This window comes from Balaenoptera musculus, chromosome 12 (assembly GCF_009873245.2).
Source record: "Balaenoptera musculus isolate JJ_BM4_2016_0621 chromosome 12, mBalMus1.pri.v3, whole genome shotgun sequence".
Classification (NCBI taxonomy): Eukaryota; Metazoa; Chordata; class Mammalia; order Artiodactyla; family Balaenopteridae; genus Balaenoptera; species Balaenoptera musculus.
The window spans coordinates 76,728,762-76,840,591 of NC_045796.1; the positions used below are offsets into that span (position 1 = coordinate 76,728,762).

At 42.1% G+C, this 111,830-nt stretch overlaps 1 pseudogene; it reads right to left on the reverse strand.

Moving 5' to 3' along the window:
• Positions 1 to 25,448: 25,448 nt before the first annotated feature.
• On the reverse strand, positions 25,449 to 96,645 carry LOC118905026 (annotated as a pseudogene).
• Between the last annotated feature and the right edge of the window lie 15,185 nt (positions 96,646 to 111,830).

The window sequence follows — 111,830 nt, forward strand, 5'->3', positions numbered from 1 at the left end:
GCCTTGCTAAGCAAGTTTGGATTCATTGCTACGAGTTTAAATTGATACTGTGAGAATGCTCCTTGGGCGTAGTGATATTACACAATGCACTAAACATCTGTATCAGTAGTCTCCTAGTTATTGTTGGGTTGTGTTTCAAAAATTTGTTGGTCATTCATTTATTTGGCCCTCTAGCTGAAACAATGTCATACATAGATATTAAACTTCAGGCCTAATACCAGGGCCTATTGAATTTAAAGTTCATCTGAAATTAAAAGTTGTATCTGAAACTTAACCACCAAGAAAATCAGCAGCATTTATCTGGGAAACGGAGGTGCCTGTTCCACAGCTAACAACCCCACCACGATGGAAACAGGAACCCACAGAGGTTTAAACCATCGCTGGCAGGTCTAACAGCTTAGAGCAGGTCAAGGTCTGGGTATAAGGGGCAGTAAGGCAGGCAGGAAATAGACCAATGGGAAATAAACACCTCACTGGGTAATAAGCCTCTTATAAGATTGCAAGTTCTTTGAGGGCTGAGACTGTACCTTACTTGTCTTTGTTTTTTGTTGTTGTTGTTGTTGTTGTTTTATTAATTAATTTATTTATTTTTGGCCGCATTGGGTCTTCGTTGCTGTGCGCAGGCTTTCTCTAGTTGTGGTGAGCAGGGGCTACTCTTCGTTGCGGTGCGCGGGCTTCTCACTGCGGTGGCTTCTCTTGTTGCAGAGCACGGGCTCTAGGCACGCGGGCTTCAGTAGTTGTGGCACCTGGGCTCAGTAGCTGTAGCTCGCGGGCTCTAGATTGCAGGCTCAGTAGTTGTGGCTCGCGGGCTCTAGAGTGCAGGCTCAGTAGTTGTGGTGCACGGGCTTAGTAGTTGTGGCTCGCGGGCTCTAGAGCGCAGGCTCAGTAGTTGTGGCGCACGGGCTCTAGGCACGCGGGCTTCAGTAGTTGTGGCACGCAGGCTCAGTAGTTGTGGCTCGCAGGCTCTAGATTGCAGGCTCAGTAGTTGTGGCTCGCGGGCTCTAGATTGCAGGCTCAGTAGTTGTGGCTCGCGGGCTCTAGATTGCAGGCTCAGTAGTTGTGGCTCACGGACTCTAGATTGCAGGCTCAGTAGTTGTGGCGCATGGGCTTATTTGCTCCGCGGCATCTTACTTTGAAAAGATGTTTGAAGCCTTAGGGTTTGGCAAAAGCAACTGTTTAAAAATGGCTGCTGTGATTTGTCTAATAATGGCTAAAGTCATTAATATACAATTCAGCCCAGGAATAAACTGAGAGCTTGCACCGCATCCATGAACCAAAAGAAAAATAGATGTCCCATTTTCAGAAAGCTTCAGATCTTGGAAATAAAATCAACAGTCCCTGAAACATAATGATTATTATTGCTACTATTATTAACTACTATTAAATATTAACTACTATTATTACTTCTATTGATTGAATACCTATTATGGCCTTCTCAACATTGCCTCATTACTCTGTTTATGCCAGCAATTTCAAATTATCCACATAAGTTATCAGCATTTTATTTTATAAATATTCTCAATTAAATGAAAATTTCTTTCAGATCAATAAACATTTATTGTGCATTTCCTTGGTATAAGATGCTATCCTAGGGAATTGGTATGTTCAGCCAGTGAAACTCAAAACTACTGATTCAGGAAGGACCATGTTTGGCTGCAAGTAAGAAAAAACAGAATTAATAGTTTAATAGCTTAATTTTTTTTCTTACAAAATCAGAAGTCTGGAAGCTGAGAGTAAAGATTTGGTGCAGTAGCCATTTCTTAACAGGTTGAAGAATGTAATTCATGTAATTCATCAAATAATTTTTATCTTTTTTCTCTACTGATCTCAAATTTATTTAAAATTTTGATATTTTGTTCATCATGTATTTTTTGCACTAATTCTGATTTTTAAAAATGTTGCATTAAAATGTTAATTTTGATTACTTTTTTTTTTTTTAGTATCCTCTTAAATTTTGTGCCTGAAGCAAAGACCTCACTTGCCTTCCCCTAGTTCTGGCCCTGCCTATCAATTACTATAACAATTCTTGTTAAACACATGTACATTCATTATTTTTGAATCTACTCCTTGAGGTTTTTTTTTTTTTTTTTTTTTTAATGTTCTGAAGCGTCAGAACAAAGGAAGATATTTCAGAAACAAAAAACAAACAATTTGGAGTTTGTGTTTTCAACTATTGGAAATGGGAGTAGGACCGTAAAATGTAGCTGCATGAAATAGGACCTCTTTATTAAAGACATGACTCTTGGCCCTGGCTTCACCCTTTAGAAGCTGTGAACCAACGTGCAAGTCAAAAATCCTCTACTGGCCTCAGTTTCTTCAGCCCTAAAATGGAGTTATTAAAATCTGCCTTGCCTGTCCCTCAGAGATCTAATGAGAGCAAGAGTGCGAAAAAAAAATGTTTTTAAATGGAAAAGGGCAAAAGACATTTGTAAACTGTAAAGTACCCATTGAAGAAGTGAGCTGGGGACAGAGTGAAAATGAACAACTAAAGAATCTGAGTCAGAGCATTTTGGCTATAATCCAGGCCAGCCCTCTCATTCTGATGGTGGGGAAAGTGAGGCCGGCTTGCGCACACCTGAGGCCTTACCTCAGGCCGATAAACTGTGGCAGAGATGGGGCAGGACACAGGTCTGCTGAGACTGAGCTAGGTCCTGGGCTCTGTCTTTTTTTTTCTTTTTTTATACAATTTTTAAAAGATACACTCCACTTACAGTTATTACAAAATACTGGCTCTATTCCCTGGGTTGTACAATACCTCCTTGTAGTCTATCTTACACCCAATACTTTGTACCTCCCCCTCCCTACCCCTACATTGCTGGTCTCTTCCTCTAATTATGATCTCGGAGATATCAGATTCAGGGTAGAATCAGGACAGGTCCTTCTAGAAAAGGAGAGACAGATTCATGTCCTTAATGAAAGAGGAAAACTGAAAGGTGCACAGGGAGAGAGAAGAGATGGGAGACTGAGAGGTCTTGTGTCTGAGGTGTGGATAATTTCACCCAGCACTAGCAAAACTGGCGTTTCCAGGCTCCCATTATGAGGCGTGGCCACACGGACAAATTACAATGACTTCGACTGACCAGGTTTTTCAGTTCTGGTTGGTTTTGCCTGTGGTACATAGACACTGGCTTAACAGAGAGGCAAAGGTGAAAACAGGGAAACCATGATGTAAGAATTAGTGATTTATGTTTATGAGTAAATTATCTTTGAAAACGATATTTACATTAAAACGATATGGCCGTTGTATAACAATTTACTTTAGAAACTAAGAAAAGCACCTGAAAAAAGGATTTTTTTGGTAGTAAACTAAATTCCTTCTCTAAATGTCTTCATTCTCATGAAATTAAAACTTTTGCTAAGCTCCACCCAATTCCTTATTGCTATACGTGACTCATCAGCCTAATTATTAGCTTTTACCTAGTACAACGTGTGCTCTAATGACAAGTGAGAGAGTTTTTATGGACATTAGTCTTAAATGGAAAAAAATTATGAAAAGTAAGAGTAAGAGGACCGAAATTTGGCTTAATAATCATGTTAAGATTATTAATATGATAAGAGATAATAATCTCATGGCACACAAAGAAATAGTTCAAAAATTAAAGGTAAATGGCATCTTTTATCTATTGTGAGCAATGATTTTTAAGGGGACAAAATTATCTGCATCGTCCCTGAGTCATTCCTAAAGTCTCATTGATCCTTGAGTATTTATAACACACTGAGAAGCACACCAACTATTTTCTGGTTTGTGTAAATACTTAGCCTGTTTCTGCTGGACTCCACCCAAAAGACAAATTAAATTCCACTGACCTGTTCGAAATAATTATTCTAAGCCTCTAGCAAAATTACTACATCACTTTAGCAATGTCAGATTTCCTAAAGCCTGGCTACTCCTCATGAAAATATTAGGAATCCTACCTGAATTGTTTTGTCACAGATTGAGTAGCAACTACGCTTCATTCCTGAAAAAAGATGGGTCTATCCCATTTGAAGGGAAGTGTTAGGATCTACACTCCTGCCTTGAATGATTCATGTTCTCTCCATAGTTTAAAAGAAGAGATGGTACATATTTTGCAGTCTTGAGATGGGCATTTTTAAAGGTTGTAGTACTGTAGGAAACATAACACAAGACTATTTTTTAAAATTTTATTGCAGTATAGTTGATTTACAATGTTGTGTTAGTTTCAGGTGTACAGCAAAGTGATTCAGTTATATATATATATGTACATATATATATATTCTTTTTAAGATTCTTTTCCATGATGGGTTATTACAAGATATTGAGTATAATTCCCTGTGCTTTACAGTAGGTCTTTGTTGGTTATCTATTTTATATATAGTAGTGTGTATATGTTCATTCCAAGCTCCTAATTTATCCCCTGCACATAAGACTACTTTAATAGTATCTGCTTTCTGAGAAGGTGGGCTCACGTGGCTGCTATGGTCCTATAGAACATATGGGTAGGTGGTCCCCAGTGTCATGGACAATGTTTTCTCTTCCACAGAACTTGGGAATCTAATGCAAGAAAATTGTCACTCTGTGGAAGAAACATTTAAGCCATAATACAATGTCATTCATGATAGGAATCTTCAGATGCCAGAATGAGGAAGAGAAGAGGAAAGGAAGATCACATAAGCTAGGTGCAATTGGGAGATAATCGCCGGAGATTCTGTCCTTTGCCTGGTTACCTGGTTCAATGCTAGGTTTAAATTCTGTTTAAAATTGTTTGTTTTCTCCATTCATATGAGACAGGAAAGATAAAATGTTATCCCTTAGAAGGAATATGGAATCATATCTCCTATGACCACCACCTCCACCTTTCCCATTCCTGCACCTAACAATCAAACCCCACACATCTGTTGATTATATAAAGAAAACATTGGCCCCATGAATGGAAAACCAACTTGGATAGGTATTAGACGAAGCTGAGTTGTAAAGGCGAGAATAGGTCAGAGCAGTAGTTCTAAAACTTTACCAGGTATAACCATGACCTGGAGAGATTGTTGAACACAGATGCTGGGCTCTACCTCCAGAGACTGTTGATTCAGTAGGTCTGGGCAGGGCCCAGGAATTTGCACGTTTGAGAAGATTCCAGGTGATGTTGATGCTTCAGTCAGTAACTACACTTTAAGTAGTAGGTGTTTAGAGAGTCACCCCTAAGACCGGGGGACTTTACTACAGCTTACACAAATTTGGCCATTTCCATTATTATTTTCCCTTGCCATCATTCCATGATTACCTTTCAAATCTTTTAGGGGGAACCAGTTCTGATTAAGGGAATCAGGTACCCAGTAAGGAGCTCAGTGCTGCTATTGAGGATGTAGATCAAAAGAAGGACAAATGTCACTAGGCCAGGTCGAGTCTGACTAGGTATCCAGCGCAAGAGAGTTAAAGGGAAGCTAATTTAATTACTGCGAGTTTATAATGTTCAGTGCCAGGTACTACAAGTCCCTCTTATTAGCTCTTTTTTTCCCCCTATTTTGTTATATTTGTTTTATTTTTTTAGATTTCACGTGTAAGTGATAACACACAGTATCTGTCATTCTCTGTCTGACTTATTTTGCTAAGCATAATACCCTCCAGGTCCATCCATGGTATTGCAAATGGCAAATTTTTAATTCTCTTTTTTATGGCTGAGTAGTATTCCATTGTATATATATACCACATCTTCTTTAGTCATTCATCTGTCGATGGACACTTAGGTTGCTTCCATATCTTGGCTGTTGTAAACAATGCTGCAATGAACATTGGGGTTCGTGTATCTTTTCAAATTAGTGTTTTCACGTTCTTTGCATATATACCCAGGCATGGAATTGCTGGATCATATGGTAGTTCTACTTTTAGTTTTTTGGGGAACCTCCATACTGTTTTCCACAGTGGCCGCACCAATTTACATTCCCACCAACAGTGCACAAGGGTTCCTGTTTCTCCACACCCTCGCCAACATTATCAGTTACAGACTTTTTGCTGACGGCCATTCTGACAGGTGTGAGGTGATATCTCGTTGTGGTTTTGATTTGCATTTCTCTGATGATTAGTGATGTTGAGCATCTTTTTTTTTTTTTTTTTTTTTATTTATTTATTTATGGCTGTGTTGGGTCTTCGTTTCTGTGCGAGGGCTTTCTCTAGTTGCGGCAAGTGGGGACCACTCTTCATCGCGGTGCGCGGGCCTCTCACCATCGCGGCCTCTCCTGTTGCGGAGCACAGGCTCCAGATGCGCAGGCTCAGTAATTGTGGCTCACGGGCCTAGCTGCTCCGCGGCATGTGGGATCCTCCCAGACCAGGGCTCGAACCCGTGTCCCCTGCACTGGCAGGCAGACTCTCAACCACTGCGCCACCAGGGAAGCCCCTGTTGAGCATCTTTTCACGTGCCTGTTGGCCATGTGTATGTCTTCTTTGGAAAAATGTCTATTCATGTCTTCTGCCCATTTTTTAATTGGGTTGTTTGTTTTTTTTGGTATTGAGGGCGTTGTAGCAGTGCACTCCCCTGGGGTCCCCAGAGCTGTGTGCTCTAGGGGTGCCCCCTGTGGGGACCGCAGTCTGGTAGGCGTGGCTCTCCCCCAGTCCGGTGGTTGACTGAGGGACCCCAGGGGCCCCAGGGCTAGCGCTGGCTCACGGTTGGGCAGAGCCAGTTTCTGGGGTGGTTGGTTGCGAGCCGGGGTTCCCGAATCTAGTTTCAACCTGCTGGTGAGGGGGGTCGGTTCCTGACATGGGTGGCTGTGGGTTCTGAGGTGTCTTATGCTGGTACTGGCCCACTGGTGAGTGGGGCTGGATCCCGGGGTAGTTGGTTGAAGGGACCAAGATATCTCAGAGTTGGTATTGGCCTGCTGGTGGGCAGAACTGATGTCCAGGGGGTCTCAAGGCTAGTGCCTGCTCACTGGTGGGCAGAACCAGGTGCAAAAGTCTCTGGCTGCAGGGCCCTGGGAGGGGTCCCAAAGCTGGCGTTGGCCCATGGGTAGGTGGGGCTGGATCCTGGAGCTGCTGGCTGAGGAGTCCAAGGCGTCTCAGAGCTGGTATTGGCCTGCTGGAGGGTGGGGCTGCAGCCCAAGGTATCTGCCTGATGGAGGGTGTGGTCATGGCCCCGGGGTCCTGGGGCTAGTATGTTGGGCTGGGTCCTGGGCCCCCTGGTGGGCAAGGCTATGTGCCAGGGCGGCTATGAGTTCCCCAGGTCTTAAGGCAGCAGGCCTGCTGGTGGGTAGGCCAATGACCCTACCCAGCTAGTTGCTTTGCCTGAGGCATCCCAGGACTGGTGCCAACAGGCTGGTGGGTGGAACCAGGTTCTGGTACTAATAAGCTAGAGGGGGGATTCCAAAACGGCACTTGCCAGCACCAGCATTCACGCGGGAGAATAAGCTCCCCCAGATGGCGTCCACCAGTGTGTATGTCCCCAGGGTGAGCTCTAGTTGCCTCCTGCCTCCTTGGGAAACTCTCCAAAAATCAGCTGGTAGATCTGAGCCAGGCTCCTATTAAACACTGCTTCTGCCCTGCATCCCAGAGCGTTTGCCCGTTAAGAGTGGAGTCTCTATTTCCCATAGGCCTCTGGGTCTCCCCACTGGCCTTCAAAGCCAGATGTCCTGCGGGCTCATCTTCCTGGCACAGGACCTTTGGGCTGGGGAGCCTGATGTGGGACTCAGACCCCTCGCTCCTTGGGGAGAACCTCTGCAATCGTAGTTATTCTCTGGCTTGTGGGTCACCACCTTGGGGGTATGGGTCTTGACTATACCATAAAGGGCTCTGTCTGTTTGTTTTTGTTTTCTCTCTTCCTTTTCTTCAGCTTTGCCTGAAATCTCATATTTGAGAGAGATGTATACAGACTTAGATATGACCAGACAGCTAATTTAAGGAACCCCTTGGAAATATCGACCTGGTACCTTGCTTAGAATGTTCCAGCAAAGTAGTCTTAAAAAAAAAAAAAACTTATATGAGCTTATATGCTTATTCACTATTCTCATTGCACTTATGTAAATAATCAGACCAACTTTAATATGAACAAATTAGTTTTACTGTGATTATCTTTTGTTAAAAAAATAAGGTAATTGCAGAGAGAAAAATTAGGTTTGCATCTTTGTCTATATTAGATTTTAATCCTGTCAATTGTCTTTGAGGTTTTGTTATATGCCTGTAACTGGACTGAGTCTTGAACTCTTCTAGTTTCCTTCTAGTTTATAACTCTCCAAACCAGCATTTCTAATTTTCTCCCATCCTTCTGATTTGGAATCACTAAGAACAAAGACAGTACTTGAATCTCCTTTGGAAGGTACTATACCAGGTCCTCTACACTCCCCAGATGGCAGCCAAACTTTGGGGACTTGAGCCTAGGGTATATATCACACAGCTGAAGAAGTCTCCACCTGATATCTGGTCCTGTACACCAGCTGGAGATCTCTAAATCAAATTGACTAGGAAGAGAAGTAGCCAACATTGAGGCAGACATCTTCCTCCGAAGATGCTGGATCAAGATCTCATACTTTAACTAAACTTAAAGCTCTCTCTTCTTCTCTTTCTTTCCTTTACTCTGGAATTGGCCTGGAAATGCCAGCATTTGTATCTCCCAGGCCATTGCTAAGGGGGATAACCTTTCAGACTGTTGGAATTGTCATCAAAAACCCTTATCTGTTTACGATGCTAGAGACCCCTGACCCATTTCCCTGTCTCTGGTTAATGATCCCAACTTGGGGAATGTTGCATCCAGACTCTGTACAAAAAAAGGGACACAAAACAAGGGTAACCAGAATAAAACTGCGTGTGTGGTCTACCGACACTTAACATTTTACTGGCATCCATGCTTGTCATCCTTTCAGTCCTGAGCCACACATTCAAACAGGAATTATCAGGAGGCATTTATAGTTCAGGATTTTCTTCCTTTGGTAGGGCCCTACTTCCCTGGCCAACACCACCTGCTGCACTTGGATTTATTCTTCCCGGGAATTTGAAACTCAGTTACTCAAGATCACTGAGCAAGAAGCCACTTGGTTTAAAAAGGTGACTCCTTCAACAGGGTCTTCCTTTGACTTATTTGATTTTGATTGGTTTGGATCTTGGGGACCATGGCTCCAAAAAGCCCTCCAGACATCGGGAACTACCCTGCTTATAACAGTCGTAGTAGTCTCCCTAATGTGCTGTATTCTCACACTTTAAGTGCATGTTCACAGCCAATAAACACCAAGAAAATGATCTCCCTAAGACTGGAATATCAGAAAAGGAATGAAAAGAATGCCCGACTTAAAAATTGTGAACCTGAAGTCATGGCCTGTGACTATCACAGAAATTAAGCAAAAAAAGGTCATGACCTGTGAATACAACACAAAAGATCAACAAAGACTTTAAGAACTTCAGAGCAGTAGCTGAGTGCTAATGCCTTAAATTTTGATCACAGCTCTCAGTTAAGCTGAGTCTGATCAAAGGGGGAATTGTTAAAAAAGAGACAACATGCCCCAAATAGAGTCACTTGTCCTCAGCCTACATTACCAAACTGAGACTTAATACCTAATCTAATTGAAGTTTCAACCTTCCCCAAGAATGTAATCACTAGTCAGTCTGGAATTTCCTGGTCAGCACTAGTGAGAAAATCCACCTGATAGACCTCTTTTGTCCCCTAAAGTAAGGTGACCTTGCCTGAAAAGATCCGCTCTTTCCTTGGTCTTCCCCTCTTTCTGCACAGAAAAGTCTTCCATTTTGTCCCTCTCCTTTCTCTTTGCTAGATAGGATGCTGCCCGATTCATGAATTGTTGAAAAAAAGCCCAATAGATCTTTACATTTACTCAGTTGAATTTTGTGTTTTAACAACATCCATGAACACACAGGTTGCAGTGATGAACTTGAGTCTCATACTCAAATCTGTCTTAACAGAGCCCATACTTTAACTCCATACTTGTATGCTCTGACTCATTATCAAAATACCTTAAAGACAGATGAATTTGATTAAATGAATAGAAGAAGGTAACAGAAGACACTAGTGTCTCTGTCCACTTACTGATACTTACGGCTGCATTCCCAGCTCCTAGGTCAGTGGCTAGCATGTACAAAGGGCTTAAGAAATCTTCGGGTCTTTTTTTTTTTAATAAATTTATTTTATTTATTTTATCTTTGGCTGCGTTGAGTCTTTGTTGCGGTGCACGGGCTTCTCATTGTGGTGGCTTTTCTTGTTGCGGAACACGGGCTCTAGGTGCGTGGGCTTCGGTAGTTGCGGTGCTTGGGCTCAGTAGTTGTGGCGCACGGGCTTAGTTGCTCCGAGGCATGTGGGATCTTCCCAGACCAGGGCTTGAACCTGTGTCCCCTGCATTGGCAGGTGGATTCTTAATCACTGTGCCACCAGAGAAGTCCCAAGAAATCTTTGTTGACCACAAATTGGATTAAATGATAGTGAAGAGTCTTGTAAGGCAAGTGCAGAAACAATGGAGCAAGAGAAGAAAAGCATCGAACAACCTAGTCTCTTCACTGCAAGCAGGAGATGAAAAATCACCTCACTCCTTGGAATTTCTGGAGTGATTGTGAGACCTGTTTCACCAGGTCATAATTTCCCTCTTGGCTTATGAAGTTAGAGAACCAGTCGCCACAGCTCGGGCTGGGCTGTCATCATCACCATCCTTTGTTGCCCCTCTGTTATTACACAGCGCCATTGCAGCAGGTGTGAGTCAGGCATACTTACACAATCTTGAGTTTCCTGAAGGAGAAGTGCCATTTTGTTATATATCAACTCCTCTCCTGCGCAACCAGTAGATTTCATCTTGGATATTTAAGCAGATGACATGTCAGCAGTATAGACAGAGCTTTTATAAGGAAAGAAAGAAAAAGAAGATGTAAGAATCACTTTCTAGGTAGCTTATTCAATTACAAGAGAGACAAATTGCTAACGTGATAATACCATCTTCAGAGGGAAGTGTATCGGTGTACTAGATGAGTTTCTCACACCAAGATAAGATAATGAAGTATACGTATTGTGGGTGATGACTAAAGAAGGATAGTAATTTTTAAAGAGTATGATGGTGCAAATAGCCAAGGACAAATAGAATTGAAGGGCTCAAGAAGTAAATAATGAGGAAAAGCAAAAGCTGGTAAGAGGAAAAGGAATATTTAGTCAAAGGACTTGAAACTATCCTTTTTTGGTTCTATTTTTTAATTTTATTTTTTATTTTGTTTATTTTATTTTTTAATTGAAGCAGAGTTGATTTACAATGTTGTGTTAATTTCTGCTATACAGCAGTGATTCCGTTTTATATATATATATATATATATATATATATATATATATATTTTGGAGCCAGAATATAGTAATGACTGTTTTAACCAGATTTCCCTTTTAGGGGATTTGTCTTGAAAATTCAAAGCAAGATGATTGCTTTTGCTTGGATTCTGTGCTCTTTGGGTGGATTGAGGAAAACTGATGGAGACTAAAGGTCACCCTTGTCCCCAGTCACCCCTTAGTACTGCCACTGATGGTCGGGGCTACTAGCACGAGACTTCTGTCATTCTAGTCTATACCTGCCTTGCCTTGACCCCGTTAAAGCCAGTGAGCATGCTCTGTGACAGATAATCTTTGGTGTGGAGAAGGTTGTGATAGATACAGGTTCATTCATTCATTCATTCATTCAACAAGTAATCATGGGGCAACTATACTGAAGAAATTGTCCTTCAAGGAACTCAGGGTATAATCGGGGAGTCACCTCTGGATTCTAGAACCCAGGCTCTAGCTCAATTCCACTACCCTAGACATTACACGTGTTTCATGAAACATTACAAGCCATGTCCTGTAAAACCATCTCACATTTATCAATCCTTCAGTGCTGGCCCGACTCCAGCCATCAAGTCACTATGTGAAGAGTGGAACTGAAATTCTAAGGCCTAATTCTACAGTCATCGCTGAGGGTAAGCACTTCTGCCTTCTCTTCTCCTGATACAGCAGTCATTCTCGGAGGGTAAGAGTGGGTTTCTTTATTTTTAATTCAAAGCTGCTAGTGGATTTCAACGTCAGTTCATTTAAACATATTTATTGAGTGCCAAGCACATTACAGATAAGCGTCTCCCGGAGCTTGCTGTCTAAAAGAACACACCTTGACAAATCACTTGGGGTCAGTGGGGAGAAGAGCTTGGACTTCTCCCCAGCAGGAGATGACAACATCTATCCCACAGTCATCAGTGACGAAGTGAGTGCAGTCCAAGGTTAGATCATCACCGTTAGCTTAGGCTGTTCCAGATGGGTACTCTTCCAGGGTACTTTTAACTGAAAGAAGGGAATCTCCATTTCTGCTACTGGGAATAGGGCGACTTTCTTGTGCAAAGGCCCTGGGGGAAATAGAACTCAGTTTAGCCAGCTATGAGCTCAGCAGGCCCCTTCCCCAACACTCGAGGACCACCGTGAGGATGTGGGCTCTGAGATCCTTCCCCAGACCCGCTCCCAGCTCGGCGGGTTTAATGTCCCTGTTGGCCACTAGAGGGCGATCAGCCCCCGGACAGCAGCAGTGTTTGAGGGACCACTGTGGTCACCTGAGCCCAGGGCCCACTTACCCCGACCCGGCTCAGGAGTCACTCCGGTGTGTTTAGAATGCCCTGGAAACAGAAACCATGAAAACAGTTAAAGATAGGATGGCCAGACAAAATACAGGACCCCAGTTAAATCTGAATTTTAGACAAACAACAAATACGAATATTAAATCATTCCTTGTTTACCTAAAATTCAGATTTAACAGGGTGCCTCATATTTCTCTTTGCTAAATCTGGCAGCACTCTCCAAAGATCAAAGGGGCCTGGGAAGAATGAAAGCCTTTCTAGGGGATGTGGAAAAAAAGACTGTTTTTACTACCTTCCTGTTACTTGACTCTAGAACAAAGCTTTGCATCCTTTAGACTAGAAGGCCTTGTTCTCTCTGCTGTTGGCAGAAAAGCAGAGATGCAGCCTGTGGCCATGGCTAGGAGAAGCATGAGGAGTGGTTCTCTACCCCGGAACACCTTCATTATCTTCTCCAAGGCCAAATGCACCAGTAAAGTCCTTCCTATGTTTAGCGTTTCTCCAAAAGATGTAAATATCTTTTTAGGAGAATGTCTCAGCTCAGGCTGCCATAACAAACTACCACAGACTGAGTGGCTTAAACAACAGACCTGTATTTCTCACAGTTCTGGAGGTTGGAAGTCAGAGATCAGGGTGTCAGCAGGGGTGGGTTCTTGGTGAGGGCTCTCTTCCCAGTTTGCAATGGCCACCTTCTTATTGTGTCCTCACATGGAGGAGAAAGAGCCCTGTTCTCTACGTCCCCTTATAAAGTTGCCAAGCCCATCATGGGGGCTCCCACCTCATGACCTTATCAAAACCTAATCACCTCCCAAAGACCCATTTCCAAATACCATCCTGTTGGGGTTAGGCCTTCAACGTATGGAGCTGGGGAGAACACAAACATTTAGTCCATAGCAGAGGAAAAGAATATAAGCTTTGTCAATGGACTTCCCGAAAGAGTGCTTGGCAACCCTGTGGGAAATCAGTACCAGACCAGAAAAAGGTATAGATTTAAAAGCCAGGATTGAGAGGCGTCAAGACAAAAATGAGGACCCCAAGAAGAGGGGGGGGACCAGTGTTACAATTGCTACATTTCCAGTTGCTCATTTTGTCCAGGGCTGGAGCCCTTTTGGAGGATTTAGCATTTAGGATCTGAATCGGTGGTTCATGGCAAGTTAACAGTGACTTCTGAGGCCCGAATGCATGGCCATGATTACTGGTCATTGGCGGTAATAGTCTTCTCAGACTGAATAACCTCAATCAATCTCAAGGAGCATTTTCATTTCTCCGGGTAGCTGGAACAGAGTTCTAATGTCCTTTGTGTCCTAATCAAGTTGAAAGTAAACACGAGGGCTTGTGCTGACCATTAGCCAGCATGTCTCCACAAGCTTTTCGTCTTGCTCGTGTTTCCTCTTCAGAGTCGACAAAGGTACATGGAATGCCGAGAAGGTTCTTAGGACAAATATCTTTATAAGAGTCACAAAAGGCAGCATTTCTTCTTTGCTTCCTTTTTCCCAAGGTCAATATCAAGCAGAGTTCCTAATTGCTGGGAGAGGCTGTGTCTGAGAGGATATTTAAATGACCTTGAATTCACAGCACCTTCCTGCAGTCCTGGACGCTGAGGATTTTTCCAAAAAATTTTAAGCTGATGACGTTAATACCAAATTAAATCAGCAGGGGGCACAATTTCTTCACAATGTATTTATTAGGCTTGGGGGGTTTTGTTGTTGTTGTTGTTTTATTCGAAAGAAAAACACCTAAGCTGTTTCTTTGTGCTGTTTTGAATTGGCCCTACCCCATGATGAATAATCCAAATCTCAAAATGTCACGCACGTATTCATTTTCCACAGAAAAAAGGCAAACTAAGCCCTCTAAAAGGGGTAGGTGAATGTACAGACAGTGCCCTGCTAATGATATTATTTCTGCACCAGTAATTCTTTATTTTAAAAAAATAAACAATCGTTGAGTGGGCATGTTCAGGACTGTACATGCAAAGCCCTGCAGGGGTATCTGTGGCCCATGTTTATTTCAAGCTCCTCCCTAGAAACTCCCAGCCTGATGGTGACCGCCCCTTCTCTGGGCCACTAGAAAATTAGGAGGAAGATTTCAGATGATTGATTTCGTCAAGATTTGGAGCAGTTACTTGCAGGGGCTGTGTTTGGCAGCTGTCTTGCACATTTTGAAACAGTTTGCATATTGGTAATACCTCCAAATCAGATTGACTATATTCTCTTTTTGATGTGCTAAAGAGGAACAGGAATCTATGCACTTGACTCGTAGCTGTGCCCATATGTGTGACATGCAGTGCCCCGCTGTCAGCTCCTGCACTTGTACTGCACTCAGGGCTATCTTGAATTAATCACCTTGTTTCTCTTGGCGTTAATTTTATTTTCTTTGCAAACAGAAACAGCTTATCCCTATCACACAAGAGTATTGAAAAGATTCCCAAAACCGCATCACTAAAGGGTTACTAAGAGCTCTTTAAATTTTTGTTAGTAAATGAAGCACTAACAACAGCCCAAACTTGCACAGAACTTACTCTGCTTCAGGCTTGGTTTATTTGCATATTTCAACTCATCAAATTCTTCTTCAGAGAGGTTGAGAAACCTGCCCAGATTCACTGAGGTAGTAAAAGGTGCAGCAGAGATACAAAGACACACAATCTGGCTCTAAAACCTACGGGCAAGATGTAGGATTTTAAAAATTTAATTTCTGGAATAAGTCATAATTCACAGGTTTTAAAAGCAAAAATGGTACACAGTGAGAAGCGTTGCTTCCACGCCATCCGCCCTGTTCTGCCATCTCCTCTCTCCCTTGCAGTACACACATCCAGTATTTTCTGCAGTTACAAACAAAAACAAAGGCAAAGTCTTATCCTCCCCTTCGTGAAACAAAAGGCATCAAATTGTGGTCCCTACGCTGAACTTTGCTTTTCGACTGAACCATCTGTCCTGAGACCTTCCCAGAGCACGACAGAGAAGGCAACCTCCTTCACGTTCAGCTGGATAGTATTCCATTGTGAGAACCTACCCTAGTTTATTTAACCATCCTCCCTCCACCTACAGAAGTGGCTTGCTTCTACACTATTAGTCAATTCCACCATACGTGCCTTGTGTGTATCCTTTTGTAACTGTGCAGAGACTTCTGTAAGATGAGTTTCCAGAAGGAGGAGAATTGGTTTAAAGAGGACAGTATTTGAGATATGTATTGCATAGATATCACCACACAGTCTCCTCCCAAGATGGTACCATTTGCGCTGCCCCCAGAAACCCTGAGATTGCTCGTTTCCCAACGGTCTCACTCACAGGGTATGTTGTTGAACTTTTGGGTTTTTACCAATATGATAAGTGAGAACAGCATCTCAGCATAGTTTTAATTAGCATTTTAAAAATTATGGGTAAGTTTGAGCATGTGTTCATTGGCTTAAGGGCCACTTATACTTCTTTTTATGTGATTTGTCTATGTCCTTGCCTGTTTATCTTTTGGCTTGTTGATCTTTTTTAATCTCAATTTCTAGAAGTTTATATACATTAGAAGAAGAAACCATTTTTACATGATAGGAGTTGCAAATATTTTTCTTGTTTTGCATTTGCTTTTTATTTTGATATTGTGAGTGCATTTTTAATTTTTCTGTGCTTGAATTAAGGTATAGGACTTTATCAAAGATAAATACTGTATGATTTCACTTATATGTGGAATCTAACATATACAACGCACTAATGAATATAACAAAAAGAAGCAGACTCACAGTTATAGAGAAAAAACTTGTGGTTACCAGTGGGGAGAGGGAAGTGGGGCAACATAGGGGTAAGGGATTAAGAGGTACAAACTGTTATGTATAAAATAAGCTACAAGGATATATAGTACAACACTGGGAATATAGCCAGTATTTTATAATAACTATAAATGAAGTATAACCTTTAAAACTTGTGAATCACTATATCGTACACCTGTAACTTATATAATATTGTACAGCAGCTACACTTCAATTAAAAAAAAGGTACGGTTTTTATGTTATAAGTTAATAATTATTCAAAGTTTAAATAGATTTATTCAATAAAAATATGTTGAGAGCTTACTGCTGTGCTTCCCACCTTGTGCTAAACATTTGGGACAAAACTGCTCCCCTGGGAATGTTCCTAATCTGGTGGGTGAGTTGGTTGGATAAGTAAATTATTCCAGGGTGCCAGTGGTAAGGGTGACAAGAAACATATGAAAAGGGGCTATAAAATTACAGATGGTTTGACTAACTTTGATAAATTTGTGAAAGATTTCATAAAGAAAGTTATTTTTAAGCAGGGTCTTGAGGGATGTGTAGGAGTTTGACAAATGAAAGGGAAGGTAAGGGTAGGTTAAGTTCTCATAGCTTATCTCCTGAGGGATTAGGTCCATTGGTAGCATTTGAACAACTCTCTCCCCTCCAGACAAGACAGTTTGATTTTTCTTGTATCAGTTTGCCAAAACACAGGTAATAATCCCAACTATCTCTTAACTAAATGAGAAGGGATATAGCACTCTTACCTGAAGGAAACTTACTATGTTTAGAGTTCTGCAAAGGTGAGTAAAGCTTGTGGTGGCTTCAGACTCTCAATGTCCGCCTAATGTCACTCTCCTCTACCCATTTGATGTGAAATCTGGTATTTCAGCCCTAGAATGAAGAAAAGAAAAAAGGCCTGAAAAGGCATTTAGGGCTGGTGTGTCTATAGTCTTTGATCATGGCAACTCTAATAGCTTTTTCTTTTAGGTGAGTCTCACACTTTCTGCAGCACTGGAAATTGTCTTCACAAGGCCCCCAATCACCTCTTCACTGGCCAGTTCAAGTATGAGCTAAAGTTGAATCACAGGCAGGGAGAGAGAGTGGACTCAGATGCTGACTGGTCTTCAGGAGTGGGGAAAGCTGGGACTCACCACGTGGGTTCAAGTGGCAACACGGTTGTTGCCTACCCAACCTGTTCTGCCCTCTGTCTCACCAATGGAGCTCCTGTCTGGTTCAGAGAGGCAAGGAGACCCGCTCAGCAGTATGCTCTGACTAGTCTGGTCTAGTCTAAGCCAATCGTGCCAATCTAGTTCCTCTCTTTCAAAACTGGATCTCTGGCCTCCATTGAAGTTCAGGGTGGTGTGACCCTGTTAGGGCCAATAATGCACAAGGGGAAGTCTGCTGGCAGGTTTCTGGGAAAGCTATTGCTTCCTAAAAAAAAAAAAAAGACAAGATAGCTGGTGCCTGCCTTCACTGCTTCATCCTGCCTTGAATGCAGACGTGATGCCTGCCACTGCAGCAGCCATCTTGTGACCAAGAAACTTGCAGAACTTTTGCAGGGACGTCAGCCCTGACATCATGTTGCTGACTGAACATAGCAGTTGCCTATGTCTAGACTTCTTAGCATGTGAGGAAAATAAACGTCCTCCCTCTCTTACGCTACTGTTGATCAGGTTTTCTACCAAGCGGTCAAGCAGCAGTGTGGTGGCCACTTAGAATGTGATGAGGTTGGCTTGCCACACTTTGAAGGAGACATCGAGCCCAGGTGGACTTAGACAATCTAAGATCAGCGTGTGTCAGCTACCTGTGTCCCAGTCCCACAGGACTACACCAAACCGAAAGGGCCCAGCGATGATGGTGACAGGAGCAGTGGGACATCCGTTCCTGAGGACCACAGCCAAGCAGTTTTAGAGTCTGCATCTGTTTCTGAAAACAGGGGATGGGTGAAAAGTCCCGTGCCTCCCGGGAACCAGGGGAACAGATGAGAAACCGCCTGTGGCATCTCCCACAGGTAGCGCAGTGGACGGAAAACAGCTTGGTGACATTTCCTCTCAAAACTGCCTCTCTTGCTGAGTTCCTAAGAGGATGACAGACGTTCACCAAGACAAGTCAGGCTGCGGCTGGGCCTTGTCTCCGAGGCCTGTGTGAGGACCTGGCATGCGGGAACCACGGCAGAGCTGGCCTCCTACAAACCGCAGATAAAAGCCCTTCTGATTGAGAGAGTGCTCATCCCAGGGTAGCACGGGAAGAAGCACTTAAGCTTGTTAAAGGACACATGTTTTTCAGAGGAATAATATGTTCTGTTTAGAGTTTTATCTTTTTTTGTTTTTTGTTTTTTTTAAAATGGGAATTATTTATTTATTTATTTATGTCTGTGTTGGGTCTTCGTTTCTGTGCGAGGGCTTTCTCCAGTTGCGGCAAGTGGGGGCCACTCTTCATCGCGGTGCGCGGGCCTCTCACTGTCGCGGCCTCTCTTGTTGCGGAGCACGGGCTCCAGACGCGCAGGCTCAGTAATTGTGGCTCACGGGCCCAGTTGCTCCGCGGCATGTGGGATCTTCCCAGACCAGGGCTCGAACCCGGGTCCCCTGCATTAGCAGGCAGATTCTCACTGCGCCACCGGGAAAGCCCTAGAGTTTTATCTTTTGCTGAAATATTTCCCAGTGTCTCATAAGACTAATTACAAGGACATTTCCCTGCATACAAAGGTAGTGCCGAAGTACATCCCCAGGCATTGGCAAGGACTAATTCCAAGGTCTTGAGTGTGTGTGTGTGTGTGTGTAAACATGTGTGTGCAGACGAAACATTGGCAGCACACATCACAGACCCCCAACACACTGTATCAACCTGCTTTCTGCATCTGACTTTCAGAAGTGACGTGTCTTTTGACATGTTCAAATTCATCCTCAGCCATACAAACTGGCTCGTCTCACTCTTATTTCTTAAATAAATCATACGGATGTTGAAATGTGACATTCCAATCTTAACAAGCCTTAAAAGAAACATTTTTACAGCCATCGCCTCTTCATGCCTGAAAGAAAAGCTCAAATCACGGCCAAAACAGAGCACAGGTAACAAGGCTTGTTCATTTATCACCCAAACTAGCACCGCTTGTTCATCTGTCACACCTACCACATCGGGAGACATTACAGTTACTCGTGATTCAAAGTCTTCATAGCACATCACCTTAATGTCCTGGAGTGGAATTTATGATGTCTGTATATGACTCATCCTAGGTATCCACAGAGAGATAAACAAGGTGGGCTTTTTATTGCAGAGTGGAATAGATGCTCTTCGAGTTGGAAGGGAACTAAAGATCTGAACTTCACCACCCCCCATGGTACTGGCGAAGGCAAAGTAATTAACGCAAACTGTTACTGAACCAAACTGGGGTCCCCTGGCCTGCACACAGTAAAGCCAATCTACTGACACCGGATTGTGGTGAAGGAAAGCGCTGCGCTTATTGCAGGCGCAGGTGCCAAGCAAGGAATCCAGGGCAGCTAGTGCCTAAAAGACCCGAACTCCCCGAAGGCTTTCAAGGAAAGGGTTTTAAAAAGGGTGAGGGAGGGGTTTTGGGGGAGGAGGGATGTGATCAGCTGCTGGACATTCTTCTGATTGGCTGGTGGTGAGGTAATCAGGGGTCAACATCATCAACCAGTCTGGGGTCTACGTGCTGTCGGTCGGCATACAGTTAACTTCTTCCACCTGATGGAGGTTTTAGTATCTGCAAAGCAGCTCAAAAGATACCGCTCAGAAGATTCTCCATAGCCCTTGAGGAGGAACTAAGGGTCCTTGACTTTGTTTAATGACTAAACAATTATTATTTTGTCTTGCTTGACTGTCTGCCTTTCTTTCTGCATTGTCTCACTTCTCTGATTAAATGTACTCTTTCACTAAAGTTTGTCTACAGACAAAAGGCAGGTGGAGGACAAGGGTGGGAGTCTATTCTGGGACGGCTTGGTTACACAGCACCCTTTCCCCATGGGCCCAGGACAAGAGCACACGGGTGTCCCTGGGCCACCTCCCACTCCTGCCCCACACAGCGCCTTGTGAACATGCATGTGGAAACGCCAGCCCGGCTGACCAAGCCCTTGTGCAACCAGACTATAACTATAGAGCCACTTTTCATCGTTTTCCTACAAAGGGGATACAAGGAAAAACGTTTTCAGGTCTGATTTGCAACCTTTAAAAAACTAGCCTACTGAATTTTAGAATCTGCTGGACAGACTGGATGAACTTTCTGGAGTTCCCACAGAAGGCAGGGTCTGAAGAACACCAGGCTGGGGGAGGTGGGAGTCGGGGCCCAGAGGCCAGAAGCAGGAGGACTCAGTGAAAGTCCAGCATCTGGCCGTGAGCCTAGCCCTCCCCAGCTCCAGGCTCATCTCTCTTCCCTGAACACTGGGAACCGGGCTTATCCTATCCAGGTGGGAAGGGGAGGACACCCCTCTGGAGAAACAGATGTACAGACAAGAATATTTGAGGGTCACTTGACAAAATGACCACCTCTGCCCACAACCCCACAGCGAGGTTCACCAGGACAGAAGGGCCAGCCCTGCACAGGGCTTCCCTCGACTCCGCGGGTCTGCTCTCATATGGATGAGTAAGAACAGCTGAGGATGGGATCGATGCGGCTAACATGAAAGAGACAAAAAAGATGAAAAGGAGCCCAAAGGAGCTGGGAACTATCCAGAGAGGAGGAGAAGCAAACTCCCCCAAACATCTTGCAACTGAACTCCTCAGGGAGAGACAAGAGGATACGTTACATCCACAGAATGCAAACTGGAGGGCTCTTGAAGTCAAAATCGGAAACTGAAATGGAAAGAGTCAGTAAAACTGCTAGGAGATAAATTTAAGGAAATAGAAGAGGAAGTAAAACAAAATAAAAACACCATCACACACAAAAAAAAAAAAAGAAAAAAAAGAAAAATACCCTAAAGAGTTCTAATAGGAAAATAGAAAAGAAACCATAAGAAAATTGGAGGATCAAACTAGAAAATAAACTTCAATAATTAGAACTTCTGAAAGAGAACATGGAAAGGAGGAAATGACTTAAAGAAGTCATGAGACCACCGCTATATTTAAAATAGATAACCAACAAGGACCTACTCTAACACTGCTCAATATTCCGTAATAACCTAAATGGGAAAAGAATTTGAAAAAGAACAGATACATGTATATGTATAACTGAATCACTTTGCTGTACACCTGAAGCTAACACAACAATGTTAATCAACTATGCTCCAATATAAAATAAAAATTAAAGAAAAAAAAGTCGTGAGATATTTTCAGGAATGGAAGGATGTTGGTTTTCAGATGCACGTGGCAGCCCAGCCCAGGGAATGGGAAAAGCCCGCGACCAAGGGCTTCCCAGAGGCTGTTCAGAGTGCCCGGTGACCACCCAGCTGGGTGTGAGCCCCGATCTCTCATTTGTCCTCCAGGCTCCTGCTGGGACTGGACTCTTCTGAACTGCAGGCCGTGGGTCCAGGCTGGACAGCCGTGAGTTCTGTCCCAGAGCCAGAGCTGCCCCTGCAGCTCAGTTGCCATCTGAGGACCTGCTTCGATGCAGACGCTCCTCCTTCCCCCCCATTTCAGAACGGGACCCTCATCCGACCACGACTATCACCCCGTCTGCAGAGTGCTCTGTGTGTGGCTCTCTTGTTCACCAGAGAAAACCCTGGGATCAAGCTGCCTGCTTGGCTGGACCATTGGGAAGCTGGGCAGCCCCTTCCAAGGCGGCCACGGTGGCAGAGTTGCTTCCTGGTCCCCACCCTGCCCGTACTGACCACACCCCCGACCCCCACTGGCCTGTGTGCCCCGTGGCTCCGCCTAAAGTACTTCCTTCAACCTCACCTCATGATCTTATAGTTAAAATACATGCTGAGTAATGTCGATGAAAATAATCAATAAACAAAAGAATAGGAAAGAGTTTTATTGGAGCCAAAGCAAGGACTAGCCCAGGAGCCCACTTCCCAGGTGACTCTGAGAAACTGCTCCGAAGAAGCAGGGTTTTCAGCACAGTTTTATATCTTATCAGAACAAAGAACATTAAACAAGTCAGGGATACATTTCTTCAAGGTTTAAAAAACAAACAAACAAACAGAACAACACGTACAGCATGGCCTTGGCCCTGGGAAGGGAGTTATCGTCAAAGGAGGACCAGCCCTGGCATCCCAGGAAGAGGGGCATTTAATCTCTATTTTTAACATGGATATTCTTTACTTCTGGTCAGTGTGCCCTTTTCTTTAATAATTAAAGCAGATGTACGACGTATGTTTGACAGGCCACAAACAGGCTATTTCAGTTAGCATGAAATTCACGTTAACTCATGGATAAGCCAGAATGCCTTCCCTATATCTCAATGTGTAAAAATTGTTTTTATCAGTACTATTTCTGGACTATGTATTTGGGCCAGAAGGAGCTCTAGGCCTTACACTATCAATATAAGATCTCAAGAAGTGAATTCCTATGTTAACAAGATTGGATTCCCAGAGAATTTGTTGGCCTAAAATATTTCTATGAGTCCATAATTACACACAGAAGCCAAATCACCCAAATAAGGTCAAGGAAGGCAGTGAAACACTAGAGGGAAACCCAGAAGGACTGCACAGAGGAAGCTCAGGGCGCTCCCAGCCACTATCTTAGCACTGGGGATGTGCAGAGGGCAAAGCAGGTCCTTTCCTCATCCAGCTTACGTTCTAAGAGGGGAGACACTAAACAAGCAAACATCTCACTCACCTGTTTTATTTCACAAACATACAGTATGACTATGTGCTACATTCTGCTTCAAGGACTTCAAGGACTTAGAGCAACTCATTTAATCCTCCAAACAATCCTATAAAGTCAGCGCTATTAACGTCTCTATCAGAAGAGGAAACTGGGGCAAAGAAAACTGTGAGGACCTGTCCAAGGTCCCACAGCTGGCAAGTCACAGATGTAGGTTGCACACGAAGGCTGCCACCTTCCCAGCGGCTGGCCTGCCCTCCTTGGGCAGAGGGAGGGGCTGGAGAGCCATGTGGGGTGCCTGCCCCTCTGGACAAGAGTATCATCGGTGACATGTCTGCACGGCTCTCCGTGTGCTCTGTAGCTCAGTGTTCTCTGCAAACTCTCAGGGGCGAGGGAAGTCTCTTCTCCTGTTCCACCCTCTTGATTGATTTTAAAAGAAATAGGAAGTTTCTTGTTTAACAAGTGATGTCAAACTCCTTAAACTACTCAAGGCCACAGTTGTCAGGAGCTGTGTCCACAATCGCCCTGCCAGGAATGACTGCCGTGGTCTCTTGGGAATTTTTACTTCCTTTCATGACTATAACTTAGATTGTATAAATGACTTAATTCCCACCCTTTTCAAATATGTGATACCCACCTCTGCTTCTTTTTAAGGTGTGACAGGTTTATCACTATGTGACTGTTTCTATGCTCATATTTACACTCTCTATTTGGATGTTTTTATAGTTGCTACTAAACATCACATCTGTAGGACCCCAGGAAAATATCATAGGCATTATCTACCCAGATAGATTAAGCAAAGGTTTCATCTTCCCTTTACTTTGGCCTCTACATTTCATCTGTCAGGGTTCTCATGATGCTTACCAGTGTCTATGTTTTTATTTATAGGGCTTGGTAAAGAAATTGCAGAACTAAAGTGCCCAACTTTTCCTCAGTCCTCTTGTGTTTTCTGCAATTAGGAGAATCGTTTTTTTTTTAAATTTTATTGGAGTATAGTTGATTTATATATAATGTTGTGTTAGTTTCAGTGTACAGCAAAGTGAATCAGTTATACCTATATATATCTCCATTCTTTTTTAGAATCTTTTCCCCTATGGGCCATTACAGAGTATTAAGTAGAGTTCCCTGTGCTACACAGTAGGTCCTTATTAGTTATCTACCTTATATACAGCAGTGTGTATATGTCAATCCCAGTCTCCCAATTTATCCCTCCCCCCACCCCCCGCCTTCCCCCTGTAACAGGAGAATCTTAAAGTTAAAATTAAAGTTATGGTGAAAGCCTTTCTTGGCTGTGGCCAGCTGAGGACAGCTGTGGCAGCTGGCAGCCCCAGGTAAACTTATCTCTTCACTGTCAAATGCCATACATTTTCATTAGGTGATCAATAGAAATGACATGATCGCTCAGGAGCTCAACCCTGATATTTAACTTTCCTCTCCTCGACCTTAACGAGGGCATATATCAGAGCCGTGGAGTGGGGTGACATTTACGGCCCTGCCACTCCGCTCTGTGATTAGACACAGATCATTCAGAGGTCAGGCTCTACGGGCCAGTGGTGAGGCCAACATGTTCTAAATGGCAGTCGTGGTCAGCACAAAACTGGCAATAAGAACAACAAACAATATCCTGTTTCTCAAGCTGCGCTTCCCTGCGCCATATCATCACAGGGGTGGTAGTTTGGAAGAAGCGTCTACTCTGTGCCAGGCCCGGAACCCAAGGCGGGAGGAGAGGAGGGACTTCTGGGACGATGAAGAAATAAAGACTAGCAGAAGTTGGGGGAGGAAACGGGAAAAGATGAAAGTCCCAGAACCTAAGTGTGTTCGTCAGGGTTCTCCACAAAGGGTTAAATTAGGTCTTGTAAGAGAGCAATCTGCAAACTTCATCTTTTTTAAGTTTTTAGTCAATTTATAAAACTTGACTCTTAGCCTTTAGGTCAAGGTATATCCGTGTTTTTCTTTTTAATTTTTAAAAATTTTTAATTTTTAAAAAATTTTTATTTATTTATTTATTTATTTATTTATTTATTTATTTATTTATGGCTGTGTTGGGTCTTCGTTTCTGTGCGAGGGCTTTCTCTAGTTGCGGCAAGCGGGGTCCACTCTTCATCGCGGTGCACGGGCCTCTCACTGTCGCGGCCTCTCTTGTTGCGGAGCACAGGCTCCAGATGCGCAGGCTCAGTAGTTGTGGCTCATGGGCCTAGTTGCTCCGCGGCACGTGGGATCTTCCCAGACCAGGGCTCGAACCCGTGTCCCCTGCATTGGCAGGCAGACTCTCAACCGATGCGCCACCAGGGAAGCCCTCCCAAAATTTTTTAATTTTTTAAACGTTTATTTGATTATTATTTTTTTATTGGAGTATGGTTGCTTTACAGCGTTGTGTTAGTTTCTGCAATACGGCAAAGTGAATCAGCCACACGTATACATATATCCCCTGTATAAAATATATCCATGTTTCTTCATCCCAATTTCCAAACAAAGGAGAAACCAACTAATTCAGAATCTCAAGTGGGATGTGTGCTTTACTGTGTAGCTGTAGAGGTTTCTCAGAGCTGTAAGAAAAGTGATCTATCCAAAGGATGTTTGTGATAGCTGAGAGTTCTAATACCGTTAGATCACATCGCTGAACATTTGGATCCAGACAAACTTCGTCATCCTTGAGACCATCTTTAGCTTTAGCAAATGTATCAACTAGTGAACCATCAGGCAAAAGCCACAGCCAATCTCTTAACTGCCAGGAGGGACCTTGAACCAAAACTGTTACAATCTGATCTTCCTACTCTTAAGAAACGTACTTAGGGTCTTCCCTGGCGGTCCAGTGGTTAGGACTCAGCGCTTTCACTGCCAGGGCCTGAGTTCAATCCCTGGTCAGGGAACTAAGATCCGCAAGATGTGCAGCACAGCCAAAAAAATTTTTTAAAAACAATTTTTTTTAATTAAAAAAGAAATGCACTTAAGGGGCTGGTTACTACTCCATAAGGAACTGGGACAGTAATTGTCCTGCCCTCTGACCGCATCCTCTCTTTCCTTCTCTGAATTATAGTTTCATTTTCTCATTGGCAGCCTTGCTTTTGCTTTTCATCTGATGGGACAAATTTCAGATCCTGTAGAAAGTCTTTTGCATTAAGCATGGGTATCCATGTGGTATCGCTGCCTGACTTAGGACGGTGGATGCTCGAGATCCTTTCTTCCGGTTTGAGCGAAGCCTGGCTTGAGAAACTGGTCTCGGAGCTGACCACGTTCAGGACTCTGAGGCCCATGGGCAGAGGCGGTCTCCTGTGTTACTGGTTTCAGTGGCCTCCTGTGGGAGGTGGTGTAGCGTCAGTTTTGACGCGTTCTGCTTCTTCTTTTCCTTGGACTCCTCCCTGGTCCTGTGTGTTGCGGGCAGCTGGCAAAGGGTACTTGGTAACACGGGATCCGCAGGTGCTGTATTTGGGCCAGTCCACTGTTCTGGTACATTCCATTTTTCTCTGGCCTTTACAGAATTGCAGAGATAGTCTTGGAAACAGTTCACTGTACTTCTGATTCTCCTCTCTCCCCTGCTGAAAATATCTCGAGTCACGGTTACCTCTGATTGAGGGCAGTACATCATCATCTACATCAGTCTTGATTAGAGATCTTTTCTTAGCCTTAATGTTGACTTTGCAGCAATATTTTCCACAGACTTAGCTTCAGACAAAGACCTCACCTGTTCTGTGTGTACAGTCCATACTTTGGGCCGATCTCTCTTTTTTTTTTAAGGATGAGAAAAATGAATGCTTGGATTAGGATTTTTTTTTCTTTTTTTAAATTGAAGTATAGTTGATTTACAATGTTGTGTTAGTTTCAGGTGTACAGCAAAATGATTCAGTCATCTATCTATCTATCTATTCTTTTTCAGATTCTTTTCCCTTATAGGTTATTACAGAATATTGAGTATATTTCCCTGTGCTATACAATAGGTCCTTGTTGTTTATCTATTTTATATATAGTAGTGTGTATATGTTAATTTCAAACTCCTAATTTATCCCTCCCCACTTTCCCCTTGGGTAACCATAAGTTTGTTTTCTACGTCTGTGGGTCTATTTCTATTTTGGAAATAAGTTCATTTGCATCTTTTTTTTTTTAGATTCATAAGTGATAACATATGATATATGTCTTTCTCTGTCTGACTTACTTCACTTAGTATGATCATCTCTAGGTCCATCCGTGTTGCTGCTATTTCATTCTTTTTTATGTGGGCCGATCTCTATCAAGGTTACACACTCTTCATCTTCAATTCATAGCTCCTCTGCTTCTGCTAAAACTTTATCTGCTGCTCGTTTAACTTGAGCAGATCCCCAAAGACCTATTTCTAGGGGGCGTGTCTGTCTATATTCGTCAATGTCGTTGTTTCACCACAAGATATCCAAGTTCGTCTTTCCAGTCAGGTCTTCGAACCATGGGAATATTTTTGGTGGCTGCAGTAGGACATGAACAGCGGGATGAGGAAAGTACGCATTATTAAGTAGGAATAAGATAGACTCCAATGTGTGGGGTTCTCTGGGTTGGTTTCCTTTCCAGTCTCCCAGACCACATAGCTGGTCTCGGCCTTCTCGGGCTGCTAGAATGCCTGACAGTCACCGTGTCGGCCTTCAGCACCATCCCCCGGGTGTTGTACTATTGCAGAAGGCTGAGCTCACGTGTCTTCCCCTGGCGTCAGCACCTCAACGAAGCAGCGGCACTAACAGCCGGCCATGCCTATGATAGCAGCTGGGCCTCCAAGCGTCCCACACTGTGAGGCCTCAGAAAGCCACATGAGATCATCCTACTAGGCCTTTTCCCTCTTGATGTCATTTTTTTATAAGAGCAGGGTCCAAAGTGCCTATCTACAGCAATCACCTTCACTAAGAGGGGTTCTCCAAAGATTTCACACTTCACCTGTCTAAATTTCGCCTCTGGACGACCTGCCTCTCTCACAATCTTTCCCGTCTTAATAAATACAGTCAGCCCTCTACACTTGTGAGTTTGCCTCTGTGGATGCAACCAACCGTGGATTGAAAATATTCAGCAAAAAAAAATTCCAGAAAGTTCCAAAAAGCAAAACTTGAATTTGCCACACTCTGGCAACTATTTGCATAGTATTTACATTATATTAGGTATTTTAAGTAACCTAGAGATGATTTAAAGAATACAGGAGGATGTGTATAGATTATATGCAAATATTATGCCAATTTATATAAAGGATTTGAGCATCCTCGAATTTAGTATTTGCAGGGGCCATTGGGGGGCGCTGGAACACATCCCCCCAAATAAGAGGGGCCACTATAGTCCTACTCAGTTGATGAGGCCCTGAACCAGAGTTATCCTTCATTTTTCTCTTGTTCCCACCCCATATCCAACCCAGCCAGAAATCCCATCTCTGGTCCAAGCCCAGTCATCTCTGGGGAGGTTTTCTACAATAACCCCCTATGTGGTTTTCCCATTTCTATTTTTAGCGTCCCCCCCCCAAAACACACACACATAGTTTAGTCTTTAAACTATAGCCAGAGGATCCTTTTAAAAGGCAATTTGGATTGTGTCACTCTTTTGCCAATACGCTCTAAATGCACTGACCAACCCAAAGAAGTCCTTTCTGGGGCCTCCACGCCCTGCACAACTGTGTCTCTAGGTGTCTTTCTGACATGATTCACATACTCAATCCCTTGCTCACTCTGCTTGTCACACTGGCTGGTCCTCACAACTCCCCTGCCTGTGTCTGCTCTTGTACAAGCCTGCCCCAGGTCCTTTGCACCTGCTGTTCCCACAGCCTGGAGCTTCTTCTTCTAGGCAGCCCAAAGCTGGATCCTCAATTCACCCACTTCCCTGCTCAGAGACACCTCTCCTCTAGACAACTCTATCTAAAATGTCACTCCCATCACCTCATCCTTCTTTATTTTTTATCATATCATTTATGGTGACCCAGTATCATATTAGATGGGAAAATTGGAACTTCAAACTGTCCTTATTTCTCTGTTTTTTCCCAAGGACAATTCTGCCAAAGGTAAGGATAATCCAGTGTACAAATAACGGGGACATCCATGTTCAGAAACTGACTGTAATTTGAACTCAGGTCCTGTTGCATCCCTTTGTGGCTCCCTGTGGACTGTTGTAATGACATTTTATAATAGTCCGCCAGACGCAATTTAAAACTAAACTCTAAGTTCTTTTCCCCTAACGTTTCTGAGTAACAATCCCAGCCCTGACCATGCAGAGGGTCTGCAGGAGGTGATTTACTGGAATGGTGTATACGCCAACCTGGGATTGGCACAACGGCGTCAGTATCATATTTGCCAAATTATGTTGCTAATGAGGACATTTCCAGGGAGTTTCAATGACAGACTCTTCATTTACTTCCAGAGCTGCACGTCCAACTCCAACAGCCCCAGAAACAAGCTTGGTAACATCAGGGCATAAATCACTCTTCAAGTGAGCAAAGAAAATATGTCATGACTTACATTTGCCCTATGTAATAGAAATTGAAGGAGAACATTTATTATTTACTTACTTTGTTTCCTTTAGTTTTTTAAATTGTTCTAGTTGAACTATAAAACTCTACCAAATGTTTGGGCTTCCCTGTGGTGCAGTAGTTAAGAATCCGCCTGCCAATGCAGGGGACACGGGTTCGAGCCCTGGTCTGGGAAGATCCCACATGCCACGGAGCAGCTAAGCCCATGCGCCACAACGACTGAGCCTGCCCTCTAGAGCCCATGAGCCACAACTACTGAGCCCACCTGCCACAACTACGCTCCACCGCAATGAGAAGCCTGCGCACCGCAACAAAGAGTAGCCCCCGCTTGCCACAACTAGAGAAAGCCCATGAGCAGCAATGAAGACCCAACACAGCCAAAAATAAATAAACAAAAAATAAATTAAAAAAAAAAAACAAAAAAACTCTACCAAATGTCTTAGACTGACCTACATAGCAGAGTGGAGGAATTTGTAGTGGCAGTTAGAAAACTTAGATTTGTTTCCAGCAATGTGTAAACTTGTGGAAGCAGCTTGCCATCCTTCTGTCCCTTATTATAGTGGAGGATAATACAGTCAAACACTGTATTCCCATTTTCAGGAAATAACAAGTCCCATAGGCTTCCTCCTTTATAGGAAAAGAAACAGACAACTTAAAATATAAATAGAAAATACATTTATGGAACAAGATTTGACTGTCTACAAATCCCTATGTAAAGAGGGAGTTTCTCTAAAATTCTGTTTTTCTAAGTTTCCTGCATTTCTTCATGCATTTAGCCCACAAATATTTATTGAGCATCTACTATGTTCCACACACTTTGCTAAATAGAGCTAGGGCTAGGCAATGCAGAGGACAGATAGGGATGTACCCGTGTATTACTTTTATAATTAAGTTAGAAGACTATATTCTCTCTGATCAAAATACTCTTGAGTTTCATAAAAGTTTGAGGGAAAAAGTAGAAGGGATTGTCAACATTTCAAGAAAAATCTTGTAAACTAACAATTCAAATGAACTGAATAGTTGGGTTGCATCTACATGGCTATGGGAGAATCGGATGGCAGAATTTCAGAAAATATTTGCAGCTTTTGAAACTGGTCTCTCATACCCTTATAATAGTATTTATTTTAGCTCTGTGGTTTTTTGTAAATCTCTTTCATGAGGTTCTATGAACCTAGTGACCTCCTCATTGCCAGCGCCAGAGCCTCTATTGCCAAGAGCAAGGCCCAGCAGCCCAGGAATGGTGAGACCAGAGGTCTCACGCCCTATGGAGGAACTGCTTACTGTGCATTTTTGGAAAGCAATTTGCAAGAATGCATTCTTCATCTCACATGACATTTGTGGAAAAATTTACTTCAGGTCTGGCCTTAAAAAAATTGAAGATATTATGGGAAAATAATTTGAAAAAGAATAGATACATGGATGTGTATAACTGAATCACTTTGCTGTACACCTGAAACTAATACAACATTGCTAATCAACTATACTCCAACATAAAATTTAAAAAATAATAAAAAATTGAAGATACTGATAATGGAACCTCTGATTCCCCTTTCTGTACCTTTCTCCTTCTAAAAGATAACCTCCTCAGTTTCCTGATGCTTAATGTGTTTTGTTCACAGGCAAACCTGCTTCTTGGGAATGATTTTGATAGAGTCATTCACACCAAAGTTCAAATGTCTAATGCGTCTTTCTCCTTTTCCATAAGCATTTACGCTAACAAGATTCATCACTTCAATCAAGGGGGCTCACGTCTGGGGGACTTCCTTGGTGGCACAGTGGTTAAGAATCCGCCTACCAATGCAGGGCACATGGGTTTGATTCCTGGCCTGGGGAGATCCTACATGCCGTGGAGCAACTAAGCCCGTGCACCACAACTACTGAGCCTGTGCTCTAGAGCCCGCGAGCCACAACTACTGAGCCCAAGTGCCTGGAGCCCGTGCTCCACAACAAGAGAAGCCACCGCAATGACAAGCCCGCGCACTGCAACGAAGAGTAGCCCCCGCTTGCCGCAACTAGAGAAAGCCCACGCGCAGCAATGGAGACACAACGCAGCCAAAAATAAATTAATTAATTAATTAATTTTTTAAAAAAAGAGAAATCACGTCTGAATTTCTTGACCATCTGTTAATTGGAGACATAGAGTGACTTTCAGCTCTGATGTTCTGTGGTTCTAAATGTATAGCAACATTAAGGGGACAAGGAAGAGGTAACATTGCTGGTAAAATTCTTTGGGAAAACCTATTCTCTGTTGTGTGATTTTCCTTACAAGTAAGGAGACACCTAGAAGTATTTTAACCAGTAAAGTCATTTAATTACTCATGTACACTAAGAAGTCTAGAGGTGGGAGTTTCAAGAGTGTGTCAGCAGCTCAACACGGCTTGGCCACCGCCTCAGTCTCTCTGATGTCTTGTCTTCCCGTCGCGGCTCCCAGTGGTCTGCTGTAGTTCCAGGCGTCAGATCTACACGAAAGTGTTCAAAGAAGGAAGGGGAAGGGGGAGGGCAGAGGGCTGGACTCAAGGGCCTTTCGCCCTCTGTTGAGAGGAGGAAACTCCTTCCCAGAGCCCCCAGCAGATCCCCTGACATCACACTGGCCAGGACTGCGTCATTCCGCCCCCTCTAGTAGCAAAGAGTTGACAGACACCAATCCTGAGTTATAGCCTAGGGTTAGTCATATTGAGACCTGAGCAAAACTGAGATTTTGCTAGCAAGGAAGCAAGGGAGAGCGCTGCTGGAAGGCAGTGCACCTGGAGGGTGTCCACCTCAACCTCGTAACCACAACACCAAGGAGCTGCCCTGAGCAGGTCTATGGCCAGGCTTGAAAATAGCTGAGTCAGACACCTGGGCTCTTTCCAATCCCCACACTTCCCAGTTTCTTTCTTGCCAATGTTCAGGTTAAGAGAGAAGGAGGTTGTGACAGAGAACAGAGAGTGATGTTCTAAATTAAAACAGAAACGAGATGTTGTAGCATTGTGTTCAACTTGCCTGTTCTTATATGGTCTCATACTTTTAATTCTTTAACTTGAATTTACCCTGCTAACCGTCTTCTTCATTCAGATCTGCAAACTTGCTAGAAAAAAGCAATAGATTTTTTTTTTTTCTGCTGGTTGGGCTACTCTCTCACCAAAATGGTCCAGAGATGATTATATTCAGTTTTATTTTCAAAATCTCCACTTATCAAAGGCTAGCATGCTAGGAAAACAGATGGTTTGATCGAAGGCTTCTTTTGTTGTAGGCAGGCTAATGTTTTAAACATCATGCCAAGATTTGATTTGAAATTGTAAAATTGTTGTTTTCCCAGACTGAGCTTGGGGTACTATCAAAATTCTCAGATAGTCTTCCTGAGGGGAAAGCAGAATTTGTGCATGAGGGCTAATTGAAGAAAAATAAGAATGTTTAAAGGACATATTTTTTCCCCAAAGTAAAAATAGTTTTATTGATTCCAATGGAGAAAAAGTCTCCATTTTTAGGACATATGGTACCTATTGCATTCAATAGAAGATATCAGTTTACTGTTCTCACTTCTTTTTTAGCTATTAAAATACTGATATATTAGCGTCACTGTAAAGAAGCAAACTTAGATTCATCTTTCTAATCTTTCATCTTTTATAATTGGATAGAGTTTGAGTTCATGAAATTTGTTTATACACATCATTACATGTTATCTTTCAATTAACCTGCCAAAAATATTATTTTTCCCATTTATAGATGAGAAAACTGAGATTAAAAAAATAAATAAATAACTTTCCTAAGGTCACAGAATGTTAGCCATGGGGCTAAGGCTAAAATGAGATTGTTATAGCCACTGCAGCTCTTACGAGTGCCTATCCTATGTCAAGCGCCATATGACCCTGGAAATAATAAAATAATATAATCAGATCTAACATTTATTGAGCACTAGATGCCAGGCCCTGTCCTAAATGTTTACGCGCATTACTTCATTTAATCCTCTCAAAAAATCTATGAAATAGGAATTATTAAAATTCCCATTTTGCAGATGTGGAAACTGAGGTCTAGAGGCTTGGATAAGCTCATACTGCTAGAAACAGGGAGTTGCTGGCTCCTAATCATGTAACAAGCACAGACCTCTCTGTGCATAGGCTGCAGCAGCTGGCCACAGGTGATCTGGGCAGGCTGGAGGCACATCTGGATGCAGTGGCTGCCATGATATACAGCTGCTCTTTGCAGCCCTGCTGCATTTTTTCATGACTCTCAATTTGCCATGTTGCAAACCCAAGTCAAAGAAGCTGAAGCAAAAAAGGATGTCTTTGACTCATGGAATCCAAGCGACGGCTGAACAACCAAACCACCCACCACGAGAAGGACAGGGATACTACTGGTCTCAGGCACCGCTGGAACCAGGAACTTCAGTGCTGATTGAGTGTTTGCCGTCTCTTGCCTTTGTTTCCTTGTGCATTGGCTTCATTCTTTTTCACTACCGATGGCTTTTTTCAAGTGGCAGGAATCTCAGTCTCCAATAGCTCATGAAATTCATCTTCTTTCACCAACAGAGAAGGTCCAACTCTCTTGGGTCTAGCTGGAAAAAATTCCACAGAAGAGCTCTGATTGGCCTGGCTTAAATAAGAAGCCATCCCTGGACCAATCAAATGTAGCCAAAAAGACACATCCTGCAAGAACATGTAAGAATTGGCATGTACAGTTGTGCAGTTTGTGTATTTCACACAGGTGTCTACCCAAAGGCCATGTGGGGCTTGAAATCAAGCCAATACTCTGCTCACCAAGCCGTGCAGCCTGGAGTAGAAACCGTCCCAAAGGAAGGGATGCCCTTTGTTTCTCTCAGACGCTGGGGCTTGTCAAGCTGGGCACCCATTGGGCTGAATCCTTTTTTTAAAAAAAATTGAGGTATAATTGACATATATCATTATGTTAGTTTCAGGTATACAGTGTAAGGATTTGATATTTACATATATTGTGAAATGATCACCACCATAAGTCTATTATAACTGTCATAGCTATAAGTTTTTTTTCTTGTGATGAGAACTTTTTTTTAATTTAATTAATTAATTAATTTATTTATTTTTATTTATGGCTGTGTTGGGTCTTCGTTTCTGTGCGAGGGCTTTCTCTAGTTGCGGCGAGCGGGGGCCACTCTTCATCGCGGTGCGCGGGCCTCTCACTGTCGCGGCCTCTCTTGTTGCGGAGCACAGGCTCCAGACGCGCAGGCTCAGTAGTGTGGCTCACGGGCCCAGTTGCTCCGCGGCATGTGGGATCTTCCCAGACCAGGGCTCGAACCCGTGTCCCCTGCATTGGCAGGCAGATTCTCAACCACTGCGCCACCAGAGAAGCCCGTGATGAGAACTTTTAAGATCTACTCTCTTAGCAAATTTCAAATATGCAATACAGCATTAGTATTATAGTCACCATGCTGTACATTGCATCCCCGGGACTTATTTATTTTATAACTGGAAGTTTGTACCTTAAACCCCCTTCATCCATTTCACCCATCCTCTGCCCCTCCTCTGGCAACCATCCATCTGTTCTTGTATCTAAGAATGAGCCCTCATCCCTTCTTTTCACACAACAACATTGATTAGGTTTATGGCTGCCTTGCGTAAAATATGACAGCTTATAAGGAAATACTGTATTTTGTGGATGGAGGAAGAAAAGGGAAGTATTAATTCAGAAAAAGGGGAAGATAATCAAACGATGAGGGGGGAATTTAAGCCATTGGTTGTACTCTAAGATTTCTTGCTTAGAACAATGAGTGGAAATAGAAATAGGAAACTATTTCTATTTCATGCAAATTTTTAGAAAAACAATTCCACAGTTAAGTCATGGAAAGGTGATAAATAGAGGCTATGATGTGAGCAAAACCCAACTACCATTTCGAGGTCTAACAGCACCTTGGGGATTGGCTTGTTACTTTTCCAGGCAAATACACATCCATTCAGAACTGCTCTCGCAGTGGATTTCAATTAAACAATTTCATGGTTTTTACGTGAAAAGACAATCTGACATCTCATAGAGATGCGTGATAGTCTGATAGTCTCTCTCTGCTAGCAAAGTGCTACAGAAAGCAGCTCTGGTTACATTAAAATGATGTTTTTTAGTACCAGGTTTGTGAGGCTGTAAAAGCTTTATTTTTTACACAAACTTAAGCTCTTTCTCATGGGTCAGGGCAAGGTTTTCTCTGGAATACAGTCATCCCACCTCACCCCAGCAGGCCCAGCATGTTCTCTAAAGCCCTGGGCCATATGGAGGTGATAAGACTGGACATGTGTCTAACGATGGGCAGAGAGAGGCTGCACTTGGGGGCATGACCAACCCCCTTGGTTCAGGGCAGGCCAACCCCGAAAGCACCACGCCAAGGGTCCCTTGTATTTATTCTGGGATGACTGATTCCCAAGCAGTAATCTTCTTCCCAGATACGATCTCAAGAGTTTGTGCTTTGCCATCATCACCAGACAGAGAGCGGCAGGGGAAGAATCTGATATTTCAAGGCTGAAATAACAGACTAGCAGTTTCGGCTGCTGCAATGTCTCCCTGTCTTAAGCAGATTCCGAATTTTAGACTCTCCAAGGCCGCTTCCGTTTTCCTTGGCCCCTTATTGTTCCTTGTTTTTTCTTCAGTTACCCTTCTTCGAGAGCCCAGGCTCAGGCACCTTTGATATCCCCACATCCTCCTCCTCTTGCCTTCTGCCTCCTCTTGCCTAGGGGTCTTTCTTTGTTTGATTAAGTAGTCAGGACCTAGAGAAAGGAACATCCAGGGAGCATCGGAGGAGGAGAAAATTGTACCAAAGCCACCTGGAGCAAGGATGGGTGGTACCCACCGTCTTGATTCTCCTTCTTGCCTTCATTTCTCTTATATCTCTATTTGCTTCTTAAACTTCACTCATCCTCTCCTCTCTGCTTATTCTTTTACCTCTCTTTCTTTGTCTTCTCTACCTGCCACCAAGCCATCCTTACAGACTTTCTTCTGTTAGGAAAGCTAACAGCCTGCTCAGCACATTTCAAATTTGATTATCGTTTGCTCAGTTAAAACCATGTACCCTTTAGCCAGGAACTCAAGAGATTTCCTGGGGGATGTGTGGGGTCCATGGCAACCATCAGGCTGCACACACACACTTGTTCTGCTGCCTTTCCCTGTGTGTCGAATCGTTTGGACCAGCGGAAGTCACATACACCACTGCTGGTGGCGGAGAGCTTTAAGGGCCTGGAAAGAGGATGGCTTTAAGCAGAGGCCACCCAATGCACATGCATGCATTAAGCATGTAGATAAGAAATAAACATTTCCTGTTTTATGCCACTGAGGTTCTTGGGCTGTTTGTTACTGCAGCTAATGTTGCAGCCTAGCTGTTACAGAACAGGACCTGATGACAACCAGGCAGACAGAATGACATGTTTCCTACTGAGTAACCCTCGTGGAACATTTGCAGCATGAAATTGCGGCTTGCAACTCACTGAGATCAGGAAGGTAGGCCAGCGACAGAGGCTTCTTCTGGTGCTTAACATCTTTAGTTTTACTTATGCTTCAGACAGGAAAGAATGGTACCAAATCAAGGACGGGCTGCTCTGTGATATCTTGTCCCCATTCTCTGTTCTCCGGCCTTCAGCAGAGGCTGGTGTTTGTTACTGGTGTCCCCCGGATGGGGTACTGCTCTCTCCTTTATTGGTTCTATGCCTGTTATGCTCCCCCAATACACTCATCCCAATATCAGAAAGGCTCCAGAAATTTCCCTGCCTTTAGACCCTTAGCCCCAGATAGAAGGAAAAATTTCTCTCCTAAGTTGCTTACAAAATCCTTATGTCTTATCCCAGGCCTGATTATTTCCCAAGATGACTGATTCTGGGAGCTGCTTCTCCTTTTGAGGAAACTCCATCCTCATCTTCATGTACCATGATCTGATCTATGGTCCCAACAAGACCATCACCCAATTGTACTGGATAGAATAAAATAGGCTTTGCTGTGGTAACAAACAACCCAAGACTTCAGAAGGGTGGCTCAGGGGTCTGAAAAGGTCTTCTGTGTGGTCTGTGTACTGGTATTCAGGAAAACTTTTGAGTGTGTTTCTATAGTGTTTATTTTTTAGAATTAATTGAAATTTATTAATTCCAGGCATTTCCTATTTCTTGCCTGGAAAAATCCATTCCTTTAAGTGTCAATTTCTCTGTGAAGTTTCCCCTGACTCTGGGCAGGATGAATCTCCTCATTCTGGTAATTCCACAGCACTGTCCTCCCTATCAAAATTACCGCATTATATTGTGATTTGCTATTTTTTATGTCTCTCTCCCGTTACTTGAAGATACCTTCCTGAGGACAGGAATTAGGTATATTATTCCTGTGTCTCTCCTAGTGCCCAGCATCGTACTTGCGATGTAGGAATAATACCATGCATGTCAACCATGTGGACGAGGGGCATTGAAAGGCATCATCATTTCTCCATTCATTCTTGGGCTGTGCATGTGTGTTTCTGTATTACGGGGGTATGGAATATAGTCATATCTGTGTAGCATCACGTATGAAGGGATGTGTCCAAAATGGTCCATAGTGAATCTGGCTGAAATATACAATAGGCTTGAGAACTATTTTTGCAGACAATCGCATCCCAAAAAGGAAGTGTGAGTTGCTTATTCGGCATTCAAGGCTTCCATACCCTGTAGTAATAACCCCATGTTTACCTCTGCACCAGTGCCTTTATATTTATTTTTTTTTTTAAGATTTTTTTTTTAATGTGGACCATTTTTTTAAAGTCTTCATTGAATTTGTTACAACATTACTTCTGTTTTATATTTTGGTTTTTTAGCCACGAGTCATGTGGGATCCTAGTTCCCTGACTAGGGATCAAACCCTCAGCCCCTGCATTGGAAGCTGAAGTCTTAACCACTGGACCGCCAGGGAAGTCCCTGCCTTTATATTTAAAATCAGAACTTTTAAAAAAATCTTCTTTTTTTTTCCTTAATGGCACATAATACACTGTTGTATCCTTAAACTGGCAGTTCGCGATATTTTTAGTAGAAAATAAAGGAAATGGTCAATTTTTTTTTTCTTGGTAGGGATTTTTAAGCCCACATGATAAACCAACATTTTAAACAAATTTCTTCTTCTGAGTTCTCCTTTTCTGGTTTCACCTCTTATTTTATTTTTATTTATTTATTTATTCTTTTGTGAGATGAGCATGGTAAACCTTGTTGAAAAACAACAAAAAAAAGAGGGAGTGGCAGATTATAACTGAGTTATTACAGAATTGCACTGCTACATCTTTTCCCCTATTATAGGCAATGATATTTTGTCATTTGTCAACTTCCTGCAAATATCCTTCTTTTCCCCCACGAGTCAAAAATGTCTTCTTTAGGGCATACAGGATAAGTTGTAATAACACATTTGATAGCTCTAAATAATTCTCTGCTATCAGTGTACACAGTGTATGTTATTAATGGGAGACTCTTTGCATGGGCCCTGAAAATAGCCAATAACTCAACTTGTCAGCATTTTGATAACTACAGCCTTCAATTTAACATGAAGAAATATCAGATTCAGTTTAGCAGTTTCAAAAGCAATGAACACAGATGATGAAATTTCTTCTTTCAGGCAAAGAGACTGCAAATTATTATACATAGACATTTATTTCTAATAATGTCATTTCAATTTACTTCTCAGTTGCCTGATATTAGAAGTATTTGTCCGGGAATTGGATGAGAATTTAATCATCATTTCAGAGCTCCAGGCCCATCTCAGGGACCAACTGAACATCTTATCAGCAATTGAGCGGCAATGTTACTTATCCCTTTCCTATACTTTCTTATTTCCTTTTTCTTCTTACCTTCCAAGTTTATTTCTTTTTTTCTCTTTATATTTTTATTGGAGTATAGTATAGTTGATTTACAATGTTGTGTTAGTTTCTGCTGTACAGCAAAGTGAATCAGTTATACATACATCCACTCTTTTTAAGATTCTTTTCCCATATAGGTTATTACATAGTATTGAGTAGAGTTCCCTGTGCCCTACAGCAGGTCCTTATTAGTTATCTATTTTATGTGTAGTAGTGTGTATATGTCAATCCCAGTCTCCCAATTTATCCCTCCCCCCACCCTTACTGCCTTTTCCTCCCTGGTAAGCGTAAGTTTGTTTGTTTTCTACATCTGTGACTCTACTTTCTAATGGGATTTTATTTTGCCTCTAAAACCAGCTCTGATGTAAAAAGCAGGCTCACTCTTGGGGATGGTACATTGTAGCAAGGACCAGTGACATGCTGGTAAATGTTTATCAATGTAGCTGATTTCAAGCTACCAGCATGTTAGTGCTGAGGGCAGCCTTGGGGAGACAGGCCCAGGAGCACACCATTCTGTGGTACTTCCATTATACAGCTACAGTGTAAGAAAATGACCTCACGAGCATAGATAACAGTAAAATGTAGCGACTTTTAAAAAAATTACCTTTGTTTCTAATATAATTTATTTAATTGTATTTTAATATAATTTTTAATAATGGCTGTAACAACTGGCTTGCAAAATTCCTGATCATTTAATAATTTTTTCCCAGGATATTACAGGAGCTGACTTCAGACACCATTGGATAGGATGCTTTTCTCAACCTGCCTTCAGTACCCAAAGCTTCCCCATCCAGCCTTGAACCCACACAGGATCGCTTTGACCACTTCTTTGCTAGTATCTTCAACCAGGAACATCTGTTGTTTGATTGGAATGACTAGCTGTTTTGGTTAGTGGCAGAGAAGTACAAAGGTTTGTAAGAAAGAGTAGATAGACCAGAAAGAAGATTGGGACATTCTTTAACTCCTCAAAACCTAGAAACTTTTACTAAGTATTGTATCTTGAGTTGCAGGTGAATAGCCTGCTTCAATTTAATATTCTTGTATTTGGCTCCATCGGCCATTTCTATGCCTCTCCACCTCCCAAGTCCAGCTTGATTTCAGTCACTCATTTTCTGGCCTATATGTCTCCTTCTCAGCCTTCTTGAATGTGCAAAAAACCTTTGAAATCCCAATTCATACCAGAATTGTCTCTTGACTTTTGGGTGAAAGGTGATGATTCTACCACCATTACTCCACCCCTTCTGCCTCCACCAACCAAATCAAATTTGCTCTTTTGTTTAAAAAAAATAACATCAAAAAACATGTATGGGCCTTGATTTTGTGAATATCTTATGAAGGTATTGACTATTTGCATTGCCCTGTTCTTTTACAAGTCCCTTTTAGACTGCCTACTCTTGATGGGCAGCGCTTGGAAATCATACCCGTTTAGCTTTCTTTGCATCTCACTTAGTAAAGAATCATGAGCAGCTTTCTAAATGCCTTATCATAGCTTCAAGAATGGGGACATTTATGATGAACTGATTGATAGGTGTAGAATCATGTTTGTGAGTGACAGCATATGAAACGATCAATCTATCTTAGAGCAGGATCCCTCATTGAAGAGTGTCATGGTGAAGATAGGAATGCTTTCAAATTTCTGGCAGTCTCCATGTCTTAGCACACTATGCTTGCACCATAGCCTATGCAGAAACTGTGCCAAGCCACACTCTCAAAAATCCACAATCATTGTGTCTTTCTTTAAATGTCTTCTAAGTTGTGAATATATAACGCATAAACAAGTTCTAGCTATTTTGCGCATTAAGAGTAATGAAACAATATTTCAGTTGCCTTATCCTCGAAAACAGAAACAACAGTTAGCTTTTATTTCTAAATGTTTAATTCATCACCACAACCATCATCATCTGGACTACAGATGGCAGACGTGCTTTCTGGAACACTATTTTGAAGTAAACAGCGTTTCCTTGAACAGTTTTATAAAGAGAATACACAGTATTTCTATTCCTCTCAGCGCTTCTCTGCATTTTGCCCAAGTTTACAAGCATATTTGGGATGAAAATGATCTCACTAAAGAACAAGTGTATTCTGTCAAATTGGGTTAAGGAGAAAACCTAAACTGAAGACTAGAGGAAAAATCCTTTTAAAGAGGTTCTTTTGGTTGGGTTGGGTTTCTTTTGTTTGTTTAATTTACATATAGCTTACTCAGTCTTTTTGTGTCATTTCCATTCCTGTTTTCTTTGCTCATAAATACCTGACCAGACATAATTCACTAATTAACAGGTCTCTAAGTAGATTGAGTTTGCTGCCTTAGGGGATAGACACCAAAGGCCAGAAACTCCTGAGTTGGCTGGAAAGGCTCCAGAAGTGTGTAATCACACACTTGGGCTGAAGAAATACAACAGACTGATATGCAAATGACAGAAGCAGAGACTGAGGCCACTGGGGGCAGGAAAAGAGGTAGACAGGAGGTGAGTCTCCCTCTGTCTTCCACGTCTGAAAGGCTGGCTTTAGATAGGGTATTTATGAATCCCGAGGATATGCACAGATCCAATGAGCTCAAAAATCAGAGCAGGCAGATGTTAGTAAAGCCAGCTTATTGGAATTTCTGGAACCAATAATCTCAACCATTTGACATGAGCCTTTAGTCATTGGAGTATGAAACATAAACCAAAATTTTAAAGAAAAATAAATAAAATGAAATGGCTGGAAACCATCAAATTACCGAATTCACTGTGCTTTCAGTAATTTACACCTGTCTATAGCATGAGTACTGAAGTTTTATTTCTGAGGTTTGCTGCTAACAATGTTGATTTCTGGGCTGCAAGATAACTGGGGCAAAGGTCGCTAGGGATCCTACTGAATGAGCTGGCTGTGTCCTTTTAGAAAGCAATACCATATTTTGTATGGTGGAGGTTAAAGTGGGACAGGTGCATTGGGGGTCTGAAATGTTTATGACTGTTAATTACAGATTGTGATCAGCATTTTACGTCCTTCTCTATATTTCTTTGCTCCTAGGTCGATCTGATACTTGACCAAAAAAGTAACCAGAGGGAAAAGTAATATATTTTTAAAGATAGATAGCACCACCTAAATTATCACCTGCAGTGAACGGTCAGATGTTGCTGTATGTTACCTTTTCTCATGTCGGCTCCCCCAGAGCATCCTGATTAGACAGCTCAAGCTCTGCTTCTGACTCAGGGAATCTTACGAACCTGACTTCATTTATTTAAGCATCTGCTCTGGGAAAAGCACAAGGCTAGGCAGTGAAAGTAACAAGCTACAAAACTTTGAGTAGAAAAAGGAAAAAGATGTGTAGAAAAACAAATTATACTTTGCAATTTTGCAAAGAACTAAGTGCGGGTAAGCACTCCTGGCCTTGGAGGAGGGCTAGAACCACAGTCCTTTTGTTTGGCCCACTGGTTTTTCTTTTTTAAAATTGATTCAATATCTTACAATTAGGAGATTACACACACACACTCAAATTTTTATATTTCTATATTGTCTTGAAAAGGTCAGAAAGTCTGGGCGAGTATTACCAGAGGGCCTCAATCCCCCAGGTCTGAATAGTGATCCTTAGATGGCCTTGAGCTCTGCAATTCAAGACAGTCTCCCCAGGCCCTAGGGAGTAAACGACTGGTCCCGTTCCAAGCATGGCTCCTCCAATTTATCCTCCTTGCCTGGACAAGGAGACATTTGCATCTCTGTCTTTGAATTCTTCACAGAAGTTGTCCTAGAGCCTCTACTAAAACTGTGTGACTATGAGCAAATCATTTATCCTCTCTGTCTTCTGTTTCCTCATCTCTAAAACAGGGATGATAATAGTACACCTACCTCATAATGTTGAACTGAAGATCATACAACCCTGAAAAAGTGCTATACATGCGTGAGCTACTGTTGTTAATTTATTATTAAATAAGTATATAATTATATAATTAATTAATTGTTAACTGATCTAAAATCATTAAATCATATGATAGTTAAATGTTATGAATTCTACCTGATTTTTCTTCATTGTATAATATCATCAGCAATAGGTCAAGAGTAATCAATAAACTATAATTTACGGATGCAATTTGCTGGTGGGGTCAGAAGCAGATTTATTACGAAATTAACAAAATGTCAGAGCCCCTCACTTTAATGGACCATTTCCAAGGCCTGGGAGAGACCCTAAAAATGAGTTCACATGGTGGTATGATTTTCTAAAATTTGTCAAAGTAAGATATTTTCACCAGTTAAGACAATTGTCTCTTTCCACTCCAATTTTTCCTTTGTTATACTTACCTTAGGGTATCAGGGGTTTTAGAATGGCCTGGGTTTGGGGAGATACAGATAAGGGAGTTGAGTTGAGGAAACATTTATTTTTGGTTTAATGGGGCATATTTATGTAGCTTATGGTCACTTCTGGCATTGTTATTTATTGCTAGGTGTCCAGGTATATGAATGGCTTCCAGGAATACCACCATTGTCCGCCATGCTGACTCAACCAATGGTAACACGAAGTGTAGGGTTAGGGATGGTGCTGCAATGTGAAAGTACCCTATCCACTCAGTCCTCGATATGAGGGCCACGCAGGAGAAACAAGGTTTGAAATTTATGGACCGCAGTTAGTCTGCAGAAATCTCTTTCAATTATCAGGCACGCAAAGCAAAACTGTAAGTGGAAGATTTGGTTCACTACAATACCTACCCAAATGGGAGTTTTGTCAGAGATAAATGAAATAATTCAGAATATACAATTTTAACTACTCTATACATTTCTTTCTTTTTTGATGGGAATCATGCAAATGAGAGTTTGCAAGAATTCTTGTGTTTATAGAGCAAAACTGTGGCAGTACCACCGCATCTGGAATGTCTGTGTGTGACATTGCATGTCTTCTGCATTCCAGCAACAGGATCATGCATTAGCTTGTCCAGTGCATCTTGTCCTGACAATAGTTCCAGATGAAACAACTTATAACATTGTTACTGATATAGTGAGTCCGCACACAAAATTGCCCAAATGCAGTTAAAGGACCTGAAGAAAAGAGTGATAAAAATTCCTACACATATCCATCAACAAGTCAATGTATGTAGAATACAAGCTATTTGATAGATAACCAACAAGGACCTACTGTATAGCACAGGGAACTATACTCAGTATTTTGTAATGACTTATAAGGGAAAAGAATCTGAAAAAGAATAGATATTTAATATATATGTATAACTGAACCACTTTGCTGTACACCTGAAACTAACACAATGTTGTAAATCAACTCTACTTCAATTTAAAGAAAAGTTGTTTGACTACCAACTTATATAGTTCTATACAATGTAGGAGCAATTTAAAATGTATTTGAATTGCACTTTAGCAAACCTTAAATTCAGGTTAATTTTGTACATTTTTATGAATTATTGACTACATCAAAATTTAAATAAAATGGAAAGAAGTATTCTACTGTAAGCCAAAAACCTATTCTGGAAGAAAGAAGACTGCACGAGCTTTAAAATGTCCAAATTCTCTTACTATGTCTTAAGGAAATGGAAATCTCTCAGGAGCAAAATCATGAAGATAAGGAAAAGGATCAAAGTAGCCCAAAGAAACAAACAAGAGTAGTAAAAATGACAACAGAAAAGATAAATATGTTCATGAGAATGAGAATACTTTCAGAAGGAAAAACAGTGAAGGAAAAGAAAAGCTAAGAGGAGAGAAATTGTAAGTCCACCAGAACACTCCAGATGGTCAGCAGTCAGCTCATCTTGAGGAATAAGTTGATTTTGTTAGGAACCATGTCTTTTTTCCTCATGTTGTTACAAAAGGCAATAAAATGTTTAACATTGTTAATGACAGTACTTTTTCCAAATTGTGATCCCAATAATATATAGAGAGAACTGAACAGAATGTAAAATAAGCAAAAAGGTGAGTCTCAAACTTGGAGAAGAAAAAAATTGTAAGTGGTTAAATTATTTTGAGATATGGGCTAGCCTAGCCCAACACTAAAATTGCATTAATTGTTTGTAAACTGTTTTCAATGAGACAGACACAACTGACACAAGATGAGTACTCAGTCTGAATGACCATATTGAGAATTCTCAAGCCCTGGAGATGACACAGAATTCAAGGATGCTGTGTTTACTTGTTTTATATGCAAGTCAAACAAAACACACTGGACCAGTGTCTTAAAGAACAAAGACAATTCAGTTTTATTCCTGGAGTGCTAAAAAGTAGTTACAGTTGTTAAATTTTAAGTGAAAGAGTTTTGTCCTTCAAGGGTCATAATGAAACGTGAAGTTCTTAAATGATAGAAATTTAATGGAAATCATCTAATTCTTGAATTTAATTCATTGCTGCACCAGGACTTGGAAAAATGTCACAGCAAAAAAACAAATGTGACTTATTTATCCAAACACTTTACAAAAAAATAATTGAAATAATGGAAGAACATGTACAAAATGAAGTGGTAGACCAGATACCACCTACCACTCCATTACTGTAGATTCTACCCTGGTCACTGGGTAATAGTGATGCACAATTTTTGTGAAAGGAAATCCTATGAGCAGTTTTAAGCTACTATATTGTATTGTATTTTTCGCCAAATGAAAATCATCTATTTGTGAGTTTCTTCAACCAATAAAATATTTTCTGGACAATTGCAACCTGTCATGGGAAGACATTTGCCATCAGTTGTGTGGCAACCTAGCAGTTATGGGAGACGTGGACGAAGATCTGTGTGAAAATGTAACATGTGTTGTTCCTTCTCTTCACCCCATCAGGCAAAAAGCTTCCTCTCAGGACCAGAAATTCTTAATTACTGTGGTATTTTATAACAGTTTTGTTTTCTTTTCAGGTTCATCTGGTTGCTGGAGCAAGTGAAACACACATGCTATCTTGGATTACTTTTGAAGAGTAAGTGTAACAAGATGGACCATCCCTGATAACACTGGGGCTAGGAATATAGATGGGGCAAGACTGCCCTGTTTATGTTTGCTAGGGCTGGAGAATGCGTTCCCTATACTGGTCTCTTTACTACTAAATATTTATATGGAAAATTCCCCATTAAAAAAGTTAATTTTTTTTGGTTTGGTGGTAAAAGGAAAAAACTGATTTTCTGTTCATTCAAGTTATGTTCAGACCCAGATTTACTTATTGACTCACTTCCTCTAGCAGAAGCTTCATCAAACTTTGGGGGAAAACCTTAAGTCATTTCTTGCTTTTCTATAGATTTTGTGCTCAAAAGCTGATGGGCTATAAGAAAAGCAATAAAGATGAACAATGAAATAAATAGACATATTTTGGGGCACTGAGAAGCAAACTGTAGCAAAAAATTTTCAGAGCACAATAAAAGTAGTAATTCATTAAGAGATAAACTTCTAATAGAAGTAATAAATAGTATATTTGATTGTTTGCTAATCCAACTAATGGAAAAGCATGAATTATATGAACAATGAAGAAAGATTTATATGCTTTGCTGATTGGACAAGAGACACTAATATCAGTGAAGGTAACCTACAATTCATAGCACAGTTCCATCACTACAGAAAGCTTCCTTGTCCCAATTTTCAGACAACCTCCCCACCCCTACCCCCATAACCAGGGGCAACCGTGTTCTGATTTTTGACTCATAGCTTAGTTTTACTGTTCTAGGGTTTAATATAAATAGAATAATATACTGTTTACCTTTTGTGAATGCCTTCTTTCAGTCAAAGTATTATTTTTGAGATTACTCGATGTTGTCGTATGTATGAAATGGGATAGAGGTGAAAATACCCTGCTAATGACTCCCACTTTCCCACTTTCCTGTACCTTGTCCCTTTATAATGTAAAATTGCTACCTCTCCCGTCAAATGACAGGATTTATATCCTACCGCATGATCCTGGGCTGCTTTTGTGACTTGATTGACCAACAGAATGTGACGGAAGTGATATTCTTTGACTTGTGAATCTAAGCCTTAAGAGAGCTTATAGCTTCTACTTTATGTCTTGGAAACCAACAGTCAAATAAAGAAGTCCAGGCTGTCCTGCTAAAGAGACAGACTGCTTGTAGAGAGACAGAAGCCCTAGAGGATGGGAAGACCACCTGGATAAGGGGGCCACATGGAGGCAGGTGCCCAGACCACCACCAGCATCAAGGCCCCAGGAGGTGGGTGAGGCTCTCTTGGCTCTTTCCGTCCCTGTCCAGGCAACAGCGGAATACAGATGCAGGAGTCAGCCTAGGCAAGGCCAGCAGAGGTGCCACTCTCTCAACCCACAGAATTGTGACAAATAATAAATTGTTGTTGTTTTAAGTCACTGTATTTTGAGGTGATCTGTTATATAGCACCATATACAATGATACACAGTGGTTTGTTCCTTTTCTTTGTTGAGTAGAATTTCATTGAATGGATATGCCGCCATATAATTTAGCAATTTATTTCCTTAATTGTTTTTCTCTTCTGGTATTGACAGTTATGGAACAGTTGCCATGAAAATTCTCGTACAGGTTTTTTTTTTTTTAATTAATTAATTTATTTATTTATGGCTGTGTTGGGTCTTCGTTTCTGTGCAAGGGCTTTCTCTAGTTGCGGCGAGCGGGGGCCACTCTTCATCGCGGTGCGCGGGCCTCTCACTGTCGCGGCCTCTCTTGTTGGGGAGCACAGGCTCCAGGCGCGCAGGCTCAGTAGTTGTGGCTCACGGGCTTAGTTGCTCCGCGGCATGTGGAATCTTCCCAGACCAGGGCTCGAACCCGCGTCCCCTGCATTAGCAGGCAGATTCTCAACCACTGCGCCACCAGGGAAGCCCCCCAGGTTTTTCTTTTAATGAATATATTTTCATTTCCCTAGAAGTTGAATTGCTTAGTTATATGGAAAGTATATGTTTAAACTACCGAATTGTTTCCCAAAGTACTTATCTTCATACATTGCCAGCAGCAATGCATGAGAGTTACATTTGTAACCCTCCCCAATACTTAGTATTGTCAGTTTTTTCTATTTTAGCTATTCCAGTTAGTGTAAATTATACTTTTGATTTGTATTTCACTGATGTTTAGCATCTTTTCATGTGTGCATTGGCCACTTTTATAATTATATAAACATAATCATTTACATTTATAATATAATTATATTGTGAAGTGTGTTTCAGTTTTTGCAGTTTTATAAAAAAATCAACTCATTTTCTATTACTCACTAGTAGGCATTCTTATATACATTGGGTATGACTCTTTTATGAGATATTTGTATTGCAAATATTTTCTCCCAGCTGTGGCTTGCCTTTTTATCATCTTAATGATAGCTTTTGATGCACGGAAATTTTGTATGTTGATGGACAATATTTTATAATTATAATATTTTGTCTATGAAATGTGCCATCTCTAAGGTCACAAAGATCTTCTATGTTTTCTTCTAGAAGATTCTGAGCTTTAACTTTTAGCTATATATATTATTTATATTGAAAAACATACATGTATGTACATGCCGAGTAGTCGTCTGCTTCTCTGATTGAACCCTGACAATTACACAGCTCAAGCAGCAGGGAAGCTTATATAGCAGCTTAGACCTGGAGCAGAACCTCCTTCCTTTCTCAATTCCACTTACAATTTCTAGGATTTTAGGTTAATTGGGTGATAGCGGTACACCTTTTGGCTTCAGCTAGAGGGAGGTTTGCCATGTGCATATGTTAGGTTGTTCTGTTCTCAGTGGACTCCCAGCCCCTCATCTCTCTTCACGTGCTTAGAAATGGAAACACTGACTTTCTCTTCAGTTTCTTTGGAGTGTAGCTGTCTTAGTCCGTTCAGGCTGCTATAACAAAACACCATAGACTGGGTAGCTTATAAACAACAGAAATTTATTTCTCACAGTTCTGGGGGCTGGAACTCCTAGATTAGGGTGCCATCATTGTTGAGGGAGGGACTTCTTCTGGGACGCAGACTCTCCTTGTTTCCTCCCATGGTGGAAGGGAGCCCCGTTTACAAGGGCGGTAATCCCACTCCTGACGATAGAACTCTCATGACCTAATCATGACCTAATCACCTCCCAAAGCCTGCACCCCCTAATACCATCACCTTGGGGGTTAGGATTTCTATGTATGAATTTGGGGGGGACACACACATTGAGACCATAGCAGTGGCCCTTTACCTATCAGTAGCTATTTGAACAGCAATCAGGTGTTACGAACTCAAGAAACTGAGGGTTTTAAATTATGAATTTTATGTGTTTTAAACACAAAGCTTTGGAGAAATAAAGGAAACAGAAGATAATCCTTCTTTTCTCCATCCCAATCACAAATCAACCCGTTCTCACTGCATATGGGAAATTTTTATAGCATATTAGCCTTGGGGTTTAGTATAATGGTTTAGTTTGATTAACGAATGGAATTAGTTTGGAGAAAATATATCAAGGTTGAAGGCATCTGTTTTATAAACAGAAATGCAAGTGAACTTCTTGTTCCACAGACCTGGGGTGCTGGGGAATCATTCGTCATAGCTGTCTTCCCTACAGCTATGGGTTCCCAGCAAATGCTGGCATTCCAGGTCTGCATTGTCCAAAAGCCCATCCCTCAGATATTAAGAACACAGCTCACGCTGATTACAAAACCCAACATATTTTTATGTAGCTCGTCTCCTGGGAAAGAATTTTTTCTAATCATTTAATACAATTTTCTTTATTGCTAGCCACTAGGCTTCTGTCTTAGCTTAACAAAAGACAGAAAGAGGAGTTAGAAGATAAGTCATTTTTCACATAAAGAACAGCCTAGAAGCATTTACAAATGGGAGCAATTTAGACATATCCCTTCCCCTGATTTACAGCAAAAATCTGGAACACCTGGATTACTGCCTCTGCAGCTGTTCCATGCTTCTTTTTGATTGTCTATTTCCCAGATGAAGGAATCAATAAACTCAAATGGAATTCAAATGGAATAAATATCATTGCCTGAATCACTCAATTCCGCATAGCTTCCTGAGGATTACGTGTTAAGTGGTAGCCTTTCGTCCTAGAAAAGAAAGTTAATCAAACTGTCTTGCAGCTCCCCGGCAAACTATCTAATTTGTTCCCAGAGCATGTCTTACACAGAAGTAAAAAGGGTTTGCCAGTTCCCAAGCTCGTGGCATTCAGCAAAACTCTCCAGGGACTCCAGATTTTAAAATATATGTCTTTCCTTGAGCAATCTTTTAAACCATTACTTCGTTCCTTCAAAAGTAACCATAACTTTTCCCCTTTTCACTCTTCCTAGGCCCGGCATGATCAATGACTCTTCAAATATAAAGAGGTATTGTTTATCATCTCAGAGACTGCATGTCACTGTAGTGAATCTGTTGGTTCTTTGCCAGTTATGCTGTGAGGTTAAAATGCCCAAGACTTAACGAAGCACATGGCATTATTGTACTAGTATTTGAAGTCTGAACAGAGATATTTCCTTTCTAGGGTAATTCTAACAACTCATAATTAAATGTCAGAGTACTAATGAAACACCAGAAAATTTAAAAATAAAATGAAAAGAGAGGAAAAAACTTTAGAGGTCAACCTTTAGCTTACAAGAAACTTAGGTCCATGTAGACGTTTATAAAGGTTTATAAAAGTTTTTCCAAACAAAGCTGAACATCCGCACGTACGCTACCTTACTGAGCATTTGTCTTCTGCCTACTTGAGATCTTAAGTACAGTTACTCTCAGTTTCCCCAGGGAAATCACTTACCTTAGTTCCAGACTGTTTGGTTGCCGTAGGCTGGGTATAGGTGAGACAGGCTGGGACCTGGGACCTGGGACCCTTTGCTGCAATGCTTGCACCTGGACACACATCTCCTTGAGCAACAAAATACAAAGAAGCTATAAGGGATTAAAAATAACTGCGTGCATGCACAGTTGGGGCAAGTTATGGACAACAAGGTACAAAAAGACCCAAAAACCCCAACTGTCACTTCTGAAGAGCTGGGAGCAAAAACAGGGTACTGCACTCAACACCACCGAACGGGTGGGCAAACACTAAGCCACCCCTCTGGTCCGACCCCTGGACATACCCCTACCTTCGCCCCATATAAGGAACCAGCTCGCCCCTGCCCCCCGCCACTTGGGGAGTGAGCAAGGGAACCTCTTACTTGTTCTCGCTCCCCCCTGCTACAGCAGGGGCCCCAGTAAAGCCTTGCCTGGCTTTCTTGTCTGGCAGGTAATCAATTTCTATTTACTGGGGAAGGCCAAGAACCCTGGTGGGTATCATAGGGAGGAACTGGGCCTGTTAATGAATCTGTGAGTCTCCTCTCCTCCATGTAGCACCATAGAAGTCAGGACAGATGCTGATAATTATCACCCAACCAACAGATGCCCCAGGGTCAGCACAGATACTCCCAGTTGGGAGACTTCTTATTTCTGTGGCCACACAGTCATGGGGAGGTCTCTGTAAGAGGATTACCTTTTCCAAAAGGGTCGGAAAATGAGTATGAGAGGAAAGAACTAATCCCGTCCAGCACAAACTACTGTTTCACCCTTGATCCTGGATCTCAGATAAAGCCTGGGATTGTGGAAGGAAGAAAGAAGCAGTGTCAGGGATCTTTCAGGTCTCTGGTCATGGCCTGGAGCTGTGGGACCACTTCTGTGTTCTCTGGCTTAAGAATTTCATTTCATGTTGGTGCTGGGTCCTGCCAAGTAGCATCTCAAAGCCTCACATAATATCCGTCCTCAAAAGCTGTCTGAGTAGCCTTCACTTACCTTCTGCAACCCCTTAGAATAGAGGAGGTCTGTTGAGTCAGAATTTCCTCTGGTGTGTTCATCGAACTAAACCAGCCCTGGAGAGAAAAACAAATACAACACAAGGAGACCATCATAGAGAACAAAAACAGAGAGCACATGTAGGAACGAAAGGTAGCAGAGAAACAAAAGTCAATGGCCCCAAATTGATGGGCTTACAAAGTCTCAGGTGAGCTGTCTATAAATAAAGAGTGAGAGAAAATTAGCCCATGCTTATTTTTAAAAATTCGAAATGAACCCAGAGCATCTCAAAGTACACAGTTTAAGGGATTAATACTAAAGGTCCATTACAAATTGTGAGTTTATAATTAGTGTAAAAACAAAGGCTTAGTATTCACTATGAAATCTTTTATTGCTCCCTAGGATGCTCAACTCTGAGCTCCAAACAGATGCCAAAATATGTACCATTTTGTCGTTAAAAATAACATCGTTCAGCCTATTTACCTGATTCATTTAACTGTTGAATACCATTTGCTGCTGGGTGTGCTATGGGTACTGAGATACTATGTATTTGTCTTCATGCCATGTGGGTCTAGACCATTTTCTCTAGAGGGATCTCCTTATTTTTTATTCCTTTCAATTTATACCATAATTTATGATTTAGACTAAGAAGGTTATCTACTTTGCAAGTTATTGCCAGCATTCATCTGTCACCTGGAAGCTTGACAGCCTCTTGCTAGCGGGAGGGTACACCAGGAAGGCAGGCTCATTTTGACGTCCATCACTGGAAAGATATATTTTCTGCATGAAAATTGCATCACGCTTCCAAACCCAAAAGAGTTTTTGTACTGTTTGCACGGCCTTGTTCATGTTGTCATTCATTATCAGAAAAATGGAGACTTGACCATATAAATTGTTGCATTTCACTCAGATTTTGGAATGCTAAAAGAAATGTTAATTATTTGAGCTGTTAGGTGACAAAAATGTAGCTTTTTAATATGAAAACATATGTGAATACTTCTTAGGCTTGAATGATAAAAACAGTGTGAAAGTATAGAAATCATAATTAATGATAGTTTTTTATTATACAAGGTAATGTCCTTATTAGAGAAAATGTAGAAAATACAGAACAGTATAGAAAAGATAAAAATTACCTTTAACATCAGAGCTGAAGTTTACAACTTCAAATATTATTGTCTTCTCATTAGATTTGTAGCATTAGATAATTTTTTTTAATTGTGATCATAGTATGTGTACAACTTTGTAGGTTCATTCTAGATCTACATTGTCCCATATTAAGTATTCTTCTAAAACATGACCATGAATAGTTATATAATAATCTGTCATGTGTTTGTATCATTATTAACAATCTCCAACTGATATTCCAAGGAAGAAACAGAAAATATAAACTTTTCTATATCTCAGTCTGAGAAAATGTTTCACCTAATTATGTGAGGTAGGAGTGAAGTGATATATTAATATTTGGCATATGTTTAGTTGTAATTCTTAATAATATTTAGTATCAAAATAACTCTCTCCGTGTTTGTGCAATTTCCTTATTTGAACATATTGCACTAACATTTATATGATCTTCCAGGATTTGCTCCAAGTGCTTTCCTACATATCAGTTTTACTGTAGAGTTGGTGTGTAGTTTTTTCATTAATGTATTTTTTCTTTTTTATATAGATATAGATATATATATGTACATATGTACACTGAGGGAGGCATGGGGACTGCTTAAGCAATGCTTTAAATGTTTTGTTTGATTTTTCTCTTTGTTGTTTTGTTTTTGTCTTTTTAAAAAGAAGATCTGCCATTTAAAGGCTGCCTTGCACTTTTCTGCCTACAGAGACCTTGGTCACCTTGATGTAGGCGTCTTCCTTTAGGAAAGTCAATTGAGTGGTGTCCCTTTGATGATGTAAATACAAATGGTTCTCGTTATTCATGGTAGTTCTACAAAGTCACTGCAAACACTGTATTAGTGAAGATTCAACAATTGCTCCTAGGGGAAGTACAGAGTTAGGTTCCTAAGAGCCTCTGGTCACAACATTTTCATTAACTGATCAATACATATCTTTCTTTTATGTGTGTTTCTGTTCAAAGAAAAGTTATTTAATATACATTGTTGATTCATTAACATTGAACTCACGGCCGACAGCACTTTAACTCATGCCTGAAGGAAGCTTGTCTAACACACGAATCTTCTCTGTAAGGCGCAGCACAGCCTTCTGGTGTTTAGATACACTAGTCAGCACTTTAGCATTACACTTGGGGGCATTTAAAATCGCCAACAAAAGGGGAAATCACCAATAAAGTGCACAAAAATGCAAAAAATATGGGACCAAATAGACCACAAAGGGCGATTTGCTTACAGTAAAAGAGCTGAAACAAGAAAGGAAAATAGGTATTAGGAAAAATGTTTTCCACTAGCATAAGGGAAGTGTGCAATAAAATCCTCTGTGGCCAGACCAAATCTGGCCACAAGTCTGGTATTATTTCTATTGTTAGAAATAATACCTTTTAAGATATAAATCTAGTGTCTGGAGAAAGTTTGCATATTTGAAAATTTCTTTCGTCAAAAGAACTTCTTGGGAACAAAATCATGGAGAAGTCCATTCTTTCCCTGTGGTACTCCAACATTATTAAACTTTACCTGATGGATGGCCAATGGCTCTAGTTGAGCTTCTCTGCCAGGGAAGTTGGGAGGGACTCTTGAAGGGAAACTAACCATAGGGTCTCCTGGCCTGGAAATCTGTGCTCAATACAGAAATTCTAGTTTGGCATGGAAGAGGAGTTGATCTGAAAAGAGTAGCAGAGACTAGCACCTTCTAATCTTAGCCACCCTGGTATTGGGGCATTCTTTGGGAACAATGACCATGTGAATATAAATAACAGGGCCATAGCTGTGGTGCCCAAGATTAGGGCATTTTTTCCCCAAAGTGTGGCACTTAAGGAATGGCATTATTCTCCCTAGATTACTTATTGTAATCTTTGTAGGTTTTTTAAAAGCAGCAGAATTCGTTGAATTCTCCTGATTTTCTTCCTGAATTTCTGGCCAAGATTTCCTCAACCAGGGATTTTGGAGTATTCCGTGGGCTTGGTCCTGGGAATATTCACTGCAATAGCTGCAGATTTCTTTTGCAGAAGAATCCATCACCTTTTCTATCTTGCCTTCCTTTCCTCTGCCGAATTTAATTCCTTGAGTTCCTGGAACATGGTCTTGGGTCCACTTCCTGGCGATCCCTTTTGCCCCAATGATTCGCATCATCCATGACTCTCAAAATTAGATCTTTAGAGCCTGACCTCTTCTCTGAGCTCCTGACTCCATAGAAAACTGCTGACTTGATATCTCAGCCTGAATATTTAAGAGAGGTTTTAAATCAGAACTATCCAAAACAAAACTTTATTTCTATAGTCTTTACTCACACTTTTTTCTCCTCCTATCTTTCTATCTCAGTAGAAGGCATTACCATTCATCCAACTGCTCAAAACCAAAAGACTAGGAGTCATCCTTGATTCCTTTCTTTATTTCATCTATCATATCCAAACCACCAAAGTATTCTGTCAGCCTCTGAAATATGCCTCCAAATGTCCATTTTTCTCCATCTCCAGTGTTACTATCTTAACCCTTAACCACCATGATTTCTTGCTGGGATGATCCCAGTTGCTTCCCCATGACGCTTTTGCTTTTACTCTCTCTCCGTCTCCTTCCACCAAGCACACAAAATTGATTTTTTAAAAATTGGGTTATATCACACCTCTGTTTAAAACCTTCTAATGGCTCAAGTACATCACCCAATATCACTGGTTCTGCAATATCACCCCCTTTTCTAATGATGCCTGACCCCTCCAGCCACCCTCTATCACATGATCACATTATTCTCTTTATCATACTCCTATCAGTATTATTTTATTTATTCTTGTTTGTGTATTGTCTGTACCTTCCCATCCCCTCCCCCCTGAACATAAACATAGGGTAGTTTGACTTTCTTGTTCCAGGAGTATCACAATGCCTCAGCATGATGCTTGGAAGATAGTTGGTTTTCAAGAGACAGTTGTTGAATGAGTGAAAGAAAATCTTTCAAGGAAGCCCAATACATAAAAACAGAGCTCAGAGCAAAGTTGCTCTGGTTGAATGGGAGGAGCTGGGAGAGGGAACTAGTGGTGGTGGTGGTGGTAGAGGGACCCTTACTTGGCCCTATTCCAGCTGCTTCTGAGGCTGCTTGAAGAACAGAGTGCAAATCAGGGGTGGTGTGGGGATGGGAGGAGCCAGCAAGCTGGAGCTGTCTTGGTCAACAGTTTTTAAAAGAGTTTTAAAACACTGCTGAAATAAATCAGTAAAAATAGTAGCACTTAACTCCAGTGTTTATTCATGGCTCCAAACATTACTTGCAAAATGTCTTTCTCTCATTGATATAGCAGCCTCAAATAATAAAAAGCAAAACCCCAAAACTCCCTTTGCTGCAGCCAAAACATTTTTGGTAGATAGCTCTATGATACGTATTTGAATATTGCTTGGGGCAGCTGTCAGCCGGGTCACCAATCCTTAACCAATCAGAAGACAGTCTCCAAAAGTTGGTAGTCAGTCAATAACATTGGGGAAGCAAATTATGATCATGGTACTGTCTTCTGGGATCAAGTTATTTATTTTATCATTGACATTGTCAACAATTCACCACCCAAGAAGTTCTCTGGTTTAGAAAATTGCAGGTAACAAATTTCTTATCTGAACATTAACAAAGAGAGTATATAATAAATTAAGAATGAGATGTAAAATTTCAAGAAGTTAGTTTCTCCTATCATCCAAAAATAAATAAACATTTTGAAAAATACTGATTCATAGGGCTACCTTTCCCAAGGTATTTATGTGTATTGACCTTACCTTAAATAAAGGTATGATATTCTGATATTATCAAGGGAATATGTCTCCTTTGAGAAAGACCACTACACTCCTCTAAGCCATGATGACATGAATCCTGGACAGATGGCTAGCCTCCCTCACAAACCCCAAAGCTCTTTTCAATTCCTGCCTCAGTGAAAGAATTAATTATTTTAGATAGTAGATTTCCTGGTTGCTCTTTTTTTTTCCATTTTTTTCTCCTTTTCTTTTTTTTCCTGGTTGCTCTTGAGAAGCTGATATTTAGGATGAGAAATAAAAGATTTTTACATTACTTTACGTTTTCAAATATATGTAAAAACTTCATTTAAAAATGATTTTTACAGAAACAGACTCACAGATATAGAGAACAAACTAGTGGTTACCTTGCGGTGAGGGAAGCAGGAAGGGGCAAGATAGGGGTAGGGGATTAAGAGGTACAAACTACTCTATAAAATAAATAAGCTACAAGGATATACTGTACAGCACAGGGAATATAGCCAATATTTTATAGCAACTTTAAATGGAGTAAAATCTATGAAAATTTTGACTCACTATGCTGTACACTTGAAAGTAACACAATGTTGTAAACCAACTATACCTCAATTTTAAAAATTATGTTTATTTCCAAATGATGTTTTTACTTAAGTACTGTAACTGCAAGAATAGAATGATAGGTAGTGGAAAATGGAACCATGCCTTGTAAGCATAGGCACAATACAAATATTGATTTGTTGACAGCTGAAAGTAGGAAAAAACAAGGAAGGCAGAAAGGGCAAACCATTGGTATTAGTCAGGACTTTTCAGCACTAGATTCAGAAGATCCATCGCAAACTGGCTTAATCCTTAAAGAGGCCGTTATTTGCTCTCAGAACTGAAACACCAGGAGCAGAGCTGGTTTCAAACACAGCTGGAATTGGGGGCACAAAGGGTGTCACTGGCTCAGTTCCTTGATGTTTCTCAGCTTTTCCTGCACTGTAGTGACCTGACAACGCTCGGCTCCGCTTGCACGGTTTACACCACTAGCTGCGTGAGTGGAAGAGAACACGTTCCTCTCCCTCACCCGGGCTGGCAAACGTGTCAGGGGGTTTTATTGGCTCTCCCCGAACCCATCCCTGCAGCCCATGGAGTAGCACCAATCAGAGAGCGCTGCGAAGAGCTGGGAGAACCCAGCCAGGCACAGGGCAATGTTACAGGACCCAGACTCAGCCCGCGGAGTGAGGGGTGTGCCGAAGCACGTGCCGCAGCTGCTGCTGGTACGAGCAAGGCTGTGTGGACTTGTTTCTTCCGAGGGTAAGTTTCTTCACCTGAGCCTCGTTTCCTCGTGGAGAAAAATGCCTAGTTCATAGTGTTGGAAGGATTGAATAAGATAACATAATTAAAGCACCTAAAAGGACAGTAGACTCAATGCTTTTTTTTTTGGAGACGAATTGAATTCTTTCCTTCGTAAAGTCTTTCTATTTTTTTATTTAAAAATTTTATAGAATTTTAAAGGTTACTTTCCATGTACAGTTATTACAAAATACTGGCTATATTCCCCGGGTTGTACAATACATCTTTGAGGCTATCTTTTTTTTTTTTTTTTGGCTGCATTGGGTTTTCGTTGCTGTGTGTGGGCTTTTCTCTAATTGTGGCAAGCAGGGGCGGGCTCTAGAGCACAGGCTCAGTAGTTGTGGCACATGGGCTTAGCTGCGCTGCTCTGTGGCATGTGGGATGTGGGATCTTCCTGGACCAGGGATCGAACCCATGTCTTCTGCGTTGGCAGGTGGATTCTTAGCCACTGCGCCACCGGGGAAGCCCCTCTTTGAAGCTATCTTAAACCCAATAGTTTGTACCTCCCACTCCCCCGCCCCTGTATTACCCCTCCCTCTCTCCCCACTGGTATCCACGTTTGTTGTCTATATCTGTAAGTCTGATTCTTTTTTGTTATATTCACTAGTTTGCTGTAGTTTTTATTTTTTTTATTTTTTATTTTTTTAAAAATTTATTTATTTATTTATTTTTGGCTGTGTTGGGTCTTCGTTTCTGTGCGAGGGCTTCTCTAGTTGCGGCAAGCGGGGGCCACCCTTCATCGCGGTGCGCGGGCCTCTCACTATCGCGGCCTCTCTTGTTGCGGAGCACAGGCTCCAGACGCGCAGGCTCAGTAGTTGTGGCTCACCGGTCCAGCTGCTCTGCGGAATGTGGGATCTTCCCAGACCAGGGCTCGAACCCATGTCCCCGGCATTGGCAGGCAGATGCTCAACCACTGCGCCACTAGGGAAGCCCCTGCTGTAGTTTTTAGATTCCACCTATAAGTGATATCAGAAGACGAATTAATTCTTATTCCGTTTCCTTTTTGGCAGTTAAGAGTTCAGGCTTTGCACAAGTAGCAATGACCATTGTCACCAGTAGGTGGCAGTCGTGTGCTGGACGGTAATGAGCTGGCTTTTTGGTCAGTGAAAATTAAGAATTGGCTAAAATGGTGATTGGCACTTGGAGGAAAGCAGTGGGGACTGTGGGTCCAGTTGCTGCTGCCCTGACACCGGCCGTTGTGACCTTGATCAAGGTCTGAATTGATCTCTGACCTGAATTTCCTCGAGTAAAACTTGGAGACCAATTCTCCATGCGGCTTTAAACATTTTTTTGTTTCTGTAAAAAGTGAATCTTGTATTTCATACTAACAATCTCAGAAGCCAAAAACTGCTCAGGAGTCTTGGTTGTTAACATATACTGTCTAAAAATATGACTGCATGAAGCATAACCCCTTCATTTATTGCTAAGTTTCTGCTACCCTGGGAGGCCTGAAAGAGTTCATGTAATTCTGTAAGGTGACTAATGGGCCCGCAGAGATGCTCTTGAGTTATACAACAGCTTGGAAAATCCTCCTACGAGGCCTGCAATTCGGAAACCTCACTATTAAAAAAGTCACGTTGAGTGGGCTTCAAAAGTATTTTCCAGTCATGTAATTGTGTTTTAATGGTAGGTTCTTAAAATGACTTGGAAAAGAAGGAGTTCAGAAAATTTCAGGTCTGAAATATGCTGGAAGTATCTGTGGCAGCAGGAGAAATCAAAAATGGTGACATTTAATTGGGCTTAAGAATGAAAGTGCTGACTCCACTTTTGCATGACAAACCTTATAACAAAGTTGAAATAAGACGATGTGATAAAAATGAGCATTTACCTGGTATAATATATTGGGGGAGGATATTGCATTTTTTTTGACACAGAATTCTTTACTACAGGAAGTTATGTGCTGGATCCATGTTAGTATAAAAATCTTTGCAAAAGGGAGACCCAATTGAAATTCTAAGGGTGTTCACACATTGTGCATTCCGTGGAGACGTGGAATGGCCTCATCGGAACACTTGACCTTTATTTCTCAGCATGCTTCTTTGTCAGGATGAAGCCTCTTGAATTCTTAAACCCGGCAGGTGGGGGTGAGGATTTGTTGGTGAGGTGTGGATGAGATGTGTTCTCAGGTTTCCTTCGTTTTTTATAAATCCAGACTGCGCTTTGCACAGTGCCACATAAAAGGGGAAAGAGAATTAACTAAGGTATCATTATGCAAATTTCAGAAACGGAGACCTGATTGAAATTAAAAGATGTTTATTTGAGGTTTGCTAGAACTGTAGCCCGGGAGACACAGATTCAAGAAGCACTTGAATTGTGCTGTCGTCCACTGGACTACAAATTGGGGGGGGGGGAACCCATATAAAGGCAAAAACCACAAGGTTACAATTAGTTACATGAGTTGTTTATCAGGAATTATCATTGGAGCTGGCAAGAAGTAAGGGTGCTTGTTAAGTTAGGATTTGTTGGGGTCCGAAATGGTTGCATATTTACAGGAGGAGACCTTGAGACCATAAGGTTGCAGCTGGCAGGTTTTGTTCTGAATACGGCTGGTGGTATCCTTGGGTCTGGTACAGTTCAAAGAAAGTTGAAGTTCTCAGTGGTGCAGAGACGTGTCAGACCAGATCCTCATTAGCCACCCAGCTCCATTTTTGTCTGCCTGAAGTGTGATCACTGCGTTATCATTGCAGTTTGCCATCGGTATTTATTTTATTTTGTTGCTATAGAAGGATCTGAAAGAATGAGAGCTGTTTTGTGTTTACCTCTCCATTTTTCCTCCCCCATTTAAACGAGGGGGCTGGGACTTGAAGATCTCTTGCTTCTGGGTGGTGGTTGTGAGGTCGGAACAGAAAGCCCAAGTTACTTTCAGGCCCCAAGAGGGCTTAAGACACGGCATGCTGGGCCCCTTCCCAGGGTTTCTGATTCAGCAAGTCTAGGGTGGAGTCCAGGAATTGGCATTTCTAACCGCGAGCCTCCCTTGAATACTAGATGCTGCAGGCCAGGGCCACATGTTGAGAGCTACTCAACAGCCTAGAAACCTCCCTTTTCTTTCCGAAGCCTGGAACCTGAGCTTCTTGAGAGGGTTGTACTGAGGAGCATATGCACGTATGTGGGGAAGGGATGGTTGAAGGTGACTGTTGAGGGAACATGGAAGCTCTTGAAATTGAGGGACAGGACATTCCCAAGGCTCAGGGAAAACATGGAGGTCTGTAGATCCTGAACTTCTTGAGGATCAGTGCCATTTCCTTAGCCTTGCCCCAGGGCTGGACTGAGGTCAGGTGAGAATGGGGCTTGATGGGAAGCTGCTTTGCCCAGCACCAGATGATCCAGAGCACCTGTGACACAATGAGAAATTTGCTTATTGTCTGGCCACCAAATAAGCCTTCCAGATTTTGATGTAAACCCTGGGAGGAGGAGGACACATAACTAAATTTCTTGCCAATTTGTTACCGAGTCTAAGCTCATACTGCTCCCCACATGACTGGTCAATAAATTGAGAGGCAAGGTGTTGGGGCAAGGAATAGCAACTTTATTGGGAAAGCCAGCAGACTTAGAAGATGCTGGACTAGTGTCCCAAAGAACCATCGCACCTGAGTTAGAATTCAGGCTTCTTTTATACTCAGAGGGGAAGGGGTGTGGCTTGTTGTTGCAAACTTCTTTGGTGCCAGAATCATTTGTTCTTGCAGCTGTCCAAGTAGGTCTGGTTACAATGTTCCTGTAAACCTCCAACAAGACAAATGTTATTCTCTGTTCTGCAACTTTTCATCTCTGTATGAATGGAAAATTGTTACACCTTTCTATCATGTATATATCAGGCTAGAGGCAACATTCTTTTACAGAAGATGCAGAGCCAGCATGACTAAGCACAGGCAACAGAGCACAAGGGTTAGAGCTAAAGGGATAGATTCAATATGGAGTCAGGTTTGTTCTTCTCTGTTCCAAATTCAGTGGCATAGGGAATGGCAGTCAGATTTGATTTGATTTGAAGAAAGCAATTAGATATTTCTTGCCTACCCAACTTTGAGTCCATTCCACACCCACTACACAAGTTTCAGACTTATAACACATAATCCACATGCATTAGTATTTGAGGCCTCAAACTAAGTTCTGCCCCTGCAAAGCTCTGGGTCCCACTTGGGAGGGAGGAACCCGGCTTCTTCCAACAGCTGTGCAAATCTTGCCCGGCCCAACACTGGGGGCTGAAATCCAGTCAGGCTGTGAAAAAAAAGGTGACTTTTTCTAATTTTCTAATGTGCACACACAATTCCTGCATAATATTACATCATGAATATATTACACTTTAGGCATTTTCCTGTTGACTTTCACATGAGTTCTACCTTTCACCGCCTTAACAAATATCCCTGTGCATTTCTCCTGCCGTTGTAGATACTTTCAAATTAGATACTTAGAAATGGAATTACTCAACCACCCGACATTTTCACTTGACTTTTCTCACAGACATTCTGCCTGTTAGAGATGCATGTGATATGAGAAGCAGTTTGGTTTAAAAAAAACATGCAAAAACTTCTGAGAGTGTTTGGGCCATCACCCAAGGGTGTAAATTAGCCCACGCAGGTTGCTTTCCTTTAATTTCTAGTTGAGATACACTGTCCTGAGCAAATGAAAGAAAAATTAGAGGAGAATGAGTGGAGAATTACTAAAATAGGTACATTTGGAGTAGGGATTAGGGCGCAATGCTTAGTGACTTAAATTACATAAAGGCACTGATTTCCTGAGGGTTGAACACAGGGGCATTAGAAGACAGAAAATTGTTGAAGATTAGCTTGTATCTCAAAATTATAGGTCAGTCCATTGCCATTTCCTACCAAGAAGGAGGGAAAAAACACCCACTTTCTTTTCCTTGGAACCCAGGGCTCAGGTGATGTGTGTTAAGCCTCATTATGGGTTAAACAGACTTTGGGGGATCACATGGAAATTTAGATATCATTGCAGTTTTGTTTCTACGGGGGATGGATTTCTCTTTCCGAACAACCGATTTCAGTATATGCTTTTAGTGCCTGACCACTTATCAGGAAGATACGTTATGTGGTTATAAAGCTCAAACTTGAAGGACCCTGGCTTTTGGACTTTAGTAAGTACGACTAGAATGGCTGAACCAGGAAGTCACCATGCTCCAAAATCTCTAAGAGAGGTTTCAAATGTATCTACTACAATTCTTGTGCTGGGGTGGTTTGTGGTCACTTTAAAAGCTAGGCTTTTAATGAACTTATGTGCAAAACAGAAATAGACTCACAGACATAGAAAACAAACTTATGGTTACCAAAGGGGAACGGGGGGGGGGGGGGGGGAGGGGGTTGGGGGGATAAATTAGGAGTTTGGGATTAACATGTACACACTGCTAAGTATGAAACAGGTGAACAACAAGGACCTGCTGTCGCTGTCATAGTAACATAAAATGGGAAAGAATCTGAAATCTTATATATATATACACACATAACTGAATCACTTTGCTGTGCACCTGAAACTAACACAACATTGTAAATAAACTATACTTCAGAAATAAAATAAAATACAATAAAAGCTAGGCTGTAACACCATGATGTATCCTGTCTTCTTTCCCCTGTAAAACAAGGTGAACCCCCAGGGCAGCTCTGTGGAAAATGGCTTCAGAAACACAGCCAGTCCGGGCCCCTCTGGACATCGAGAGCGGTGGGAGGAGGCTTGCACCACCAGCTGCAGGAAACTGTTCAATTCCTGACCTGGTTTTTGAAAATATTCAAGGAGAAAGCAGGGACACTAATACCCACACTAGCCCAGTTACATAAGACCGCCTTCCCTTTATTATTTCACGTTAGCCACATTAGTTTGAGTAGCAGGTAAAGCGTCTTTCAAAAGACTGTCCTCTGCAAGGGAAGTCATCTGTTTTACATTAATTGTCCATTAGTCTCCAAGGTTCCATCCATTAAAATCCTCAGAGTCTCATTGCGTGTATTGTGCCAAAGTCCTGCTGTCAGCTTTCAATGCAGAGCTGTTTTTCCACATCTGACTTAATTGCTCTAAGAGCCATTTCCTTTGAGACAGCTTGGAGCTTGCCAATTAATGCTAACTTTTCTTCCTTGCTAGGTTGAACAGATAAGCCTTGGTGAGGACAATCCGGCTGCTATTTACTCTAATTTATTAGATACCTTTCTGCCTCAAGCTCACACAGTGAGTATTTTTACCTCTCTACTGTTCTGTTTGCCTGATTACTTGTGAATACGTTTGGAATGGACTTAGTTTTCTAGAGTGAAAATGGTCCATACATTTACAGCCCATCCGTGCTATTGTGATGAGGGGTTGAAATTCCGTTTTCTCCTGATTAGTTTAAACATGTAATTTTTTAATGCACTCTGAAGAACAGCTTGGATGAAACTGACTTTGTTGATGGAAAAATTAAGCTTTCATCCTTTCAAATTACAGCTCAAGAGGCGGAAGCTTATGAGTTTAATTACTGTAGCTGCCTTATTATAACTGACTCACCTACCTTTAGCCCCACGGCTGCTGTTTTGAAAAAACACATTTAAACGGAGGAAGAGCAGAAATCATTGAGATGACCAACCTTATAGCAGATTTTAGAAATTTTTGATAGGCATGGAAACAAATGAAAGTATGTAAGACAGAGAGGAACAGATTAACAGATTATTTTTAACTCTATGTAGAAGTACTAGAGGCTTCCCTGGTGGCGCAGTGGTTAAGAATCTGCCTGCCAATGCAGGGGACACGGGTTCGAGCTCCGGTCTGGGAAGATCCCACATGCCGCAGAGCAACTAAGCCTGTGAGCCACAACTACTGAGCTCGTGCACCACAACTACTGAAGCCCACGTACATAGAGCCCGTGCTCCGCAACAAGAGAAGCCACTGCAATGAGAAGCCCGCGCACTGCAACGAAGAGTAGCTCCCGCTCACCACAACTAGAGAACGCCTGCGCGCAGCAACGAAGACCCAACGCAGCCAAAAATAAATAAATTTTTTTAAAAAGTACTAGAAAAACAACAGTTTTGATTCATTTTTTAAAAATTGTACTGTATTACCACTTATTGCAATTTATACATTTAATTAACATTTAAAATAGCCAATCAATTAACATAAATTTTTTTCGAGATATCCTGTTACTATATCTATGAATTCAGATTTTAAATAATGATTGTTGTCATTAATTGATTTTATTACAGGTTTTAAAAAAAATTTTACCAGGATTTAGTTTCATCTTATAACTGAGTTTGTTAATGAATGGCCCTGTTAATATTTGGTAAGTACTCGGGTATTGATTTGCTTGATTATATTTAAGCAATACAAGAAAGAAGAGAAAGGAAGTAGGAGGAGGAGGAAGTGATAAATGCATCCCAACTGATGCACATTACAGGATATAATGAAAATCAAAGATGGAATTTTGTGTTTTCTACTCCTTGAAGATTGTTAGGGAAAGATCCACTTTTGCCCTCAGCAAACTCTTTAGAACAAAAATGAGCAACCACCCTGGGAAACATTTAAAATGAGTGAAGTCTGCCTCTGAGGCCCTCCACCTTCCTTGCAAGGGGCCCCTAACCTGGCAGTAACCTCTCCTACACGCTGTCCTCTACCCTTACCCATCTGGGGGGGCCAAGCCTGTGTCACATCTCAAATGGCCTTGGTTGGTACCAAGGTATTAGCAAAGCCAGCTACTAAGGTTTAGGATTTTGATCCTTTCAGAGGTTTCTCATCTTCATCTTCATCATCATCTTCAGTCAACAATTTTGAGAGCAGACTGTGTACAGAGCCTGGTGGGCCTATCAGAGTTATATCTTCCTAAATTACGACCCCTGTCGTAATTTTCTTACTGGGTTACCTCCTCTGATTAATTCTACAGGTTTTGTTTCTGCATCGTGGGTACAAAGGGTGGCCACATCCATCCATCTTTATAGAGGGAAATCTTTATCACCCCCAAATTACAGGCTAGTCTATTTCTAGAAAATTCCTTCAGTAGGTCATCTCCTCTGTAGGATATCCGTAGGATATTCCTTGAAAAATCCTATCAGCTTTTCCCTCAACAGTTTTCAGTAATAAAGTTTAGGAAAATTCCAAAACACAGTCTAGCAGATTCAAAGACATATATCAGAGATTTAAAAACCTCATACACATCCCCTTGCCCTTCAGAATAACGCTTCTTAACGCTAGTTAGCTTTTACAGTGTGATTTGTATTAGCCAGTGGTTATTAGATTAGAGCAGCCAAATCCACCAACCCAACTAGGAGTATTGTACATCCTACAATTCTGTGTCATCATCTTTTACATCATCTTCTTTGTTACTGTTTCATTTACCCAGGAAGGTGATGCTTCCATATGTCTGTGTTTCTGAACTTTCACCCTACTGTTTTGATTGAAAGTCTGGAGTGTTGTCTACCCATGTGGGATCTTGCTGGAAAGGATATTCTCTCCAAGGTCTTTGCTTGGCGGTTCAGTCATGCTCTTGTGCTAACTCTCAGGTGTCTTTGTATCAAAACCCTTCTTATTATGGTTGAATCCGTTCCCCACCTATGGCAGACACACCATAGGGTGATCACCTGAGTCACACCCTTAATTCCCTCACCATGAGTGTGGGTGCAGCCTGTGATCTGCTTCTACCCAATAGAATATGGCAAAGATGCAGGATATCACTCTGTGATGGTATTATTTTATATGTTAAAGGTGAAGGGATTTTACAGGTATAATTAAGGTTGATAATCAGCTGACTTTAAGTTAAACAAAAGGGAGTTTATCCAGGGTGGGCCAGACCTAATCAGGTGATCCCTTTACAAGAGGCTCCATGACTTCCTTGAAGTTACAGACTTGAAGAAGAAGAGACTGTCCTCTCTCCATTGCATGCTTTGAAGAAGCAAGTTGCTGTGAATTCTACAGCCACAAGGAAATGAATTCTGCCCATAGCCTGAAGGAGCTTTGAAGCAGATCCTTCTCCAGGTGAGTCTCCAGATGAAAATGCAATCCAGCCAACAGCCTGATTTCATCCTTGGGAGGCCCTGAGCAGAAAACCCAGTTACACCATGCCCAGATTCCTAACCCAGAACATGTGAGATAATAAATGAGTGTTGTTTTAGGCTGCTAAGTGGGAGGTAATTTGTTGTGCAGAAATAGGAAGCTAATACCCACCCTTGCAATAAAGATGTTATATTGTTTTTATTACCCAGCATCCCTTGTACCATAGCTTACATAGATAAACCTTAACCCATGGACTACATACAAGGTCTTCTTGCACTTTGTACCCAAGTCACACCCCAGGTTCCAAAGATGACTTATATTTAGCTCTCATGTTTCCTATATGCTTTGCCACCAGATAACCGAAAAGCAGATTTGGTCCCCAGCATTGGGAATAGTTCCTTCAAGTACCTGGACACATCTGCTCCCTCTGGTCCCTTTACATCAGCAGTTCTCGAACATTTTGGTCTCAGGGCTCCTTTTTATCCAAAATTATTTAAGACCCCAAAGAGATAGTGCTTATGTGGTAATGTTTATCATCTACTGTATTTGAAATTAAAATGGAGTGATTTTTAAACATGAGAACACACAAGCACACATTGCGTTAGCCATCACAACAATGGCACCATCCCTCCCCATGAAACTTCTGGAAAACCCCACTGTTCTCTTGTGCGAGAACGAAAGTAACAAGCTAAATAACATCACAATGTTATTATAAATGGACATGCAAACCTAAAAGGCTCTTGAGAACGCCAGAGATCGCTAGACCACACTTTGAGAACCATTGCTTTATATTGTCAGTTTTTACCTTTGTTCTGTTTCACATAGTAGTAATTTTTTCCCCAGCTTTATTGATATAGAGTTGACACATCACATCGAATTACCTTGTATTAAGCAAACTCAAATAAGCTTATGAAAGAGATGAGGTAAACATTATTAAAAAGGAGAAACACAAAACCCCAGCTACGTGATGGTGCTGGTTATCCCTTCCTCGCCCCCTGGACGCACTGTCAGAGCTTCTCTGCCCACTTCTGTGCCCCGGAGGCTGACCTGTACAGGCAGCGTCACCAGCTCCCGGCCCCCCGGCTTCCGGGTTTGGCCAATGGGAGAGCCCAAGGGGAAATGGGAGGACGGGGGAGAGCGAGGCTGGGATCATGCAGTTCCCCACTCCCTGCCGTATTACAGGTCATTGGCAGCCCCTCGCCCTGGCTCCAGCCCTCAGCTGGGCTCCAGCAGCAAAGTTCCTTCTCTTTCCCCTTCAAGGCTGGGAAGACAACGGCTTCTTGTCGCTGTTAGTCCCCGAGGGGGTGGGTCTCACCAGTCTTGCTGGTCTCTCTAATCCTTCCCACGTTCCATTCATTGTTAAACTCTTTTGATTATTCTGTTTCCTAAGGGATCCTGGCTCACGGGGTGATTTGAGACAATTCCCTCAAGGTACAGGTCCCCAGTTTATTTAGCTGTACAATGAAGGGGCAGCATTTCTCAAAGTGGTTTCTGCACGTCCGTCTCACCATATTCTGGTTTGTATTCTGTGATCAAATACGTTTGGGAAACACAGAATATAAAGTCCCCTCTTGGAGAACCACAATTTATGGCACCATATCAAAAGCTCTGAGAGGTCGTGAAGTCATAAGCCTGCTTAGCTCAGCATTTCCCTGACATCCCAGTGGAGCCACAGCTTTAGCAGAACACCTAGTAACATCTAGTGAACTCTGGACTAGGTCATCTCCGGGTCTGCCTCATTCTATGGAAAGGTCTCTGAATGCGTATCAGCAATGGTGGGAATATTTGCCGGTTGTCTCTATCTACCCTGAAACCAGAAACACGCCTACCCATGGTGGTCATCTTACTCCAGGCACATTAATGGTGAAAACCTAGCTCCAGGCTCGCTCTCAGAGGTTCAAGAAAAGGCCTCTGGTGACAGGCTCCCTCCCTTTCCACTCCTCCTCATCCTCACCCCGTGCACCCTGGAGTGGGTGATACAAGTGGGAAACAGGAGACCAAAGCCAGTTTGTGGAGGTTATGGAAGATGGACTTCTCCTTCTGTGACCTCAGTCCGAGGCTGAGCTGCCCTTCTGGCTGTGACTTTAACATGGTAAAGAAGCACTCCTCTCATTAAAATCAGGATTGTAAGTAGGATTCCAGAAATAGCTGAATGCAAGTTTAGATGGAGAGCAATGGCATCTGAGCACAGTTGAGTCTGGTGATGCAAAATAAGGTGTAAATCCTACAGAAACTCCCCTATGGGTCAATAGTTGTCATGAACAGCAAAGGCTCCTGGCAAGATTTAGGGTCCTTCTCGGCTTCCCTTTGCAATAAGTAGTTACCCCCTTGGTCAGTTTCCAGAAAAGCCAACATACATCCTCACCTTATTCTTATTGCCGAAGCCCCGGTATCAGGCCATCCCACTCCAATGGCACAAACATGGGGACCTATCCCCAGTTCCAGGGGTAAATCCTGACCGAACAAAGCCAATTTGTACGGCCCCATCCTCTTTCCAAGGACAGGTTTCAGGGTGGGCTTATGACCCTCTTCCGGTCAGAGGGACCTGTAAGAGGGGTGGTGCAGTGGAGGGACTTTGGGGAAAGTGTCCTTGTTTGTGAGAAAATGAACATCAGGCGCTGTGCTCCCTTTCTGCCACTCAATGTTGTTTCGTTTCTGGGTGTCTCACTTGGCCGTGCTGCAGCCATCTCGCTTCCACAAGGAGAAGAGCCTGAAAATACAACTGATGCTAAAGACAGCAGAGTAGAGGGTGGGAGGAACTGGGCAGACAGCATCACTGAGCCTCTGACTGTGCGTATGTTCCCTTCCATGAAGTTTAAGCCAGTCTGAGCCGGTGTTTTCTGTCTCTTGAAGCTCGAACCTTTCTGACAGATGCCCCTTTTAACAGAACTACTCGTGGCCATTATTTTCTTTCTCAAATCCTTCCCAGGAATCCCCCATGAACGTGCAGGAAGCAGCAGAAGGTGAAACCCTGCCTTTCCGTGTTCTCAGGCCTGCCTCCCCCTGTGCCCCGGGTGTACAGTGACAGTGGCACTGCTGCCCCCGCAAGGTGACATGTCGGAGCAGTTCGGGAATGTGGTCCTGGAGGACAGCACTTGTCTGGGAAGGCCATCCATGGAGCATTTCCCTGCAGAAGATTTTGGAAAGACAGATACTCATATGAATTTCTTTTCTTTTCTTTTTCTTTTAATGGAAATGCGTGGTTGCCAACTATTCTTTTCTTTTTTTTTTTTAAATTAATTAATTTATTTATTTATTTTTGGCTGTGTTGGGTCTTCGTTTCTGTGCGAGGGCTTTCTCTAGTTGCAGCGAGCGGGGGCCACTCTTCATCGCGGTGCACGGGCCTCTCACTATCGCGGCCTCTCTTGTTGCGGAGCACAAGCTCCAGACGCGCAGGCTCAGTAGTTGTGGCTCACGGGCCTAGTTGCTCCGCGGCATGTGGGATCTTCCCAGACCAGGGCTCGAACCAGTGTCCCCTGCATTAGCAGGCAGACTCTCAACCACTGCGCCACCAGGGAAGCCCTCATGTGAATTTCTTGCTTCCAACAGATTCCCAGGTGGAGTCTTCCCTTGACACATACTTTTAGTTATTGTGTTTACACGTATGGTTTCATGTATGCATGGCCGTCATGTGTCTCTATTCTATTTGGAACAACTGGGAGGTGGGACTTTATCTTTGACATGCGTCCCTGGTGTGTAAGACACTGCACTGTAAGTTATGTGCATTCAAGAAATACTTTCTCACTAATATCCCTCCCCATCTGTAGTATACGGAAAGAGCAGCATGAGAAAATGAGTCCTTTGTCCCTGGATCAGTCAGAAGTCAATCAGAAAACAGAAACCTTTCTAGGTTTTTCAATTAGAGTTGCTAGAGGGACTGAGGTTTCCAGCTGGGTAACTAAAGATCAGAAGGTTGCTTTGGGCACATCTGGGAGGGCAGGGCAGGGTCTCAAGGGAAACTGGGGCTGCCCGTGGTGGGTGTTCCCCAGGATCTGAGCCACTGCCTGCAGCTGATACCAAGGAACACTGGCTTCACCTTCTTTACTGTCTTGGACCTCACATCGGGGCGCCTCTCACTGGCCAGATCTAACCTGGAGCCATGTGGGGAAAGAACTTCTGGGGAAGGAGGTTCCTGGTTTTCCTGTGAGACACAGAGAAGAATGAGGTAGGAGGTAGATGGGCTCCTGGGCTGGGGAGCTGGAATTTGTCAAGTGGAGTAAATTGGAGCTTGTTTTCCCTGACACTCCAAGGACAAAGTTAATGGCAAGAGCAGAGGGGAGCTGAGCTCTGCTGGAGTAAAAAGATGACCCCATCTTTCCTTCTTGAGGTCAAGGAGACCTCCCCAACTACACATGTGCAAAAAGTCTCCTTGGGGGTCAAAGAGGGAGGGGGCACTAACCCATAATAAGTTCTGTCAATCTCCCAGAGACCCCCTCGCTGGAATACATCTTGGCTAAAAGGTGCGCATGCCTATCAGGGAGGGCCCTGGGTCAGGTCAGATGTGGGAAACGAAGAAAGATGACTGGCCAGAGGAAAACAAAGACCCGGAAAAAGTGCCCCCGTACGAGTGATTCAACTCACCTCTCTGGCACACTCCTCATTAGGGAGGACATCCACACTCTCCTCTGGGTGTGTATTTCTGCTTTGCTTCTGCTCTAAATAAACTGCTTCTTTGTTCTCTTTGCACATACTGTGCTTCCAATAAATTCTGTGCTTGCTTTACAATGTCTCTCTGTGGAATTCTTTCTCCAAAGAAGACAAGGACCGAGGTCCTCTCACCTGCCGACATCAGGCGTATGTATCACAATGAAGCCAAGTTGTCTACAGACCACCCGGCGGCCCTCCGCCCACACCGCAGATGCATAGAAAAGAAAATCAAAACAAAAGCAAAGAACAGTTGAGAAACAACTGTCTTTAAATTATGCCAAGGGTAAGATCACTCTGGCAAAAAGCATTTGCTAAGCAGTTAATTGGTAAATGTCTGCTGTGCAGAAGCGGGGGCACGTTTTTTTTCTATTAAATTATTTCTTGCTCACATCTCACTCAGGTGCCTGGATATGACGCTGGAGCCAGATATAGCAGCATGGATCTCACTGGCACTTTCTTTAGAAGCTTGAGATGTGGAGCAGCTTTCTAAAAATGTGAGGTTCTAAAAACCCATACAGATCACAGGAAAGTTCCTCATCGGCTTGCAGCAGGCTCAAGTCCACGGTAAAGTGACAGACACAGTTTCCACCAAGAAATGAGCAAACTTTCTCCTCTTGTTTCAAGAGGGAAGACATAGAGTTGGAAGAAAGTGGCAATGTTTCTAAACTTCCACACGCATCCACACCTACAGTTTTCTCCTGATGATCCTCGCGTTTAGAGCTCACTGGGTTTTCTAAGAGAAGCCTGGGATAAAGGGAGAAAGAACAGCTAATTGACCAGAAGCTAAATGTAGCCAAACAGAAGCCTTTGTACTCATGGACCAAAGACTCTGGTGTTTCTCGCGGAAGCCCGATGCTTTGCTTAAGAAGAGAAACCCAGTTACAGACCCAGCTTCCCAGAGAGAAATCTGCAGTCCCCTTAGCGCAGGGGTTCTGGAAGCTTCCTAGGTTTTGCGTGTCTTGGGGCAAACACACCAACACAAAAAAGCACTGGGAAGTCAGAGCCCCAGAGAAGCAGATCTGGGTACATCCTGTGGTAAAATAATTGGGTGGGAGGAGAACAGGGCGAGTGTCCATGGTAATGAAGTTTGTGGTCAATTATTCACCTTTTCCCCACCCCTCCCACACAATAGCATAGAGCATTGAGAAAGGATCATCTGCATATGTATGTGGTCCAGGCAGCGGTAGGCTGAGAGGGGGCTAATGACATTCTAACCACCTTCCCTGCCCAGCAGCAAGTCCTCCTCAGAGCTGCGACCCCAGTTCTCAGGGCTTATGCCTCAGACTTCGAGCAAGACTTCTGCTCAAACTAGCACTTTCCATCAGGTCTGTGTTGCTGCGGTCCTGGGATGTCTCTGCTGCCCTCTCCCGGAGTGGGGCAAGCTACCTCCTGCAAGTGAGGCTCGGGCCTGCCTTTCCACCCATGCGCCCTGAGAGGCACGGTCCTTCTAGTAGCTCACACGAACGCCCTTGGCATCCTGTAGCCCCTCTCTCACACCCACCCCGCCCCCGCCCCTGGATCTGGCCCAGTGGAGCTGAGTGCATACACTCAGGGCTTAATGGGGGACGTCTGAGTAAGGTAAGTAGATGCCCTATAAGGAGAAATTACTATATTGACAAGCATGGCGACACAGTGTATTCAAAATTTTGATGTGTGAGAAATCAGGTGTGTTGTTCTTTGCCACGTCAAATGTTAGGGCTTCTTCTGCTAAAAGAGGGCACCCTATCCCAATAATCCTCTAGGGTCTCAGTGCACCAATAAACATGTTCATCTGGGGGGAATTAAGAGATTTGCAAAAAAAAAAAAAAAAGATTGCTTTGGAGCCAAAAAAGTAGCAATACAATAACTGCTACATGGTAGAATTTGCAAAGCAAATATTTTGATAGTGATTATCAGTGCTTTGTATTGCCATAGTTGGTTTAATTTTAAAGACATGACTATGAATGTAGTCATAAATACGTATCTTTGTGCTATATTTTATTTTCTAATTTCATATCTGGCTACTGGTATGTGTCTCTTGCCCTGCTGTGCTACGTCCAGAGTTTTTAAGGGGCCAAATGAGTGGCAAATCTTACAGCGTAAAGACTGGGGAACGGGGAAGTCCTTACAGCTCTGTCCCAGCTGTTCAGATATGGGCCACAATCCATGGAGAGAATGATAGACGGTGGACCGTGCAGCACAACGATAATCAAGCTGTTTGTAAAGCAGCTCTGCGAGTCTAGACTGTACCCACGTCTCTGTGCTCGGGACAGTGCGGAAGGCATTGCCCGCAGAGGAAAAGCCAGGCTCTGTGTCTGCTCAGCCCCCTAGTAACCAGCCCCACCCTCTGGGGTCAGGCTGCCACCCACAGAGAGCTCAGGTGCCAGCTGAGTGCTTTCAGGGCTTGAAACCTGACCCCACCAGGTACTCCCGGTGTGTGTGACTTTACTAAGGAAGTTATGCATGCTCTCTTCTCTTTGGTTTTCCTCACATATGAAAGGGGGTGATCACAGCCCCTTGTGGGTTAATATAGGGAAAATGCTTAGCATGATGCCTTCTGCATGGTGAACATTCAGTACATTTAAATACCATTATGCTTTATCTGTGAATAGCCCCTGCCTGCAAGCAGCTTACAACCTAATTGAATCATTTTGAGAACAATTAAGGCTTGCTGCAGACCACGAAAAGCAGAAGAATTAAAGAAAAGGAGAGGAGATGAAGGCTTGAGCTAATTAGAACAGTCTTCGTGGAGAGAGTGGGACTCGATATGAGCTTTAGAGAGTAAGGAAGATGAAGAGACAAAAAGAAGGAAGGGTGCTCTGACAGGGGCAGGAAGAAGCCAAGGCCTAGACGTGACAACGACTGTGTTGAAGGCAGGGGGTGGCGAGGACATCAGCCCGTGCGGAGTAAGAATTACAGGACATGGTACCCATGGGGCTGCAGAGACAGAAACCGGCCTGCTAGAGCCAGCGGGCCACCAGCCTCCTCCTGAATCCATCCGGAAAGGAGGCTGCAGGGCTGTGATTCTTCACGTGCGGTCCCACACTAGCGGCCCCAGCATCACCTGGAAATCTGTTGGACAGGAAACTTCTCAGACCCCGCCCCAGACCCACTGATCCAGAAACTCCGGGGGTGGAGCCTTCCAGGTGATTCCGATACGTGATAACATCTGAGGACCACTGGGCAGCGGGTGGCAAGACGGTCCCTCTCCCCACCTATTCTTCCCACTCTGGCAGGTGCCCCCTCCCACCGGCAGCCCCAGCATAGGCTGGTTGGCATTCACACCTCAAACACACTTCCGTCAGCCTGAAGGAAAAATTCCAAAGAATGAGCAATGGACGTGGAGAGCAGGCCCTTCACATCGAAGGTGACTTGCAAACATTCCGTCCTTGCATCTTCAGTGTCTTGTGGAGTGGACCTTGGGCAGTGAAGAGCTGGATAAAGAATTTTGCCTGATGGCTGGTACGCTGCACTTAGTAAGTAAGCACTTCATTTTCTTTCAAAGGTCTACTTACGAAGCTTTATCATGGGAAATATTGGAATGGCTTAGATTGTTCCAGAATACGAGGAGGCTGTAATACAGCCTCCAACCCAATCTAACTCATTTAAGAGATAGACACTCCAGTGCTGGTTATTCTGAAACAATCCAGTCCCATCAGCCTCGTGAAAGCTCTTGCATTATCACCGGCTAATACAGCTTTTTCGTCTAAATGCTGGACTTGTGCAGGTGGCCATTTGGAGGATGAACTGTGCTATTTGCTGTTCCGAGCAAACTAATGGCTCCTAGATATAAAAAGCCATTTCTACCTTTGTGGGAGGTAGAGGGTCATGTGACTTCCCTCAGAAAGGAGTCTTAACACTTCTAACCACGTTTGCACAATTATTTTCAAAACGCAGACAATAAAACAGATCGATTGCTTTCACTGGCTTCCTTCATTTACCTTATTGGATCATTTGCTTGGTGCTTAAAACTCAGAGACAAGTCTAAATTCATTCAAGGGTCTACTGCTTCCGAAATAATTTCAGAGCATTTCAAATTGCATGGCTTTTTTTTTGTTGACACATAAAATATTTTTACCTTAGACATAGTTGCCTGTTCAGAGAAGTACATAGATTTTGCAGACAGGGGTGGGGTGGGGGAACCAGAGGACAGAATTGGGCAGCAATACTTAAATCTTAAATCCCTGTTTCCATCCTTTGGGTAGGCAAAGAAAATTAGTTTATTATGTGTCGCTGCAAAACATTCATCTAAAAGCCTAGAGGGAAGCACAGGTGTCCCTGTGTTCATTAGTCCAGTAGCCATCCCTTGCTGCAGCTTTGGAAATCTATCTAAATTGACAAACAAGAAATTAAAGCAGTGATGTGAACTGGTCTCTGAAACTCCTTTTTTCACTGTAAAATTCATTGCCCAATGGGTGAGGTAGAATTGGAAATGGTTGGTTGGTTGGTTAATAAAAATTCCAACTAATATCATGTAAACTGAAGCTCCCGAGCTAGGATGTACTATTCTTCTCAGAGCTGAGAGGATGAGGAAGAGGAAGACAAAGTCCTCTGAAAGGGGCGTTGTTCACTTCTGCTTGTCGGATGCAATCTGTCTTGTCTACCTTGGCACTGACACTCTTATATGATGGTGATTTTTGTTTCATTTTCTTACCATATCCTGGTCCAGAGCCTCATTATCCACTCAACTATCACGTCTTCCTGCTGCTTGTCTCACCTTGTCCCCACTTCATGCAGCCTACCCTTACCTGCTCAGTTTTCCAAGAATGCTGCCTGTCGTATCAGTAAACAAAGGATGTTGCAGCCATCAGGCTATCAGCTTCTGCAGTCCCCCACCACAGTGCACCCTGAGAGGATTCAGGATGGAGAAAAACGGGATACTGGGGGCTTCCCTGGTGACGCAGTGATTAAGAATTCGCCTGCCAATGCAGGGGACATGGGTTTGATCCCTGGTCAGGGAAGATCCCACATGCCGCAGAGCAACTAAGCCCGTGCGCCACAACTACTGAGCCCATGAGCCACAACTACTGAGCCCGCGTGCCACAACTACTGAGCCCACACGCCTAGAGCCCGTGCTCCGCAAGGAGAGAAGCCACCGCAATGAGAAGCCCTCACACCACAACGAAGAGTAGCCCCTGCTCGCCGCAACTAGGGAAAGCCCGTGCGCAGCAACGAGGACCCAATGCAGCCAAAAATAAATAAACTAATAAATAAATTAAAAGAAAAAGAAAAATAGGATACTGGCCCTAGATAGTTAAGGTGCATATCAAAGGAATGATTTCATTAAGCCCAGACTCTTGCATCTTCCCATACATAGGAAAGCACTAAATTCATTCACTTGAGATGACTGTTTTTTCTTTAATTAGCAGTAATGTTTTGATGTTCAACTTCCTGGTTTCCCGTCCCCACCCCTCCCAAATTCCTATATATCCTGGTTCCTCCCTTACCTCTTCAGTCAGTGCAGTCCCTCAGAGCTATCGGAGAGCCTAGCTCCTGGGCTTAAGTCCTCAGTACATCTGCTGAATAAAACATAATTCTCAAATTTTAGGTTGTGCACTTTTTTCAGTGGGCACTAACAATTTCAGTGACTCCATACTGCCTTGTAAACCTTGTACGCTTGTATACATATATGTGAATGTAACATTGATATTGATATAATATTTGATATATATCAAGTATGATTTATGAATATACTATTTAACCTCTCCACAATAATTTTGAAGACCTCCATAAGGAGACCTCACTCTATCCTGCTCTCAAGGCACCTGGCACACTTTTTTGCACTGATCTGTTTACATGTGTACTCTCCCAACTGATCTGGAAGCTCACCCAGGGCTGCAGCCATGACTTACTCATTTTGGTCTGCATTTCCAAGGCCCGGCCAGTTCCTAGGATGTAGTGAGTTCTCACAAATACCTTTCAAATGAATGAATGAATAGAGGGTCCTGCCTTACCTGATGGAAGAAATTTAGGAAAGGACATGGCTTTCAGGCCCTGGCAGTCTAGGCCATCACCACTACATTAAAAATGGACTGGGTCAGACAGTAAAATGACTACGGGAAAGAGGGTTCAGCGGAGTCCAGAAGATGGCTTCTGGACCAACTCAACTTGTAATCATAGAAGCTGCAGGTCTGACACACAAGGGACAAAGCAGGCTTCCGCTCAGAAGTCACCTCCTCTGACAGACGTTCTCTGGACTGTCTGAAATGTTCATCTCTCCCTGCCCCTCAAGCCTCCTACCTTGCTTTGTCTTCATCATTCTCATCACAATCTTACTGCTTATTAAGCACCCCTCTATCTACTGTCTGGTCCCCATTATAATGTAAAACCCACAAGGGTGAGCACTTTGTTGATTTCACAAGACCTATAACAGCACCAGCCACATGCTAGAACCTCAATAAATATTGGGTGAAAATAAACGAATCAATCATTTTTTTCCCCAGGAATTGATGAATCCTGTTGCTGCTTTTTCCAAGTATGATGATTAGTAATTTGATAAGCTTGGTCTCCTGGGAGTTTGAGAGGAAAGTATTATGAGATGGAATCAAAAGCACCAGGCAAAGCTCAGGAGCCTGAGCGGTGAAGGAAAGAGGCCATCCTGAGGGCCGACCCACCTATGGCCGGTCACTGTGGTTCATAACATGACCTTAAATCGTGACACAGTGTGTGTTCATTGTTCCTGGGTTTATCCTTCACTCATGGACTTACTGAACTATCCAACTAATAGATCTTTTGCACCTACCCTATGGCAGATGATGCCGGACAATCTCTGGATACCCGGTGAAACGTAGGACGTTATACAAAACTTAGGCCATCAGTAAGGTTTTCTTTTTTCCTTAGAAGTCTGTTAATTATAAGTGGCATAATTCCTTGGACCATATTACATTTCATTTCTAGAGGTTGTTAACGTTTACATGCCTACCTCTACTACACCCTGGAAAAGGAGAAGAGTGGCCTGGTTAGTGCATCAGATGGCTCTGAGCCAGCCATGGACCTCTACAGGGAAATCTGAGTAGACGTTTCAATGCTGCTCCCTGGGTGAGGGTAAATGCAGCAGAGCTTCTAGTCGGTGCTTCCAATACCAAGTGCTCCCGAGTGAAAGATCCTGCTCCTGATAAACCGTTAATGCTCCATAGAGACGACCACAGGTACCATGAAGTGTCAGCTGGGAGCTGCTCTGAGATCAAGGGCAAGCTGTGACACGCTGACCTCCTCCAAAACCTTAGGACACAAGGTCAAATGACCTAGACCTTCCATTATTATTATGTGACAAGGCTTTTGTTTCTTCTAATTCAATGTTTTTCTCAGATCAAGTGACAATTAATTATTGATTTGACAACTGTTCTAGTCAAAACAGACTGTTCGTGTGTTATTTTTCTTGTCCCATTAGAAATTAAAATTTTCAAGCCCTTTCAATTATATCTGGGACCAAAAATATGTTTTCTAGAACTCAGTTTAGTTATTAAAGAGGGGAAAATAGGCTATTACATAAGTGAGATCATTTCATTCTTTTACAAAATTTGGGGTTTACTATTAAAGATTAAGAGTGCTACTGGAATCATACTTTGGAGTTTTAATGAGAGTGTGAGTTCTAATTGTTTTGTAGAAATACTTTATTGTTCCTTAAATACAGTTTAAGCTACAATAAGATAAACATTTCACTTCTCAAATTAGCAAAGATCTAAAAGTACAATAACACATTCCATTGCTGAGTGTTAGGCGGATAGGCTCTCTTACATTAATGGTAGGATATGAATTGATGGAATCTCTCTGGGTAGAAATTTGTCAGAACACTTCAAAATTTAAAAAAATTTGTATTGCATTAGGTGGGGCTGAGGAAAGTAAGCCTCAATGCACAGGGGTAGGGGTGAGGGAGCTGGGGCAGCCTGAGCCAGTTAAGGAGGAGGTCCATAAAAGAGGATGACCAGACCCTGGGTGTCAGGGCACAGCAGGGTGAGAAGGGTGTCCAAGTCTGTGGACAGTGGTAACTACAGCCCACTGTAGGGCATCAGAGCCCAAGAGGGATGAGGAAAACATCTGCATGGTGTGGGGCAGCTTGGTACAGGGTTTCAGAGCCCAAGTAGGGTGAGGGGCCGTACTGTGGGGGAGGGGTAGCCCAGAAAAAGTCATTAAAACCCAGTGGAGATCCGGTGCAGAGTGTCAGCATCCTTATGAATTGAGGAGGGAGTCGGTACATGGGGCGTTGGGAGAGGGTAATGGCAGAGCATCAAATTAGTAAATATACTGAGTATAACATGAGGCAGGACTCTCACTGTTGGAGAACGGGGTTACAGACGTGGGAAAGGAGAAGACTAGAGTAAACCCTGTGGTGCTGGGTTATAATGGAGGATATTGGTGTGAACTCATGGTTTGTAAAAATAGTTATAGAAATAAGTATAACATAAATATACGTCACAGTGTGTGTGTGTGTGTGTGTGTGTGTGTGTGTACACATGGATTCCAGCTCTGTCCGCTGGGGAGGTCTGGGAGCTGCAACACCTCAATAGCAATGAACACACCTGGTGCCTAGATATTGGTTTCTAAACATCAGTCTGTACTCAAAGGAACCAAAGATTCTTGAACAAATGGCTGACACCAGGGCTGGGGTAGAGAAAGTAAAAGCTGATCCTGAACATCTTGTTATGCAAAAAAAACAAGGAAGTGCTCAAATAATGATGGGGTTATGTATGAAATAGAAAGCCAGCTTAAATGGGTTCCCATTGACCAAATCTGGATTATTTGAACATCAAAATAAGTATTGATACTAATGGATTGTAACCTATTGAATAAACTAGGAATCTAATTCTAATTGATGAACCGTTGTATTGTACTTTTTGCTAATTTGAGAAGTGAAAGGTTTATCTTATTGTAGCTTAAACTGTACTTAAGGAACAATAAAGTATTTCTACAAAACAATTAGAATTGTTCATAATGATATGAATGAATGAATGAATGCATTGAATTGAAAGTTTGAAGGGGAGTGGCGTACATACATGGTTTCAAAATACCTCCCACAAAATATTTATCTATTATAAGGGGAAAAAGAGTCACTTGCCTCGTCGACATCCCCTTAATCAAGCAAATAGGCACTAATACGCCAAATTGAAATCATGCACCATCTGATAGAATGAAAGAGAAGACGGCAGCAACGCCTCCGTGAAAGCTGGAAGGGTGCACACCTGAATCTAATCATAAGGAAACAGCAGACTAACCTCAACTGAGGGACATTCTGCTAAATAACTGAAATCTTCAAAAGCACCAAGGCTGTGAGGGTCAAGGAAAATCTGAGGAACTCTTCCAGAGTGAAGAAAGCTAAAGAGAAAACTAAACGCAACATGTGATTCTGGACTTGATCCTTTTGCTATAAAGAACATTTGGGACAACTGGTGAAATTTGAATGGAATCTAAGATGAATGGTGTATCGATGCTAACTTCCTGAATTTTGAAGTTTACGGTTGTACGAGAGAATGTCCTTGTCTGTAGGAAATACATAGTAAATTATTTGGGGAACTGGGGCATCCTGTCAGCAACTTACTTGTATATGGTTCAAGAAAAAAAAATCCTTTGCACTGTTCCTGCAACTTTTCTGTGAATTTAAGATTGTTTCCAAATAAAAAGCTAAAGAATGCATATAGGAATCCCCGTTTTGTAAGTTACATATGTAGATTTTTGTCCTATAGATATATACTTTCACATGTGCAAAATGTGTGTATAATAATATTCATTGATGCATTGCAACAAAAGATAGTATATAATAAGAACTCAGTAAATAGAACCTTGTTCTTATTACTGCCACTGTTCAACATTCCAGCCTCCTGCGAGATCACAGAGCCTGAGTAGGATGAGGAGGACATCCTCGTGGGGAGGGGACAGCTGGACCTGAGCGGAGTGTCAGTGTAGGGGCTGCGTTGGCCCAGAACAAGGTGTCAAAACTGAGCATGGGGGCTTCCCTGGTGGCGCAGTGGTTGAGAATCTGCCTGCCAATACAGGGGACACGGGTTCGAGCCCTGGTCTGGGAAGATCCCACATGCTGCGGAGCAACTAGGCCCGTGAGCCACAACTACTGAGCCTGCGCGTCTGGAGCCTGTGCTCCGCAACAAGAGAGGCTGCGATAATGAGAGGTCCGCGCACCGCGATGAAGAGTGGCCCCCGCTCGCCGCAACTAGAGAAAGCCCTCGCACAGCAACGAAGACCCAACACAGCCATAAATAAATAAATAAATAAATAAATAAATAAGCTGTTTAAAAAAAAAAAAAAACTGAGCATGATTCTCAAAATCAAGTGTACAGAAACTGAATTCACTCTTCACCTGGCCTATTAGCTAAGTGGTACACTTGACTTAGAATGTACGTCTCAAAAGTTCATCTTGGAACTCATCGTGAAGAGAAGGCAGGAGATCTTGTATCAGTGGTTCCTAGCTCTGGCCGCACATTGGAAAGGGAGCTTTAAAAATATCCATCCCTGGGACTTCCCTGGTGGTACAGTGGCTAAGACTCCATGCCCCCAATGCCGGGGGCCCAGGTTCGATCCCTGGTCAGAGAACTAGATCCCTGGTCAGGAGACTATATCCCGCATGCTGCAACTAAGACCTGGCACAGCCAAACAAATAAATTAAATAAATAAATTTTTAAAAATATCCATTCCTGGGTCCCACACTCAGAGATTCTGATTTAATTGGTCTGAAGTGGAGTCTAGGCACCACTGTTTTTTGGAAGTTCCCGAGTAGTCCTAATGAGCAGCCGTGGTTGAGAACCACCTTCTGTGAGTGAAATGTACACATTCAGCTCTGAGGACTCTAAAACTTGGCTCTTGGGGTGCTAAATCAGTGTTTCTCAACAGTGTTCATTCGAACTCCAACTTCAGGAATTTTCACCACGTCTGTGTGTCATCTACACTATTATTAAGTAGTTTTCTTCCAATCGACCCTGTTTTACTTAATTTTATTGTAAAAATAATTTTTAAAAGAATAGATCACTTCTCTGTGTGGAAAATCAACACTGCTTGCCATAAAGAGAAGGTAAGGGTAAAAATAAATACTTAAATTCCCCTCAAATATTGTTACCTTCTTAATATTTAATATAAATGAAACAATAAATAAAATAAAGTAAGAATGATAAATTGAATCCATTTGTACAAAAAAATGAATATCTGCAATATAGTTTCCCCCATGGGATTAAAATTATTTGAGCAGTCATTCATAACAGGCATCATTTGGTTGGATTTTATCTAGGTTAAAGTGGAAATGAGTTTCTAGGCCAGTGAGATGATTGGATTTTAAGTTTTACTGTTAGCAAGTTCAGAGACAGCCTACCAGCATGTCGTACAAAACTGAAAAGGACGGTAAAGGGTTATGTGAGCGTTGATTTCTAAGCCAAATGTTGTAAGAGGCTTTTGTTCAATGAAATACTGCTTTAGGAAGCAATTGTAAATGAGTTCCAGGTGCCACTAACGGACTAAGGGTCAGAATCACTCAACCTTCTTTGTTGCCCTCCCACCGCGACCCCCAAGTCCCAGCCACCTCCACTTAAAATCAGCAGGGCAGGCCACCGGTCTGGGAAATCCTCACCAGGCAGTTATCTACTAACCGGTTTTTACATGAGAGTGCACATCTCAAACACACCTCTCTTTCTTTCTTCTTCCTCCTTGGCTTTGAAGGAAATACTATTTCCTGAAATTCAAGACACTCCCTGAACCCAATTTCTAAGGAGACAGCTGTGCCCAAATGGTATTTTTCAATAGGGTGGCCTTTCTTCTCCTGTTTCTATTGCTTTTTTCTTTCCTTTGGTCTACCTCCCAACCCCGACTCTGTCCCCAGGGGTCGAGGGTCTCCCTCTCTCTCTCTCTCTCTCTCTAATCAAGGTGACTCTCACCTCTCGGGCACACAGGGGACCTGAGGAACCCGCTGGCCCAGGACAAGCTGCAGTGCACTGTGGGATACACGCTGAACTAGGAGCCAGAAAACTGGGTTCAGACCTCAGCATTTATGGGAGTAGAGAGAAATCCCTTAACCACGCTGATTCTTAGTATTCGCAGACCCAAGTGGTGTTAACTGAAGACTATTTTCTCTGGCCCATCTTCAAGGCTTTGGGAAGGAGAAAAATGAAATGTATGAAAGCCTTTTGGAAACTGTAAAGTATCATGAAAATGTTAAAAATTACTACTATGAGGAGGTAGAAAATATGTACACCCTACAAAGGCTTGTGTCGTTCATACAGGGACATGTTTGTAGTTTAAAACAAGGTTTCTCAGCCTCAGGCATGCTGACATTTTGGGCTGGTAATTATTCGTCATGAGGAACTGTCCCGTGCATGGTAGGATGTTTAGCAACATCTCTGGCCTCTACTCGCTGCATGCCAGTAGCACCTATACTGCCCACCCCACCTCCCCAGTTGTGACAATGAAAGATGTTTCCATTCATTTGCAAATATCCCCCGGGTGGGGTAGGGGGATGCAAAATCACCCCCCAGTTGCAGATTACTACTGTCAAAGTCAGAAGGCCTCCTTTGGGGAAGGTATTTGTTTCTAGCAAATTATCCTGAAACAAGCAGAAATGTGCATACATTGTTGGGGTTTTCCCTCTTAAACAGATTTATGATATGCAAAAATTGAAAATGACCATCATGTCCAACAATAACGAGTTAAAATAATCTGGCACAGCCGGATGACTGAGTTCTGCACAGAAACTACATTGCAGAGGCACATTCACTGTCAGAATATTCTGCACTGCCTGCCTGCATTTCCCGCCTCTCTGACAGTCGGGGCTGGAGGTGGGGGGCATTCGGGCCGCCAGTGATGGAATGGGAGGGAGTGTGTTCTCCCTCCTCCATGTCCCTCGTCCCCTTTGGCAGCAACCATGGAAGTCACGTGTAGAAGTGACAGTGCACAGGAGGGAAGCATTACCAAACCAAACTTGGATCCACTCACCCAGCGCACAGCAAAGCGAATCTACTGACATGGGGTATGGTGAAGAGAAGTACAGAGCTTATCAGAGGCACCAAGCAAGGAGTACAGGCAGCTCATGCTCAGAAGACCCTTTCAGGGAAGAGTGTTTAAAGGCAAAACTAGGGGTGAGGGTTGTAGGATGCTTGATCAGCTTTGGACACTCTTCTGATTGGTTGGTGGTGAGGTAACAGGGTGATGTTTTGGGAATCTCAACCATCAACCTTCTGATTCTAACTGTTCTGGGGTTTATGTGCTTGTGGTCAGTATGCAGTTAACTTCTTCCACCAGGCAGGGGTTTCAGAATCTGCAAAACAACTCAGGAATATGCCTCAGGATATTATCTATGGCTCTTGAGAAGGAACTAAAGGTCCTTGACTTTGTTTTATGGTTAAACTATTATTATTTTGTCTTGCTTGACTGTTTTCTTTTGTTTCTGTATTTTTTTTACTTCTCTGATTAAATTTTTCTTTTTGGAACTCAGGGAAGGCCTAGGAGGCTAAAGCTTTTCTACAAACAAGAGGCCCAGGACACGGGCTGGGGAGAGGGGGTCTGTCACCAGGAAGGGCCCAGAGGGTCCTGCTTGGTTTCATAAGCATCCTGGGTCCCTGAGTCACTGCTTGGAGGGTAGCTGCCCTGGAGAGCTACTGGGCCCACAGTGGCTTTTTTATCAAGAAAAAATTTTTGAGCCTCTAAGATGACAGGGTTGTTTATCCCTCTTGAATGGCCTCCCCCAAGTAAAAATATTCATCCTATAAAAGACTGGAAAGCTAGAAAGCAAAATGTAGACAGTAGCTACATTTCAGTGGTGGGCTCATCAGTGATTTATTCACTCATTCATTTCACCAAAGGTTTCCTGAGTCCGCGTGCACCAGTGCTGTTACAGGTGCAGCAGTTCAGTGACAAGCATGGTGCTGTCTCCACCTTAGGGAGCTCACAGTCATATGACAGAAGAAAGGGCAGGTAAGACAGTCTTCAAACAAAGTTGAAAATATTTGTAAAAAGAAGGTTCTAAACTCCTAAAGGAGAAAATCCTACACCCATAACCTGACGAGATAGAAATAACCGGGCACACCCTCCGTGTATCTTTGATGGAGCATATTTTGTACAACTTAGCACAGACTAAGATTAAAAACACAGAGCCCCAGGACGTTCTGTCACGCTTGAGCAGACTCAGTTGTGAACACGGTTTGTTGAAGGAGATTTCATTAGATTGTATAAAAGTGACACCTCTGTTTAGGACTAGATGTTTGTAATCTTTCTGCTCTATTTGCTGCATGAACATTCATTATTTTAGATCAAAGAAAACAGAGGAAACCACTCACACTTCCCCAGTGTCTCTCTCATTAAAATTAATTATTTTCCCAGTTTGGCACTCTTTGTTCACAATCATGTCCAGGGAGAGAAACAGGTCTTAGGAAACCCAATTATGTCTGAGGCCATTTCAGAATCAGATAAAAGGGATGGGGGCTGGGGCTTAAGAAAGACCTGGCAAGGAATAACGTCACATTTCCAATGAGCTGCCATATTAAGAATTCTCCTCCTTGGGATTAGTTTTGAAAACACTTTGCCTTAAATACTGGCATTTTCCAGTTCTAATTTCTAAACCTGAAAAGAATGAATTTCATTCAGAAAGGAATAAAACAGCTTTCTGTGTTGCTTTAGAGCACATGAATTTAATTACTACATCAGCCAATAAAGGGATCACAATGCATTCTGTGAGGTATTTTGGTAATATCGTGCACCTATGGGTTTCACTTGTTTTATTTAATGAACCCATAACATACATATAAATGATTCCTTCAAACACAGGGATGTGATTCTCAGCTCCCTGAAGAATGAATATATTGATTATTGTCAATGCGTAAACCATACCCAATTAAATGTTTCAGCAGAAACAATCTCATGGAAATGAGGTCCTAACAGCACAACTTAATGTAGTGTATTTTAATTCTCATTTGTTAATAGAACATAAGAGCTCTGTGTTCCCCAAACAAACATAATGTGTTTAAGATTTCAAAGGAATGGTAAAAATGAAAAATTACTACTCTTACTGGTAGACTCATCTTGACAGGACAGGAGACTGTCAACATCGAATGAATATCTGAGGAGTCCAAGGAAGGCTCTGGAGAGCAGCATTCCACATTCCACTGCGGCCTTCCATGCATACTAGTTAGCTATGAGCTGTTGGTCTATACCTAGAAAACAATGACAACCCCCTTCACTAGGATATGCAGCTGGGGCAGCTTTGCTGTGATGAAGACCCTGGAAGAGGCTTATGTAGACTCTTCCCCAGAGAGAGAAAGAATGGTCTGAGTCTGAGTCTGGTTCTTAAAGGATCTTACAGTGTTCGGGTGGCTGGGGAAGACCTCAGGAAAATGGGGACTGACAGTGAGAAGGGGGGACTCTCTAGTGTTGTTGAAAACATGAGCAGTCTGCTGTGGATTGAATGCTTGCTTGTGTCCCCCTAAATTCATATGTTGAACCCTAATCCCCAACATGATGGTGTATGAAGGCGGGGCCTTTAGGAGGTGATTAGGTCATGAGGGTGAAGCCCACATGAATGAGATTAGTGCGCTTAGAGAAGGGATCCCAGAGAGCCCCTTCAGTCTTCCACCATGTGAAGACATGGCAAAAAGTCTATGAACCAGGGAGAAGGTTCTCACCAGACACTGAATCTGCCAGCACATTGGACTGCCCAGACTCCAAAACTGTGAGAAATAAATGTCTGTTGTTTAAGCCACCAAGTCTATGGTGTTTTTGTTATAGCAACCTGAGCTGACTAAGACACAGTGCAAATGTACAGTACAAATATTAGCAAGGAAATTTGGTTTTCTTACTTTTCATTACAAGTATTGGCTCATTTTTGCTATAAAATATTATATCTTCACTGTAGAAAATGTAAGCCATATGAATTAGTCAGAATAAAAAATAATTTAGTTCATGTATATTCCCATTGTTTCAAAGAAATAATCATTGTCAATATTTTGGAGTCTGTCATTCCAGACGTTTTCCTGTGTATATGTTTAACATTTTAAGGATTTTTTTAAATTTGATTTTTAATTCAGTCATATTTCAATAACACCTTTCTATATTACTATATATGCATCCACATAAGTTTAATTGCTGCATCCTACTGTACTGTTATGAAGCTATAACCTAATTTATTTAAACAAGACTACTGACATTTGGTTGTTCCCATTTGTATTCTATTACATGACATTCCATAAAGAACTTTCCTGCATTCCTTTCTTTGTGCGTTCGTTCAATTATTTCCTTAGATAATGAGAATTAGAACTGATGTGTCAATGAAATGTACAGTGTTTTTACACTTTGCCCCATATTGCCAAACTGTCTCCTGGGATGAGCAGCCTCCAAGATGGGCCCCAATAATCTTCACTTCTGGTTCTTATGTCCTCAAATGTGTGGACTTGAATGTGGCCTAGACTGACATCTCTGACCAACAACCAGAAAGAACGGATTACCAGCAGGGAGGTGGACCCTCCCCCATGGAGCCTTGAGAGGACTCCGCCCCCAGCCAACCCTGTGATTGCAGCCTTGGGAGAGTCCCTGAGCTGGAGGACCCAGTTAAGCTGCACCCAGATTCCTAACTCAAGGAACTTGTGAGATAATAAAGGTTTATTGCTTTCAACTGCTAAGTTCAGGGCAGCTTAAATATATCCCCTCAAAATACAATCCTAATTGAGAGTCTCATCAGTGGTGGACATGAGTGTACATTTCTCCCATGCTCTTCAACGCTGGTTTTTAGTCTTTGCTGGACTGTTTGCATTTCTTTCATTACTACCAAAGCTTAATATTTAAATATATATGTATTGTTGATTTGTATTTCTTTTTATTGAATTGTCTATTCATGTCATTTGCCCATTTTTCTATGAAGTTTGTCCTTTTTCTTGAAGATATGAAGAGTACTTTATGTATTTGGGATAGTGCAAATTTCTGTTCCACCCCTCTGCACACAGATGCATACCGACACACACACAGACACACCCACACGTGTTTTGTACTTAAAATCGATTTGAATTTGATATTGCTGTTACAAAAATCTTTTGCAGTTTTATGCAGATTTTTACATAGTAAGTTTTATTCTTTCTGTCTTTGGTATTGTACTTTATATTTTCTTCCAGTAATCTTATAATTTCAATATTTGTAAAAAATCTTAAATCCTTCTAGAATTTAATTTGGCATAAAATGTAATATTTTTTTAAATGTAATATTTTTATATTTTATAAATATAATGTAAAATTTTAGGCTTTCCCCACCATAATTAATCAGTTGACCTAATACCATTTATTTAATCATTGTTTTCCCAATTATTTTAAATACTGAGAAAGTATAACCTGCTTTAATATCATATAGGTCAAATCCGCTATTATCATTTTCTATAAAATTTTTCTTAGATATTTTACCTATTTATTCTTATAAATTTTTAATTTTTAAATTATAGTTAATTAGAATTAACATCTTTGTAAGGTAACTATCCCCATCCAGGAATATAGCATATCTTCATTTATTCGGTCTTTCTTTGTGTACTTCAGCTAAATTTTAGCGTTTTCTTTAAAATGATCCTGCACATTTTATTCTACATCTATTCCTGAGAATTTTGTTCTGTTTTATTTTGTTATTATTATTATTGTGGTGGTGGTGTTGGCGGTTTTGTTGATGGAGTTTAAGCTCCATGAGGGGAGGATATAGTTGGTTGTGTTCATCATTACATTCTCAGCACCAAACACAGCCTCTGACTCATAGAAAGCACTTGATTTCTTTTTTCTTTTTCTTTTTTTTTTTAAACATCTTTATTGAAGTATAATTGCTTTACAATGGTGTGTTAGTTTCTGCTTTATAACAAAGTGAATCAGTTATACATATACATATGTTTCCATATCTCTTCCCTCTTGCATCTCCCTCCCTCCCACCCTCCCCATCCCACCCCTCTAGGTGGTCACAAAGCACCGAGCTGATCTCCCTGTGCTATGCGGCTGCTTCCCACTAGCTATCTATTTTACATTTGGTAGTGTATATATGTCCATGAAACTCTCTCACCCTGTCACGTCTCACCCCTCCCCCTCCCCATATCCTCAAGTCCATTCTCTAGTAGGTCTGTGTCTTTATTCCCATCTTGCCACTAGGTTCTTCATGGCCTTTTTTTTTTTTTCCTTAGATTCCATATATATGTGTTAGCATACTGTATTTGTTTTTCTCTTTCTGACTTACTTCACTCTGTATGACAGACTCTAACTCCATCCACCTCATTACAAATACCTCCATTTCATTTCTTTGTATGGCTGAGTAATATTCCATTGTATATATGAAGCACTTGATTTCTACTTCTTGAATAAATGAATGAATTAATAAACAAATAAGTGATAAATTGACCAGTTTTTCATTATATTTTCTTGCATGTTATTGATAACACATAGGAAGGCAAAAGGTATGGAAATTTTACACATAAAAATACACAAATGCTATTCACATCTAGAATACCATTAAAAATCTGCAACATGAGAAAAAAGATACGAAAGGGGAAAAAAAAATACAATCCCTACTATACAAACAGCTCTTTCAAATGGGAATGATAATACCAGAAAAAGTGGGCAAAAGACATTAGTAGGTAATTCATAAAAGAAGAAAGGCAAATGGCCAATATCTGAATATTTGAAGAGAAAAAATCATGCAAGGGAAAACAATATGAGCTATTACTTATAAAGTCATGTTGGAAAAATTTTTAACTTTGATGATAAAATTCAGCTTTGTCATGAGCAGAGAAGCAAGCAGACTCTTGCATTCCTGGCAGACAGGGTTTTAAACTGGGACAACCCCTATGGAGGGCAGATATATGTCAAAGTTTAAAATGAGATTATTAGTAGATGCAGTAATTTAATCCTAATTTTATCTTTATCTTAATTTACATCTTTAATTTCATCTTAAAATAATTACACAGGAGAGTACATTTAGAAGAAATTAATGAAACTAACCATCAGGGAACCAGCTGCTTGGATAAATCATCTTGTGTATTTACAACAATCCATGTCATTGTGAAGTTTTTCTTTTACCGTCTTTTCCTTTCTCCTCTTCCTTCCCTTTTCTTTTTTCCTTTGGGCACAAATAAAAAATAGTGTTAATTAAGAAGACTAATAAATAGTGATTGAGAACAGTGAAGGCTTAGTTACTGTTTACATGCCCAGAAATTTATGTTTCTTTAACCATGATACCGTCATTAATAATTTATGTTTTTGTCTCCTCTTTCTGTAGGATATTGAGTCTGCAGTCCTGCTTCTAACCATGACTCATGCACATATACAGTCTCTCCATTCAGAATGTCAGCTGGAACTCAAGCCAGGGCATTGCCTCGGTGAGAGTGTCCAGTCTCAAGCAGGGCAGACAGGAGGAAGTAAACCTCCTGTGATCCAAAACATATGTGAAACCTGTACACATTTATGACCATTTTCTGCCTTTGAAACTCCACCAGCTGATTTTCTTCTTCCACTGTGTTTTCCTGACACCTGGGGCGAGACACCCTGGGACTCTGAGACGCAGGAACACCCCCTCTACTCCATCACGGCTCTTCTGATTCGAACAGGTCCCAGAACAGATGCTGAACAGATGCCAGGGATTTTTTTCTCCTCTTAATCAGAGAGACAGATCTTGATCGTTGATTCCATGTTTCCTCCTCTTCCTCTACAGTAGGGTTTCTCCATCTCAGGAACTACTGACATTTGGAGCCAGATCATTTTTGGTGGTGGGAGGGCTGTCCTGAGCATTGTAGGATGTACGATGTAGTGGGCTTTACCCACTAGATGTCAGTAGCATTCCCCACCCCTGCCAACCGTGACAATGAAAAATGTTTCCAGACATTGCCAAATGGCCTCTGGGGGCAAAAGCTTCCCTAGCTAAGAACCATGACTGCACACCCAAAGTGACGTGCTAAACACATTTATATGCAAAGCATATGCTAGGGTTTTTTTGGGTTTTTTTTTTTTTTTGCTAGGCATTCTTAAAACAAATAGAACGAAGGAAGGAAAGGGGAGGAAGAAGACAGGAAGAAAGGAAGCAGAGAGGAAGAAGGAAAGAAGGAAGGAAAGGAAGGAGGGAGGGAGGAAGGGCAGGAGGAGAGAAAGAAAAAGATCGACCTAGGCCAATATCTCAAGGCACTCACATTTCAAACAAGACACTACACAGACATAAAAATACACAAAATGCTTGATATTATGAAGCCAAATCCAGCCTCTGTATCCTGACACCGAATTAAATCTCAGAAACAGAGTTTTGGGTGAAGTAGAAAAGAATAGCTTTATTGCTTTGCCAGGCAAAGGTGGCCACAGTGGGCTGATGCCCTCAGAACTGTGTGTCCCAACTTGGAGAGGGTCGTGAGGAGTTTTATAGTACTGGTTCAAAGAGGGCATGATCAGCTCGTGGACATTCTTCTGATTGGTTGATGGTGAGGTAAGTGGGATTCAGCATCATCAACCTTCTTGTTCCAACCGGCCTGGGGTCTACGTGCTTGTGGGCAGCTACCATCAATAATTGTTAACTTCTCCCACCTGCTGGGAGTTTCAGTATCTGCAAAACAGCTCAAAGATATTGTTGTGTGTATCCCTTGATGGGGAACCAGGACCCTGCCCCAAGGCTGCACTATTGTTTCTCTTGACTGTTTCTCCCTGGTCTAGTATCCTCTCCCTTCCTTAATTAACAACTGCTTGAACCTGCCCACTGTAACTCAGGAAAGGTCATGGAGGCTGAATTAAGCCTATTTCCTGTAATCAAGAAATGGGAGACACAGAAAGCCTTTTGTGCCACATGGCCCTGCTCGATATCAATTATGGAATTGTATTTCATATTCAAAAGAAAACTAAGGTCAACTGAAAGATAACTCTTAAATTAATACGTTTCACAAGAACCCAAGTAGAGAGACCGAGATCATTTCCAGATTTTATTTACCTTGCAAATCAGTTTAAAATGCAGGACCAGAAGTTGAGGTGACCAGGTGTCCAATTCTAGTAATTCCACCAATGGTGAATTTTTAACTTTTGCTTCCTCTGAAATATCACTCATCTCCCAGGACTCTGGTTTGTGGAGCATTTTCAAACGCATCAGGTACCACCCAAATGGTGGGGACTCTGTAACTGTCCATCCTGAGTACATGTAGGATTTTCTTCTCAAGGAAACGATGGCATCATTTCCTTACTTTTAGCTTTCTATCAGCTTAGCATATATATTTAGAAGGCTCTAATTTTACTCAAGACCATGCAAAAGAGTAAGGCACTTTTTATGGTATTTATAGGAGCCAGAGAGCAAAGTCTCTGAGATACAACAGGACGGTGTGGTGGGCTGTGATTCTGGTGCATGATTAAATTGTGTCACCAACTCCACTCGGTTTGACTCAGTCCATAGGCACTGAGAGGCCTTTGGCTTCCTTAGAGAAAAATAGAGTTGAGGCACTATCTGATGAAAGGGGCTGCCTTCATGTGTGTGCAACTGGGCCTTGGCTGGTGTAATGCTCTGTGGTCACCATCTTGAAACGCTTGCTTTTTTAACAGGAAGCCTTGTATTTTCCATTTTATTTTTTTAAATTTAAGTATAGTTGATTTACAATGTTGTGTTAGTTTCAGGTGCACAGCACAGTTTTATATATATATATATACATATATATTCTTTTTCAGATTCTTTTCCCTTATAGGTTATTATAAAATATTGAGTATAGTTCCCTGTGCTGTCTTTATTAGTTATTGATTGTATATATAGTAGTATATATATGTTAATCCCAAACTCCTAATTTATCCCTCCACCTTTTCCCCTTTGGTAACCATAAGTTTGTTTTCTATGTCTGTGGATCTAAATAAGTTCATTTATATCATTTGTTTCGTAAATAAGTTCATTTACATCATTTTTTTAAGATTCCACATATAAGTGATGCCATATGATATTTGTCTTTGTCTGACTTACTTCACTTAGTATAATCATCTCTGGTTCCATTCATGTTGCTGCAAATGGCATTATTTCATTCTTCTTTATGGCTAAGGAATATTCCATTTTATATATATATATATATATATATATATATATATATATATATATATATATATATATATATATAAAAACACATACCACATCTTTAGGTTGTTTCCTTGTCTTGGCTATTGTAAATAGCACTGCAATGAACATTGGGACGCATATATCATTTCTTTTCTTTTTTTAAAAATAAATTTATTTATTTATTTATTTATATTGGGCTGCGTTGGATCTCTGTTGCTGCGCGCAGGCTTTCTCTAGTTGTGGCGAGCGGGGGCTACTCTTCGTTGCAGTGCGCGGGCCTCTCATTGCGGTGGCTTCTCTTGTTGCGGAGCAGAGGATCCAGGCGCATGGGCTTCAGTAGCTGTGGTGCACACACCCAGCCACTCCAAGACATGTGGGATCTTCCCAGACCAGGGCGTGAACCTGTGTCCCCCGCACTGGCAAGTGGACTCTTAACCGCTGCACCACCAGGGAAGCCCTGTATCTTTTCGAATTATAGTTTTGTCTGGATATATGCCCAGTAGTGGGATTGCTGGATCATGGTAGCTCTATTTTTAGTTTTTTAAGGAACCCCCATACTGTTCTCCATAGTGGTTGTACCAATTTACATTCCTACCAACAGTGCAAGAGGGTCCCCCTTTCTCCACACCCTCTCCAGCATTTATTGTTTGTAGATTTTTTGATGATGCCCATTCTAACTGGTGTGAGGTGATACCTCACTGTAGTTTTGATTTGCATTTCTCTAATAATTAATGAAGTTGATAAGTTTTTCATGTGCCCTGTATTTTCACTTTGCACAGGACCCCAGTGCAAATTCTGTAGCCCATGCTGCTAATGAAGGATGTTTTCTCAGGGGTACTTATAAACCAAGCTAATGTCATTTATTTCACTTGAAACCTCCAGGGATACACATGACAACATCTGAGCTCTTCTGCTGAACTAAAACCCCCAACAAATGGACAATGTTAATTACTTGATGAAGCATTCTCATTCCAGAGAGAAAGTCACAGTTTGATAACCTGGAGAACCACAGAAGCTCATCAGAAGACCACCTGAGACCAGATTAAAGGAATGCAGGTCCCGCATTGAACCATTGCTATAAATCTCCTCACCAAATCCCCCTGGGCTGGGACACACAGTTTTGAAGGCATGAGCCCTTGTGTCCCCCTTTGCCTGGCAAAGCAGTAAAGCTATTCTTTTCTACTTCACCCAAAATTCTGTCTCCAAGATTCAATTCAGCATTGGTGCATAGAGGCCAAGTTTCAGCATCACTACCACCTTTATGTATTTTCTGTTTCTCCTTAAAGGAAGGTAAGTCTCAAAGAGTTGGGACTCTGTTGTGTTCACGCATGTGTCGCCCACACCTGCAACATATCCACGTTCCTAGGAAATATTCAATATATGTTTGTTGGGCTTCTCTGGTGGTGCAGTGGTTAAGGATCTCCTTGCCAATGCAGGGGACACGGGTTCGAGCCCTGGTCCAGGAAGATCCCACATGCCACGGAGCAACTAAGCCCGTGAGCCACAACTACTGAGCCTGTGCTTTGGAGCTTGCAAGCCACAACTACTGAGCTCGCGTGCTACAACTACTGAAGCCCACGCGCCTAGAGTCCATGCTCCACAACAAGAGAAGCCACCGCAATGAGAAGCCCACGCACTGTGACGAAGAGTAGCCCCCGCTCACCACAACTAGAGAAAGCCCGTGCACAGAAACAAAGACCCAACGCAGCCAGAAATAAATAAAAATAAATAAATTAAATTAAAAAAATATATATATATGTCTGTTGAAGTAGCCAACGAGTGAATGAGTCATCACTTTTCATTTCCCTTCCGCCCAGTTGCTTGCATCACTACCTCCCGACAATGACCCCTCTTTCACAAGAGAGCAGAGGAGAGGCCAGCATTCCGGTGGAGAAAGATAAGGAAACCTGCAATAGGGAAGCCGCTTCCACACTGACGTGAGTCTAGACTCACGTCTCCCTCCACAGAGGCCTTGGTTGAGATTTCCACCCTCCACTTTGCCACTTCCAGCAACGCTTCCTTCAAGTCAGGAGTTGGCGGAAGAGATATGGAGGCTGTCAGCTCCCAACTTCCTGCTTCACCTGTCTGTCTGTGGTTTCAAGCCCAGTACCCTCACACTGCCTCTCACCGAGATTTACGCAAACGCAGACAGGCCTCGCCCTCTTAGAAGAGAACAAAATAAGCCAGCTCTCACAAGAGAAATGGGTGGATTGGTGGGGAATTTAAGGTTCCTACCATTTGTAAGTGCAAATTTGTTCATCCTGTAAAATTTGCTAGCAGACATTCAGGCATCCCTAACTTCTTCAGGGACAACGTAGAATTCCATGGTGCAAAGTATAGAAAATATTCTACTGGCAGAAGTAGGAGAGAAGTTCTCTACACTGCTCAGTATTATCCGGCCGCCCTTTCAGAAGAGCACAGGGGTAACGCGGTTGGCTTGGGGATGCCCCAGACGTCTGCCCTCACGAGGCCATCTTTAGTGCACTCCCAAAACACGAGTCTTGGTTTTGTCATCACTTTGATCTACTCTACCAGCGACATCTCAGATTCTAACCCAGACACCCGCTGCTTACCAACAGACTCTCCCTACCTCTCCCGCTCCAAGAACTTCCACCAAGTCTCCTTTCCTTTTCGACAAGACCTCCCAGTTCCTTCCACCCTCCTTGGGTATCTGGAATACAGGATCGCTCCCTATCAGCGGTCTCCTGAACCACACTTTTAATTCCTTCCATCTCCTCCCCCGTGATCCCTCTGCCTCACCTGCACTGCACCATCTTGCCCAGACCATCTCCTTTTTCTCTCTCCTCCTGTTCCAGCAACCCGCGTACTCTAAGGGAGACATTAATATGCCAGGCAGCTGATTGGCTGCTCTCTCTGCTGGATCGCTGACCCCCGACCCCTCCACCAACACCCGCCCCCAACAGCAGTACGGACACCTCCATCACTTCCTTCAAGTCTTCGAGGACAGTGAAGACTTCTGATGTGAAGTCACAGCTCCCCAGCCCACACGTCTGATATCCTTTATCTTGATCTATTTCCATAATGCGCATCACCTTCTAGCGTTCCATTCTTCTCACTAATCAATCATGCTTACTCTTTATTTTTAGTTTTCCTCCCCAACTAGAATACTTCCCAGAGGCAGGGATTTTTTTCTACCCGTTCACTGATATATCTTCATCTCTCTCTTTTTTTTTTAACTCTTATAATACAAGGCCTCTCTCTCCGCATTCCCCCTTTTCTGCAAAAGCGCTTCACACTCACTTACGGTTCTCCTCCTCACTTTTGGACGTGACATCTGTATCTGTTTCATAATGAAACATGGAGGGAAACTGGCCCTAGTTCTCCCCAGTTCCTTTCCCTCCGAAAGCATCTACCCACCCAGCCTCCTTCTCTCCTTTTAAAGTCTGATCCCCCTATCTTCTGCCCTCCCCATTTCGTAGGAGGGAGGGCTTGCTCAATAAATGTTCTGGCAAGTTGGTGGGGCTTGCACCCTGAATGAGGTACCCTTCTTTCTGTGCGAAGAACTGACAGAAAGGGGCGTTCCTGCACTCTGGGGTCGGGAGGGAAGCTCTAAAGAAGAAGAGGGCAAAACCATGCGGCTCAGAGTTTGTGCCGCTGAAGCAGGATCCCTGGACCCAGCCAGGACGGCTGTGAACGTGTGCTTGGGGAGGTTTGGGTAGTAGATTGCTCAGGGAGACACCCCTGAACACAGTGAGTCAGCAGAGGCTCCAGGGGAAGAGGCAGGATCTAGGTCTCCAAATATCTTTTCCTCCTAAGGTGGCAGCTGCACAAGAGGTGTGGTGGTGGGAGTGGGGGAGGGATGGAGGGAGAAGAGCCAGCCCGCAACCTCCCAGGACTCTGGTTCCAACTCAGCGCCACCACCTCCCGCCTCCCCAAGGCCACTGGAGAATCAGCACCACCTTGTGGCCACCACAACACCGGCTGCCCCTGCAGACAGAGCTGGCCTCCCCATTCTCTGTGCTTCCTACCACTGTCCAATGGACGCATAGAGGATGCTTCCTGGAGGAGTCAGTGCATAGGCTGATCTTAAACGAGATTCAGGGGCCTTCTTGAAGGATATCCATCACACTGTCAATGTGATGCTTTCTTCAGGTCTGTGTATTCATTTCCTAGGGCTGTCTTAGCAAAATAACAACAAACCGGGTGTTTTAAAACGACCACCAAGGGGTGGCTTAAAATGTCTTATCTCCTAGTTCTGGAGGCTAGAGGTCTGAAATCCAGGAGTCGTCTGGGCCATGCTCTGTCTGAAGCCTCTAGTGGAGGATCCTTTCTTGTCTCTTCTGGCTTCTGATGGTCGCTGCCAATCCTTGGCATTTCTTGGTTTACAGATCCATCATTCCAGTCTCCGCCTCTTTCTCCCCTGTGTGTGTCTGTGTCTTCAAATTTCTTTCTCTTTGTAAAGATACCAGTCATTGGATTTAAGGCCCCCCCTAATCCAGTATGACTGCGTCTTAACTGATTACATCTGCGAAGGCCCTGTTTCTAAGTAAGGTCACATTCACGGGGTCCAGTGGTTAGGGCTTCAACTATATTTGGGAGGGATAACACAATCCAACTCATAACAGCCTGTGTGTTGGTGTTTTTTTACAATGAGAATGCATGACTTTTATAATCTGATTCCATTTATATAAATTTCTAGTGAACGCAAACTAATCTATAGTGACAGGAGGCAGATCAGTGGTTGCCTAGAGATGAAGGAAGTAAGAAGAGGTGAAGGGGAGGGATTATAAAGGGACATAAGGAAACTAAGGGGTGATAGAGATGTTCATTATCTTGACTGTGGTGATGATTTCATGAGTGTATACATATGCCAAAACTTATCAAATTATATACTCTTAAGTGCAGTTTATTGTATGCAATTCCATCTCAATAAAACTGTTTTTAAAAACTGTTAAAAAATCACGAAAAATTCATTTTTATCCTATTGGACTAGCAAAGATTACAAAGAATGATAATGGCAATTAAAGATAGGCTAGGAGGGAAGAGGGGCTCTCACACTATGGAGGAAGGCGGGATTGGTTCAATCTTTGTTAAAAGCTGTGTGCAAATAAGTTTAAAATTTTTAAATGAGCACGTGTACACTTTGACTGGAAATTCCACTGCTGAAAATTTAAATTAAGGAAATAGATGTCCATTGACAGACGAATGGATAAAGAAGATATGGTACATATATACAATGGAATACTACTCAGCCATAAAAAAGAGTGAAATAATGCCATTTGCAGCAACATGCATGGGCCTAGACATTATCACACTAAGTGAAATAAGTCAGAAAGAGAAAGACAAATATCATATGATACCACTCATATGTGGAATCTAATTTTAAAAAATGATACAAATGAACTTATTTACAAAACAGAAATAGACTTACAGATATCAAAAACAAATTTATGGTTACCAAACAGGAAACATGGCAGGGGGAGGGATAAATCAGGAGCTTTGGATTAACATACACACACTACTGTACATAAGATAGATAACCAACAGTGACTTACTGTATAGCACAGGGAACTCTACTCAATATTCTGTGATAACCTATATGAGAAAAGAATCTGAAAAAGAATGAATATATGTATATGTATAACTGATTCACTTTGCTGTATACCTGAAACTAACACATTGTAAATCAACTATACTCCAATAAAATTTTTAAAAAAGAAAGAAAATATTATATAAAGCAACATGCTTCACTTTGGCATTTAAAAATTATATCTGTTTTGATATAGAGAACAAACAAGTGGTTACCAGCTGGGGGGGAGGAGCAATACGGGGGGGGGGAGTGGGAGGTACAAAGTACTGGGTGTAAGATAGGCTCAAGGATGTATTGTACAACACGGGGAATATAGCCAATATTTTGTAATAGCTGTAAATGGAAAGTAACCTTTAAAAACTGTATGAACATTAAAAAATTTTTAATTATAAAAAGGAAATAGACAAATGCTCAAAAGAATGTATGTGAAGATATTCACTACACTGTAGTTTTACGAAACAAGTGAAAAATTGAAAACTACTTAAAATGTTTTTTTTTTTTTAAGCAGATTATCAAACAGTATTTTGGTGAGAGGGTGTACGTGTGTGTGTTTACAGAGAAAAAGGTATGGAAGGATATCGATCAGAATATAAACACTCACAAGTGTACAGTGATGATGTTAAAAGTGGGGTAGGAGAAGGGAGAGTCCAGAATACCTGATCCTTACCTGAAATCATTCTCACCTACTTCCCTAATGTCCCCTCATCCATGCAGGTCCTCTAGAAGGCTGGTGCCCGGTCTCTCTCCTGATGATTCTCCCCGAATGGCTTTGCTGAAAAGCTAAGATGGGAGAATATGTTTACCCACCCCAATTCTAGGCTTATTTCTGGGTGGTGGGTTTTTAGGTAGTCTTTATTTCTTTACTCTACTTCTCTGTACTTTTTGACTGTTTTGCAACAAAAATGTGTTATTTTTATAATAAAAAAAGCATTTCTAGTCTTTTGATAAGGAGGTGGGTAGGTGTTTCCCAGGCAGATGGCTGGGGGCGGGTGGGGGAGGGCAAAAGCGCTTTGCTTTCCAGGCAAAGCGCAGCAGAAGCGCAGGTGGGTTGGAGGGACAATGGAGAATAGGGTGACATTTTAGGTAAAGTGCACTTGGATCAACATGATGAGAGTTTAGGGATTACAATGAGGAAAGAGGGATGGAGAAATCAGGCAGAGGTCAGCTCTGGGAGGCTTTGTTTGCCATGCTGAGTTTGCCTTTTTATATGGGTCATAGGAGAGAAAGATTTTAAACAGGAGAGATAATTGATCAGAGATTGCTTTAGAAACAAGACTCAGATGTATGATTGTAGTAAATAGATGAAGAGGGAGAGGGAGATGAGAATGGATGAAAGTTGGGGGACGACCACAGTATCCCAGGCCACCATGAGGGTCTGAGACAGGAATAAGGGGTCGGGAGAAGTAAATGGATATGAGAGATACTAAGAATGGAAATCAAGCTAGTCTATTGAGGGGAAAGGGGAAGAGGAAGTGTTTGGCTTGAGTGACCCAGTGGATGGTGGTGTCAATCACCGAATTAGAGAATTGAGGAGGAGGAGGAGGAGCAGATTTGGGGAGAAAGTACATGAGTTCATTTTGGGACATGTTGGGTTCTGGGTGTCTGGGAGCCCTCCAAGAAGAAGAAGGGCAGTTAGGCAATTCCATGTGCAGATACAGAGCTCATGAGACAGCTCTGGGCTGAAGATAAAAGCGAGGAGTGGGCTGAAGCCATGGGAGTGGGTGGGATGCCCAGAAGGTCATGTGCAATGAGGAGAGAGGAGAACTCAAGGCCAAATCCTAGAGTATCACTTAGAGTTCTCTAGTTACAAGGAGAGAAAACAAGCCCAATAAATGTAGGCAGTAGATAACAAAAGAACATATTGGAAGCCTGATGGGTAGGTCACAGAATAGCTGAGTAACCAGGCTGCAGGGAGGATGGGATTGAAGGGAGCTCCAGGATCTCCAGGCAGAATTTGTGGCCTGCTGCCTTTGTTATTCCTGGTTGCTATAATAAGAATATCATAGATTGGGTGGCTTAGACAGCAAACATTAATTATTCACAGTTCTGGAGGCTGGGAAGTCCAGATCAGAGTTCCAGCAGGGTCAGGTTCTGGTGAGAGCACTTTTCCTGAGAAAGAGAAAGTAAGTACTCTTTTTCTCTTTCTCTCTCATATAAGGAACGTGTCTCTTCTTACAAGGGCACTAATCCATAGGGCAGGCCATCAGGAAGGGCAGGCTGGGTCTCTCCTGCACAGTCTGAAGCTGCTGTCCGTAGGCAGAATTTCTTCTTTTCAGGGAAACCTCAGCCTGGATTTTAAGGTCTTTCAACTGATTGAATCAGAGCCACCCAGATGATCTAGGATAATCTCTCCTATTTAAAGTCAACTGATTATGGACTTTAATCACACCTAGAAAACACCTTCACCATAACACCTAGATTTGTGTTTGGTTGAATCACTGGGGGCTAGAGCCTAACCAAGCTGACACAGCAAAACACCTTCACAAACATATTCTAAATATTTAACATACTCTAAACATTATTCCGAATATTTTAGCCAGAACATTCTTTTGAGGTTCTATGCTTACTCTTTTTTTTTTTGCAGAAGAAGACATTAAACTCTGAATGAGTGAACAACTTGTCTAATATTTTGCAGCTAGTGAAAGGTGGAGCTGGAATTTGACTCAGATAATCACTCTACAGCCAACCAGATAAACCATTTGCCCAGCTGCCTCGTTGGAGCAGAAAAGGAGTAAATGCCTAGAAAGCAGAGACCAGCTGTACTCATTCTGTATTCTTAGCACCTAGCCTGGTAGATAATAGGGACCCACTTGTTGAGTCAACAGTTAAGGTATAACATTTAAAACAGTCTGTGTACACCCAAGGGAAGACCAGTGAAATCCATTTAATGGATTCTTTAAACTGCAAACTCCTAAAAACAATTTTCTTAATTTCTGTTTAATTGTTCTTCGGTTATCTAAAGGAATTAAGTGGTATTTAGTTCAGAGCTGAAGTTTTAAGAAAAATACTTCATGAGAGTTTTTTTCTAAATTGGCCCTTTAATTTTCTATGATGTGGCTTTATCCCTTTATGCATGACATGAAGCCAGATTCCATATTTAATTAAAATTCAATATTTTTATGAGAATACAGGAGGTATTTTTATGAGTTCTTTTTTGGATAACTAAATAGAACCTCTTTAAATATACTTAGTAACAAAAATCAAATTGGAATTTTCAGTATTTAACTCTTTTACTGATAGTAAACTGTCAGTAAAAGAGTTAAATACTGAAAACTACAATCATACATCTGAGTCTTGTTTCTAAAGCAATCTCCGATTGTGAATCACTTATAGTGATTCACAATTTTTAAAGGTTATCCTCTATTTATAGTTATTATAAAATAGTGGCGCTTTATTCCCAGTGTTGTACTACATATCCTTGTAGCTTATTTTATACATAATAGTTTGTACCTCTTAATCCTTTACCCCTATCTTGCCCCCCGCTTCCCTCTCCCCACTGGTAACCACTAGTTTGTTCTCTATATCTGTGAGTCTGTTTCTCTTTTGTCATATTCACTGGTTTGTTGTATTTTCTTAGATTCCACGTATAGGTGACATCATGCAGTATTTGTCTCTGTCTGACTTATTTCACCTAGCATCATGCCCTCCAGGTCCATCCATGTTGTTGTAAATGTTTTCACGCAGCTGTCCTATCACACACAGCCTTCTCATCTTCCAGAGAACGACGAGGGTCTCTGCCTTACTCCCCATTGCCGCTTCCAAGTCACTGTCTCATTTTTCCCCTTCAAAATTCCCAGCCTTGGTCATGAATACGACATCGCATCGCATCCTCTTTGAAATCCTCGTTTGCAGGCTCTTATTCCCCTTTGAGACAATGCTTAAAACTCTGCCCACTCGCTCATTCTCCCTCCTGCCATAATGCATGCAGTTTCTGCTCCTGTCCGGCCCCCTGGAGCACTCCCTGCCCCTCTCCTCTCCTCTTGCAGTTTTCTTTTTCCTGAATCACCCCTTTCTCCTCTCTACTGAAGCTATGAACATGCACTAGAATCTCCCACCTATAACATCCCCTCCCTTGGCCCTCCACCCTCAGATCAGACCCCTCCTTGATTTTAATCTTCTCTCTCTCCCTAGGGGATTTCATCCAGTCTCGTGGCCACTCATACAGTCTTTAGGTCACATTCTAAGTTTCCATCTCCAGCACTGACTTTTACCCTAAATTCCAGACATCTACCTGCCAACTTGACGTATCCATTTGGAGAGACATCCAAATAGATGTCCCCAAATTAACAACTCTTCCTCATCTCTCCACCCAGTTCTTTAAGCCTATACTCGAAGAATTGGGAAACTCTGTCCCCATCTCTCCTCTCCCCTGAGGCCCTTACTTTAAGCCACCCTCATGTAGTTGGACTATTGCAATCAACTCCTAGCTCTTTCCCTTGCACCAAATCTCTTTCCTTTCCCCACACAGTACTTAGAGGGATCTGTTCTTAAGGAAGAACAGCTGCATAAATAAGACTCTGTCATGTTTCAATATAAAGTACTTTGATTACTTTTCATTGTCCTTTGTTCACTGGAATGAAATCTGAACTCTTCACCATGGTCATATCACACTCTATGACATGGTTTTCTTTCCTCCAACCTCCTTTTCACTCTTTCCTTCACACACTACACACCCTTTAGCCTCTGCTCTCTTCCCAGATCACCCTTCTCCTCTTTGGCTCTCGGTGTCTCTGATGCAAAAGCTCTTTCTCCTTGCTGGTTTCTCTCCATCTCTTACATCTCAGTGGGCCTGTCCCCAGTGCAGATAAGCCTTTCCTGGCCATCCTTTACCTGAAATAGACACTCCCCTCTACCGCCGGACCCATGTCTCATCACTCTGTTTACTTCAGCCACAGCAATGACCAGTTTCTAAATCTTTCTAACTTGTTTACATTCTAGATTAGAAGCTTCACGAGGGTAGGGCCCTTGTCCATCTCCTTCAGAAACCCTGGAACTGGGGATGGTTCTTGACAAAGTGAAGTGAGCAGTAAATATTTCCCTGCAGGAATAAATTATGTGCCTTAAGCTCATATTAGATTTGGGGGGCATTGTCCTCGTGTGGTACCTCTAGTAATTCCTAACATTTTTTTACCAGCACAGCTAGTTCATTTATCTTTGTTTTCTTGCTAACTGAGTCAGAGCTGTTCTGCTTTCTAACTTAAGTATAACATTGATAAAGAGGATCAATTTGGAAGGCAAAATGGAGTCCATTCCCTAATGGCCTAATTGTTTTGAATAGGAGAGAACAATATATGAGTATGCATGCCCATATATGATATTCTTCTCTTCAGTGAAGCTTCTGTTGTATGGTAGCTGCTGTGTTATGCACTGGGATGTGTAAGATATGCATTTCTATAACTTATATATATACTTATGCATATAGAGAAATATAGACATAGATCAATGTCTCCATTAAATATTAATACAGTTACTCTCCCAAGACCCAGCTGTTCATCAGAATCAACAAAACGGGTCAGAATCTCAACCAAGCTAAACAAGCTAAGAGGATTTGGAACAAGAAGAAAAGATGTGCAAAATGCGTTCTAATCTTGATTGCTCATTTCTCAGTCCCACGTCACAGGGTTCTTGTAAGCATTGGGTGAGATGCCCACATAAGCCTCTCGCCACACAGCCCGGCACAGAATACGTGTCCAGTAAAAGCTAGCTCTTTCCAAGGACGGTTTCTACTCATTGTATAATGGCCTTGCCTTTGTGACTGCTGGGTGAAAGGGCTTGGCCTCTGGAGGTCAAGGAGCTCTTACGGGGGCCTGGACGGTGGGGCTGGGGCTGGGCAGCCCCCCTCCACAACTTCCAGAGCCGCGCTGCAACCCCTGCAGCAGCCAGCAATGCCTGAGGCTCCTGATTTCTCCCCATCCTCCCCAAGTCTTCCTTTCTTCCTCCCTCCCTCCCTCCCTCTCTCTTCCTCTCCCTCTATTTGAAGTTCCTCTCTTTTTTGTCATCCTTTATTTTTTATTTCGTTCTTCTTCTGTTTCTGTTTCTTTCGTTTCCTTACTTCGCTTTCTTCCTTCCTTCCTTTCTTTCTTTCTTCTTCCTCTCTCTTCCTTCCTTCCTTTCTTTCTTTCTTCCTTCCTTCCTTCCTTCCTTTCTTTCTTCTTTCCTTCCTTTCTCTTTCTTTCTTTCTTTCTTTCCTTCCTTCCTTCCTTCCTCCTTTCTTTCTTTCTTTCTTTCTTTCTTTCTTTCTTTCTTTCTTTCTTTCTTTCTTTCTTTCTTTCTTTCTTTCATCTTTCCTTTCTCTCTTTCCCGTCAAACTAGTGGATGTGAATGGTGTCTCACTGTGACTTTGATTTGCGTCTCCCTAATGACTGATGATGATGTTGGACCACTGCCCTACCTGGATGCAAATCCTGAATCTTCGTTTCGTCCTCAACCTCAGTTTGCCCTGTATAGGCCACATTTCCTTTTACGTCAAATTGATCTCCTAATTTCAACTGTTCTTAGCGTCCTCTGTGCCTGTCCTCCATTGATGTTCTTGGGCATGGTAAAATCCATGGTCTCTACCTGCCCGTGAGTCTATCTGAACTCCCCATTCTGGCCTTTGTGACCTGACCCATTTCACAATACCCCATCTCTAGTTAGGACAAAAGTAGTGAAAGGTCTGGGAACAAAGGACAGAGCTGAGAAGGGAAGAAGCAGGCCACTGCCCAGAGTCCCAGAGGCCATTCCAGAGTTTAGGGGTGAAACTGATATGGACAGGACGATTCAGCCTCAGACCTCCTTCACGTATTTCTTGTTAATGTGAAAAGAAAATTCCTGAAGAAAGAATTCAGCCAAGCAGATCACAGGTCAGTGTTTCTCAGACCTGACTGAGCATTAGAATCACAGGCAACACTTTTCAAAATCCCACTTGCTGTACCTCACCTCAGAGAATATGATTCAAAGGATCTGCCATGAGGCCAGTGAATCAGCATTTGTAAAAATCCCCCCTCCCCACACCTCCAGTGATTTCCATGAGCAGCATGGGTTAAGAACCACCAGACTAAGGGGAACCCTGATTGTGGTCAGCAAAGAATGGGAAACCCAGGTGAGCAGAAGTTGTTTAAGTATGATAGCTGCGGTTTGAGAAGAGACATACCCTCAACCGCACAGAAAAATACAAGGGAAAACATCTGGCTCAAAAAAGCCATCAGTAGAACGTGACGTCAATAGAACGTGATGTCCACTCTAGCCATTTTTCCTAGAATGTTTCCTCTTTAGAATAAGCCAGGAAAATAGCATCAATGTCTAAAAGTGTATTCATAAGCTTTAAAAAATATATCACCTGCACTGTTCCATTGCTATGCCTTGCTCAGCACAAGGTTGGAAAAATGGCCCATATTTATATACAGTGTTCCATACACACTAATCAGAGAAACGCTTCAAGGGTTAGGAAGGACCTGCCGGAGGTGAGCTGGAGCCTGCTTGTATCAACTCTGGAGATCCAATTGTTATTATTTCTCAAATCCGTGTCCAGTCACGCTGCATATGCAGCTTGACTCCGGCTATTGTGGGAGTATTCACCGCATGAAAAGTGGCAAATGTGGGCTTCCCTGGTGGTGCAGTGGTTGAGAGTCTGCCTGCCAATGCAGGGGACACGGGTTCGAGCCCTGGTCTGGGAAGATCCCACATGCCGCGGAGCAACTGGGCCCGTGAGCCACAACTACTGAGCCTGCGCATCTGGAGCCTGTGCTCCGCAACAAGAGAGGCCGCGACAGTGAGAGGCCCGCGCACCGCGATGAAGAGTGGCCCCCGCTTGCCGCAACTAGAGAAAGCCCTCTCACAGAAACGAAGACCCAACACAACCATAAATAAATTAATTAATTTTAAAAAATGCAAACCTTAAAAAAAATAAAGTGGCAAATGCTGGAAATCAAGACTTTTCTTTTGGACTGCCGATTCTTGTTCCCAGCACACCCCTGGGCCTGATCCAAAAGTCTGATGCTCACTCTTTGATAAACTCATGCCAACTCTTCCCCTGCATCATTTGCTTTCAGTGAAATGAAATGCTACTGTTGACTGTGCAGAAGGGTGGGGGGAAGGGTGGAGGGTCAGAGCACTGGGACATGTCAGCGGGCGCCACCCCCGAGACTGAGCCCGGCAGGACGGGCACCAGGTGGGTCTGTCCATTCAGTCATGCTGCTCGCTTTTACCCACACTGATTGATCTCCATTGGCTTTGCATGTTTCATCCTTTTGGGAACTTTGGTTCGAATTCTATATCACTTAATAACTAGACAGTTCTATCGACAGTAATTATAGACGCTCTTTTAAGTCTTGCAAATTTGAAAACGTAGACTGTGACAGAGGAAACATCTAAAAAAGCATGAAAGGATGTCCTTCAATCAAACTACTGAAAGAAAGTGGAATTCCTCTCTCATAAATAAAGACTATGCAATTTTTGTTGCTAGGTTAATGTATAGACTATGTACTGATCTCATATATATGTATTTTTTTAATTTTACCTGTTTCTTTTAACTTTTTTATTATATTTTTTATTAAAGTAGAGTTGATTCACAATGTAAAACATTGCAACTCATATATATTGTGTGTATATACATGAAGACTAACTTTTTTGCTCCAAGTAGTATCCTGGGAAATTTAGAGACAAAGCCAATGTCATCTCAGTTCAGATCATAAAATTTCTTAAATATCTTGTCTTCAGAGGTCAATTCCTATCCTATCCCAGGACTGGTAGACTTGCTTCCTCTTGATCCAAATCATTTTAATGTAGAAAGACAGGTCCCTTCTGTTACCACTTGATAAACCCCTTGATAAACACTCCTCAAACTCCTCACCCTTGGCCACAGCATTTAATCTCCATCTGACATGGTATATGCAACTGGATTCATTATTCTCTGAAGGGCTATAAGCGCTGAATTTTTATCTATTGCCTCACACCATCAGCCCACTGAACTATCTCTATTTTCTTGGCTTATTATTTGTTAATGTTTGGCATCGTTCAATACATAAGGTGCTGCTGGTGACAGGAATGGGGCAGTTATTTACCTCAAGATGGAGTAATAAGTAATAAGTAATAAAAAATTACTAGATTGTTTTTTAAGTATCTAATCTATGCCATGTGTGGTTTTGAAATGACTGATAATTCCAAGAAAAACTGAGACAGAATTCTGAATTACTTAGCATCCATTTTCCCAGGGTTGCCAGAAATGACTATTTTGGGTCTTGGGTCAATGAGTGCAATACATTTATGAATAGAGTAGAAACTTATTTATAGATCTCTGTTAGTCCACTTCCCAGTACATGAGCCAGCATCTCTCTTTGGAGTGATCCTGTCTGTATGTCAGCAATGAAAAGCAAACCTCTGTGTGCAAACCCTTGAGGAAAGAAACGTCTTCCAGTGATTCCCACGCTTTACCACTAGGGGCGCCAAAGAGCCAGTCATCCAGGTACAAAGCCAAGAGGCAACCAAAGAAATTGACGGACGTATTTCACGTAGAGTTTGCCAAGTAATTCTGCAAAAGGCCATAAAATGTATGCAACTTCGTTTTTCCCGAATGGAGTGTTCTCTTTTCCCATGCTTTTTCCCACAGAGCCCAAGCACATGAAGGCTTAATGCCTTTCTGACATTTTAACAGAATTTCCAAACATTTATGTTTAAATCTCTAGACTGAAGGAAAGTTCAATTCATTACAACTTATCTGGGAGCTGTATGCGCCATTCCAGGTATGGAGAATCAGTCCTTCTCAGGGAACTAATGAGCCCTAGCTTCTGCATTAAACTGGTGCCTGCCCTTTAAAATTATACACGGATGTGTACATACCTGCATGCGGAGTGCGTTATTTATATGTAAATAGTACACATACCCAGTTTTTCTAAAAAGCAATTCATTTGCTCCAGACTTTAAAATCTGTCTTCTTTACTTGTACTTTAAAAAAATATTTTATCAGAGCCCGAATTTATAGTTCTTTCTTCAATCAGCAAGAGAGAGTAGCATGAAAATCCTTGAAGAGATATGTGATGCGAAAATAACATGACTGTTCAATAATCATATCTGCGTGTCTGATCCCAAGCTTACGTCTGCCTCCAAATAGCAAAGGAAGGCCAAGTGTCCCCCTCCCCCTCTCCACCAAAGGGTACCAACGTGTTGGATTCTTTTTCCATTTTCCCTCTTCATCAGCACTGACATCCAGCTTCCATCATGGCTGTTAGGGCTACTGAGCTGAGCCACATGACAGGGTGTGTAGAACCGCAATGGCTCAGATGAACACAAAAGCATAAATAAAAGAAATAGCTACAGTTTCTGTGGGTGAGGAAGGTGGGGTCTGGAGTGAAGGCAAGTTCCCTCCACGGGAAAACTTGGGCGAGTCAGCACACCGACAGGAAGCTCATAGCCTCCGGATGGGAGAGATTTAGACATCCCAAGAAGAGTTGTTTGTTTTGTGAGAGATCTGTAAGTCGCAAAGTGAATCACCCTCTTCCTCCATGGGCGTTATCATGTGATTGGCCTCAGCAAATACAGTGCATCCATCCAAATTTCCAGGCAAATGTTTATTCCTATAATTTTCAGTTATCTGTGAAATGTGAACGTCTAAAAATGAGAGTGAATAGAACTATTTAATGTAATGACTCTAATGATAGAGCCCAGAAAAAAATTAGAACAAACATGAAAAGGGCAATTTTAATAACGGAAATCTCAAAGTTTTACACTCAGTTGACACAGACTTTAAAGTCTTCACTGCTGTAATTTTAAAATTTTATTTCAGAGTTGAGTGACAAGATGGTGTCAATATACTAAAAACATTTATGAAATATTTGGGTCTGCCCTACACAAAATTTTGTAAGAGGTAAGTTTGTCTTCTGGGGTCTCAGCCTCTGCTTGGGGGGAATTTTTCTCTGCACCACTGTAATGTCTTCTGTCTTCTAGCTTTATTCTTTTACTTATGAAAAACTAATCTTAGAAAAGGAGCTGATAAATTCAATCGTGATAAGGTATAAAAACAGCTGGAGATGGACTCCCAGGGGTTAAGCCTTAAGCCAACACTAAAACAAATTCTGATAGTGGAACTCTAACCAAAATCATGATAAGAACCAAATTTTAAACTTAAAAATATTAGAAAGGGACTGGCAATTTTGCCCTAAAGCGTAAATAATATCTATGGATGACATACCTTGGCTAAATTCTGTAATTATAAATGAATGTAATGTAAAATTTTGCCAGGACTGGTCATTTAAAAATTCATATCAAAATTCCATGGTGAGCTAAATCCATTTTAGAAAATCTCTTTATCCACAGTGAGATGCATATGACATGTACGTTTAGATTCATCACAGCAGTATTTGTAGTAGCAAAAACTGCAAACAACATAAATACCCATCCATAGGAGAATGGTAAAATGATTGAAATATAAAGAATTATATGTATGCCATCATTTTTCGGGGATTAAAAAATTCTGGTAAAATAGACATATAAAATTTCCCATTTTAACCATTCTTTAAGTGTACAGTTCAGTGACATGCAACCATTTAAATATCAGGTTGATTTCTGTGTGCTAAAATGATTAAAACCTCCAAGATATATGGTTTAATGGAAAAAGTACAGTGTAGAATATTATGTATTGAATGAATCCACTTTGCTTTAAAATTTTGTATTAAAATACATTTAAAAGTAAGTAATGTACAGAGAATAAGTTTCACCCATGAACCTACTCTCGAAAGTGGCAATTCTTAACATTGGTCGTATTTCCTTCAATATGTGTGTATGTAAAAAAACTCCAGATAAATGTGAAGTCCCTTGTCCTTTATTCCTTATTCTTTGCACCTTACTCACCTCTTGAGAATCATGAGTTCAGTGTGTATCTGATTCATCTATTTTTATACTTTTTCATACATATATAAGTAACATGAATACAGCATTTTTGTTTTGTGTGCCCTTTAAAACTTGCTTAAATGTATGGCCTCTTCAACTTGCTTTCTTATTTCTCTATCACCCTGAAGCTTGTTTTCTTCATTCAGCATTGTTTTTGAGTGTGAATGCTTTTTGTTAAAAAGATATATGTATATACTTGGTTTTGCAAGACAGCTTCGTGGTGGCACACATAAGACATTGTTAATAGTATTCAGGGAATTCCCTGGCAGTCGAGTGGTTAGGACTCTGCACTCTCACGACCCAGTTCAATCCCTGGTTGGGGAACTAAGATCCCACAAGCTGCATGGTGTGGCCAAAAAAATAAATAAAATAAAATAAAATAAAATAACTCTCATACTTTAAAAAAAAATCGTATTCACACTTGGAAAGAAATACTGGGAATCTGTGAGGGGAGGTAGGATTTTTGCTTTTCATTTTATACCCCCTGAAGTGTTTGAAATTTTATTATAGTTGTTATTTTGTAATGAAATAATTAAAGATGTAAAATTTTGATCCTGTTCACGTGGCAAGGGATGTAAACCTATCATGGCAGCTTATATGGGTTAAATGATTTTTCCCTGTCCACACACCATGTGGCCCATGTGAAATGGGGCTGTCATGGATGTCATGCATTACAATGAAAGGAGCAGAACTTTTCCAGAAGTTATAGGTTCTGGGAAGGAGGTAGGAGGCCAAGAGATTTCGCTGAGGCCACTCAGCTTCCAGCTTGTTGAGTTTATGAAAACTGAAGGAAATCTGTCCTCTGCGAATGCG